Genomic DNA, 144179 nt, shown 5'->3' with positions numbered 1-144179 from the left:
TTGGGTACTCTGTACTGTCAGGCTGTTCTCATGCACAGTTTGTGAATATACCTACAAAAGTAATACACTACAATTTGTGTAACCAATGTAATCATGAGCCAGTAATTTGTGTGCAACTCATATAATTGGGAAAGCTGTGATCACATGAACAATGTGCTGATGGGAGTAAAGACAAAGCCAACATTAAGAATGAAAGTCTGGGGCAGGTTGGGCTGGTGAATGTGTCAAAATACACAGGACGTTCCCCCAGGAGACTAGTGTTCTTAACCATGCGATACCAAGTTAACTTGAATTTTTTTTAAGGCTGGAGATATACTTGGTTTTAACTATGTGTTCGCATACACATGATGGCTGCTTCGTGTCACCTGCATCTGTATGGAGCGTTGGTTGTGGTGTCCTCAGAAATTAACGCAACTTGTCCGTGAGATTTAATACATACCTAAATGGATGGGCCAATGTTGGCGAAACAAGAGAAAGAAACTCACTATTTTCAAGATCTGCTTTAAACATACTATCTATGCCGTGATCCATGCTGATTTCAGAATTAACAGTACCGTAACCTCCTCGAGTGTTACCATTATTACATTATTACATGTGTAATAATAAGTCTATTATTACACATGTAAAGTTCCTTTACATAGATTAAAAGTTTAAAAGCATTAAATGTAACAAACGAGTGCTTTTACACTCCTATGGGAGAAGAACACAGAGGGTTGATGATGGAGCTGAAGTCAGGTTTTTATTGTGAGAGCTGCTTCATTCAGGTCATTGTTTACTTACTGGCACCTTAACTGTGGCGATATGCTGTTCAATGTTCAGCCAATATGACCCAAAATGATTACTTTAAATCCGGGTTACGGGTCGGGCTGCGGGTCGTGTTTCAACGTGTCGGACCGGGTTGCGGTACTAATTGGCCTGATGCGTGGGTTTGCAGTTCGGGTGCGGGTTTGTACGTCCCCGGGTCGGGTCAGGGCGGATCTTGAAAACTGGACCCATGCAGGACTCTGCCCTAGATTATGTTCACCGAGTTTAATGCAGATCGGTCAAATTTCCTAGGAAGAGATCGATTTTAAGTGTTTTTCAAAAAAATTCAAGATGGTGGAAAATCTATATAACCGGAAGTTATGGGTTCTTGAGGCAAATTTGTTCCTCATGAGGAGAGGCATCTCTGTGCAAAGTTTCATGTCTCTACGGCATACGGGGCATGAGGTAAGCCCATTCAAAGTTTGCAATTTCAATCGGTTGCTATAGCGCCCCCCTTTGGCCAATTGATATAATATTGCTTTATTTGCATCCTCCCATGACCCTCTACCACTGTGCCAAATTTCACATAACCAAGTCAGTGAGGAGAAAAACGTGGAACAAACACACACACACGCCCACAGTTTTCGTCATTATATAGTAAGATTTACACGATTATGATAACATTACCAAAAACTAAATTTGGAGCATTGATAAAAATAGATGTTATGGCAGGGCTCTCGTATTGAATTGCATTAGATTGTACAGGTGTACCTAATGAAGTGTATATACTGTACACATTAAAAAAAATACAGATATTTGCTAAACTGCAGGTGTAAGGTGGACAAATCATTTCACATCATTTCTTTGCTGCTGAAATGCATTTTCTCAGTTTGGGTAACCTGTGGTATTTGAAACCTGTAGTATTTTTCCCAAATCTGTGTCCTCCATCATTCCCGAGTGATCAAGATAATAGGAAATTGTGTTTATCAAGTCCGGTATACCATGTTATTATCCCATTAGACTCTGCTGAGCATTATTTACTTCCTCTTTCTGTTTCATGGCTCAAAAGGGTAATAATCCCGCAGAAAAACAAAAGGTCAAACCCAGTAAACAGGCATGTCATGCAAAATTGTTCTGTTCCAGACATAAAGAAAAACACATTATTTGACGACTGCAACTAAAGCGCCCAGCCTGCAGATCATCTCACAACAGAGAGAAGATGGCTGTGTACAAATTGCCCTGACATTGAAACCCGGTGTCTCCTAGAGAGGTCAACAAAACAAATTTCAAAGTAGCTCACTGAGAGAGTCTTTGCTATTTGAGTTCAATCAACTGTTTATGAACCAGCACTTCAAAGGTCTTAGTGACACTGCAGGATCAGATGCTTGTGACAAGTTTTTTATGAATATCAGTTGTTTTTTTTAACTTAAAATAAAGAAACCCCATACCCCTCTCAACAACCAGAGATGTGTTGCTGCATCGCAGTGTGAATAGGATGGTGTCTGTAGCCTGCAGTTGTGGTGATGGTGGGGGTAGAGGGGGAGGAGAATGAGGGTGGGGTGGTTGGAATCAGTGACATTCTTCAAGGCCAGTGTAAGATTAAAGACCGGGGCTGTCGTGCCTCTGATCATATATTCACAAAAGATACCCTGTGAAGAACACATCTTTAAAGAGAGGCTGGCTGAAAATAAGACCACTACTTGTGAATATTTGTGGCAGCCCATTATACATATCATATAAATGGTCTATTACTGAGTAAGGAGATTACACCCCAGAGAGTTTTTTTTAGTTACCCTTCTCATTTTCTGTTTGCCCTCTTTTTTTGGCACAATCCTGTGAGCAGCTGCCTCCAGTGGCACGAGTTTGTCCTCTGTGATGTTTTATGTGTGGAAACGTCATGGATCCTAGGGTTGGATTTAGCCAGGAGAGCTCCTTTTTTTTTTTTTTTTTTTTTTTTTGATCATACAGAATCAGTCCAACATTATAGCATTGTGGCATTGAAGTCAAAGAGCAATGATAAAAAAAGGGAAAAAATACAGCCTTGGGCATAATGTGCAACCAGGAGCATTTATGCAGAAATGAAAAATGTCAATACTGCTTCCTTCCATAATATTGCCTATTTCACTGGCACATAACACTGGCCTGTGACTCATGAACATAAATTCAGCGCACACAGTACAGTAAACCGAATAATGATTAATATAACTTTCATCTTGGGTTTGCTTCACTTGGTGTGGCCTTGGGTCCTTTAATAGTCATGGCACAGTGGAAAAATGTAATAGGTTGCTATTCTGCATGTCCTTCAAATAAAATGTTTCCATAATGGATTCTCATTGGTGTGTGTGTGCATATATATATATATATATATATATATATATATATATATATATATATATATATATATATATATATATATATATATATATATATATGTATATATATACACACATATATACACACATATATATATATATATATATATATATAGTTTTGCCCTTTTTGTATCTTGACAGAGTGCTAGATCACGGGTTTACGACACCTGGGAAGAGACAGAAAATGGCTAAGCTGCTGAGAAGTATTAATATAATAATCAAGTGTTTCAGGTTTCTTTTAATTCAATTGTCCCTCTTAACATTTCCCGACTATGTCAATCAATGTGCCTGCCTTGTCTTTAAAGCAACAGAGGAGTTATCCATTCCGGCACCATTAAAACATCAATGTCTCATTTCTGCTAAATGGCAGAGGAAAGATAATTGGCATGTGTGCATGCATATTAATTAACTGATAATGAGACGATAAGCCCCCCTCTCTATCTGCAGATGTGGAACCACTAATCAATTGGCAGTGAAATGGGGTAAAAATGTGCTTCTTTTATCCCACTACTGAAATTAAAAACCTATTTAGTACCACGTTTTCCAACAAAGTGCTTTTCATTTATCTTCTCCAGCACATTATTCAATCACACTTTCCATTTGTATAATGGTAATATTTTCATGTAATTTCCCACTGCCTCTGAGATGGGTATTTTTGATATGGCTTTGTGAAATGGCTATTCCATTCCAGCTCCATTCACTAGCTGGTAATAAACTTACAACCTATATTTCAGATTAAATGTCTTCAGCAAATGGAGCCAGCCTCAGATGTCTCACAGTAATGTGGAAAGATCACTTCTGCTCCCTGGTGGTGGCAGAGAGAACTACGTCAGTGTTTGTCTGTGCCCCCTGGTGGCGAAAACTGGAAAGTGCTTGAACATTTTTGTAACCCAACTCTTGGCAGCATTTCATTATTTTCTGTATAAAACACTCACTGTCTCTGACTCTGATATGCAGAGCATTCTATCTAGTTCGAGAGCTGCAAGGTATCCACAGCTGAAACATAAGCTGACTATCTTAAAGGGTTGCTGCTTTAGCCTGCAGCAGAATTGGAAGCATTTGAAAGAGTGTGTTGTAACTATCAGCCCTGACCAGAGGTGTGTAAGCGCTTCAGAGGAGAAGGAGAGGAGAATGAACATATAAGGGCTGTGAAAACAAACAAAGGCGATGCAAAGTATGCCGCAGGGGCCTGTACAAAGATCTAAATGAAGGCTAGAAAAGAATATAAAGGCAACACAGGTACACAACACAATATGTGAATCAGTGTATTTATCACAAAATAGTTTCTGGAATATGAACATAAGAGCTAGATTTCTTCCGGAGTGTGTGTATTCATGTGTGCATGTGTGTATGTGGCTGGCCCAGATGACACAGAGGTTGATGGACAGTAGTGCTGCGTCTCCTCCTCCCGCTGACAGGCCCTCCTTCACCCAGGACAGGCCAATCTGTACACACAGTGACACAGACACACAGAGCCCATCTCAGTCACCACACAGCCCATTTGTCATGTCAAATAGTCTCACAGAGACATGGCGGTCAAGTTATAGAGGTGATTGTATCAAAGTGACCCCAATGCGATGGTCATAAATTGCTTGCTTTATGGTGACGTACTATAATCCTTGGTCCATTGATGGAATTGAAAACAATGAAAGGTCATAGTCACCTGATAAGTAAAATGTGAAAACATTTTTCATGAAGCTTATTAATAATATAGAAAAACACAGCTTTCAGGTAATCATATTTCTTACCTTGAGAGGAGTTAAGGATGAGGTGTAGATATGGCACTCAGCTGGAACTCTCCGTTTTTTCAACCCCGTCTTTCTCCGTTGTTCCATTGGTTTCCTCTGTAGACGCCTCCTTGGTGGAAGTGGCTGTCTTCGGCCTCTCCTCTGGCTTCTCAGAAGGGTCCACCACCGTGGTGCCCCGGCTTGTGTTGCAACCCATAATTTGACGAAATCTAGGAGTTTACAGTGCCCTGTTGAGCTGATGGGAGTCCAGAGGTGTGTAGAGTGTAAAAACACTAGTCGTAACCTTAAGACCTATTTAAGTGTTGTGGGCTCAGGTGCCTTTGTTCTCTATGGCAACCTCGAGACTTCCTGTCGGGTTTGGGCACCTGACTGTGTGTTGGTTTTATTTTACGAGCCTTTGTCTGCCGGCTGCACTGCCTCTTTGTAATTACCTCCTAAGCAACATTGGTTGAGAATTAACTCAGTAGCATGCCAAAACATGGTTACTGATAAACACAGAAAGGGATTGTGTGTCAATCACAGGGCAGCCATGGTTACCAACAATGGATGTGCTGGGAGTTTCTGCTCACATTCAGTCAGAGGAATTTATGAATTTTATTATCACCAGTCAGCTAATGTTGGAGCACATCCTTAATTACTGGTCTACAGGGTCTGAGGAAACAAAAACTGTAGGTCAGTAGTTTGGTAGATACACAGCTCTGTTTGACAGTGGAGGTGAAGACAGAGAAATGAAAACCAGTGATGTTTATTAAAATATTACAGCAGTGAGTCCCTTTGCTGTTTGGTCATTAGGTAATGCTTCTGTGCTAGGCAGAAACAGATTTCATGGTTGCTTCTCATTAGCTTTATAAAAAGGGATAAAGAGCAGAGTGTAAACCAGTATATACAATTTAATGTGGACATTCAACCGAATCCAAACAGTCTCTGCTGGTAATATCTGTAAAAAATCTTGTTTAAGAATAAAGAGAATGATTTAATGAATAGGAATGTTGTAAAGAGACACAAGATACACTGTCAGTAAATTTACGTTTATTGTGAAATGTGTCTTTGTTTAATACCAGGGCTTGACGCAAACTTTTTTCCCAAGGAGCATATGTGCTCCTAAGTTGAAAAAGTAAGGAGCGCACAAAGAACTTTAGGGGCACAATGTAAATTGATCAAATAATGTGTTTTCCGTAATAAACGTGATGCAAGTAGACATTTACAAGCAAAATTATTTAATGAATTTGTATACAAAATGTGCAGAAAGGTAAAATCATTAAGTTTTGAAAAAGTATTTCAATTTAATTTTGTCTTTAATGTTATTATCTTATATATATTATCTTTGCAATATGATTATCTTATATAATGTTATTACTATCCTAAAACATTCTCCAGGTCCTCTGAAACTCTGCAGGATTATTTCCACCCTGCCCAGCAGCGGTACCGTGGCGACAGTCCCTAACTGCGGGGAGAACGGAACAGGCCTCCCCGGAGGTCCGCCGCTTTTCCCGGTCCGTCTCCTCCACACTTTGACTTATTTCCACGCTGCCGACAGTGGGACTTAACGGCTATGGCAAGCCGTTTTAACATTTAATCACTAAGTCCGACTATCCGGAATTACCATTATAGATATCTATAACGTCATTTTGACTAGTAGTAATGTCATTGTCACTAGTATGAATTTTAATTTAAGATATCTGTAACGTCATTCTGACTAGTCAAAACTGAATTACAGATATCTGTAACGTCATTTTGACTAGTCAAAACTGAATTACAGATATCTATGACGTCGTTCTGACTAGTCAAAACTGAATTACAGATATCTATGACGTCATTCTGACTAGTCAAAACTACAGTTACAGATATCTGTAATTCAGTTTTGACTAGTAAGATTCAAACTATTTTTGCCATTCATGTGTATGGGGTTTGTCATTATAGATATCTACAATTACATTATGACTATCTATAATTCCAGTTTGAGATATCTACAACGTCATTTTGACTAGTCATAATTCAGTTGTAAATATCTACAACGTCATTTTGACTAGTCATAATTCAGTTGTAGATATCTACAACGTCATTTTGACTAGTCATAATTCGAATTCAAGATATCTACAACGTCATTCTGACTATCTGAAACTCAATCCAAGATATCTAGAAAGGACCATGTAGATATCTTCAGTTGATGATAAAGATATCTTGAACTTGAATTATGACTAGTCAAAATTAAATTGCAGATATCTCAAACTGGAATTACAGATATCTACAATTCAGTTGTAGATATCCGCAATAAGAACTGCAGATATCCGCGACTACATTGGAGATATCTATAATGACAAACCCCATACACATGAATGGCAAAAATAGTTTGAATCTTACTAGTCAAAAGTGAATTACAGATATCAGTAATTAGAGTTTTGACTAGGTAAAATCTAATTACAGATATCTTGAATAAGAGTTTTGACTAGGCAAAATTATGTTGCAGATATCAGTAATGAATATCCAGTCTAGCGATTAAATGTTAAAACGGCTTGCCATATAACGGCCGGGCTCCACCAGCTGCAAACGTAAGCGTCACGTCAGTATAGCGTCGCGGTGTATTCACTGGGGCTCCACTGACTGCATACGGAAGCGACACGTAGAGAAGCCAGCGGGGTTGTTTACCGCCGAGCCGAGAGGCTGCATGTAGGCTGCATGAAATGTTAAAGCATTTTCCACCTAAGTTATTACATATATTTGAGTTATCTACAAGTTTACTGTACTGTTTGTCATCTACTCGCTTTCAAATGTCCGCCACGGACATTTACACATCGACGTGCCCGGTGGAGCCTGGCCGTTATATTCATTGTGCCGACAGTGGCTTGGAAAACCGCCCATAACGCCAGGGCCTGCCCTGCCTGCGAAGCGCAGCGCATTGAAATTCTCCAGCGAGCCAGAGCACTTCCGTTCACATCAGACACGCATTTCTCCACGCTGGTCAACAAGCGGTTCTGCTCCCAGCTGTTGTCTCCGTCACATTTGGGGCTGTTTTTCCATCATGGGTAACTACCCAGCTTGACACATTCGCTCGCGGCTCGTGCAGAAAATAGACCAGACGCCGAAATGATCGCTGCAGGGCCGGCGGCGGAGCGGTGTGGATGACACAATCGGTTAACATGGGCGCCAAAAGGAAACTGGCTTCACTTCTCGGTGCTTCGAGGCTATTTATGGCGCTTCCGCAGGCAGTGTGGCTCTTAACCGTGTCACACGGGGTAGAGGGAAGGCGGCTGGAGTTCCTCCAACATTTGCGGTTAGATTATCATATTTTTTTATTGACAAAAATATAGGCTGCTTCGGCTGATTTTTTTTATGCGCACAGCATGTGCCCCTAAATATTCTTTACAGTTCGCACACACCTATTTTTAGTCGCAAATGCGAGTGAAACGCTCATACTGTCGAGCCCTGAATACTGTTAAGAAAAAACTGTAGTTAATGGTGACACTTGGAAGAATACATGGGCAATGTTTTGATTTAACAGCATCTTTTAACAACATTTTCAACCACTCACTGTAGTGTGGAAAAAACAAAATAATAAAAGATATCACGTCAATATCCATGTTTGTTTTGTGTCACCCTGTGGATGTTTGCTCATGGAATGAGCAGAGTGTGCCCAAGGCTTCAACGTTCGTTGTCACAAACTGGTAGGGCTGCTTGATTATGGAAAAAATCATAATCACGATTATTTTGGTCAAAATTGAAATCACGATTATGCAAACAATTATGCAGCGCACGTGATGACTTATTTACACGACGGCATGTCATTTCAGTCTCCACATGGTTGCGTGTTTACAGTTCTCCTCTGCTCTCTGTATCGCGCACTGCGGAGTTCGGCCCTGATGTGCGCACGCACGCACACACACACACACACACACACACACACACTCTGTGGCTTGCAGAGGAAGCAGTAACAGTAGGCAGGCCAGAGCAGTTTGAATAGGGCGCCCTGAAAGAATTTGCCAATTGGTTGCATAGAAAGGAATCATGTGATCTATCAGCTGACTCCCTTCCATCAATCAGCTGCTTCATCAGTTGATCGGGCTGTTTGAGATCAGCTGATGTAACTGGGATGTGAGCTGAGCTTGACATAGTGTCCTGCCTGAACTAACGCTATGCTCAATTTAAAACAACCAGAATTGATTAAAGTACGTTTAGGGGTGTCACACAGACTAAACTAAGTTTGTCTTTTAAAAATTTGAATGTATATTTAAGAAAATATCATTACAGGATAAAAACAGATTAAAAATGCTTTAAAATGGCTTGCACTGATCAAGTAGTATCATCCCTCACCTAATCAGAATTTAGCCAAATAAAATCAGGTACTCATTACGGCCATGTGCGTACACTTCTTCCCCATAAGTGCTGTTAGAGGCAGCCAAGTTTGTCCCACAATTTTAAGGAATGTCAACTGAGCACTTTCCAGCCATGCCCTACTTCAGATTCGTACATCATGCACCTCCACCCGGGAGCTGGGCGACGCGACTACAATCTTTTACCATTGGCTACTGAGCTGAGGGTTAGGTGTCTTATTCAAGGACAGTAAGTGTCAGAGATAGTACAGAGCAAAAGAGCAAAGAGGCATAATTTTAGCTGAGACAGGATACAATACTTAGAGCTGTCAAAGAATTTAGCCCAAAGGAATTCTTAACAGATACCTGTAAGGGAAGACAAAGCTGCTCTGTGCTTCTCCTCTAACACCTGACATTGTTATTACAGCCTCAGAAACATACGACCTGCTACTCTCCACTCTACTATAGGTTAGGCCTTATAACTGGAGATGGTTGGTCCTGGTCCCGACTTCTCACACGATCATTTATCACATCCCCTAATCGCCTCTGCAAGGCTGACTGACCATCCGAACGAAGCCTCCTTGCTGGAGGACCATCTTCGTCTTCCTCCCCTTCTCCCCGCTCTTCCTCGTCTCTATCCAGTGGTAGCTTATAGCTGTTGGACAGCAGCTGTCTGCGAGGAGACACTTTCCGCTGTCGTGGATATGGAGACAAGGGAGGAGTGTCTCCCTACAAAAGAGTGACACAGCATGTGTTATAAAACCCCATATTAAGAGATGTCGTGTTACAGTATCTGATACAGTATATTACAACATTTTACATATCCATTAATATTCTTTTGGATTTTTTTTTACCTTCTTCTTGTTCAGTTTGTCAAAATTCAGACAAAGATTTAAAATGGTACACTTACTCCAAACTGCAGGGCAAAGTGCTGCATTTTTGTCTCGTAGACCTTGATGTAAAAGTCAAAAAAATCGCCTCTCTCCTCCTGACGAGGTCCTGGATAATGTGTTGATGGTGTATTGGGGGTCAGGATACTGATGCTGTGGTCTCCATTATCTGTAATCAACAGTATAATAAATTAAAAGGAAAAATCAGGCCAAGATATTTTCTGACAGGATGCTGGTGATGCTCTCATGTTTGTGAATCCAGCTGGAAGTGTATTGCATGTAATGAATGTTTGTTGTTGCAATGACCGATACAACTTGTTAGCCCAAATGAAACCCTTCCTATGAGTAAAAGTGAAAGTATGTTATCTATTATTAAAAAAGGGGAAAGGAAAGATGCATTAGCAATAATTGGTCAGGAGCTTCCATCACCATCCTGCAAATACCCCAGGGCAGAGAGTGCAGAGCAAACCTATATCAAACACACTAACTTATATTACACCCATTCTTGAGGACTGGGACAAATTATGTCCTACCAAAAAGTTTAAAAAATACTTAAAATTAGAACTTATCAACACACTAATTCCATTTCTGGGGTGAACCATTATTTTGAAAGGATTTGCATAAATGAAATAAATATGATTTATAAAATGTTTTGATCTGCTTTCTTTTCTTATTTTATCCTCTAAATTTGCCCTGACCCAGAAAAAACTCAGGCAGCCAAAACACCTTTGTCCCAGAAAAGAACTTAACAACTTCACTTAATATGTAAAGAGCGTTCAAAATCTAAAACTAACAGTATGCACTGATAACCTCGGTGTAAAAATGTACTGCTATAATTGTCTGTTTTAAAATATATTTTTTGTGAAAATGTTGGCCCTTGAAAGATATGTCCCCGATTTTTGTCAACTCCATCAGATTCCTACAAAAACATAATTTAATCAGGCACAAAATTAGTTTACTATATCCCAAGGATTCCCGGGATAAACGTAGGACACTTAGCTGCTGTGGCATTTTGTGGCGCATGTAGCAATATAGTCTACCAATGTGATGGCTAAAGCCAGCTAGACAACAAGGTCATGCACGTGAGTTCATAAAGGGTAAATATCTCCTAATGGAGTAGTGCACCATCTGCTGGTATTCCACAAAAATCAGTGTCTAGGTAAAATGGAGCTTGGTCAGGAATGCCCTGGGCACCGTTTCCCAGTTTTGATGTACCTTAGTCCTCTACGAAGGTCTCTAAGATATACCTTAGCTAAGGAACTTCTTTTCCTACGAGTACCGAAAACGGTCCTTTAGCAGGTGCTCATAAGGAGAGCTGCTAAGGTACATTATTAGTTGGAGCTATCCTTCACTACGGTGCTTTAAGTGTATTAATCAATGCTGCACGCATCGATTGATCTCAAATAAACTTGCACCAATTAATCAGCAGTGCTCAGAATTGGGCCGATGGGATATGCTGGTGCTACAGGTGCCTATTGTGTGACAGCATCAGATTTGCAGTCTGTACATTGACAGAACTGATGTTGGAAAACTATGTAAGACACAAACTGCCATTGAACTGCAATGATGGAAAAAGAGAGCCAAACACGTATGCTGTTACAAATGTCTCACTAACAAATGCATTATCGGTGAGCAGCAGTCTCCTTGTTTATAACGGGATGCGCATGTAGGTCATGTTTTAATGTGATATGCTTCAGGCGTATTAGGACAGGGATTGTTGCTGAAATGGTGCCAAAACGCTTGTCTGGACAGAAATTTAGTTTGAAAGCGCTGCTTTTAAAAATACCCGTGTATGTGTGGACTAGGCTTCAAATAGATGAGCAGATGTTCTGTAAAAGGCATAGCCTAATTTATGATATAATATTTGATGGAGGTAAAATTATTATGGCAATACTTTTTATGTTACGTCATTTATTTACCTTTATATGAGATTAGACTTGCACCGATTATAATTTTTTGGGCCGATCCTGATTTCCGATTTTCAGAGTGTTTGGACGGCCGATTCTGATTTTGCCACTTTACAGCACACAAGATAATGCAAATTTGATACTACCAGCTTTTCAATAATCATCTCAAACAAACAAACAAAAACAGTGACATGTTTCTTAACCTGTTAAGAAACATTTTCCTTTTTGCTCAAATATAATTTCAGGTACAGTATTAAAATAAATAAGTAGAAAAAGGCATACATAAATAAAAACATAGATAAATAAAATAATAATTCTTGGTGTATAGCATTTGTGGGTAATTTCTTGAATAGATAAAATTCACACAGGTGTTCAGTATGTGCCTGCCAGTAAGCACGTGGACATGCGGATCTTCAACACGCGGACACTCGTCAGTTTCAAGCGGCACAGTGCAGCAGTGAGAGCTCCGCAGTTAAGTTTAACTTGGACAATTAACATCTTTCTCCCGCTCTCTTTTGATGTGTGTGTGTGAATGATTAAGGTGAGAAGCCGCCCATGTTTCACTTACAGTAGAGTGAGTTTAATTTGTTTAGCATGTCAACTTTGTGTACTTTTCAGTTTGTCTTTGTTTGTTGTCATTGAAAATTAAAGTATCCTCTCCAACCTGATTCTCTGGCAGAGAAGAATTGGCAAATTTTTCATGGGCGCAACCCACATACTCAGCTCTGCTGCTTATCCCACAAAAGCATGTTCCTTACAAATGTGGCACCATTTAAAAGGGGAATAAACAGGCTTTCCAGTGTTATAAGATTTATTGCCAAGAAGCATTGTTACGACAAAAAAGTTATCTACCACACACAAATTTCCTTACTTTTTGTGCTCTGTGATCTCTGAACTTCCCCAGAAGGTGCAGAAAGGGCAGAATCTGTTGGAAGGGCACAGGTAGAGCGGCCTATTATTGAATTACAAACCAACTCTGTTAATTTAAAAGAAATTTTTTTTAGAAAACAAAATGCATACACCTCATGAAGCACTGCTGCCTGGGGCTACAAACACTTGGCCCATTCATCTTTGCTTCAGTTTCTGTGATTCAACCTTGTTCAAATGAGTTTCTTGTAGCATTGTAACATCTCATGCCAGACTTTAAATCAGAAATGATTTTGTCCTGCTTTACTTTGACACCCCATTCACATTCCATGAGCTCAATTTAACAATATTAGATCTCATTTAAATACAGAATTTATATTTTAGGCCAATAGTTTGTATATTATTTTCTATAGATGCTAAGCATGCTCTGCACCTCGAGAGGAAAGGGAAAAAGAAAAGGAAAATACACCAGAAAAACACAAAACTTGCAAAACACATATTGTCAGAATACTCAGCAGTAACAAAGAATAAGAGAAGGGGAACACATGCCTCCTCTTAACGTGACCTGACTGTGACAGGGTTAGGGCACTTAAAGAATAGACAATAAACGGTCATTGAGTCAGTTAGCCTTAGAAGCACATCTTTAAAACTCAACATGCTGTATCAGTTTTTAAGATTGATGGAGCGCAATAGTGCAGTAACAAGAAAACAGCAACTGTGACATCAGATGCAAGATTCTCTCTTTTACAGTTCTTACTAAATGGTTTCTTACTGTTTTTTCCAGTGAGAGGATTTTCTGCATCTCCTCCTGAAATCAGCACGTCTTTGCAGACCTGAGAACAGAAAATGTCTGTGTTCATTACTGTTGAACTAATATAGCTACACAACCTTCACATCTTGTATTTGAATATTTTCTTTAGCAAGTTTGTTTGCTGAGATCTAAAGGGACTTGAGCTTTAGTCTGTTCCTGTATTTAGTTCATTCTGAGTTCATCCAGTTGCTAAGAGAAGGCAGGGCTAATCTAAAAGAAAAAAACTTACACTTTTGCTGGCAAGTGGCTGAGACTTGTAGCAATTCATTATGCGTTTGGAGAGTGTATCCAGTGTGCTTATCTGTAAAAGCAATACCATGAATAAATAAATAAATAAAATAAATAAATAATAAATAAATAAACTGATTATGTACTTTGAGCAAGTGCTGTTACCGGACATGCCAAAAATGCAGGTGACATTAACTGCATCAGTACAACACACCACAATATTCTGGCAAATTCAAAGTGTAAAATAGTAAACAAGTATAACTTTGAAAAAGTTGTTCAGTTCTTTTTACCACCTCTTCCCTACACACATATACCAGCATGTTTATTAAATCAACAAATCACCATAAAAGGTGTTGAGATTCAAAAGCCCACCTTAGTTGTATGGAAAATGGCACATATGAGCAGTTGATCCAGGTGACGATCTACCATGAGCTCAGTGCAGTGGACCAGAGAGTACTCAAAACAGGTCCAGATCTTCAGACGCAGCTCATCACAATAAACCAGCGTTGAACACAGATCCTTCAGACGCTTTCCCATCAACTTGTAGATCTGAACCAAAAACAAGACAAGAGCACATAAAACACATTGTGCCCCATTGAAACCATCTATAGTGCACGGTCTTAAGTGCATGGTGCAGGTCCATTTAGTACTTGTCCAACCCGACTTTTGATGGTTAAACGACACATAATGTGCAAAATAAGGCACAAGGGGCAAGGGTTATTTATGGTCCCTAAGTTGATCATAGGTGTGTTTTGGGCATGTTACACCCGCAAACGTAATAACAGCCCACAAACGTAATAAACCACAAACGTAATACAAATCTGCAGCTTTGAATGTAATAATCCCGCAAATGTTATAAATTTCCCACAAACGTAATAGCAGCTGCCTACTACAAACGTAACAGACAATTTTCCGCAAATGTAATAACTATTACATTTGCAGGAAATTATTACATATGTGGGAAGGTGAAAATCTAAACTGTAATAACTTCCCACAAATGTAATATGAGACTGAATAATGATCTTTGTGGTTGTTGTTATTTGTTTGTTTGCTTATATACCTGCCAATAGTGATGCGTGTGTTGACAAGCAACCTGCAGGTCGGGTGGGGCGGGTCAGAAAGTGACAGAGCAGCGTTCTGAGTAAGTTAGAAATGACTTACAGAAACACACACATATATACACACACACACACACACACACACACACACACACACTGGTCATTCCTTGTCAGTTCACAGAATTACTCTGTGGCAGGAAATATGTCGTTTAATTGGATTTATTTTATTTTCTTCTGCCTCTTGTTAATACGGATTTCTCTGCAGCATCTGGCCTACAGTACCTGTTCAGCACCTCGGACAGTGGCGCTGTGGGATGGGTTGGCTCTCATAGGGGGTCAGGTGCAGGTTGTAAGTTTTTAAAAACCATGGTTTACAATAACTTGATCCTCCTCCACTCAAAAATGTTTTCTTCTTGTTCCTACAAATGAATGTTTGAGCCTCACTGTGCAAAATGATATATGTGGAGAATTTGACACTCGAAGGCTGTTTTCACATTTATCTGCTGAAAATGCTCATATGATTTTAAGGGCTAGGGCTACAAACCTATGTTGGTGGCTTATGTAGCCTATGTTTGTACAATTTAATTAAAATATGTCTGCATATCAAAAGCCAAAAACTTGAATATGTAGGAACAAGAAGAAAACACATTTTTTGAGTGGAGGAGGATTAAGTTATTGTAAACCATGGTTTTTAAAAACTTACAACCTGCACCTGACCCCCTATGAGAGCCAACCCATCCCGCAGCGCCACTGTCCGAGGTGCTGAACAGGTACTGTAGGCCAGATGCTGCAGAGAAATCCGTATTAACAAGAGGCAGAAGAAAATAAAATAAATCCAATTAAACGACGTATTTCCTGCCACAGAGTAATTCTGTGAACTGACAAGGAATGACCAGTGTGTGTGTGTGTGTGTGTGTGTGTGTGTGTGTGTGTGCGTGTGTATGTGTGTGTTTCTGTAAGTTATTTCTAACTTACTCAGAACGCTGCTCTGTCACTTTCTGACCCGCCCCACCCGACCTGCGGGTTGCTTGTCAACACACGCATCACTATTGGCAGGTGTATAAGCAAACAAACAACAACAACCACAAAGATCATTATTCAGTCTCATATTACATTTGTGGGAAGTTATTACAGTTTAGATTTTCACCTTCCCACATATGTAATAGGGATGTAACGATTACCGATATTACGGTAAATTTTTACACGGTAAGAATGACCGTTTATGTTTAAATTAATTGCATTATCGCGGTGGATTATCAGGATATGTAATAACAGCCTCATTCAAGTCTCGCAATGCAGGCGCTGCGTAAATGCGTAGCATGTGTAAACACAAAGAATGAAAACATGGCGGAAGGTGGTGACAGCGGCACTCAGGACATTTTCCCCCCCAACTAAACCCACAAAGTCTGAGGTCTGGGCGTACTTTGGGTTTCTGAAGAATGCCGAGGGACAGCTGGTGGAGGACAACTATCCTGTGTGCAGAACATGCAGAAAGAAAGTTGCTGCGAAGGGTAGCAACACTACAAATCTGCTGGCTCATCTCCGTGACCATCATCCACAGCCGTCGTCGTCGTCGTCGTCGTCGTCCTCTGCTTATCCGGGTCCGGGTCGCGGGGGCAGCAGCCTCAGCAAAGAAGCCCAGACAGTCCTCTCCCCTGCCACTTCTGTCAGCTCTTCCGCGGGAACCCCGAGGCGTTCCCAGGCCAGCCGGGTGATGTAGTCCCTCCAGCGTGTTCTGGGCGGCCCTGAGGTCTCCTCCCGGTTGGACATGCCCGAAACACCTCCCAAGGGAGGCGTCCGGAAGGCATCCTTACCAGATGCCCGAACCACCTCAACTGGCTCCTCTCGATGTGGAGGAGCAGCGGCTCTACTCCGAGTCCCTCCTGGATGTCTGAGCTCCTCACCCTATCCGTAAGGCTGAGCCCAGCCACCCTGCGGAGGAAACTCATTTCGGCCGCTTGTACTCGCGATCTCATTCTTTCGGTCACTACCCAGAGCTCGTGACCATAGGTGAGGGTTGGAACGTAGATTGACCGGTAAATTGAGAGCTTCGCTTTCTGGCTAAGTTCCCTCTTCACCACAACGGACCGGTTAAGCGCCTGCATCACTGCTGACGCCGCCCCAATCCGCCTGTCAATCTCCCGCTCCATCCTACCCTCACTCGTGAACAAGTGGGCAATCCACCCTTTTCCGGCTGAGGACCATGGCCTCAGACTTGGAGGTGCTGATTCTCATCCCAGCCGCTTCACACTCGGCTGCGAACCGCCCCAGCGAGAGCTGGAGGTCACTGTTCGATGGAGCTAGGAGGACCACGTCATCCGCAAAAAGCAGGGACGAGATCCTCCCGTCACCGAACCTGACACCCTCCACCACTTGGCTGCGCCTAGAAATTCTGTCCATAAAAGTTATGAACAGAACCGGTGACAAAGCGCAGCCCTGGCGGAGTCCAACCCTCACCGGGAACAGGTCCGACTTACTGCCAGCCACGCGAACCAGACTGATGCTCCTTCGGTACAGGGACTGGATGGCCCTTAGCAAGGGGCCACCAACCCCATACTCCCGGAGCACCCCCCACAGGATGCCCCTGGGGACACGGTCGTAAGCCTTCTCCAAATCCACAAAACACATGTGGACTGGTTGGGCAAACTCCTATGCCCCCTCCAGCACCCTGGCGAGGGTAAAGAGCTGGTCCACGGTTCCACGTCCGGGACGAAAACCACATTGCTCCTCCTCAATCTGAGGTTCAACTATCGTCCGGACCCTCTTCTCCAGCACCCTGGAGTAGACCTTACCGGGTAGGCTGAGGAGTGTGATCCCCCTGTAGTTGGAACACACCCTCTGGTCCCCTTTCTTGAAAATGGGGACCACCACCCCGGTCTGCCACTCCAGAGGCACTGCCCCCGATGTCCACGCAATGTTGCAGAGGCGTGTCAGCCAGGACAGCCCTACAACATCCAGAGCCTTGAGATATCCAGGACGAATCTCATCCACCCCCGGGGCTCCGCCGCCTCGGAGTTGTTTCACTACCTCAGCAACTTCTGCCCCAGAAATTGGACGACCCGCCCCCGAGACCCCCGTCTCTGCTTCCTCACTGGAATACGTGTTGGTGGGATTGAGAAGCTCCTCAAAGTATTCCTTCCACCGCCCGACAATGTCCCCAGTTGACGTCAGCAGCTCCCCTCCCCCACTGTAAACAGTGTGAGCAAGTTGCCGCCTTCCCCCCCTGAGGCGCCGGACGGTTTGCCAGAACCTCTTTGGAGCCGATCGATAATCTTCCTCCATGGCCTCACCGAACTCCTCCCATGCCCGAGTTTTTGCCTCACCGACTGCCGCCGCTGTGCTCCACTTGGCCCACCGGTACCCGTCAGCTGCTTCCGGAGACCCACAGACCAACCATGCCCTGTAGGCCTCCTTCTTCAGCCTGACGGCTCCCCTCACCTCTGGTGTCCACCAGCGGGTTCGGGGATTACCGCCACGACTGGCCCCAGCGGCCTTGCGGCCACAGCTCGCAACTGCTGCCTCGACAATGGCAGAGTGGAACAAGGCCCATTCGGACTCAATGTCCCCCTCTGCCCTCGGGACGCGGGCAGAGGGGGACGAAGTTCTCCCGGAGGTGGGAGTTGAAGATCATCTGGACAGGTTCTTCCGCCAGGCGTTCCCAGCAGACCCTCACTGTTCGTTTGGGCCTGCCAGGTCTGCGCGGCGTCTTCCCCCACCATCTGATCCAACTCACCACCAGGTGGTGATCAGTTGACAGCTCTGCTCCTCTCTTCACCTGAGTGTCCAGAACATATGGCCGCAGGTCAAATGATACGACTACAAAGTCGATCATTGACCTGCGACCTAGGCTGTCCTGGTGCCACGTGCACCGATGGACATCCTTATATTTGAACATGGTGTTAGTTATGGCCAAACTGCGACCCGCACAGAAGTCCAATAACTGAGCACCACTCGGGTTCAGATCGGGCAGGCCGTTCCTCCCAATCACGCCCTTCCAGGTCTCGCTGTCATTGCCCACGTGAGCGTTGAAGTCCCCCAGCAGAACAATGGAGTCCCCGGTCGGGGCACTGTCCAGCACCCGTCCCAGGGACTCCAAAAAGGGTGGGTACTCTGAACTGTTGTTCGGTGCATAAGCACAGACAACAGTCAGGACCCGTTCCCCGACCCGAAGGCGCAGGGAAGCAACCCTTTTGTCTACCGGGGTAAACCCCAACGTACAGGCAGAGAGTCTGGGGGCTATCAGAAAGCCCACCCCGGCCCTCCGCCTCTCACCCGGAGCAACTCCAGCGAAGGAGAGAGTCCAACCCCTCTCAAGGACTAGGGTTCCAGAGCCGGAACTATGTGTCGAGGTGAGGCCGACTATATCTAGCTGGTAGTGCTCAACCTCTTCCACAAGCTCCGGCTCCTTCCCTGCCAGAGAGGTGACATTCCATGTCCCAAGAGCCAACTTCCGTAGCCGAGGATCGGACTGCCAAGGCCCCCGCCTTGGTCTGCTGCCCAATTCACAATGCACCATTCCCTTCTGGATCCCTCTGCAGATGGTAGGCCTGCAGGGGGACAAGCCCATGTAGCTGGTTCGGGCTGGGCCCGGCCGGACCCCATGGGCGAAGGCCCGACCACCAGGCGCTCGCCCACGGGCCCCAACCCCAGGCCTGGCTCCAGGGTGGGGCCCCGGTAACCCTCCGGGCCGGGTACAATCCAATCTGCCATGGGAAACCCTACCAGGGGCAAAATGCCCCCGACAGCATAGCTCCCAGGGTCATTAGGGCACTCAAACTCCTCCACCACCATAAGGTGACGGTTCTCGGAAGAGATCATCATCCACAGCTTTACAGCCAATGCGAGTTATGCCATGCAAACGTCAGTTATTGTGTGAGGGACTTCGGTTTTACTGAGATCGTCATAATGTATAACTCTCAACGTATATGGGACATTTGAGCTGTATCTGTCCTCCTAAACGGTGACTAGGTTTTCCATTTTCGTTTAGGAGCTAATACTAGCTGAATAGCTAATAGCCGTATTAGCAGCTATGTCGCTAAGTGTTTCAAAACGAAACGGAGCTGAAAACACTGAGCAGAGCCGACAGAATATAAACGTAACGTAACGCTAATTGAGATCAACTATGATTGAATCACTGTGATTATGGTTATTGTATGGCGAGCTAGAATCGATACAGACGGCCAGTTATGCTTTCTTGACATAAGCTCAAGGAAACAACATAAAACGCTGCCGTGTTAACCTTTGACCGAGAGCATGCACTCCTTTTCTCATACAGGTAATCCTCTGACTCACATGCACACTTCTAATGTGTGAATTATTCTGTGTAATAATGACCATTGCCCTTAGGGTTTTTTTGGTTTCTCCTGCACATTTGTGATATCTATTCCATATATTGTATGTTTTTTGTTCTACTCTTGTATTGTTTTGTTTTATATATATTTTTTCTCTCGTGCTAATAAATAAATAATTAATATATAAATTGTTCACATATTTTGCTGACTGTTAAAATGCACCAGACAAATAAGCTTTGCTCCTGTAATGTGTTTACATATTTTGTTAATTTAAAATAGTTTTTTCTGTTGCTGTGCCAATCCCTTGCCCCTTTAATGTGAAAGTTTCATTTTAATATAAGATTTTGGCTGTTAACATTTTGGTATGATAAGGAAGTTACGAGATTTAGTGAAGTTATTTCAACGTATCTATTTTTTGGACATTTTACAGCACTTAAAAAAATCTCAATATTGTCATTTACCGTGATAATTTGGTCACTATAATCAAGATATCAAATTTTCCATATCGTTACAACCCTAATATGTAATAATTTCCTGCAAATGTAATAGTTTATATATGTATGGAAGATAATAAAGGTAAAGATTGGCCATTTGATCTTGGACATGGGCTACACAGAGGACAAAATATTTCATGGTCTGTCACCAGCTTGTGTCATTTAATAATTGTCTTTAATGTAAAAATATCAAACACAGAGATTAGCTGGCTTTTTTTCTATTGAAAAAAAGTTAAATAGCTGACAACTGTTGTTTGGAGCCACAGAGTAGAAAATCATTTTACAATCAAAGTACAACAAAACATATTGTAGATTAACTTACCTTGACAGCAAAAAAATGGAGGGAGTTGCTTCTCCGAGATCTGTTTACAGCTGATGGGGAACGCTGTTGTTCAGTGCTGGTAGATGGTTTAGCACCCAAACTGAAATCCACTGGCATTATTCATATTAAGAATACTGTTGTCAGTTTGCAATTGAGCATTGTTTTAAATTGAGGAATGTCTTAAAATGTATTATATACAATAAAATTAAATGCAATAGAATTACAGTAATGTATTCAAAAAGGAGTTTTAATACAGTGCATGTATACCTGGTTGGTTTCTGTCAGGTTGAAAGACTGTTTGCTTTGGATCTTCAAGCTCTGTAGGAGGTATCGCCTGTTTATGACATAAAGCCCTTGTTAAAGCGAGAGTTACATGTAACTACGGTTCTATGAATCCTGGATGACCGCCAGAGGCGGTGCGTAAGCACTGAATGTCTTCGTCTCGTGCATGTGCAGGTCGAGTAGCTATACCAAAAAGTCACCTGTGACCCCCTGATGACCCCGGACAGGCTATATCTTTCAGTGTCGTCAGAAGATCTGTTTCTGCAAAATCCTCTTGCGAGGCAACGAGGATTCCGAGTGACTGAACGCTGTGGCGGTCATCCAGGATTCATAGAACTATAGTTGCATATGTTCTATTTCATCCTTCCTGACTGCCAGAGGCGGTGCATAAGCACTAGATGACACACAAAAAGCTGGTTTGACTGGCGTATACTCGCGGTACCATCCACGTATGCTCTCAGAGTCTGCACAGGGCATAACTGTCCCGACTTGTTGTCCTCCTCCCCCTCTGGCAGGTCAAACTGTGCCAGCTGGATAGGCCGATTGAGGTGTGAGCTCGACAAAACCTTAGGCAGGTACGCAGTATTTGGCCATAAGGTGACCCCTGAGCCATCCGAGTTCCATCTCAGACATGAATTACTGACTGATAAGGCATGAAGCTCCTCTACACGCTTTGCTGAAGTGATGGTGAGGAGGAGGGCAGTCTTTGCCAACAACCATCTCAGTTCTAGTCAATAGGTCGTCATTATTAACAAAGGTAGCTTGCCTCTGTAAACTATTAAACAAAACAGGTATACACCTCGCAGCTCCGACTGACAGCGTGTGGTCACAAGGCTACTGGCGACAAGCTGCTAACACACTAGCTTCGGCTACAGTGGGCTATAGTATGTAAAGGACAATTAGCTTGAGCCGATACTACGACCGTGGCGTGGTATACCTGCGACAGCGAAAAAAGAAAAAGGAACAGATCCTCTGACGACACCGGAACAAATAGCCTGTCTGGGGTCATCAGGGGGTCACAGGTGATTTTTATTGGCATAGTTACTCGACCTGTGCATGCTCAAGACGAAGACACTCAGTGCTTATGCACCGCCTCTGGTGGTCAGGAAGGATGAAATAGAACCTTGTAGGTGTGAAAAAACACTGCAGTACTTCTGATGTTTTGATAAAGGTCCATCATTTGATTAGTAGAAAGAAACATTTTAATCATATTTCTGATTTAACCTTACATTAGAACTTGTCACTGGTATCAACTTGAAGAACCTCGTGTTTAAATCTTAGATAACTGCTAGTGCCAGGTAAAATGTTTTTGTGTTACTGCCAACCTGTTGGCAGGTGGGCAGATGGCCCTCATTGGCTCTGATGTCCTCCCACAGTGGTGAGTGGCTGGTCCAGGCCAAGCTCTCCAGAATTTTTTCTTCTACTTGGGCGAGGTGTCTAAAAACAGGACGAGACAGATCCCCTTCGGCCCGCAACACCAGCTCAATCACCTGTCACCACAGGAGAAAAAAAAGAGGGATGGAGGTATCCTCAAATTTAAAGGGTGGCACGGATGTTGCATTGGTTCAAATTTTAGACCAGATGGGAAACTATCTGGAAATAATACGGTGAGCAACTGCCACTCTCCTCACCCTCAGGAAGTTTCCAGCTGTGGTCCAACAAAAGTGTAACAAACACTAAATTGACATCTCTATTGGCAAATAGAAGAGGCAACTAGAACCATGACTGAATTTTCAGAAATCCTTCCAGTGCATGTGCAACGTTATCTTATGTCATTGACAATTAATATTATTATTATTATTATTATTGTTATTGCAATATAGCAAGCTTGGAAACACACCTTCAGAAAGTGGTATGGTGCCAGTTTTAAGATCTGAAGGAGCAGAGGGAAGTCACACGGTAGACGGTTTGTGGATATGGTAATCTCCAGACAACAGGCCACCAGACAGGACTGGAAAAGCCCATTCCCCAAGATGCCCTGTGACAAAAACATGCACAAGCACAAGTGATTTACTTTAAAAGAAATATGTGAAAAAAATAAGGATATGTTTAATTTTAAGTGGCTCAAGGGCATAAACATAGAGTCTAACATATTCTGTATCACTCAGTCAGTTTTTATACAGTGCCCCTCGAGTGTGCAAAGGTGTTTGTCAGACACCAGTTCCACTTGTAGCCTCAGGGGGGCGGTGCACTCACTGAAATGTCACTGATGCCTTTCCTTTCCCTCTCTTGAATGGCCAGGGTTTCCAAGAACCTGTAGTACAATTCCTGGGCATTACAGCAGCACTTTTTTGCCAGTTCTGTGAATAATATCACAAGGAGTATATGTGACAAGTATCAACAACAACAGCCAGCTCTCTAATCATGTAGGGATTTAAAATACTGTAGGCGAGCAGACAGTGGTTCCCTGCTGTGCTCAAACAGACACTGTTGTTTCTCATAGAACCAGTAAATATAAAACATGTGGTCTGCTTTGTCTTCCAATGGGCACTATTGCCTCTGCTGATTATAAAATTCTAGGACATAAATCAACTAGTAATACTGTGAAGGCCACAGATATGTCCTCCAGAAATACTGAACATAGGGTAACAGTGTTTCTTTAAATCTGAATGAAACTACTATCACTGTCACATCCGTCATCTCATTAAATAGGTTAGTATACCATTGGTGTTCTCATTTCCTGCATTGTCCCTGTGGTGTTGCAGAAATGTGTCCAGCATACGTCTCAGTCTTGTTTTAATCTCCTCAGTTGGATCTCTGGAGCAGGCCCTGTACCAGAAGAATCATGGTGGTTAGTATGGAAGCAGAGTGGTTGAATGACCAGGAGATTTGCATTGGCAAACAATTGAAAAGTAAATAAAAGTCCACACAAGGTTTCTAAAAGGTCACACTTCAATTGTAGAAGTATTTAAAGAGTATACAGACATTTTCTGAACTAAATAGTGTTTACACATGGTGAAACATTCTCAATGCCTCAGTGCAAACCTGTGGGCTCTCTACCAATATACCACATGTTAAACATACTAAGTAGTGTTTGTTATATTTAGGGTAAGTGTCAAAACCTACCATTCATGTAAGAGAGTGTGGAGTGATACTGGAGTAATACTACAGAGACAATGTTTTTGCGGTGACACTGAATTATTTAAGTCTGCCTGTGACACTGAATTATTTAAGGTCTCTTGTGGTTTTGTAACTATCTGTTATATTGTTTACTTTGTTAAACTACTTGCTGTATACTAACATAGCTTACATAACACTGTTATTCTGACAAACAAAACTGACCAGTTTATGAGCAGGCTAATACCGTGAGACTGTAGTGCTAACCTTAACATAGCCACCAGGTGTTCACTGGGGCCAAATCCTGGTGGCTCGGTTGCCATGGTGACCTCTATACAGGATGAAAGTCAGAGCAGGAATGTGTACCTGAAAAAAGATTTTTTACAATTTTTTAAAAAAAAAAATAGTAAAAAGTCGTATTTCCATGTTTGTCTGTTTTTTTTGGGGGGTTTCTTTCCGGAAAGCTGGAAAATCTGCCAGCCCATTTAAATCTCTCTAATTTATATATCTAGTTTGTGTAGCAATTGCCATAGTAGATTTGATAGTTAATAATTAAGTAATACCAAAATATATAACTATAATTCATAACTCAAAAGCAGCACCTTTCAAGACAGAGGTTGATAGCCAGTTAGCCGAATTACTTAATCTAGTCTCATAAACTGAAGGCTGCTACAGAGTTCTTTTCCTGGTGTTCAGTGACATGATATTTCTACAGACACAACACTTTGCTTTAAATACTGAAATCAAGAGAGTAGACAATATATTTAGGCACCTCGGCTGAAAGCAGAGGTGCCTAAATATATTGTTTCTGGTACGTTTAATATTATTATTCTTTCTCCCGCCGTCTGCGAAAACCCAAATTTGACCCCCTAAACATGCTCAAAAACTCACCAAAATTGACATGCATGTCAGGATTGGCGAAAAATTTGATAAAATGAAAAAAATTACCCCAAAAGTGCCAAAATGGGCTCTCTAGCGCCACATAGACACACTAAAATGGCCACTGTAGAAAGATCAAACCAAAACTGGCTTGTTCATCTCATCGAGACCTACGAATCACACGCTGACACCCCTCACATAAGTGCAACAGGAAGTGAAAGTAACATGAGCAAATGTGGAGAAATTGTCAGCTGTGAGCTAGAGTGGAGAGGGGTCTAAAATCGTCTACAACTTTTGTCTTTAACTGTCTATGTGAGCTCGAGGCTGAAACGGCATGAGGCCAAGGTCCCGTCCAACGCTGCTTGCAGCTTTAATTATGTATGTTATCTCTTAATCAGTCAAGAAACATGTTTTATGATTTCTACAACTGCATGTTTAAAGGTCCAGTGTTTAGGGGTATTTATTTAATGGTATGTAGCGGTGAGGATTACAACCAGCTGAAACTGGTTAAAACTCCTTCAGTGTTCACTGTTCAGGAGGTTTTTAGCAGGAGACGAATTATTTGCAGAGGTCTCTTCCTCACTTAGACAAATGAACAAGGTGATTTAAACCAGTAAAAACACTGAATAAAGCAGTTTCACCTTACAGATCAGTGTTTCTCCTACCCTGCCCAGCCCCTACAAATGTGTGCTCAATTATTGACCCTTTTAACTTTATGTGCGCTCACATTATTTGAGATCCAGATGTTCAGGGGTTTTTTAACAGTGAGCTGAATTATCTCCTCCTCTCCAACACAAATGGACCCAGTGATTTAAACCATTAAAAACCAAAACCAAATGCAGGTTAGCATAATATCAAACTGGTTTGAACTCGTACTTCTCACTTGATTTATTACCTCAGATCCACCCTCTCGTCCAAATCCCTTCTGGCTCTAAAAAAGATGTCGAATGCCGAATTGCCAGGCTCAAGGCTTCATAATGGTAGTCCACAAACCAGTTGGTGACATTACGGCAGCTACGTCCACTTGTTTTACAGTCTTTGGTTATAATTGGTTACACGCAAAAGTGGATGATGACAGAGTTACATTTTGCTTTTCAACTTTTCATGTAAGATGAAGTTTGGACTTCATCTTACAAAGGAAACTAAAGTCATAAACAGGTTCAAAGTCACTTACCAGAGTTGTTTTGGATTTGAAAGCCAGATTAAAGGGCTTCTAAGAATTCCCCTGTACGTCTCTTATGCCTGGTTGGTAGCAGCAGACGAATCCTGCAGCATGGCGTTAGCCTGCTGCTCAGCAAACAGGAAGTTCAGATCATAGGCCTCTCTTAGACAAGCCCCTTATCACATGAGTGTTGTTGCTATGAACAGTTGTAGTAGGGACCTATAAACTGAGTACCACCAATAGGAGGACAGAGGGCTTCAAAAAGGAGGGAAAACCTGTTAACCCTTTGCTGTAACAAAAATGTTCAGCAGTGTAACTCTTTATGCACTGATGCCTGGCTAAAACACTATTTTTAAGCATGTGGTGTTGGTTAAGAGAATTTGGAAAAATATTTGATGGAACTTCTTTCAACAACAGTATATCATTAATTATAAAACCTACCAATATAATAGAAGGTTAGTAACATTGACCAATTAGTTTTTTCTAGATACATTTAAGATTTAGTGGATCACCAACATTTATACATAAGGTTTTCAAGAACTTTTAACAGTTCTTTTGTACTAAATGCTGCATTATAATCATTGAGAGAACTCTGTCTACCCTTTTCCTTGCCCCCATGATTCCTTGCATGAATTATTGGCACGACTTCTGGTGCTGAACTGGAAGCAGCATTTTCCAGTGGTAACAGTTAACTAATGGTACGCTATTCCTCTTTTGTACAGCAATTGGGAAATACAATATGGATCACACCGCCTTCAGACGGGATGATGTCATCATGCCTGTGCTATCTCTGACAGCCATCTCAAAGCATTGGATGTTTTCCTTTCAAACAAAGTATGTTAACGATAAGCTTGCCTTGCGACGTTAACATGTTAAGTTTATTGCAGCCTGAGCTAGTTTACTGTAAACATCTAGTCCTTCTAAAGAATAATTTACTTTATAGCTCCATGTCAAATAAATAAGTGATGTTTCCAAGCTACAAAATGCCGAGTTTAGAGGCACAACTTAGTTATATCTATAATAATTAATATAATATATAATTCTGATGTAATACATCTCAGCTGTCAAAACTCTTTTGGTTTTATTATTTCCAAGCATGCGAAAATGTAGTGTATGCGTTAGAATAGGGTGTATACTAAATACGGGATAAAGCAGGTCCTGTACTGATTCATAAAGGGACGCTGCATTTCATTTTCATACAGGATTATCAGCTATTAACATCATAAAGTATACAGGTGGTAACCCATTCGTCTGTGAAGGTAAGCAATGAAAACTGCATCATTGATTACAGGAACAATCTATTTTTTTTCTGGGTCCATGTTCAACACAGTTTTGTTTGTTGAAGCTAAATTTAGTTTAATCTGATTATTAGTAATTTTACAGAGTACACAGCGCAAAAGGTGCCAGAGCTCTGCAAGGACATTTTAGAAAATGCTAATTTGACATAAGTTAAATATCTGTCCAAAAAAGGCAAAGCAGTATTTCCTTAAAGGGCCAGTGTGTAAAATGGGTTGAAAACAGTGACATCAGTGGTCAAATTCTAGATTGCAGGGCTCACTAGCTCACCCCTCCTGTCGGGTAAATGACGGTGGCCTCGTAGGGACAAAAAGCCTTGCGCGCGAGTTTTTCAGGAGTAGGTCTATTTAGCGACGAGGTGAGAAGGTTTATTTAGAAATCTAAGCCATGTTACGATATTGTAATGAATCCCTCACGAGCAGGAGACCAGAGGAGCGTTCGGGAAAAAGGCCAGTTTATTTGAGCACTCCAGAAACTCCGGTAACACTCCAGGGGGTAAAAGACTCCGTCCCAAACTCTGACTCTTCTAGCGTAACAGACACACTTCATAACTTTACACAGATACTCGTTTACCATACCGAGTGGGGACCCCCCTCCCCTCTCTGCTCAATCTCCAGCCCACACACTGACTGACAGCATAGCCGGTAAACAGAGCTCAGCTGTTTATTTAGCCTTGCGATATCTCCGGACTATAGTAGCTGCAATGGACAACTTTGAACGCGATTTTGAAGAGTTTCTTGTAGCGGAAACAGACCCAGAGCCATACCTGTTTGAGCCGGAGCACACAGATGAGGAACTCCATATGTTTGATGCTGAGCGGGTGAGAAGAGAGGCTGAATGCACAGAATGGGATTTGGTGCTACTACTACCATCACTGGGGAGATATATCATCAGGAGGAAAAGCGCCGCAGAGAGTGCATCACAAGGAGTGAGGTTGCGTCTTCTTTTACTCGCAGATGACGGTTCGGGTTCATTCTCTCCTGTTGCGTGGCAAGTGTGGTCCATTTGCAAACTTTATAACTAAAAAAAACTTTTCACTACTCTCTATCGACGAACTACTAACACTCTCTGCTGTTTCCTCGTCCTTCTTTCCTTCCACTGTCTTCGTTGGTTCATTTATACACGCGAAATGCGTTCTCTGGCTGGCTGGATTGTCCGCTCGGTCTGCCATACATACATGGCGGCGCAAGATGGCGACCTCTCTAAAGCAAGGCCCTTGCTATATATATATATATATATATATATATATATATATATATATATATATATAAATAAAAGTATAATTATAAGGCTACAAAAACCAAACGAATTTTATTTTATAGCGATTATACACTTGTATAAACATATTAATGGGTAGAATATTCAGATTCAGATTCAGATTGACAATAAACCATGCCAAATATTACACACTGGCCCTTTAAGCAAAGGCAAATTACTTTCGAAAAGGGCCACAGATGGCAGTTAGCCACCGAGATTAGCCACTGGAACGCACCGTTCATAGTCAAAGCTACGAACTACCTACTGCTACTTCTGCTGTCTCACTGGAAGTTGCACCTATAATCATTTCTACAGTAGCTGCCTTAGGAAGAACCACTGTTTTCTGATTTGTAACTCTTGCATTTCGATTAAGAAAACACCATTTTAGCTTTGGAAACTACGTTAGGGTTCAGTAACCTGAGTTTTATGCCCAGAAAAGGTTTTAACCAAGCTTACAAGAAAATGCTTTTCGGTGACTTCTTTCACTGGCCTGAACACTGCCACTAAACCTGCTCTAGAGTGAGTGCCAGTGTGACAAACAAATTTGGGCAGAACAATGATAAAAAGACACATTTAATGACATCTACCATAAAGTTCCTGACGCTGATGATTTTTTGAATAAGGCCTCCAGATAAAGCAACAGGCGAAGGCACACTTAACAGAGAAGAATATATTTAATAGAAATAATTAAACCTCAGTTCCTCCATAGAACTTAATAGAAAGTAATTTGGAAAATTACAAATGACTTTTCAGAGTATGGTCCTGCACTTCATTAAGAAGTATTTTAACTACACTACACAGCTTGCAAATATTACAACTGCTCACTGAAAAAAAGAAACTGGTCACAGTGACATGATATTATCAGGCTTGAAATCAAAACACAAAACCAATGAGGCCAATTTTTGTCATCTCAGTGATTACATACATATTGATGGACTCGAGGCTCATCCTACTCTCCAGTGTGCTATGTGTGAGCTCAGTCCTGCATGTTCTTTAATGAAGCAATAGGAGAAGATATTTGATCTCAGTTAATGTAGTTTATTAAGCAGTAAAGGAATAAAATTACAGAGCTCTGGGTCTCAACTTCACGTCCCTGACGAACAACAAAGGTGTGTCAGTTCACGAAGTCTGACCTCCTGTCCTTCCCCTGACCCAGTATATTTGAGCGTAACATAGTGTCATTGTGCACGCGAGGCATTGTCCTCTTCTCATTGGCAGTTCCACTTCCTCCTTCACCACACCACGCCCCTGCCTCGTGTTAATCTGACTCCTTCCCGCTGGCAGTGGGGGCGTGGTTCCTGTTTTGAAAGACAAGAGAACAACACAACTCCCTACACGTGCTGTACCTTACTATCTGTTCATCACTTTCTATTCTTTTTACCATATATGAAACTAATTATCTAAGCATTGCGGTATGTGCTCCTCAGACTTCATGTCTCTTCCTCTCCTGTACTTCTTCACTTCTGCAAAGCAAACACATTCAGATCAGCTGAAATCATCTCAGTATTCTCATTGTTCACACATCTAAAACTTATATAGTGAAACACAACTTATAGTAAAACACATAACATCATTCTATTCCCAACAGTCCCCCTTTTGGCCTCATAGGACTGAGGCCACTTTTTTTTTTAGTCCCAATGTATCCAGGTCCCCCTTTTTAGGTCTTGTGATTACTGCACTTTTTGTTTCTTTTGAAACAAAAATTTATAACTCCCCCTTTTGGTCTCATACACATGAGACCACTCACACCTTGTCTTCTCCTGAGTCTGAGTCCGAATCTGAATCAGTAGGCGGCCCTCCTAACAGGGTGGCCATCTCCATTTGAGTCATCTGATATGGTGGGGGCTGTGGATATTTTCTCTCCACAGCCGACACTATGATTCTTTCACAGAGGGACCGGATACATGGGATACAACAACAACCACATAATGCTAACACCGCGAGCATTCCCACCAGAGACAAGAATACCGATACCACTAAATCTTTCCACTTACCGAACCACTTCTCGAAGATACCACCCAGGGTTTATCAATACCTGAGTGTTCATGCATTTCCTCAGAGAGCGTGCGCAGCCCTTCTAGCGCCTTAGTTACTGACCCGTCTGGAACTGTGTTATTTGGGGTGAAAGTGCAGCAGAGGCCCTGGAACATAGAGCAGACACCCCCTTTCTCCGCCAAAAGCATGTCTAATGCAATTCGATTCTGTACTGTCATCAGGGAGGTGGCTGCCAGTTGTTCAGAGAGTCCCCCGACTGCGTCCCTAGTGCTGTTGGCCAGTCTAAGAACATTGTAATGAACACAAGTCAAACTGGAACCCTGTACTTTGCCCCATGATGTATGTCAATTCTACTCCACCATACTTAGCTATGCAGGAGTCTGACGTTCCACTCCCTGGTGCGTTTCTCCTGGTTCGGTTTCGTGGTTGTTCTACGGCTTGGTCTCTGAGGGAAGACTCATAATACAACAGAGGTAAAACAATAACACAGGTTAACACAACAACTCCCAACACACACCACTTATGGCGGCGTGGTTCTAATCCCAACAATTTCATTTCTTTATTTTGTATTGCAAAAAGGTAAATACAAATGTGTAAAATATAAGAGTAAATATGGAGTGTAAATGTGCTGCAAGCGAGTCTTTCTTGTATCCTGGCTTTATATTACTCAAATGTACTCTGGGCAAAGTGTTGCTTCAGAGGAGCTTCAAACCTTCACATTGATCACAGGATATCTCTTCCGCACTTATACTAAGCTAAATGAATAAATGTCTGTGTGAGTAAGCTGTGTTTTTTTTTTTTTTTAATCTTTAGTGTCTCTTATGTCCTCCAGTGTTCGGGCAGGTGTCTCTGCTACTGCACACTGACTCCAGTGATACCATGTGTCACCTTTTCCCTGGAGTTTGACGGCGTGGGACGTCCGTTCCACGACTTTGTAGGGACCAGTCCACCTTGGCTCTGACCACTTTCGCTTGATCACCTTGAGCAGGACCCACTCTGATGTTGGGGGGTCTTTCCCTTCTGCTCCCTCCCAAGCTGTAGTCACCTGTTTGGAGAAAGCTGACACCAATGCTGTTAGTTGGTCATAATACGGTTTGTATTGCATAGGGCTTCTATTTCTTCTGTAGTTTGGATCCCAGCTCCCGGTCCCAGGAACTGGTGTCCTGTTTTTTTAGTTCATATGGCATGAACCCTGTCAATGAGTTCACTGAGCTCCTGATTGACAATAGAGCTAGGGGTAGAGCATCTACCCAGCTCATTTTAGTCTGAGCACAGATTTTGCCTATTTTTCCCTTAATAGACTGGTTCATCCTTTCCACCTTGCCCTGTGACTGAGGATGATAGACTGTGCCAAATGTGTGTTTTAGCCCCAATGCCTTCTCTACCTGCTGTAGGTCTTTGTTTTTGAAGTGAGTCCCGTTATCAGATCTGATTCGTTTGGGGAACCCGTGCCTGGGGATATATTGATTTATCAGAAATTTGATTACTGTCTTTGCATCCTCTGATTTGGCAGGTATGGCTTCTGGCCAGCCGGTACCAGAAGGTACCTGTGTCCTCCCACTCTTTCTATCATATCGGTGTAGTCAATAATGACCTCCTGACCTGGGAGTTTAGGGAGAGGAAATTTCACTTGGTGTGGTTTCAGTGTGGGTCTGACATTATATTCTGTACATATTTTACATTCTCTGATGTGATTCTCAATCATGGCTGGCAGAAAAGGGTGCCACCAATGAGTGAGACCTTGCACCATTTGCATATTTCCACAATGAGTCACCCATGAGCCTCCTGGAGGACTGATCTCATCAGCTCTGGGGGTAACACTGGTCATCCGTCCGGAGACCTCCACACACCCTCTGTTCTCACTGCTCCTCTCTCTTTCCAGACTGTAAGCTCCTGTGGAGAAGCTTTCTGCTGCTCTGCTATTAACATATTTACATCACATGGTGGCAGGAGATCATGTACTGTTTTCTCTGTTTGTAGCATGATATACTGTTGACTATATCCTGCCTTTCTCTTGGCTGCCATGTCTGCAGCCTCATTTCCCCTAGCGATAGCTGTCCCTGCTTTATCATGGCCCTTACACTTAATGACTGCTACCTGTGCTGGCTTCATCACTGCCTCCTGTAGCCTCTTCATATCTTTTTCGTGTTTAATGGGGGTTTTTGCTGCTGTTAAAAAAACAGATCTGATCCACTGTGTCATTTCCACATGGATTGCTCTTACAACATATGCAGAGTCTGTGTAGATGTTCACTCTCTTCCCTTCTGACCATTCTAGAGCTGCAATCATTGCCTGGAGCTCAGCCAACTGCGAGGACGCTTTCCCTGTCACCCTTTCCATGAGGACTTCCTCAAACCCTGTTTCTGTCTGTCTCACCACTGCATATGCTGCTTTCAGTCCCTCAGTTGGATGCCTGAAACAGCATCCGTCTGTGAACAGTGTTGCCTCTGCGTTAGTCAGGGGCTTCGCCTGCAAATCTTCTCTCACCCTGGTGTCTTTTTGCACCTTTTCCTCACATCTGTGTGGCTCGCCCTCTCCCATGTTACCTGCCATGTTTACACCTTCATGTGTGAATGTTATGTGTGATGCATTTAAGATCTTTTCCATCCTCGTCTGTCTGAGTGATGTCATGGTAAATGCCACTGAATTTACATATGCCACTATGCTGTGCATTGTTAGTACAGTCAGTGCGTGTCCCATCACTATGTGTGCTATTTTCTGCAAAATTTTTGCCACTCCTGCTGCATGTCGTGTGCACGGTGGGTGTGTGTAACATGCGTTCTGCGTCTGGATGGTCAGTCTTTTCCCTACCATGAAACCTCTCTATCTGTCGGTGTTCCAGGACCGCCTTGTCTGTAGCTCCCTGCCTGATGAGATATGCTTTCTCAGAGGGTGAGAAATCCACCTGAGGAATTTGGGTGCGGATCCAATCAGTGAGTTGCATTAACCTCTTACACATAGGGCCCAAGTCTTTGGCCTGATGTTTTGCATGGATTGCCAGAGATATGTGAGGGGAGGCTTCTTCCTCCCCTTCATACCACTGTTGCTGTTCTGAAGCGAGGTCAACAGCTGCAGCCACTCCCTCATTACCCACCAGTATACAGGACGACTGTATATCCCACCAGTTACCTTCAATTTCATTATAAAATGCCTGCTGATACATCTCATCCCCTTTTCTATCATAATAGAGTGTTACATGGAAGGGATCAGGAGGAGGGGTGTAGGGATTTAATGACTGAACCCAAGGGGACCATGACTGATAGAGAGCGCAAATCCCAGGAGTTGCTGTGGTGTTTGGCTCGAAGAGGCCCCAGTAGATCTCTGCCCACTGTCCTTCAGCTGTGGGGGATGTGTCTGCAGATAACAACATTTGTGAAGATGAATGTATAGTTGATAATGAGCAGTTCACAGTGTACCCGTTTGGGAATGTCACTGTCAGTCCGTCGGGGCTGCACAGGATGGAGGCTCCACACTTTAATGACACATCTCTGCCCAAAAGGTTAACAGGACATGCCATTGAGGAAACAAATGTGTGTGGAAATGTCTGATCTGCTTGGAGTATGGTAGTGGTGAGTGGTTTTGTGAGTGGCAGATTTTCTGATTGACCCGAGAACCCAGTTAATTCAACCGCTGATGATGACATGTGAGTAGCAGACACAGGGAGGTTTAATGTGGAATACCGTGCCCCTGTGTCTAGCATGAAAGGCAGTTCTTGATTCAGTACTTTCAGTCGCAGGTAGGGGTCTGCCAGCCCCTCCCGCGTAGGGGTTCTTGGGCCCCGTCAATATCCTTGGGAATCTTCCCAGGTCATCAGGTGATATTGACCCTGTGGAGCGACAGTGGCATTGGGTGCTTGATACACATAATCTTGATAACCTCCCCTGTGCGGTCCCTGATAGCCGCCCCTGGGGGGTCTGTTTCCGCCACCCCTGGGAGGTCTGAGCTGCCTGCCTCGCATCCGGTGCATCCTGTCCTCCAACCACTCGGGGTCAGCATTACATGAGCAGGTCTGGTGTGGACAGCGTTCCTGCCAATGCGACGGGTCTCCACAATGGAAGCACCCCCCATCGCCCTGACCCCCTCTTGGGCCGCCACGATTTCCACCCCTGCCTCTGAATCTTCCTGTACCACCTCGGGAGCCGCTCCAATGGGGAGGGCGAGGGTCTACCCACTCAGGGGTTGGAAAAAGATCTGGGGTAACTGTGGGTGATGGCTGAGGCTGCTGAGCCATTTGATTGGTTGATTTTTTGTCTTTTTTCACATTGTTCGTTTTACGACGTGCATCCTCCAATTGAAGTTTGAGCAGCTGAACCTGTGCTGAGTCTGTGTTTTCCTTCTCTTCCGCCTGCTTAGCCCTGTGTTTTTTCATGTGGTGTGTGAGGTGTTTCTCCCACTGTTCAGTGGAACAGCCAGGAAGGTCAGGGTTGTTCTCTAATGATTCTTTTACCTTTGTGGGCAGTCCCTCTAACACGGCCTTTCTGAACAGGGTGGTTTGTAGGTCACAAGACCCTGGGTGTACTCCAGCCACATCTACCCATGTGTTCTTACATCTGCTAAGGAATGTTGCGGCGTTTTCGTCAGGTTCGATGTGAAACGTGAGCGTGTGCATGGCGCCAGACGGAATGGGAAACTGTTGTCGCATGGCCCGACCGATAGCAGTGGCATGGTGGGCGAATGGCTCTTTATCTGTTAAGTTAACTGTTTTTGCCAACGTCTCAAGTGCAGTTAAATCCCAGCTGGAGAGCTGTTGTCCCAATAGCGCTCTCCAGTTCCCTAATGCTAATTTGTGACCCATGGTTTGTTTACAGAAATGCTCCATCCAGGGGCCTCCTCCCTCTAAGGGCGGGGGCATCTTATCCAGGATGCAGTGCATATCCGTAAAGGAGAAGGGTTGGTATACCTCTCCTCCTCCTGGGGTCTTTTCCAGGAGTGGCATGGCGAATGTTTTTGGCTTGTTCTTATTTTGGCGGAGATTATAAGGAGAACGTGGACGACCTGAACGTGAGCTTGCAGCACTGTGTGGCATTTTGATTGACTTCATTATTCCTGTTAGTCTTACAGCCCTCGTATCATAGTCGCCCTCAGAGTCTGACCCTGACCATCCTTGACTTTCCTCATCCTCCATCTCCTCTATCTCAGAACACTCCTCTGGTTCTTCTATCCTTTCCTCATTTCTCCTTTCTCTGTTGCTTCTATCTGACCTCTCTCTTTGTGCCCTCAACTGAAACACTTCCTCTGCTAGTGGCCTCGGCTCCTCCTCCATTGCTTCCACTTTAGGGGTGCTGGAGGAAAGAGGGCTCTGTTTCATGCTTCTCTTGCTGTCTCTGCTCTCTATGCTGCGCACATCATCCCGCATGTCCCTACTCCTGTCTACGGATCTCAGAGTCTCCTGATGCACATTCTGCACACCCACCACAATACTCATCACGTCCTGTCTCAGTGCCTCCACCTGTACTATTCCCTGTCTTATTTCCTTCATCACTTCCTCTTTGGCCCTCACATACTCTTCTTCCCCTATCACATCTGTATTAAGCACACCGTCTTTAATCATCAACATTGGCATTTGCATATTCTTCCCTGAATATGGTGGGGGAATTGGAGCTGTGGGTGTTTGGGGTAGCTCAGGATACAACCTATTAGAAGTGGGCTCTGGTGGGGGTGAGGCTGGATCTGGTGCAGGAGCAGACAGAGGTTGCTTATCTTTGTTTTGTTTTTTGTGACTTTTGTCTGTGTTTTTCCAATAGGCCATGGCTGTAACTGCCATCTGATGGAGCAGAGCTTGTTTGCGCTCCTTCATTTCTTTCTGATTTTTCCATTTTCTCTTTATAAATTTAGGTTCATTCTCCTTTTTAGCGTGTTCTTCCAAATCATTTCGTGCTTTTACTTCTGCAGCCTGCAATTTCTTTGTGACGTTTCCCACCTCATCATCCCCAGGCAACTCACCTTGTGCCTGTAATGCCTTCCACAACTCATCAAACTCCCTACCAACTTCCTGTCTCCGCTTATCCTCTACTCCTGACAACAGTTGTTTTCTGATTTCCCTAAACTGAGTTTTTACCAGCATGGGAGGGCAGCCTCCCTGCTCGTGACAGTCCCTGTCGAATTCGCCGATCATCACGTTTCTCTGTCCCTCTTCTGCTCTGACTTGTTTCTACCAGTAAGGTACTGCTGCACACAATAAAAAAAAAAAACAAAAAAACAAAACTGTACACAATGCTTTGTGCCACATGACCGCTCTACAATGCAGTCCACGCGGGCTTATTATTCAAAAAAGAAAACTGTACACAATGCTTTGTGCCACGTGACCGCTCTACAACGCAGTCCACGCAGGCTTATTATTCCCCTTCTATCGCTGTGATTTCGCTGCTTAAGTTCCACCAGTTGCAGGCCGACACACCCAAGCTTCTACACCGCTCTCCTAGGAGGGTGCGGGATGCCTATGGCTCGGCGACAATTGGCTTCTATCTTAAGGCAAAATTACACAACTTCCTCTTTTTCTTCCCCACAGAACACGACCACCGCTCAGGCACTGAGAGAGCAGGAATTTGAGTCACCTCTAATAGACTCTACACAACTCTCTCGTCCCGTAAAATAGCTGGTTGTCGGTAAGCCACCCACACAACACTTTTCCCTTATTTAAAATACTGTTTTATTTACACTCCCAATATCAGGGTGGTTCTGCAGACCATTGAATAGATGTCTCAACATGAGCAATAGTATTCAGTGTTAGGGATCACATGGAAAACGCTCCCCTGCCCGCAGAACTCTGTAACCTCTTTTTTGTGTTGTAACAATCTACACAAAGGTCTTTCAACCTCAGACAACCCGTGTCTTCAGACTATATTCTCAGCTGTCCAAGGAGCAACCTTATGGGTCCCCACCTTATCCACCTCCACACTCGTCTTTTTCTTTTTTAGAGATTAGATGGAAAACCTAGTCTCAGGGCTTTTCACCCGACTATGTTTCGTATTTAGGAGTCAAATTTATGATTTACTCCAGGGCCTTACACCCGACTATGTTTCATGTTTAGGAGTCAAATTTATGATTTGCTCCAGGTCCTTGCACCCTGTCCTGTCGAGGTGCTGACTATGTTTCGTATTTAGGAGTCAAATTTATGATTTGCTCCAGGGCCTTTCACCCTCTGCCCCGGGGCATTTCACTTTTGTGTTTTGTTTTAATTTTATTCCTTTACATTTTAGACTAGGAGACTTTAGTACAATGACAACACAAGTTTTAGTGTTTCCAATTGCAGAACTTCGATAAAACAGGCGTCTGCTTACCTTCTTTTTAGGCCGCGGCAAGTGTTGTCACGATACTGCTGTCCTCCGCTGTTAAATGTCTTTTGTCCCGTCACTTCTCCGGCTTCATCACGTCGGGGTCACCAACTGATGGACTCGAGGCTCATCCTACTCTCCAGTGTGCTACGTGTGAGCTCAGTCCTGCATGTTCTTTAATGAAGCAATAGGAGAAGATATTTGGTCTCAGTTAATGTAGTTTATTAAGCAGTAAAGGAATAAAATTACAGAGCTCTGGGTCTCAACTTCTTGTCCCTGACGAACAACAAAGGTGTGTCAGTTCACGAAGTCTGACCTCCTGTCCTTCCCCTGACCCAGTATATTTGAGCATAACAGAGTGTCATTGTGCACGCGAGGCATTGTCCTCTTCTCATTGGCAGTTCCACTTCCTCCATCACCACACCACGCCCCTGCCTCGTGTTAATCTGACTCCTTCCCGCTGGCAGTGGGGGCGTGGTTCCTGTTTTGAAAGACAAGAGAACAACACAACTCCCTACACGTGCTGTACCTTACTATCTGTTCATCACTTTCTATTCTTTTTACCATATATGAAACTAATTATCTAAGCATTGCGGTATGTGCTCCTCAGACTTCATGTCTCTTCCTCTCCTGTACTTCTCCACTTGTGCAAAGCAAACACATTCAGATCAGTTGAAATCATCTCAGTATTCTCATTGTTCACACATCTAAAACTTATATAGTGAAACACAACTTATAGTAAAACACATAAAATCATTCTATTCCCAACAATATGAAAATAGAAAGAAAACCTTGCAGTACAGCAGTAATGTGTTTTGTCATTCCTTTTGCATATTAGTCATTGGTTACTTGTGTTTAATGCTGAGTCAACTTTTGAAAGTTTTTTTTTAATAGTGTCAGTATGCTATCACATTGTTACAAAAATGTGCTGATTTCTTTTCAGTCTGTTGGCAATGTAAGTACATTTATATCTTAATAAGTAAAGAATTAATAAAAGCCCTACATGTGTTTTGGGAGGAGCTGTCTGCCCAATGTAGGTTTATTATTAAATGTAATGTGATTACTTCTCTGGGTTACACAAGGGGTGGAATTAGGCATCTTAACAACATTTATTTGGCAGGAAACCCAAAATATATTCTATGACAGTCAGTGTACCACAGGGTATACCTATCAAGTACATTTACATATGGAAGCAGCACACACATATCAGCGGCGATCATGAGGTGAGTTTGAAGTCCGTATCGTCCCATCATTAAGCTCCATTTTTGAAGCAAATACTGCTCTTTATGTTATTGGCCCTTGTTGAATAAGCAGTCTGAAGTAAAATAGTTTCTGCACACGTTTTGAGTTTTCCAGTTGTTGTGGGGACATTTCCACTAAAAAATGAAGTGAATCTTCTGGATCTTCATTTCCTGGGATGGTGGGAGTAGATGGAGGCTTTTGTGTTGGTTCTTGCAGCCAGCATAAGAGAAATAGGCGTGCTTTGCTCGTACCTTCCACGTCTTGTGTTACTGGAGCTGGCGTCAGCAAGGACACTCGTGGTTACTGAATGTAACTTAAGTTCTATGAGTACGTAGCCTTCTACCTGCGTGTTATCAAAGCCACAGTACGGCACATTTTCAATATGATTAAATATTTATCACGGTAATGACAGTATTGCAAAATCCATGTCTTGGCAAAATGTGACACCGGTGACTGTTACAAAACTGGTATACCTCCCACCCCTAAGGAAACCCTTCTCTGTGTGGCAACATAAAGAAGCAAGCAGCAATGGCTGGGTGTTTGCATAAGGGCACTACGAGTTTAAGGAAAGCAGAGGTGCAGATATACAAAATGAGAGTGGCAAATGAGTTCATTACTCAGACATAGACAAATCCTGTACTGTTAATAATCAGGGTTTTCCCTGCCATTATACAGCTTGGGCGCACTGCCTAAATATTTTTATGTCATGTTTAAGCCTTATGAGCATAAAACAAGCTGTGCAGAGCATCTGGACGAGTTGACACACAGTATGGGCGATGCAGAAGAACTACAGTAGTCGATGCAAAAAACTTCAATGGCCCTATCTGAGCAAGTCTTTGGTTTGTCTGTTCTGGAATACTGTAGAAACAACATGGCGGACTCCATGGAAAAGACCCCCTTAGTAGGTAGATAGAACAGCTTATTTTAAGTCAACGAAACACAATTCTTATTTTCAGGTGATTATACACCTAAGAAAACACACTTATTATATTATATTCCATTCCTGCCAATATATTCTTATATACAAATCCCTAAATGGGCAAGAAACGTGCTATATTGCTAACTTCCTTGTTAACTATTTGGCTTCAAAAACACTGCAATCATCTGCTGCTGGTTTATTGGAGGTTCCCAGCAACAGCTAAAAGAAAATTGGGGATCTAACCTTTATGCACTGCACCCCAAAGCTGTGGAACACACTGCCTATAGACATCAGGAAAGCCAGCTCACTAAATATTTTAAACAAAAGCTAACAACATTTTTCTTCAATTAAGCATTTATGACTTTCCTGATACAGGCCTGGAAGGCTTTGTTTTTACACTTTACACTTCAAACTGCTGCAGTTCTTTTGAAATTTTTGTATTGTACTTTATGATTTATAAATTAGCTGATATTGAGCTGTAATGCTTTCTGTGTACTCTATTTTCATATTTGTTTTTTCTTTATAATTGTATTTAAGTGTCAGTTCATAATGCATTGCCTTGTTGGCCTGTTTTATTCTCTCTATTTTCAAATGAAGCACGTAGTGCATGTAATTCCCTTTTGCACTTTGTGCTGCATGTATAAAAGGTGCTATATAAATTAAATTTATTACTATTATTATAACTATTTTCCCCTTTATCATACACACTAGACCTTGAACTTCATGAGCCGGCTTTTTCTTGTAATTTCTTTACCTTCTCTCTTCATCCATGTGCCAGTAGCTCCGCCAAAAATTGAAAGTTAAAACTTAAGTTCCAGCTGGCATCGATTCTTTTTGCTACTTTCAAATGGTTGTATTTGAAAGATGATCTTTCCCTTCTTGGTAATGTGTGATAAGTAACCCTTCACTGAAAACACATTGATCACATCCTTATTTTATGTTTGATAAAAATTTATATTTGAAAATAAATCGTTTGCTTTGAGTGAAGTGCTTGAGAACAAAAAAAAAGTACTTAAAAAAGTACTTAAAAGTCCTTAAATTTCATTTTATAATGTCTGTTGTAACTAGATTTGGAAAAGTATAATATAAGGATGTTTATTACTATATTGTTATTTCTTTCAACATAATTGTATTATGATTCATTTATTTCACTTCCATTTTCAGAGTTAACTTTTTTCATATATGTGAGCTTATTGTCAATGGTTCAAAATCATATAAAAATGTGACACCAAAGTCCTAAAAACCCGGGAAAAACCCTGGTAATAATGTGATGTAAAAACTTTTTTGGTTAGTTTTTAAAACCTGTCTGTATACCTCAAGTACCATTGAATATAGTTTGATGCTGCTGTAACTTCTGCACTTCAAATTTATTTCTACTTTTTTTTTTTTAACCATAATTTTATCTCAGACAGGAGACAAGACTTTGAGCTGACAAAGAATTTGGCCCAAAGTTTTTCTTAACAATAAAAGGATGGAAAAGGAGGAAAACGCTGCTCTGTGCTTTATCTCCAACACCTGACATTGTTGCAGCCTCTGAAACAGGAGCAAAGTGAGACGTCATGCTCCTCTCTGCTTTAGTGCAGGTTAGGCCTTATGACTGGAGATGGTTGGTCCTGGTCCTGGTCCCTTCTTGTCACGCGATCATTGACTACATTCCTGAGTCGTCTCTGCCAGGCAGACTGACCATCCAAACGAATCCTCCTCGCTGGAGGACCATTATCCTCTTCCTCCCCGTCTCCCTGCTCATCCTCTTCTCTGTCCAATGGTACTACATAGTGTCGCCTGTTGGGTGACCTCCCAGTCCTGATCATGTTATTGATCTCACGCAGACGCTGTAGTAATAGGAGGGATATTTTTAGCAATATTTAACTGTCAGTCATTCAGTCATGATGAAATCAGTAATTTAGCTCTGGTCAAAGTGCACAGAATGAAGATGTATATCTAATATCTTCAGTCCACACTGTGCACAAATTAAAATATGATTTTAAGACAACAATTTGATCACTAAAAAGGTTTCCAACATTAAGTCCACAGACCTCTGGGGGGCTTGTGTTGAAGTAGTAGCAGAGTCCAGTAGTAGGGGGGGAAGTGGTTTCTGTATTGTACGGTGAAATGAAGATGGGGTGGCTGCTGGACAGCCGCCGTCTGCGAGGAGACACTTTGTACTGTCGGGGGTATGGAGACAAAGGAGGGGTGTCTCTCTACACAAGAGGGACACAGCATGTATTAGAAGATCCCATCTTAAAGGTGCAGTGATACAGACGCTGACATTATGACAGTTTATCAAAATTCAGGGATTTAATATGGTTCACTTACCACAGAGGTTGGAGCAAACTGCTTAGCAAAGTGCTGCATCTTTGTCGTGTAGATCTGGTTGTAAAACAGAATAAGATTGCCCCTCTCCTCCTGAGAAGGTTCCGGGTAATGTGTTGATGGTGTGTTGGGAGTCAGGATATTGATGCTGTGGTCTCCATTATCTGGAATCAACAGTGTAATAAATGTTAGCTTATCACTGTTTCATTAAAACAAGTTGGATAACCTTTATTGTCTCCAAGGCTTCAACTAAAATGCTACATACAGCTGCAATCAACTTAATATAATGTGTACCTACAAGACAAAGACACAATGATAAATTACAAACAACAAAAACAGAAAAGATATATAAAATGTTGCTCATGCCTTGTTAGATAAGAGATATAAATGCATAGGCATCACAAAACTGAGGAAAGAACTCAGAGCCATAAAACTTTACAGTACAATGTCTCATATTATATTACTGATATAATGCAGGTTCCAAAATTTACACCCTCAAAGTGCGAATTCAGGAAGATTTGAAGTTTGGCAAGTAAATGTCTGAGTAACAAAATAATGTCACAAAAGCCCATGCTGAGTCTTTGTTGTGTTTTGGTGTCACTTATGGGTACGCTGCTTCCCTGCTGTCACTGTTGGAGTTTGACCCACCCACACACACTACAGGTGCATTTTTATGTATGTCTAAATGGTGCTGCAAAACTGACTGTCTCAAGAGCTCCTAGTTTTGTGGCACTTTTTACTCTCTGAGACATCAGCTACTCTGCTCAACTATCACTTGCCTTCTGTCTGCTGCTAGCTCCCATTAGGCTAATGTGTAGTTGAGAGTTATGAGTTGTGCCTATACTTATGAAAATATAAATATTAATAACACAGAGGCAACATAGACTGAACCAAGACAGCAAACTCGTAATGGAGGTCGGGACTTAATAAAAAGATAGCGACCAGGTGTCAGACTATAAGCAGCAGGCATCCAAGAAGAAGCTATGAAAAATGCTGACACAACACTGGCAAAAAATATATAAAGCAGGCTGAAGCTCCAAGCAGACATTAAAGGTCCAATGTGTAGGATTTAGAGGAATACAGAGTGCTAAATGTTAAATTTGTGATGTCATTTTTACCGGTTTTGATCACCTTGTCTGTCCGTTTTAGAAAGAAAGAGACCTCTGTGGAAAAGTTGTCTCGCAGTAAAAACCTCCCCAATGTTGGGATCTTAAGAGAAAACAGTGAAGCGCACATTAACAGGTGCTAGGCTAATGCCAAACAGCCTCAGAGAAACACTGATTTGTAACGTGAAACTGCTTTGTTGCTGTTGTCTTAATCACTTGGTCCGTTTGTTTTGGAGAGGAAGAAACTTCAATGGATAATTCGATTCTCAGTGAAAACCTCCTGTACAATGAACACTAAAGGAATCCTGACCGAGCGAAGTTTCAGCTGGTTGCAATCTACAACTTCACTGCTATAAACCACTGACTCCCCTTAAATCTTACACACTGAACCTTTCCAGCTTGCGTCAAAACGAGATTCAATCTGGGGTTGGCTTTTACTTTCACCTTCACCGTTGAGCGTGTTTACGAACAGTACCTGACAATTCCTGTTTAAAGCAGCTGTGCGGAACTTTTCGTTTTCGTTGATTATAGCGCCCCTTTGGTCGAAGCGGTATGACATCTACAGCATGCATGCATTTGTTTTGGAGAGCGAGAGGATTGACTAACGTCAGGTCAGTCCAAGTAATTAGTGGAAACAACAAAATTACTCAGTAAATTCTCCTGTCGTGTTTCTGTTCTGATCTAATCTGTTGTTGTATTTTGAACGACTAAGGCTACCGTAGTAGTGTGAGCCTCAAGTTATTCTGGGTAATGTAGTAACCGTTGTTGTGCTACTGGAAACAATGAGAAGCAGCCGTGTACGTTCGGTGTAAGGAGAAATAAACAGTTAACAAGTCATCTGCTGAGTCCGCATTATTATGTGAAAAGAATACTCCGACGATTTGGGAGTTATGCCCTTTCTCTATCATTTTCATATTGAGACAACATGATGGATATCTTTTTTGTGTCTGTATGTCCAGTGGCTGGGTCTCAGTGGTTAGCATGGCGCTTATAGGGGGTCAGTACATCTTGCGCGGAGGGATACACTGGTGAGCAACAGCTGCAGCTGGCTCTGGGACAGGTATGCTAGGTCACTCGGTAAAAGCAAACAAAGAGACGACACGGATGATATTACTCACCCGACTGAAAACTGTCCATCAGCTCCTGCAGGCCTGGGCGTTTTTTCCAGTTCATCTTAGGAATCATGAAAAAAAAGTTTCAATTGCGCCAGGATTAGTGATTGCTGCAAAGTTTTCACTCCTTGTGATGCACTCTCTGTGGCGCTTTTCCTCCTGATGATATATCTCCCCAACGATGGTAGCACCAAATCCCATTCTGTGCAGCAAAATGGGAGCGGAGGATTCAGCCTCTCTTCTCGCCCGCTCAGCATCCAACACATGGAGTTCCTCATCTGTGTACTCCGGCTCAAACAGGTACGGCTCTGGGTCTGTGTCCGCTACAAGAAACTCTTCAAAATTGCGTTCAAAGTCGTCCATCGCAGCTACTACAATCCGGAGATATCGCTAGGCTAAATAAACAGCTGAGTTTTGTATACAAGCTACGTCTGTGCCTGCTCACCGGTGTATCCCTCCGCGGATCACAGCGCAGGACGTACTGACCCCCTATAAGCGCCATGCTAACCGCTGAGACCCAGCCACTGGACGTACAGACACAAAAAAGATATCGATCATGTTGTCGCAATATGAAAATGATAGAGAAAGGGCATAACTCCCAAATCGTTGGAGTATTCTTTTATGTGAAGATACACAGTGAAGACATAACATAATCCTAACACAGCAAAGCTGTTACCTGCAGCCTTCGCTTGCAAAGCTAACGCTACATTAGGTCAGTCAAAGTAATTAGTGGAAACTAGGCTGACCAAACGTCCTGTTTTGCCTGGACATGTCCACTTTTCACGTCCCGTACGGGGCGTCCAGGGGATTTTTATAAACTGATGAAAATGTCCGGTTTTCCGTGTGTTTGTGTGTGTGTGTGTGTGTGTGTTAGAGTGCGGCACGGGCCGCATATTTCTGTCCAAACCTGAACTGAGCCCGACATTATTTAATGACCAAAGCACTGAGTTTGTGTCACATAGTTGTTATTGTTACAGGCTATTTAACAGGCCGGGCGTGCTCAGCGGAGAGTGAGACCTCTGTGTTTGAGACGGGAGCGGGCGGCGGGAGCAGGAGGCGGGAGCGGGCGGCAGGAGGTCCGACGCTTCCAGCGAGAGAAGAGGGAGAAATAAAACAAAATAAGATAAAACAGGAAAAACTTGTCTCCCTCTTTTATTTTATTTTCAGCGTTTAATCAAGGCGGAGGCGGGTGGCTGGAGGTCCAAGACTTCCAGCGAGGAGAGAGGTAGAAACAAATAGCCAATGTGTGTCTGTGTGTGTTATGTTCAGGTGTTGTCACGTAAATAACAGAGCCCAAGCAATAAACAGGACAGACATAGGATTTTATTTATTTTTACACTACATTTTCACTGAAAGCTGACCGAATCCAACCCGAGCCCGAGTACAATTTATAGCTACATTTTTAACCAAACCCGGCCCGACCCGTCAGGTACCATCAGGCTCGGATCGCCACACTCTAGTGTTATGTGTCCCCTATTGGGGCCTATCTGAATTTCTGTCTTTGAGAGATATTATTTTGTAATATAACTGAATTTTCTATCCATACATATAAATTTTAAATAAATCAAAATGATAAGGCATCTTTGAGTAAACTGCGAGTATCATTTAAGTAGGCTATGTCGTGGTCGGCCGAGTGTCCTCTTTTTTGGAAATCAAAATATGGTCACCCTAGTGGAAACATGCTAACATGCTAACGTTACACACAAATTAGTAGTAAAGTAAGACCTGTTCATAAATGTTCTGGTGTAGCTCTGAATTTCTTATAAACTGAGGACAACTGCCTGCTGTATATTTGTGTTCATGGTCACAGTTAGGGATGCACCGAAATGAAAATTTGTGGCCGAAGCAGAAGCCGAATATTATTAAACGCTTGGCCGAATACCGAGTACCGAATACCGAATATCGTTGTTTAGTTTTTCATTAGTTTTTGCAGATGAACCCCCTCCAGATTAGTGTTGTCACCAAGTGTGGTACCAAAATTAGGACCCACTGTGCGATACCAATGAAAATACCATGGTTCTGAGTAGTATCACGATACCACAGCGAAAATGAGGCAGATGTGCCTTTTGTCATTTATTAAAAGATAAATCACTTTTCTATAATACATCAATGATATTTCAATGGAATAAATTACTTATTGACTTATTCATACTTCAAAAACAGCATCAATGAGTGATGAACATAGGGGGGATCAAAATAAAATAAAAATCAACCAGCCACCCTCCTCCCCTGACAGTCCCTTCATAAGTGACGAACAGTCCCTAAAGTGCGGTGAGGTTTGTGGGCCGTGAACGGCTCGTTTCTCCTCTGACATATCACGTACGGTCTGTGTTCGGCTGGCTCAGCTGTTCAGATACTTCTGGGCAGTCATGACACCAAGAAGAGGATATTATTGGAGCCAACTTCTCCGTCACCCGGTAAGCCAATGGCCGCCGTAATTGACAGGAATACATTACTGTCTGTGTCTGTGACCTAGTCACAGTCACAGATAATTTTAGATGATGCTCCTTTGTTATCTGCCATGACATCAAAAGTACAACCAAGTCCTCATAGATACATCTCTGGTAAAACTGTTAGGTGTTATGTGTTCAGCAATGCCCGTTGCATACTGCTTACTCGAAGAACACTGTAAACACGGCTCCTTCTTCTTCTGTGGTTTAATCGCTGCGGGCTGCTGCCGGCGAGCAGAATCACTTCCGCCTCAGGTGCCGTATTCTGGTTAGCTGACTTCCGCTGTGTGTCCGACCCGAGCGAGGCTACGCTAAATAGCCATATAGAGAAAGGCTTTTTTGTCGCTGTTGGGTTCAAATAAATATGCGGATCTTCAAGGGGGGGTGATACGAACTAGGGACAGTTTTATTAATGGTAAAAAGTTCCGCACAGCTGCTTTAATATTTGTAAATTAGCTTGTATTACACCACATTGTATCATGATGTCCCATCATAATGTTAATTCTGCATGCAGATGAGTGAGTGAGGTATTTTCTAACTAAAGGGTTCTTACTGTTGTTTCCAGTTCGAGAATTTTCGGTGTCTCTTCCAGAAATCAGCACGCTTTTGCAGACCTAAGAACAGAAGATGTCTGTGTTCATAACTAATGAACTATTATAGCTATACCACACACTCAAATACACTCTCAATTTGATGACATAGTGTTAATACTCAGTAACATCTTAAGTCATACATCTTATATTTCAATTATCCAATTTTTTAAGCCAATCCACTTCCTCAGATGGCGGTAACAGTGACTTCAGGTTTATGTATCAACTCCACTGTTTTCTTTATGGGTCAAAGGGAACATACAGGAATAATCTTAAAAAAACAACATACACTTTTGTTGGACAGCGGCTGAGACTTGTAGCACTTCATTATGCGTTTGAAGGGTATCTCCACCTTGGTAATCTGTAAAAGCAATGCCATAAATTAGCAACTGATTATGTATTTTGTACAAGTGCTGTTACCGTACATGCCGAAATTTACATGAAGTAAAACTATTGCCTAAAAAAATTCAAATACAGGTAACATTAATTACATTACTGACCTGATGCATAAAACTTGGTTTAGATTCAAGACTAAAACGGTTTGTGTACACAAGGGCAAAATGTGCATCTGCATTCTTTTTGTCAGATTTATAAACCTTTTTTTTTTTTTTTTTTTTTTTAATAAATCTTGATAATTGTGCCACTGAGCGCATGTGTGCCAGTCTCATTTCTACACCCACATTTAACCAGTAACAGACGTAGAAACGCCCTGTTTGCATATCGATAGTTGTGCCTCTCCACCATTCACTAGACCTGTCAATGAGAAATACAGACTGTGACACATGGATGAGGTTGTCCAGTGGTGCCAGAGCAGTTGTCATTATACACGACTGTTGTGAGCATCTGTACCAATTATTCAGCAAATTTCTGCAAACCATCATTGCGGTTGAATATTAGTCATTATGATTGTTACACATCAGAATAATGATCAATGAATCAGCACTCATGATTAAACTGACTTTACAAAGTGCTTTACAGAGTAACATTAAATGATCATTAACCGTGTGTACGCCTGGTATGAAGAATGTGTGAGATGCGCACATTCTCACCGCACATTGGGCCTTATTCATTAAAATGTGCACAAAACTGTTCTTACTAAAATGACGGGCTGATTTGATTCTTACCACTGAATGTACATTTGTAAATCAGAATCAGGCATGTGCCCACTGTTGCATTCATCACACTGCCACGCCCTTATTTCTCTATACAAGGAAATCAGTTTGCCCAGAGTAGAGGCTGACATTTTTTCGGGAGTCCCACGGGTCACGTGATTCCCGTGGGATTCACATGGGATGGGAATCAGTTTCACTATTCTTCACGTGATTGGGACGGAATGGGAAAAAAAGTCAATGGGAGCGGGCGGGACTGGGAATCATAATTAGGCCTGTCACGATATGCGATAAGTCGGTTAATTGCATGGTAAATTAAAAGCGATTAATTGCCATATTAATGCGTGTTTGTTTTCCTTGTCTCTCTCCACCAAAGAGACTGGACGACAAGAGCGTTCACTTCCGTGCATTGTCTGGCAGCCAGGTGAGTTGGTTCATTAGCGTAATGAACAGAGGGAAAGCTCTTGTCATCGAGTGTCTTTGTCTCTGTGGGGGAGGCGGGGCTATGGGCTACACACACACAGTGCGATCTTCGTGAGGGGGAGACGAGGCGGAGAAGAAAACAGAGAGTTGAGCGTAAGAGAAAGACATGGAACTTGTTCCTAAACCAAATGCCACTGCCCGTGTGGGAGTGATTTGGATTTAAACCAAATGACAGAGGGCAGCCCAGTAATTTGGACGAGCCGGTGTGCCGGGTTTGTTCCAAAACCATCTCAACAAAAAGAGCGAATACAACCAACTTAACTGCACACCTGCTACAACAGTAACATGCTGCTCTAACACTGATGCTTCAGTATTAATAATCTAATGATGCCATATATAATATCAGTCAGAGGAACCAAACACTACTTCTACTGCAATACTTTAACTACATTTTTCTCTCTCAGAACTGGTTCTTATGTGTGATCCATGTACTATTTTTTTTTTTTTTACTGTAACTGAAACACAACACGGGAGCTGGATGGGACGGGAGTCATTCTTGTGGGATTGGGACAGGAGGGATTATTTTTGTAGGAGTGGGATGGGACGGGACTGAAAATCCACTCCCGTGTCACCCTCTAGCCCAGAGGTGTATCATGGGGAAAGTGGTGAACGTGTTTCTAGGCCCTGACACACCAGTGTCGGATAGTTAGTGAGCGCCTGTGAATGTAACTGCTGTCAGAAACGGCTGATAAGCCATATGTCACTCTCCTCAAACATGTTCAAACATGTTTGTCTCTGATGTGCTCTCTCCTGAAGGCAGCAAGGTTAGATGTGCTATCTTAACACCGGGTAGATCAGAATCACTTACATATCCTGATGACAACAACAACCCTTAAAATAATATCATGGCACTAGAAATTGGTGGGAGTAGCAATCATCAGCCGACAGACAGATTTAATAGCAACAATTGAATCCAAAACTGCTACAAGTCAGTACAGACACTCTCATGTACTCCCATCTAAGCTATGACTGAGACCCTCAGTTTTTATATTGTAACATTTTAATCAGGATGATAATTGATGAGGATGAAATAAGTGCATGCTTTAGTAAATTACTAAATGAATGGTCTTAAATATTGTTGTCTATGAAAGCCATTATGCCTTTGTGCCCGCTATAGCTGTAGCCAGAGGCATTATGTTTCAGGTTGTCAATCCGTGCGTTTGTCAGCCCCAGATGCCTTGAGGGAATTCCTTCAAATTTGGCACAAACGTCCATTTGAACTGAAGAATCAGTGATTGGAATTTGGTAGTTGAAGGTCAAAGGTCAAGCTGACCTTACAAAACATGTTATTGACCTTAACTCAAGAATTCTTACCCTTAACATGACAAAACTTTACACACATGTCTAATAGGATATAATGATGAAGTCACGACATTTTATATCCAAAAAGTCAAAAGTCACCTTCACTGTGAAACCATAATGTTCTGCATAAAACACTTTTCTGGTCATTATTCAACATCATATCTGAGGAACAGAAGGGAGACATTTGGTCAGATACTGAATTGGTGACACTAATCTTGAGTGCCCACCTTGAAACTGTGCTGATTGTATAGATCCTCTATTCTGCCGGAGTGAAGATGTGTGTGAAGCATCCATGCTTTCACAGACATGGATGTTAACTGAGAGAAACTTGGTGTGTGGAGGCATATAACCGTGGGGCTATAATTCTTGTGTAATGAGTGCAGTTTTAATATGCTATGCATTTAGTTAAAATGTGTGTGTTTACATTTTCTAAGACAGCCGGTCTTCATCATTTGTGCCTACGCATGGTCTGAGGCAGTTCAAAATGTATTCCCTTAGTATAAAAAAATTCAGGTGAGAAAGTATTGAGGAACCCTGGATTTCTTCTAAAACATTCGTACGCACAGTTTAAGCACATATTTGTATGTAGGCGCTGTTTTTGAATGAGGCCAATTGTTCATTTATAAATCCCAGTTTATGTGTGGGAAAAGGCGTACACATGTTTTTTGTGTGTACACAGTTTATGCACCTGGTCAATGTTACATAAGGTAGCCTTTCAGTAATGGCTTTTTGAGGCTTCTGGCCTCACACATGGCTTTAGGGTTAGGGTTATATCATTCCCTGTTGGTTTGGCATGCTCTTGACAGTGCTTCAGTGGATAGTGTGGATGTAATAGGATGAAAGAGTAAAAACCATGTGGACTACTCCACAAACATTCCTGCATATACACCAGCATGTCTACCAAATCAGCATATGACTATAAAAGGTGCCAAGACTACTGTCAGCCCACCTTAGCTATGATGTAGATGGCACACATGAGCAGTTGGTCCAGGTGACGGTCTACCATGAGGTTGGTGCAGTGGACCAGAGAGTACTCAAAGCAGGTCCAGATTTTCAGACGCAGCTCATCTGAAATATCCAGTGTGGAACTCAGCTCCCTCAGACGCTTCCCCATCAAACTGTAGACCTGAGCCAGAGAGCAAACACGACCACACGTAACGTATCATCTCCAAATATTCCAAACAACAATTCCTGAGAAATAGTTCTTATAAATGTAGTATAGAGAGAAAACAGTTATCTATAGTTGGCCATTTGTCAGCTGGACATGAGCTGAACACCACAAAATGCTGTCACTAACTCGTGCTTCGTTTTAATCATCTTTAATATAAAAATATCAACTCAAAGATTAGCTGACTTTTCTCTCTTGATAGAGGAGTGGTTGTGGTTGTGGCTTGTGGTTGCGGTTGTAACTGTGGCCCCACATAACAGTTATCATCACACTCTAGGAGAATGCTATGGTGTGCTAGATTAACTGACCTGGCGAGCGAACACATGGAGGGAGTTGCTTCTCTGAGGCCTGTTTACAGCTGATGGGGAACGCTGCTGGTCAGTGCTGGTAGACGGTTCAGCTCCAAAACTGAGATTCACTGACAAAAACAGTGGGTGCATAATAAGAGTACTGCAGTCAGTGTACAACTAAGGAGTGTATCACATGTATTAAATGCAATAGAATTACAATAATGTGAACAAAAGAAGAGCTTTAATACACTGCATTGTACCTCCTGGCTGATTGCTCTCAGGTTGAGAGTCTGCTCTCTTTGGATCTTCGAGCTGTGTAGGAAGCATCACCTGCATATGACATAAAGCCCTTGTTAAAGCATGTACTGCGTGTGCGAAGAAACACTGTCCTTCTGATACTTACATACAGGTCCATTATTACATCTCTAATTTACTTCAACTCAGAACCTTGTCACTGGCATCACCTTGGAAGAGCTTTGAATATTAAATCTTAGGTAACTCCTGGTGCCAGGTAAAGTGTTTTTGTGTGTTACTGCCAACCTGTTGGCAGGCAGACAGATGGCCCTCATTGGCTCTGATGTCCTCCCACAGCGGTGAGTCGCTGGTCCAGGCCAAGCTCTCCAGAATTTTCTCTTCCACTTGGGCGAGGTGTCTGAAAACATGATGAGGCAGGCCCGCTTCAGCCCGCAACACCGGCTCAATCACCTGTCACACCACAGGGGACAAATGGAGGATGGAGGTATCCTCAAAGTTAGAGGTAGTTGGGGACCAGATGGGAAACTATCTGAGGAAAAAAGTCTCTCCAAATCTCTCCACCCCCCTTTAGAAACTTCTGGTTCCTGTAAGTCATGAATGTAACCATATTTTCTGCTGTGGAGCTTTCCCCATGAAGTATTCTAACAAGTGTATGTGTTAAAGTAACACACACTGAATTCACATCTATATTGGCAAATGCAAACCATGACAAATATTTGCAAACGTTTGTCTATGCGCACTCTCCTGTATCATGGACATTTATTAAATTACATGCATTTTTCTTTGAATGTCGATAAATGTGCACACAACAGACAGTTACACACTTACTGTAAGCATACGCTATACATCAAACTAAGAAGCTTGGAAACACACCTTCAGAAAGTGGTATGGTGCCAATTTTAAGATCTGAAGGAGCAGAGGAAAGTCACATGGTAGACGGTTTGAGGATATGGTAATCTCCAGACAACAGGCCACCAGACAGGACTGGAAAAGCTCATTCCCCAAGATGCCCTGCGACAAAAACATGCACAAGCACAAGTGATTTACTTTAAGCACAGTTTATTGCAATGCGGATGTGACGTTGAGGGTTTTCAGGTGCCAAAGTAAAAACTTATGAATGTGTAAAATAGTTATTGATATTTAGGCCTATTAAAAAGTTATTTGAATTGTGTGGGCCAGAAATAATTTTCAACCACATCATGATATGGATATTATTTATAAACATTTCTGTTATTAAACACATGTAGCCTGATATAAGACTATACATGGGATTTCTATCTTATTATCTGCAGGGACAGATGAGTAGGCACTATTCATAAACTTGTATGAAATATATATGAATATGACAGCAGCAATAGTTGAACATTTCCACAGCAACGAGTAAAACGCGAGGACTGTCTGTTAGCCGCCTGGAGTCTCTGCCCCTGCAAACTTTACGTGATGACAGTAAATATGTCACACTCCGTACAACTGAAGTCTGCGAGGGCTCAGTCTGCAGGTCCAGATGGCGGACATTTGGATTCAGCCTATAACATATTCAGTATCACTCAGTGAGTTTTCATGCAGTGCTCCTCCTGTTTGCCACCACAGTTCCATTTGTGGCCTCAGGGGGGTGGTACACTCACCGAGATGTCACTGATGCCCTTCCTGTCCCTCTCTTGACTGGCAATGTTCTCCAGGATCCTGTAATACCAGATCCCAGCTTGATAGCAGCACTTCACTGCCAGTTCTGTGAACGATATCACACGGATTATGACATGTGACATGTATCAACAGCAAGAGCTTTATTCCAGAAGCTAATACCTGTCATTAAAAAACAGCTAGCTCTCTGATCATGTAGGGATTTAAAATACTGTAGGCGAGCAGACAGTGGTTCCCTGCTGTGCTCAAACAGACACTGTTGTTTCTGGAAAACAGTGAATATTAAACATGTGGTCTGCTTTGTCTCTGACTGGGCGCCGTGTGTTGCCATTGCCAATCATAAAATTCTGGGCTATAAACCAACCAGCACATTGTGAAGGCCATAATCATCTCTCCTCCAGAAATACTGAACATAGGGTAACAGTGTTTCTTTAAATCTGAATGAAACTACTATCACTGTCACATCCGTCATCTCATTAAATAGGTTAGTATACCATTGGTGTTCTCATTTCCTGCATTGTCCCTGTGGTGTTGCAGAAATGTGTCCAGCATACATCTCAGTCTTGTTTTAATCTCCTCAGTTGGATCTCTGGAGCAGGCCCTGTACCAGAAGAATCATGGTGGTTAGTATGGAAGCAGAGTGGTTGAATGACCGGGAGATATGAAACAACTGAAAAGTAAATAAAAGCCCTCACTGCAATTGTTGAAGAATTTAAATAGACATTTCCTGAAGTAAACAATGTTTACACATGGTGAAACAGTCTCAGTGCCTAAGTGCAAACCTGTGGGCTGTCTACCAGTATACCACATGTTAAACACAGTAAGCAGCCCCTGTTATATTTATGGTAGGTGTCAGATCTAACATGCACGTAGGAGATACGGGTCTACACAGGCACTGATGAATTATTAACGTCGTAGATCTGAGATTCCACACAGACAAAATGAGCAGTGTATGAGTAACACACTGAGACTGTAGAGCTAACCTGAACATAGCCATCAGGCCTTCACTGGGGCCAATCCTTGGCCATCTCTGGTTAGCCTGAGGCCCGGTTGCCATGGTGACCTGCACACTCACACAGGAGAATCAGAGCAGGAATGGGCACCTAAACAAGGGAAAGAACGTTAGAAAGACTGGGAGACAATTAGGGCTCATGACACACTGCAGTACAGTACAGTACAGTACAGTACAGTACAGTCAGTCAGCCACAGAATAAATATGACTTTTAAAAGTGGCAGAATATGTCATTTACATAGTTTGCTTTTTTCACTCTTTCTGTGTATGGTATGTTTACATCAGTCCAATGCTACTTTTGTAACATGCCAGACGTAATGACAACACTGTGTCTTGCACAAAAACCACAGACTATAGAAAAACCACAGAATGTAGCAAAACGGCTAGCTTGGCTATTTTCAAAACTAAAAAGATCTTCTTACATCACCTCTAAATCTCACTTATATATTTCATTTGAACTCAAACACAAATATACAAAACCATGTAGTGGATGATACATCTTGTAACTAAGTCACTGACCCAGTCAATACAATGGTTATCACCCATTCTGAAGAATTGGGACAAACCGTGTCCTACGAAAAAAATAGAATAGGAAGAACTTTATCCACAAAAGAAAATTCAGCTGTCCAGCAGCTCATAAAAGACAAAAAACAACTGCACAGCATCAACACAGTGGTATTAAAACAGACATCAAATAAAATAAGTTAAGAATAAGTGCATAAATAGAAATTAAATTAAAATAAAATTGGCCATTTCACAGTCCAGTCCAGTTGTGGCTAACGTGATGTGTGTGTGTGTGTGTGTGTGTGTGTGTGTGTGTGTGTGTGTGTGTGTCTGGATTCAGTTGTTAGACAGAAAACAAAACAAAAAAAATAATACTAATAATAAAAAACACCCTTAAAATTATAACTTAACATGCTAATCCAATTTTTTGAGTGAAGCATTTTTTAAAAAGATTTATATGTACTGTATGTATGAAATAAATATGACATATGTAATATTCTTCTTCTAGACTTGCCCTGTGCCAGAAAACATCCTTCTCCCAGAAATTAATTCACAATTTCAAACAATTAAAAATTTCAATTATATTTTTTGTGAAAATGCCGGCCCTTTAAAGATGTGCCCCACATATTTGTCAACTCCATCATATTCCTACAAACACATTATTTATCAGGCACAAAAGGGGTCAGCTATATCCTAATGACTCCTGTCTCACTTCCTGGTTTTCAAAAAGGCGGAAATGCTGCTCAAGTACGAGTGAGCTTTCCATTTTTACATAAATTCATTAAATAATATGGCTATCAGGTGTCTCTCAACTATCACAGCTCAACTCTGCGGCCCTTCTAAAACAAAACTGAACAGGATTTATGGTTTGAAAATGTGCATTTTGATTTGCATTAAGGCAACTTTGCAAACTAAAATGGCTACTCAGTACGACTACTGTGATGTTAATAAATATATACATTTTTGTCAAATCTGTCAGCGCTTATCTGACACCCATGCTGACGTGGGTGACACACCTCAGTTCTCTTTAGGTATTGAATAAACCATATATGTTTTCATATTTTTGTGTTGCAATATTAAATTTCAATATATTGTCTCATCCCTAGTTGTAATTGACACCGTCTGGTGAATTCTCTATTTTCTATGTAAATGTTAATTTTTGTAAAAATCTAAAAAAAAAAATCAAAAACAGAAGATTCGTGTTTGAAACAGTTTCTGTGCTTCCAGATTTATTTTTCTTATATTTGTGTAATATTTTGTATTTTATATGACGTCAACTCCGTCATAGAGAAGTCACCTCCATCACTTTTTTTCTGTTATATTCATTAATGTTCACAATGATTTATAAAATGAGTTTATATCAATCGAAAGTTTCTGTGGTACACCTAATGTATGTTCTTTGTGTTATAAGTGAGGTATGTTTTTTTTTTTTTTTATCACAAAGTTGTGAGTGGACAGGGTTATAATGTTTGTTTTTCTTAAATTAAAAAGACATAACACTTTTTTTAATTATACAGATAAATAGATAAATAATAATAATAATAATAATAATAATAATAATAATAATAATAATAAATAATAATAATCTCATATTTAATGTAACAAAAATTATTAAACATTTCCATCATGTTTTATAATATGATTCTACGACTTGTGTGTGCCTACAAGGGTTAATAGCCAATACATTCTTTTAAAATATATTTTACTGGCATAATTGAAGAGCAAAAATTAACCCCCCAAAATTAAGGTTTTGTCCCAGTTGTCAAGAATGATTGTTATAGCATTAAACTCACTGAAAACAGCGTGTGGTTAAATTAATGTGTATGAATATTATGTAGTAAATTTAAGAGGTGCTGGTAAGTGGATTGTTGAGGTTTGAACTTAGGTCAGAGCTAGGCTGGCTGTTTCTTCCAGCTGGCAATGATGATGATTCACGTGTGTAATTGTACATGTCAGATGGGAAACCTTCCCAAACATGGACTGCTGCTCCACCTGGCAGCAACACTGATGTACAGTGGACACGTTTATTATTTAGTAGGTTAGAGAATAGTTCCTGTTGGCTGATGTGTTGAGTCTGTGACAAGAGGAATACTTCAGATGCCAGAGAAGACTCATGTCTGTAAGAGGGCTCGGCAAACAAGATCATTTTAGGCTTCACAGACTGTTGTGTTCTGTGTCAGCGTCCATTAAAGGAGCTTTTGTTCCACGCTGTTTAATGTGAAAAATGATCACAGGTGATCTGAGGCCATGTGTCATCTCCAACACCAGCATTTAACTTGTTACTGGGAATTTTTGCATTGTTGTAGACCTTGTGGTACTCTTACTTTGAATGCTCCTTCCTCCACTGGTACCGGCCCGTCTTCTACCTCGGCCATTTGAGTTTATCTGCGTGTGTGTTTGTTCCCTCCTCTGTCCCGACTGAATGGAGACTCTGTTTCTCTAATCATTCCCACATGTGCTGTTTATCATTCAGGGTTACTGTCCTCACTGAGTCAGGCAGACCTCAGAGTGCAGTGTCTGCAGACGACATGTGGTGATACATGTATGTGTGTGTGCGTGTGCATGTGTGCGTGTGTGTGTGAAAGAGAGAGATACAGAGAAAAAAACACAAGCGAAAAGGCTGTTAGGAAGCAGGGAGAGGTTGTAGGATACTGAACTGTGATTTTGTTTGGTCATCTGTGTGGTCTTGTAAGTCTTCACAGGCTGGGTAGTGTGTGTGCAGGTCACCAAACATGACCATAATGACCGTACTAAACTATTTTTACTAAACGTCCTTTATATTTCCTCTTCACGGAGCCACCTTGAGCCCAAAAAATGTATTTTGTCTCTTCAGGAGAATCTTTCAGTAAACACAGTCAGTCTAGCTGTCTGTTGTAAGGTTTACTCCCACACAGGCTGGTATTCTAAATGACAACACACTTTGAAAATTACCCTTTCTGTCCAAGGAGAAGTAGCTTTACTGCTAATAGCTTTTATTAGTAACCAGCTTTGTTTCAGTCAAACAGTTTCTCCCTCTGATGACGCACATTGTTACGTTCAAAACTCTCAGAAGCACAAATTCAGGGACTGATATCTGACCGCGATCTTCCTTTTAATCCTCAAGCATGACAGTTGTTCACTTTTGCTTCATTCATTTCCCTTGACACTTCTCCCTGATAAGGTCCCTTTTATCTAGTGATGATCTAAATGAATTTGCTAATGGCATTAACCCTTTAAGTGTTGGGGTCAGGGTTAGAAATTTTAAGATTAAGATGTTGACATCAAAGAGCTTCTCATGTGCCAGAGTGAGGCCTAAGATCCACCAGTGGCCTTATTTGGTGTATAAATGCCTAGTTTATTGACAATTTGATGAGGTTGAGATGAAATATATTTATTTCTATGGTACTGGTAGAAGTACTTGGCAGGACTGTGTATATAGCTGTAGATGAAAATCTTGTTGATTGACTAAAGAACTAAAGAGTTAAGTAAGAATAAAAGACGAAGGACGAGAGAAATCGCTGTATTCCTATATGTCTGTGTGTGTGTGTGTGTGTGTGTGTGTGTGTGTGTGTGTGTGTGTGCGCTAAGAGTGTGAGAGTGTAAACTAAGACACAACAATAATAATAAATATAAGGCACAAAGAGAAGAAACACTGGCACAGGGTGTCTGCAGATATAACCAAGTTAAATTTAAGACCTTTTTTTTTTACACCACCTTATATGAAATTTAAGACCAAACCTGCAATGGCAATACAAATTATATACTACTATATTGTTAGCCTCATAGCATAATTGCCCGAGTCATATTTTAAGGTTTTCAGAAAAGACAAAAAAAACCCCACATTTTTCAGCAAACACGTAAGAACTTGTGTCACACATGTAAGTACTCCTTCCGAGTGAACACACTGATGTCAGTCTGTCCAGTGACTGTAAAGAGTCATTGGGTCTGTCAGGCTGGAGAAATCTTTGCAGTAATGTGACTGAAAATATTTAAGAACCATCAAATCTGAATTTAAGACAGGCCTTATATTAAGAAAGCTTAATTTAAGACATGTTAAGACCTTTTAAGGACCTGTAGACACCCTGTGGCAGTTATTTTAAAATAAATAAATAAAAAAACTTTGTCACCATGGCATCACATATTTCCTACTGATTCATCTAAAGTCAAACAGCTGCTGCGGGGAACAGAGACCTTACAGACTCTTTCCTCTGAGTGAGCTTTAATGACATCACACAACTGCAGCTAAGCTAAGTAAAAGACACAACATATACTTAAATCAGGAGAGCAGACAGTATGTTTTTATATCATGCTATCTCTTTATCAGTCAAACAACATGTCTGAATTGTTTCCACAGCAGCAGGGTTATGACCAGGCATATCTCTGTAGCATGACAACACCCACAACTACACACACAGCTACACACACACCTACTCATGCATATGAATCACAGCCTGGATCTGAGCTGTCATTACCTGATTAAAAGTGTCCTGATTTGTCCTGAGATCTTTGTTCATCTTACTTTGACAACAGATTGGTTGCCGTTACAATGCCACTGCTATGAGCCCCAGCAAAAAAAGAAAAAGCAAGTCAGCAGTGCATGCCTGCCGAACAGTCATAAACTGGACTGAAATAAAATAAAAAATGTCTTAAGTTAAGTTTTTACCTCGCCCAAACTATTGTTGTCATGCTCCATTATCTTCCTCATTCTGCCTTTAATGTAATATGTAAAATATCTTCATGCATTTTATGGAAAGAAACAGCGTTCTATGTGTCATACTTTGACACTACATGCTTAGATGGTCTTTTGTTTTTTCTGAAGTCAATTTACACTCTGAGAAATGTATAATCTGCTGCCAATTTCTGTGGGTTACACCCATTTCCCGTTTCCTCCAGCCTGGTCTTCACTGACAGAAGTTACATCAAAAAAATGGCCTTACTTTCACTTTCATACACGTGTTTTAACATTTAAATGTCACTGTAGTTAACTGAATGACTGTCCTGTGTGATAATCAATAAAACTTTATTGACAGTGCACACAGGCCTGGCTGCAACAGAGCCATTTACAAAGGTCAGTGATTAACTGTGTAAGGTCAGACTGTGCTGCAGCATTCACTAACTCATGCAGGAGAAGATGATGACAGGGTTACAGTTTGGTTTTCAGACTTTTCATGCAACATGTCAGTCAGGTCATCCAAGTGCAACTTTTGACTTACACACAAGATAACAGTCACAAAGAGGGTCAAAGTCACTTACCAGAATTGGGAACGTTTAGTGAGCCAGATTTGGGCTCCTCTGGTCTAAGGATCCCCCTGCACGTCCCTCATGTCCGGCTGGTAGCAGAGGAGTGGAGCAGCATGGTGTCAACCTGCTGCTCTGCACACTGAGGAAGTTCACATCATTGGCCTCTCTCAGACAAGCCCCAACTTGTCACTTGAGTCTTGTTGCTATGAGAGGCAATGAACAGTTGCAGAAGTAACCTACACAGGCCACTGGGCGCCACCAAGAGGAGGAGGGGAGGACTTACAGTAGAGAGGAAAACCTGTTAACCCTTTGCTGTACATTTTAAGCAGTGTAACTGTTGATACACAGATGTCTGGCCAGTACACTGTTTCTAAGCTTGTGGTGTAGGTGAAGATAATTTGGGAAAAGTTTATTATGAATTTTAAAACCAGTAAGTGTCATGTGAAGAAGAGGATTGCACATCAAGGTTCATAACATCAACCAATTATATAATTTTACATACATTTAAGATTTAAAGGATTACCATAATTTGAACATAGTTCTAAAAATCTTTATTCAATACTTATGTACTTAATCCTGCATTACATTAAGCTATAAATTAGCACTTAAAGAATCCTATAGTACTTTTTTTTTTCTTTTTTTTTTTTTTAACTTTATTTACTTGTACTCTAAATATTTTTTACTTTAAATGACCCCAATGTGCCAACATGATATTCATTCATTCTTTTATTCATTTTCCGTAACCTTTTATCCTGTTGGGGGTCGTGGGGGAGTATAAAAATTAAAATTTAAAAAATAAATTAAGTACAGAGCTGGTGGGGATTCCAATAAAAAATATGCCTCCATAAAGTCATAAATTTATGAGATACAAACTTGGTTATTTTCTGAGATTTAAGTGGTAAATTTGCAAGAAAAAACCCCAACACAAATCTATGATAAAAAAAAAACCTTAAATATTCTCTGAAATTATAAAATGTGAAGGAAAAAAAAATGAAATTCTCTGAGATTTAATTCACAAGAAAAAAATATTTGGAAAAAAACAAACAAGAAACACATATCTAACCCTAAACATGACAATGGGCCTTTGCTAGATTGACAGTAAATAGTATTACTAGATAAAAATGGCTAACTGACACAGATTTACATATATTAGTACATGGTTAAATAAACATATGGTATTTTAATGTATTTATTGTACATTTTCTTGTTAATTTATGATTGTAATCTCCGAAATTTTGAGATTTTATTTTGAAGTCACCTCTCTTCCCCCTGCTTCTTTTGGTTTTCCTCTTAATGTTACAACTCGAAAATTGATCCTAAGGATATTACTGCTATGTTAGTAACCACTGTTTTCTGATTTGTAACTCTAGCACTCTGATTAAATAAAAGGAACCATTTCAACTTAAAGTAGAGGGGAAAATGCCACGTTAGGCTTCAGCTACCTCAATTAAAGCAAGTACAGTTTATTTCCTGTCACTGGAGCGTGCCTAGAAAAGCTTTCATCCAAGTTCACAAGGAAATACTTTTCCATGCCTTCTCCCACTGGCCTGAACACTGCCACTCACTGTGGACAGCAGACTCAGTGCCAGTGTGGAAAACAAATTGGAGCAGAACAGTGTACACACATGAGGAGGACAAGAACCATAAAGTTCCTGACACTGATGACAAAGCAACAGGCAAAGGCACACTTAATTGATAGTCAGAAGAATATGTTTAATAAAAATAATTAAACCTCAATTTCCTCTATAGAACTTCATAGAAAGTAATCCAATAAATTACAAATGACTTTTAAGACGCGTTGTCCTGCACTACATAAAGAATTATTTTGACTACACAGACCACAACTTGCAAATATTACAACTGTCCAATGAAAAAAAAAAAAAAAAAGACAAAAACTGACCAAGGTGACATTTAGGATATTATCAAGCTTAAAATCAAAATACAAAACCAATGATGCTAGTTTTGTCATCTCAGTGATTACATGTATGAAAACGGAAAGAAAACCTCGCTGTACAGCAGTAGTGTGTTTTGTCATTCCTCTTGCATATTGGTCATTGTTTACTTGTGTATAACGCAGATTCAACACTGCCTCGCTCGCACTAGCAGTGCGTTGGGAGTCCTTGCACAGTACAACCTTAAAAAAAATAGTAGAAGACAAGCAAAATGAAAGCAAAAAGTCCAATCATATGTCTACCTTTTTTTCCCCCATGTGTGTCCTAAAGAGGCTCAACACAGTCATCAATGCATCAAGCCATCGCTGTGGGGCAACACAAAGTAGCAAAAGTCGTTGGATCGATCACCTACAGCAGAAGTAGCGATGGCTGGGTGTTTGCATAAGGGCACTACGAGTTTAAAGAGAGCAGAGGTGCAGATATACAAAATGACAGTGGCATGTTTAAGTTCATTGCTCAGACATAGAAAAATACTGTACTGTTAGTAGTAATATTAAAAAAAAGAAAAAGCGATTGCATTGCAAGCAAAACCCATGACGAGGTCTATATATAACAGGCATACAAGGAAATCACTTTAAAGCAACATTAGAAATCAATACGTGTCTTCAGTCTTTGTGTTCAGACCACGCGGCTGCTCATGGTTTCACCCACAGAACAATGCTACAGCAATACTTAAGAACTAAACAGACTGAGTTCATCCAGTGGGGCTCTGTTGTAAGCCAGTCCAAAACAAAAGCCTCACCTCAGAAATCATTTAGAAACATATATCTAACAGTCCACTGTGTAACAGCAGTCCTAGAGCCAGCACTGTTGTGCCAGAGAGAAATTACAAAAAGGTACTTCGGCTTGAGTGAACTCCAGTGTTTACGTGTATCCTGGTTAAAGCTGGACGTGAACATGTGCAGGGACGACGGACAGAAACACACAAGCATGGACACTGAGCACAAATCTGGGGGCGGTTAGTTTGTCAGACAGGAGTTGAATAAGAGCGTGAGGTACAGGATAAGGGCACTTCTACATCTAGCCGAAGCTCCATTCATCAGCGGAACGGAGTCGAGACGAAGTGAAATACGCACAACCGAGCTGCAGACTCCCAGAAACACAAGCTGCTATCATTTAGCCCTTCCTGACGCTAACCCGCCTGGCACTGTGTAAAGTTTAATACTCAAAGACGGTGACAGAACTACAATCTTAGCGAGGATCTGAACTATTTTGTGCTTCGTGCTTTTGTGTGTGTTGTGTAAGACTTTGGTAGACAGGTGGTCATGCAACACAGAATCCAAAAGGACTGTCATTTCCTCCAAATTTCTAACGAGATGTGTCTGAAGGTCAAAAACACTTGTAATAGTAGTTCTCTACTGGTCATAGCTTTGCAAGGCCCGCTCCATAATACACAACATTCAGACTGGAAAGTTCTGGAGGCAGGAGATACCAGGTGAGAGGAGTCGAACCAAAGAAAACACCACAGTGGAAGCTCTCAGTAAAAAAAAAAAAAAAAGAAATAAAAAAAGAACAAGAAATGGCCTCTGACACACACACACACACACACACACACACACATATTCCTGCAGAGACAAGGACATTATGTACATGGACAGCAAGAAAACACACCCATGCACATGTACATCTGCACAGTGAAGCCAATCCATCTAGCACAGTTGAGGTAAGATGCAGTCAAATATGCCGGGGTTGTAATAATAATAATCCTGAATTATTCTTCTACACAGAGACCAGAAACTAAGCCAGGACCTCACAGGGTCAAAGGGCAGTTTTTGGCACACAGTAAAAGGTTGGTTTCCATCCCCCGCAGCTGGAGGAGTTTATTAGACTGTGACACTGGAGTCAGAATCAACAGATGTGCAAGTGAACATGTATGCCTACTGTGAGTAGCTAAAGTGCGCCTTGGACATGTTGTGACATGTTTTGTAAGGTGATGGTGAAAATAAGGACTTTCTAAAATTAGATATTGATGTTAAAAAAAAAGAAAGAAATCACAGCAGATTTAATCATGATTTGTTTTGAGGAATTTGTGTTTGATTGATTGAGAAAAATAAAAAAACTATTCCACAGATTTCCCCCAGAGTGAGGCGATATTAAAGAGGGAGTTTCAGGTAATTCGGTTTCCAAAGAAGGATGTGAACTAAAGCAGAGATGAATTCAACGTGATGTGAGGGTCAGTGTCGGGTAAGTGAGGCTGCGTGAGTTGTGCACTGGGGTGGAACATGGCAGACAGAGAATCTACAGCTTCAGTGACATTCATTAGCTGCCCAAGTTATTGCTGACATATCCAACGTATGATCTGCAAAGCATAAGTGTCAACAAACCTGTAAAAGTACCGACTATTTACAAGAGAAACCAAAGTGTTTGTCAAGTGTCGTTCCCCCGACCCCCAAACAATCAAAATATATTAATAGTACAGCTCAGTGAGCATGTTGATGTAGTTTCACTTTTTTTAATAAAATTAAATCCTGACATACTTACAATAATGCCGTTTTTTTGTTTCAATTGTACATAATTGTGGTACAAGTTCACAGAGTTCAGAAATCTACTAAAGTCTGACATGCAAAATGTCTCAAAACAAGACTGTACCTTGTGAACAAACACTGAAATTTTATTTCAGTTTCTTTTAAGTCAGTTTTTCCTGTTTTTTTTTTTATTTTTTTTTTTAAGGTTTTTGTCTTTATTACACAACATTTTAGTTAGTTCATGTATTTACATGTAAAGAAATCGCAACATAAGTGCTGGAAAATCCATATATATGTGAATATATGTTTACATTTCTAGGCGATACATAAATAAATTTATAATTATATATTCATAGCATCAGTCCTAATCACTGGAGTCTGAATCGTCTGATGAGGAAGAGCTCCCAGACTCTGATGAAGACGACTCAGCTTTCCCCGAACCTTCAGGACCACTGTTCTCCTTTTGTTCTGCTGAGTCCTCCTCCTCTTCTTCTTCTTCTTCTTCCTCTTCTTCGTCTTCTAATGCCTCGTCATCCTCCTCTCCGTCCCGCTCTGCTGCTAGCTGCTCTGTCTCCTGTGGTGATGACTGGGAGACTGCAGGCGGAGGAGGACGAGCAGGAGGAAGGGTGGGGTCACTGTTTGAGCTCTGCGGCTGTGTGGCAGACACAGGAAGGTTAAGGCCTGGAGTGAGAAGCATCCCTGGGTAAAGCATACTGGAGAGTAACAAGGGGTTAAGAGACAGTGGGTGACTGGAGGCTGCAGAGGCAGCTGAAGCACTTTGTGGGGCGGTGACGGAGGAAGTGGAGCTGGAAGTGGAGGAAGGAGTCGTGTTCGAGCCCTCTGTCCTTTCTCCTTTGGTGTCTGAGGTGTGAGAGGGGGCTTTAGAGGCAGACGGCTCTCCTGTCACAACGCTGGAGGTTCCCTTTGTCTTCTCCTCAGAGACTCCTGTGCCCTCCTGAGCGGGCTTTCCAATCAAACCGCTCATGCCAAGCAGGTTTGGCAATCCAGCCATACCAGACAGCATCATGGGAAACATGGCAGCGAGGTTACTTGCGGCCAGGTTGCTAGCATCAGACGGCAGCCCCATCAGGCCCGCAGTGAGCTGCAGGGACTGTAAGCTCTGGAGGTTCTGCTGGAAGGCCTGCAGGCTGGTCAGGTCCATTCCAGAGAGGAGGCCGTTAGCCAGCAGGGGGTTCAGACCCAGGGCGGAGGCTGCTGGGTTGGGTGCTGCTGCCGCTGCCGCCGCCGCCGCCGCCGCTGCCTTAGCCAGAGGGTTCTTGGGTCGACGTCCACGCCGGCTCACCTCCTCAGGAACGATGGGTCCAGTCAGGATCCTGTCAAACATGCTCTCTGGGAGGTAACCCTGGAGACAACGTGGTAGATATACGCAGGGTTAGCAGATGATGATCTATATCACAGAACATAGTAACAGTGGGGTAGACACACAAATTAGGTACACCTCCCTTAACAGGTTATGACCTTCATGAAAGGATTTATTGATGTGCAATTATATTAGACTGCATCTGTTTTGGCCAGGTGGCCTAGCAAACAGATGACCGAGTGTTTATTGACACCGTTCTTGATGTGTTGATGTGACACAGTAGTTTTCGTCTGATGAATGTGTTACTTGGTGACTCACCGACTGTTTGACAACATCAGCCCATTCAGGTGGGACTCCGTACTCTGGGTTCTCCTGAAGGAATCTGCACAGATCCTTTAGAGGAGGAGCAAAGGCTCCACCAACCTGCGGGAAAGATTACAGGCAACATGAAGCAACGTGCACAACAGGCAGGATACGTGATCTATATTTAGAAAATATCCAGTCATCTCAGGTACGCAAACGGCACTGTGGCAATGTTACTGCAAATAATTCTAACATTACTCCCTTTAAACCATTGCTTAAAAAGGTATGAGTAGTTCTATCAGATTGTCATTACAGTAAGAAAGAAGCTACAGTCCAGTTATCGGCCAATAGTGTCATAATCTGTGGGGATGATTATGAGTTGTTTTTTTTTTTAAGCCGTTTTGTTTCCACAAACCCACGTACTATACCACACACAACCACACCTTGCGAGCATTTCTCCTGTTGATGATCTGGACCCTCTCCTCTCCGGTCAGGCTGTTCACATCAATCTTGTTTGGGTTCCTGCAGCGGTGCCTCTTCTGCTTGGGCCGACCATCCTGGAAGTGGAACTGCATTTGCATCTTATTTACCCCCTGTACGTGGAGAGGAAAAACAGTCATGCTGACAGAAAATGTCTAACTGTGGTGACTTTTCTGCACAAGTTAGCAAAAAGTTTACTAGGTTTTGCATCGATTGCATCATCAAATTTGGGTGGGTTATGCTACAGTTGTGAACTGATAATGGTGATTTATATTTATCACAATCAGGTTTTTGGTCAGGTTTTCTCTAACATCTCAGAACATTGTGTGTTATAAAAATAAAAAAAAAAACGTACAGGGATAAAAGCTCCTGTGTCTGCCACAAAGCCAGGGTGCTCTAACAGCCACTGCTCTAGATCTTTCCTCCTGGGAGCGTCGTCCCCAGCAAGCCGGGTGCCATCTTTGAGGTTGATAACAGGGACCCTGCTGTCAGTGTCTGCAGGGGCCTGACTGGAGCTCTGGCTGTAGCCTGGCACTGCGGCCGCAGCCACGCCCGCAGCCACGCCCACCTGGCCAATACCGCCCCACCCTGGAGGCACCTGGAGATACAGGAGCATGTTTGACATTTACATTACAGTTTCTCATATACGAGATAGATAGAAAGATAGAAAGATAACTGCTTACCTGATCAGGAACAGCAGGGACTCTACTCCTATTCATGAAGAGCAGGTCCATCCCCTCCACATTCTTCCTCCTTCCTCTTCGCCTCTTAACCACCGGCTGGCCATCTAGTACTCCGTTCAGCCTCATCTGACCAGTAACACCTGGAGGCCCTGCAGAAGAGGCAGCCTGTTAGCTGTGAACTACTGTGAACTACATTTAATGTGAAAGGATGAAGCTCTTTTTTCTTGGCACATTCACTTTCAGACTCAAATGAGCTCTTTAGACTTTTACCTCTAGTTACTGTAGTTGGTAACATGTTCAAGTGATGTATTTCAGACTGAACACACATTTTTTGTTCTGCAAAGAGCTGTGTAAACAGAGCAAGGGTGCTTCAGAAGATGGCGAAGTATCTACGCAGTCTTCTCAGAACTATTTTGCTGCCATCTAGTGGTGGTAAAGGAGAACAGGATGGCCTGTCTAATCACAGCAAGGGCTGTATTCACAAAAGGATTGCTCGGCTGTTGCAGCCACTAAACTTGTGCAAATAGGACAAAAAGAAACCATGTAATTCTCAGTGCAACCTGTAAAGTTTAAATGCACCCCTAACTGCACTGCAAAAGAAATAGCATCTCAGTGCTCCTGTGCTCTTTGTGCATATTAAAATGAGGTAATATGCTTCTATTTGGTGCAAAATTGCCCCCTTTCTATGCAAATAAGCCTCATTGCAAAAGCAGTTAAATTCACAAACATCAGCTCTATTAGCCACATGCTGCTACAGTGGAATTATTAGTGTCTTCAGAGAGCTGGTGGTAACTGAAGTGCAAATCATGCCATCTCCTTCTACAGTCTGAGGGTGTATCTTGAAAAAACAGACAACACCAACAGACTGGGATATAAAATCCCAAATACAGTTTCTCTCCTCCAGGTTTAAATTCTTTGCCTGAAGTTTGGAGGAATGCCTCTGCACCTCGTCTGTCAAGACCTGTAGCTTATGATCTGAACATGTCAGCTCTCTTTGTCTCTCTGCCATAGTTCTGACCCCTTGCAATGAGATGCAAAAAGGGCAAGTTGGACCTAGCTGCCAAACTTCATGAGCGTGTTTGTGCTGTCCTGTCATTAGTGCAGTATCTTTTGTGAATCAGACCGTGAGCAAAGCAGATAGTGGCTGCAAATGATGCACAATTCATGGTGCTCTCAGCGGCCACAATCCATTCTTTGTGAGTCTGCCTGTCTGTATGCACGTCTTTCAGTATCTGCTGTATTTTAAATGAACACACCGGTCTGGAAGCTGCACTGAGGCTTGGTGATGTCGGCCAGGCCTGTGTCCGAGGCGCTCTGCAGCTCATGAAGCCGAGCCAGGTACTGCTGCTGGGCCTGTGGGCCCTCCTCCGACTCCAGGGGCCTCTTCAGAGGTAGACCTTGTTTCTGGAAGGTCAGCTTCAGACCTCCCTCCTGCTGTCCACACACAGACAAAAAAAAGGTGTTGGATATGTCTTGGAAGATTCATAGCCACAGAGAAAACACACACAGCTACAAACAAGGAGAAACTGAAGCTTCTTTTTTCTTCTCAGGCTGTTTTAGGAACTTTCTCTGCCTATCCGGTGATTTTTTTTTAGGGATCATACAGGAACTTAGTCTTGCTTATTGTCTTATCTCTAATGCTATATCCTGGTAGCTATGTTAAATTTCAATTTATGTAATAAATTATCATCTCATGAGAATTTCTTACAATAAAAGCAAATATTTTCAGGTATTCTGTTGTTAGTAATATTGGGGCAAATTGACACACAGGGTAGCAGCTAGTAGGGCAGTGGGTAAAGTCTATTCATAGTTTGGACTGTATTGGGAAGCCATGCCAAAGAGATAGCTGCTGTCAGCACATAAAGGCCTCATAGGCAACAAGCAGCAGGTGTCTGAGAGTCTGTGATGGTAAAAACTATACAATTTGGGAACAGATCCTTATCAACAAGCAACACAAAAGCAAGGAATAAATGGAAGCAAGTCAGAGGCCTGCCAAGTTAATAGCCACGTTGCCTAGAAGCATATTAGAGAACACCCACAGCCAAGGTCTCCATTTCAATCAGATTAGAAGCAAGACCCCTTCAGTCTAGAGAGGCTTCAAACTGAACCTTATTATATTCTCATGACTGAGTGATTTGTGCTCATGTAATCACAGCCTCAGAGCCCAATTCAAATTGAGTGTGTGGGAAAAGAGAGGAAGGCTGCTATTAAATTAATCTCTCCTCCTGCCAGGCAGTCAAAACCACTAATCATACCCAAAGGAAAGAAGGAAGAAAACCAGAGAAACATGCTGAACGCGGCAGCTAGCACCGGTCATGGCAGCGGAAGTGGTAGAGTCCTACGATTAGGGCGAAGCGGAGGGAGGAGGGGAGTAAAGGAGAAATCAACATACATCGTTGAGTTTTACTGAGAACTCCTTGTTTTCTGCAACATGCTTGGTCACCTTTGACCCCTGTGGTGAGGCAGAGGGGTCCTCGCACAGGCTGTTGGCGTTGTCCAGCAGCTTGGTGGTGTAGAAGGAGGCCACTGCGCCTCCGGGTTCGTAGACCCGACGTGTTCCTGGCCACTTGCCCTTTAGCACTGCCTGGCAGATGCTGTCCAGGCGGTTGATGATCACACGATCCTAAATAAACAGCAGCACAGACGATCAGCACATTCAGACTCTTGTATCAATTTCATTCCCCTATCCCAACAACTATGTTTCAAGTTTTTATATTGATTTGTTTTTTGGACTTCCATCATTTAAACCAATCATCAGAGACACATACTGATGACATAAATTATTAAATATTCCCCGTCTAGCTGAATACTTTGGTTGCAGTTTCAGTGACTTGGTTTCACACATATGCGGTAGTTCACCTTTGGCCAGTAGGATGCAGCGAGCATGTACCCTCCTCCTTGGAAAGGATGCGAGGAGCTGTTGGTGATGCCGTTCTCCGCCGTGTGGGTGTCTTGTGTTTCATCCTGTGTAGTGCTCAGAGACGCCACACTGTCCTCATCAAAGCCCTTTACACTTGTTGCTGCAGCCACTGAGACAGTCATAGAACACAGATGTTAGGAACACACATAAGCTGTATTTAATTTACACAATCTAGCTGGTTAGTATTTAAGTGAAATATGTCTTTGCTCTGAAATAATATGAAATAATACAGTTTTTGTCACCTACGCAGAGTTCAGGTACTCACCCTTCTTCTTCCCTTCCTCTCCCTCACTTTCACTGTCATCAGAAGAAGATGAGGAGGAGGACGATGATGATGAAGAGCCAGAGGAGCAAGATGATGAAGAAGAGGAGGAGCTGGACCCAGAATGTGACGAGGAAGAGGATGATGATGATGAGGAAGAAGAGGAGCGCGATGAAGAGCTTGAGGAGGAGCCATCTGAGTCGGAGTCTGAGCCGCGCCTCGTCTCCCTGCGGCTCCTCTTGCTGGCCTTCTTCGGTTTCCTCTCAGTAGAGTTGGGTGTGAGGGGTTTGGTTCGTGCTGCCACCATCTGCCTCTCATTATCCCTCGTCTCAGACACTGGCTTCTCCTCCAGACCTGTGGGAGTAGCTGGTGCTCGGGGAGGGCTCCAACTCTCCCCCTGCTTCTCCTGGCCCTCCTCTCCTCCTGAGGCTGGTTCCACTTTGGGTACAACCCCACCAGGCTCTGCTTCTCTCTGGGCAGTTGGAGGCAGCGGAGAGCCTGTCAGCAGTGAGCTGGTGGCCTGGCACTGAGAGTGTAGAAGCGGGGTGGATGTGCGTGATTGCTGCTGTGCAGTTTTTGTTTGGCTGTAGTTGCGTTGGGCAGCCATGAAGCTGAGCTCAGGGTCTCTCAGAATGTGGTAATCAGTGCGGCTGACGCCGTGCTTGGCAGCTCCAATTAGCAGGTCACGGTCATGAGTACCAGCCTCCCACCAGACAGGCAAGTCAGAGCTCATCTGGCACAGTGGCAGGCGCTCGTAGAGTAACTGATGGCGAAGGACTTGTTCCCTCACCTGGCGAAGCAATTCCACTCTGTACAGTGTACGAGATGCGCGCTCCTCTGTGATGGGCTGGATGTTCAGAGACGGGTCCACTGCAGAGTCTGGAACAAAGACGGAGAGGCAGGTGTGAGGGAGAGTGCGTGAGAGGAAATAAAGGCTGCTCTACAGGTACAACCCAAAAGACCTGTTTGTGCCTGGAGTTTAAACATCACACTGTTTGTCTTTCCACAAATGATTAACCTTATCAGCCCCTCTACCTCAGTACTGCTGAGCCAGCTTGTTTATTAAGGTGCTACCGACCTCCCTCTCCAGAATAAAACCATTTACAGCCAGGAATGAGTGCAGCACATATTACAGTAACCTGAGACAATGTTGCTGATATCATCTCCAGAAAAGTGTATTTGTCACATCAGGGCATGGTACATTAAAGTATAAATACATGATATATGCTAATAGAGAATTTTTTTACAGACACCAGCTACTGCTGGGCAGATACATGACACAATATCCTGACTTATACGGCATTCAAAATATTTAATTCATTTGTTACTTAAAAAAAAGACTTCAAATTAACTGGGAAGCATAAATTCTTGTTTTGATTATAGTGTATAAATAATATCTGACAGTTTGTGTGTGTGTGTGTGTGTGTGTGTGTGTGTGTGTGTACACATGTGGGAATAAGCCAAGTAGACTTCTGACCTCCCTCTTTGGGTGGCAGACGGCACACCCTCCGGCACATGGCAGTAAAAGCACACAGGTATTTCTGCAGGCTCTCGTCAGTCTTCTTGTGCAGCCGAGCCATGGCCCTGAACTTGGTCCAGTCGAACCGGCCCAGGTTTGGGTCGAAGACAACACCGAAAGTGGAGACCACGCGGTAGAAGTCAGCCTCTTCTCGCCTGGTCCATCTGAGAAAAGTGAAAAAGGTTCCCTGTCATAAAACTTTTCATACACAATAATCTTTCTTGCAGTTATATATTCCTTCTCACTGATTAAACCCTCCAAGATGCATTGTCCTCTGTGTTCTGACCTTTGTTGCCGTTCAATCTTTGCAGCCATCTTGGGGTTGAGGGTGTCGTTCAGTGTGGGGGGCAGCGGACAGAGTGGAGCAGACAGTATCATGGTCGACGGGGACTGAGTCTGAGTCTGGTGGATCTGGAGGATCTGCCGGCTCTTGGTGTAGCGTTGAGAGGCTGTGATCAGTCGCCTCAGCCTGGCTGTCAGCACCGAGGGTGAGGGCCAGTAAGAAGTTTCACTTGTCGCTGGAACTGCATCTGGATCAGAGTAATAAACAATACAAAGAACATTCAAATTCCAGAAATCTGAGTGCTATTTCTGAGTGCTATCTTTTATTTTTCTTTGTAGGAAGCGTGATGTGCTCGTGTCATTTTCATCTTAACTTCTAATTATATAACTTTTCCAGATTGCTCCTGCCTGTGGGAAGCCTGTATTTATAATAATCTTCATAATGATAATCCACTGTGGATTACAAGCATCTAATACTCACCTCCGGCGTTGTCAGTGACAACCAAGTCTCCAGGAGAGGAGGCGTCATCCTGCATGAGAAGACAGTGCGTGTTTATGTCAAGACAAAACCACTACTTCTCAAACCAGGAATATAAAGTTACCAGACTGTGATGGACTTCATAATAAGTAACAAATGAGCATGTTTCCTCAACCACTTAAATTATTATGCGTTATCAGAGGACCAACATGTCCCTTGGGTTCACGTGGCCTTACCTCCATATCGTCCTTCAGCAGGGCTGGAGCAGGCTTGTACTCTGGGTCATCCACATCCCTACACACACACACACACACACACACACACACACACACACACACACACATACACACACACAAAGTTTGTGTCATTTCTGCAGTTGACAACCAAGCTGACACAGTTTGTTTTTTTGTTTTTTTTAAATATCTAAACCCAAGCCCAGCACATTAAAACAAAGACCATATAACATTTGTACTGACCCATCCATGAAATCGTTGCCTCTCTGTTCAGCAGCGATGGCCTTCTCATCTGGTCGTCCCACACGCTCTAGGAAGCACAGGGTTGGGTCTGCACGAAGAGTGTTGTACTTCTCATAACCTGGGGGTGCACAGGAGGATAAGCAAACACCAACGTTAGCCGAGGAGAATGCATGGAAACTCTCAGATAGGGACACAAGCTGGATGACTTCCCACAATCAGCTGGTATCAGTGGAAAACACACAGATACTAAAAATAGTAAAGCCTAAAATAATGTTTTACTTTTTAAAACTTTAACAAAACAGGTGCTGACTTTCCCCCTTCTGTAGGTTGACCACAGAGGCTTTGAGAGCAGAGACTAGTTGAGTTTAATTTCAACTGTAGCGCATGTTTCTCATTTAGATTACCCTGTTAAATAAAACACAGTGAAAGATGAGGTTTCTTACCATGCTTAAAGACACCCAGCAGCAGACACTTGTCTGAGATGGCATCCCACCACAAGGCTGGCAGCTCCGAATGGTCAGGGTCTGGCACCCAGATCTTTATCTCACTAAAGAGATGGAAGAGGAGGAGGTTTTAGATGGATGTTATGTGGAGGAACCTTTATTGATTGGACTCATTTACTAACTTTTTTAATCTTCTCCTATTTGTTATATTAACATGCAAACACTTCAAACTGTTCTGGATGCCTAAAACATGAAGGGCTTTCATTGTGACACAAAAAAATTAGAACTGTGAAACAATAAAAGCCTCCTTTAACTTTCTTTGGTGATTTCCTTGTTACTAGTAGGTTTTATTAACCATTTTCAACAGTGCTGTATAATAGAGAACAGAAAAAAACTCTACATCTTTCACCACCAGGTGGAGCTCTACAACCTTCTTATTCATTTGGTTGAACAGTAGTTTCTTCCTTCAACAGGTTGATACCACATGCTGGTGGCCATACTGGCCACTCAAGGAGAAAAATCTACAAAGACGCTATTTCACCTTGATTTGGAAACTCTGTCTGGGTGTACAACGTTGTGTTGAAGCTGTGACATCTATCTAATCTCTCTGTGTATATCATGAATCCAGCTATTCTATTATCTGAGCAGATCATGAATTTTACAACCACTCTCAGCAGAATGTTGGTTACCTACCGAATTATAATTTTAAAATAAAATGATTGTGTTTCAAGAGTCTAAAGCAATCAAAGTTGTAAAAAAAAAAAAAACAAGCTAGGCAGGAAGTGTATGTAAAGTAAAGTAATGTGTGCTCACCTTGAGTCTGCGCCGTCTAGCACCCTCTGGGCCTGGGATCCTATCACCTCTTGTTTCAGGTAGTAGAGCATTCTGACCCTGAGCAGCACCCTGCACAGAGAAAACCCAGTGGTCACAACAAAGCCCCGACCACGCACAAACGCTGAGCGAGCAGAACCGATGCTCACACGCACGCAGCAAACCGGTGAACACAATGCAAATCAGTGAAATGTGTGACAATTCAGCTGTAATCCTAAAATGTAGTCCTCTTCCTGTTGTTTCACATAAAGAGCATACACTTGAATGAATTTATGTTTAATACGTACCCCAGTATTTGATTTTGAGTCTATGTGTGTATACAGCTAGAAATCATTAGCTCCACAGGCCTTCCACAGGGGAGATATACACACTGATCAATTAATGTGGGAAATTATAGTTTCACTGAAGTCGACATGATTGTACAGACCGCACAAGGAGTCAGGGGCAGCTCCACAGCTGAGCTCTGAGGACTGAATGAACAGACAACAGTCTCTCTCCAGTCATCATGTGGTCGTGCTCTGGCAGTAGATGAAGGCTGGGAAGTCGAGGCTGACAAGGTAGCGAGAGGCTGACTCACAGGGGAGACATTAGCTCTGTGATGCATGATCACACATCGCAGCCAGCAGGCTTTGAGCGAAGACACAGTGAAGTGGTGGGAACTGTGGTGTGCTGGTGTGCCAGGCTGGAACGTCTGGCATGCCTTGAGATTTTGCTTAATGTCGAAAAAGCGTTCTGTGTAATCATTTTGTCTCAACACAAAATGATTTCCATGTACTGCTTGCTGTTGGGAAAAAAATGCAGCACGGAGGTTTCAAGGATTTCTGGCATGAGAGCAAAATTCTCTGTGGGGTATTGCTATTACTGTGGAGTTATTAGCTGTCCTACAATTACTCTTTACAGAATGGTTACATCTCAGAGGATACAGTATTCTCCAATGACATTACCAAATGAGCAGGGAAATTTAGGAAACATCCAAATGACACATCCGTCTTTTGTGAATGGAGGCCCTAAAACACCCCTAATAAAACACAACTTATTCAAACCAAATTAGATATGAAAAACTGTTAATTAACCAAGCACCTGTAACTTTTCAAATCATTCTCATGTCTCAATGTCTAGCACCTGTTGCCAGACTACTGATGTAGCAGTATTATAGATAATAAGAAAAAAATCTCTCTAGTTAAACTGTCACACTGTCTACTTCTTTGTATTTGCTGCCACTTTTTAAACAACTATCACATCATGTAAGCCTGTGGCCTCCTCTCCTGCCAAGGCCTCTTCACACTGCTGCTCTTCTTTCAAGAGCACTGAAAGAGTTGTGGACTTCCACTCTGAAATATAGCATGCCAGGCATTCCATCTTTTTTCTCCAGACTGTAATTCAGCAAAATATTGTTATAAATGAGCCTCAAATCCTTCCCTGATTCACTGACAGGACAAAAAAAAAAACTGCAGAGCCCCCAGGTCTGCCTGTCTGTCGGAGTGATGGATGTCTGTGGTGACCAGTCTGGACTTGTAGCTCTGCTAAATCAAAGTCCTGAACTTCCTCCCTTTTTCTCCACCACCCTCCATCCTCCTGTGTGACTGGAACCGCCCAGGAGCAGCTGCTGCTTCCTCTGCCTGTCAGCACAGCCCTTCATCATTTTCCTCTCAAGCCTTTGTTAGTCAGTGTGTGCGTGCATGTGTGCGTGCATGTGTGTGTGCATGTGTGAGTGTAATGTGATTCTCTCAGAGAGGCTGCAGAGGATCTCAGCACAGTCTTTCAGAAGCAAATAAGCCAAGTATGCATGACATGAAAAGAATCCCTTGTGGTCTGTTCACAGAAAACAATCCATCATAAAACCTGCGTAACAGGGAGACTCTGAGTCACACGTGTAATTCTGATTCAAAACACACACACACACACACACACCATGAGAGTTGTGTGTCTTCTCAAAACTTAGTGTAAAAAGTGCACGCAAAGTGCTTGAGGAACAGGAAATTCACACAACATGATGATGTCAAGAGTTTGGAAAACAGTCAGAATCATCTCCCGCTACTTCTTATAGTTTTCTGTGTAGGAGTCCTACATTTACGGTCCTGTTAAGAAAGCCAGTGAACCCCCTCCCACCCCCACCAGTCACATTCCAGGTCCTCGGAGTGAAAAAGCAGAAGTCAGCAAACCCTGCTGACTGTGTGTCCCCGTTTGCCTGGCCTGTCACATATCAGACAATCCCTGGATTCAGCACAACTGGACCGGGAAACAATGGAGAACTTTCTATGGAAGCTGCAGCTCTCTGCGTCCAAAGCCCTACAGACACAAGCCCCCTTTTTAAAAAGAGAGCAGGCATCTATTTGGCTTTATATCTCAGCGGACCATGTTTTGATAGCAGCCATCTTTTTCCCCGTCTGTAAATAAGAGAGATCTATGACGGCCATTAGCTGGGCTGAAGTCTCATTAAGAATCATATCAGTCAGCTGGTCTAGATGTGATGCACGTCCTTTAATGAATCAGTCGACTGTCAGCTCCAATAGATGTTTTAGTGCCTCCTAATTACTGTGGCTTGGAGGTGCCACAGTTAAAATTTGAACCACGTGCAAATTGTATTTTCAAACACTTAGGCTTCATTCTATTAAAAATAAAGTGATACAATCTGTCTAGAAGAGAATAATGACCACCTGCCAGTAGCTGTAATAGCATAAAGGTTTAAACACAGACACAAGAACACGCACATGCTCAACCAGCGAGACAAAACCAACTAACCTTGGACGATTAGTCACCATGTTCACTATAAGCAAGTTAAATGCGTGAATATATAAGATATTACAACTATCTCTTTAATCTAAGACACTATTTCAGACAGTCAAGAGTATCTGTCTTTTGTACCGTGGGTACTACTGCATACTTATACACAGATGGTTCTCCTATACTGTTGGTGCTGTCAGAATACATCTCATTTAGTGTCTTGCAGTGTCCGTTAATTTTTAAGTGGAATAAGGAAACACCTACTTGTTGCAGTGGTGTTTGAGGTGTTTCTTGTAGCCGTCGTCCTGAAGCATGTGCTCTGGGTTGTGTTTCCTGAGCCACTCAGCTTTGTGGATGTCAAAAGAGCTCGACTGGGTCTTCATCTTCTTACCCTTCCTGCCCCGAGGGACCGGAGCAGACAAACCTAAAAGGTACAAAAGGAGGTCAAGAGTCATAGACCGTATAAGATCATGGACGTAGCCACCATAACATCATCCATTGGTTTGTGGATTCCTGCTTTGAAGCCTTAAGTCTGGTATTTTAAGCTTTCCCCACCTTGAATTTTTAGAGCAAAGAGTGATCATATCTGGACAAGAGCGCGGAGCTGTGAATGAGCGAGGGGTGGATCTCACTGCGAGCCTGAGAACACTATCCACAGTGACCATAAATTTAAGCTTTAGAAAAATGTAATGGGTGAGTTACAGAACAATTTACCCCCCATACAGTAAATTAGCTATAAAAAGAAAAAACAAGTTGTTTGTACCAGGCTGTTAACATGTTTGTTTCTGCAGGTCTGTGAGGACTGACTGGCTTCTGGAACCAGCCTCAAGTGGCTGTTCAAGGAACTGCAGTTTTCAGCATTCCCATCATTGGCTTAATTTTTCAGCCCCAGAGGTTGCCCAATGGTTGACAGTCACTGGTGCAGTATAGGAATCTAAGTAGTTTCCTAAATCCCGCCTTTTCTGACCTCTCACTACCTGCTGTGATAAGGCCAGTTAAATGTAGGCTGTAAGTTCTGAGACTCACCCAGGTGATTCTGCAGCTCCTTGGTGCGTCCATCCTCAGTGGGGGCAATCAGGTCCCACATGAAGCTTTTGATCTTGTCATCTCCACGGTAATGGACCAGACAGTAAGCCAACAGGGCCCTGCAGATGGACTCCACATCCCTCTCCGTCAGTTGCTTCTTAAAACGCCCATGATTGAGAATATCCTTCCAACGACCCCACCTGGACAGCAAAAGGGAAAAGCCAGACATAAAAAAAGTGGGTTCAGATTAAAAGTATCACTTGTCAAGCTACTTAAAAGACACTTTAATTTTCAATCTCAACGTTTATGTACGGCTTAATTATACAGTGATGACATCCTTGTGCATTTGTATGTAACTGGCACTAGATACAAACAGCAAGTAATAATGGGACTAAACAAAAGATGTATGTTTCCTGTATCCTATTACACGTTTTCAGTTAGTTAGTTTCACTTTCTATAGACAAGATCAACACAGTTGCTATGGCTTAATGGATAAACTATTTTAATCATCTTACCCATAAACAAGCAGATTCTTCTCTACTCTGAAGCACTCTGTGCGTCCATAGCTGTTGAGGCGGTCGTGGTTTCGCCTGAGCTTAGGTTTGGTGTCGTCACTGTCGCTGTTGCCCTCCGAAAGCTCTGCCAACTCATCCTTGGTGGCACTGAATGGCCTCGTCTGCTTTCTGACACGAGGAGTGTCGATCACCAAGCTGTTCTGTAGCGAGGGAATGTAGGAACAAAATTTCAGTAAAGGGTTTTCCAGGTCTTGGTGAGAAAGGTGCTCAGTATGTTCTGTGTACTGTATTATTTGTGGTGAAGTACATACTCTGCCGTTGACCATCTCCATATCAATGTCAGCCTTTTTGGCCCATTTGTCCCAGAAGTTGGGGTCATCCAGAGAGATGTCTGTGCGGTTTCCGGACGCCACAAAACTGGCCTGAAAGCAGACGTGTGAATCATATTAAAGCATAATCATATGTGCCATCACCTGCATGATGTATCATGAGCTGCTCCTTGTTGAAACTCAAAAACAGCCAGTGACCTGTAAAATGTTCAATGTACACTGGATCTAACCATCTCTAATTACATGGGGAGGAATGGGTAAGAACAGTTGATAACATTTAATTTACATCACCTGTGTTGGAGCAGTTGTACTTATCTACTTTATTCACCTTAGCAAAAGTGGAGCCTCGTCCCTCAGACTCAATGGTGATGGTCTTTGTCCTGCGCTGGAGGATCTGATCGATGTCCTCCTCACAGAATTTGGCCCCTTCGTCCTCCTCATCCATGATGGCCCCGTACGCACCACGTCGCAGCAGATCCTCAATCTCCTTCTTTGACAGCTGCTGCACTGCCTGATGGGTAAGGAGGAGGATATAGACATTTAGAGTCAAACTACTGTAGATACAACACATACAGATAAATGAACAAGGCAAAACAGAATATTAAATGGACCTGAGCTGCAAAATGGAGCACAATACTGCATAATGCACGGCACAAAAACCTGCATAACTTGTAACGACAGACAGTCAAACACACGCATGTTGGATTATTGAAATCATACCATCAGCAGCTCTGTATCTAACCCCAGCAGATGTTTATAATGCAAATATGTTCAGTCTGACCAGATGTGGAGACCTGCTAATAGCTCAACCACCTCATACTCCTGATAATTCTCAGAGGACACCAACTGCAGCAAAACATCCACCTACACACTTCACACACTGTTGACACCCTCCCTCACAACAAGATTAGACTCTAATAGGATCGGTTACACTTCAAGTGGAAATTTCAAGAGTGAGCTCCAAGTTTTAGGGTTTGTGAACAGTTCTCTTTCTTTGCTTGGCATCTTGTTGTCTGCCATCTGTTCCTCTGATGTCATTCAGGACTGATATCACAAACTGTTGACTTTTATTATTGTTGGAGAGACAAGTGGAAGAAATCTTCGGTATTTTATTTTTATAACTTATCTCATTCTCACACGATGACAACAGGAACGTCTCAGTTAGAGTGTGTAAGAAATGTGTCTGTAATTGTTATGACTGTTTGTATGACTTTACTTAAACTGGAGTAAAGTTCCAAATTTGACTTAAGCTTTTCAGATCCATCTGTATTTTAAGACTTTAGTTATTTACTGTGCTAAACTGAGAAGCTGGAGAGTAAACAGATAAAGAAAAAAAAAGAGAATAAAAGGTACATTAAGAGAAACATGGTGAATAAAAAAGGATGAAAAGTTTTGTCTGAATAAAAACTGTGTAAACCCTGCTCTGTGATTAGCACAGTGCGACACCAGGCTATTTCCATTTCCTGCTCATTTGTGTATTAATGTGATGATGAGATAGCTGAACTGAAAAATGAAATGTCCAGCCAAGGTCAACTTGTGAAATGGATGGTATTCATCACAGGCACTGTCTGAAAACAAACACCTCCCTTTGGAAATTAACTCAAAATAATTTACATGACTCAACGATTTAATTCCCCATGTCTATATCGGTCCGTTTGGACAATTCTCAAACTCACCCCTCCCCCGGCGCCTCCTCCCAGGCTGTTATCTCGGCCACTCATGCTCTGCAACACTGCTTTGTCCAGGCCCAGCTTGAGGCTGGCGCGATCAAACATTTCTCGCTCGTACGAGTTCCTGGTGATCAGACGGTACACCTTCACTGCCTTGTTCTGACCGATCCGATGGCAGCGAGCCTGCGCCTGTGAAGGGCGGGGAAAAACAATGAGTAAACTGCACTAAACGTACAAATAGGAGCATTTGTGTTAATATCTTCAGTCTGACCCAAATGTCACCTGATCTGAAATAATGGCAAATTTTTGAGTGAAATTCGAACATCCCCCTGATTGGACACAGTGTAAAGCACTTTTCTTGGTGATGCGTCTTGTTGGCAGGTGTTTATGAGCAGATGTCAGACAAGAGATAACTACCAGAGTGCCAAAATTCTCTCATGCCTGAATACTAACGGTACAAATCTACGGCAGTGAGCTGCCTCTACTGCTAAGCGAGTCTGTGTCGTACCTGCAGGTCATTCTGCGGGTTCCAGTCTGAGTCAAAGATGATGCAGGTGTCTGCTGCTGTGAGGTTGATTCCCAGGCCGCCAGCTCTTGTGCACAGAAGAAAAACAAAGCGCTCCGACTCAGGCTTACTGAAACGGTCGATAGCTGCCTGCCGCAGGTTCCCCCGAACACGTCCATCAATTCGCTCATACAAGTACCTGCAACACAAGAAATGACTCATTATTCTGTGAAATATTTATCTTGAGCTTCAGGTCAAAATTGATTTAAACATTAAACATTTTGATCATGTTTGTATTTTCTTACAGAGTTTGATTTTGTAAATTAAGCTTTTAATAACACATTTTAACATGTTATAACTCAGCTATCTGCCGACTGTACGGTACGGGTCTTTAACTTTACCCCCAAACCTTACTTTTATTTTCCTTCCCTTCTACACCTGGGAAACTGTATGCTGCATAGATAGATAAAACGGTTTCTACAAGCAGTGGTTATGCTCTTTCATCCTTGTGTCCATTCTCATCCCCTCCCACACTCCGACCCCGTGCCCTCCCCTGGGAAATCCACTTCCAGTCAGGAGAAGCCTCACAGAAACTCTTGCTTGTCTAATGCAGTGGAGCCCTGAGGGGTTCTATAACCTTCTGCTGAACCCTGTCTGAGGTCTTTGCTGTGCAGCACCTCACATGTTTACAATAGTTTAGGGTTTGCTCCAGCGACTGGTGGGAAGCCAGACGAAAGACAGACAGACACAGAGAGAGAGAGAGAGAGAGAGAGAGAGAGAGAGAGAGAGAGAGAGAGAGAGAGAGAGAGAGAGAAGAAACATGAGAGCAACGAAAGGATGTAGGGAGACAAAGCCCCCCCCCCAAAAAAAAAAAGTCATGGAAATGAGACAGAAAGGACTGAGGAGTGAGAGCTGGGAGATGTTAGAATAAAATTAAAGACAAAGATGAGAACCAGAAACCTCTTACTGCTAATTATCAGATTCCTAAATGCCATTAAACTCTGACCCTTATGGGTGGATGTAAACCTTTCCCCATGATTGACTCGCCAAATGTTCCTCACCACTCACTCCATTTCAGCCTTTTATGGGACTTTTGGGCATTACCTAAGACACTGCTGACACAGGCAGAACCAGACACACACACACACACACACACACACACACACACACACACACACACACACACACACACACACACACACACACACACAGGGAAGCAAGGTGAGAGCTCTTTGATTCTAAAAGTAATGTTACACTGGGCAGGGCTTAGGTTGTGTATAGAAGCTTTATGTCATCTTTATCAGCTGCTCCTGGGCTCTGCAGGTGGGGAAGCAACGGCTTGCTTTTTTCATTCACTCTAATTACAGGCCTACAAATCATACAGTTTGCACAGACACTGGAAAAAAAGATTATCTCAAATTTAATGCCTAAAATCCTGTGACTTATTTTTTGGAGACTGAGATGGCTGTATTAATTACCCTTAGTGGAACTGAGATGTTGTAGACTTAGAAAGATTAAAACAGCACGTTTATCATCTGTAAAAAGATTTAACCAGATTTTTTTTTTTTTTTAATTTTGGCAAAACTGTTATTTTGTGAGATCTGTTTGACCAGTGGTAGTGAAAGAAGAGACGGAAAGAAACTACTCCTTACAGTGTTGCTACAGAACAGTTCTCCCAACACTCCAAAGACATACAGGTTACGTGAACTGGACAATTTAACACTCACACCTATTAGTGATCTGTATCTGCTTGTATGTTGTATGTGTGTACGCTGCATGTTATGATATGTTTCAGTCCCCTTTGGCCCTGAACAGGAAAACTGGATGCACAAAATGTATGGATGGGTGGATGTATGTGTTGTTTGGACTCATTTGATGTGATGAAATATCAGGCTCCATCACTAATGCTGCTGCTGCTGCTGCCAAGTACCCCCACTGCCAATTGGCTGTCATGGACTGCATGCTAAAACACACCGCTATAGACATACTGTCCCTCACCACTTCCAGCCATAGGAGTCAGATCATCCTTTGCAACATGTGTAACAGCTACTGAGTGTTCCCAGTAAATCCTGCCTGTCACGTGCACAAGGTTTGGTGCTTCCTATGAATCATAAAGGATCTAATGAAGCCAGAGGATAAGAGTGACTTAACATTTTTGAGCAGCAGCACTAAGTTAACATGAAATGTTTTATAAGGACAAGAAAAAAAATCTTATGCACAAGTGAATTTTCTTTTCGGCATGGACTATGACAGAAGAGATTAAGTGAACAGTGTAACTAAACACTTTCCAATTCAACATTCAAATGTTTTCCCAGAACTAAATTCATTACTGCATCTAATTTGTGTGATGTGTCAAATTATATATGCTGATGCTGAATGACTGAATAACTTGTTGTAGCTGTTTTTTGTATGCAATGCATGACGTGTTAAAGAGATCACTTTTTCACATTTCTGTAGGAACCCTTACATCTGAGCTATAAATAGTAAATCCTCAATTATCTGTCACCACTACCTTCTCTGAATGAGGTAGTCTTCCAAGATGTCCAGGCAGCGCACCATCTGAGAGAAGATGAGCACCTTGTGCCCTCCGGCCTTCATCTTGGGCAACAGTTTGTCAATGAGGACCAGCTTCCCGGCAGACTGCACCATAGCCTGCAGGTGAAAGTCGATGGCAGTGGGGCTATACACCTCCCTGAAGTCCTCTAGGATCTTCTCTTCTGCCCCTGACATAGCAAAGACATGTATGCATTAGCAACAATGTATCTTTCATGCTTCTCATATTATTTTCTACATCTTAATGTCCACTCATGAAGATCAGGGCTTCACTCCTTTTGTTGATGGAGCAGGTGTGTAAAAACAACTTAAAAATCACTCATTTAATGCATGCTTTTCCTGTCTCTGAATGTCAACAATTAGGATGCCTGTGTAACATGTAGTGTGTATATTATAATTTCAGGAGTATATACTAAAGAATGGACTCAAGATTTGCATCAGTGTCACTGTGGTTTAATTAAAGAGGTAACAAAACACTTGCAGTGCATATGCAGTATCTACTAAATCTCTTAAGATCTCCATGGCTGACTTAGACAGCCAACACAACTATAAATTTCAACTTCCTTTATCTATATTAACCTATATTTAAAAAGGTACCATCCTACCTTTGATGAGGTAGGGGTGGTTGCAGCACTTTCTCAGCTCCATCATGGTGTTGACCAGGTTGGGCATATTAGCCTGGCCAGCTCCTTTAGCCAGGAAAGAGAAGTTCTTCTCCAAGATGGCGCGGTAGTATTTCTTTTGAATGTTGGTGAGCTCGACCTCGATGATGGTTTCCTCTTTAGGAGCCAACTTCTTCTCCACATCCTCCTTCAACCGCCGCAGCATCATTGGCTTCAGGATGCCCTGTAGCTTCTGTACCTGTAGGCCGACAGATTAAAACAGAGTTACACATCACATGTCACATGTAACTGCTTTGGGATATTGTATACTACTATCCACAGGTATGGGGTTATACAGGCTGCAATTATCTTCAAAATATAATTGTAATGTCTCAGACAAAACCTTTCAGTTTCCTATCCAGTTTACATATTGGCATTTTTCACTTCATGCAGAAAAGTGCATTTCATGTCTGTAATGGATGCAGATGCAAAGAACCATTAAAGGAGCACATCTAACATTATGCAAATGACGACTGCCCTAACGTTGGCTAATGCCAAGAATAAAACCTTAACAGCAGTTGCCTGCTTATTACTTCCATTTACAGCCAACTTAGATGAGACACAATTTGCTTACACACATAATCTGCCCTCCATCAAAGTAGGAGTCACCAAACCCATCTACACTATTTGGTATCAAGATTTTATAACATCAGATTTTTATATATTATTGATATCTGTCTGTAGAGGTATTGTGTAGCATGTAATTATTATATGTAATAATTATTTTATATAGATATGTTAAATTTTAAAATCAGTTTTTTTTTCTTCATTTGATGCAAAACCACATTTTCTAAATCATGTGTTTGTACAGTACAGCATCACAACTTACTACTAGGTCCCAGAGAGTGGGCCAGCTTACCTCAACCAGTGTCCTTTTTTATTACACACACAGACCCTCGTCTAACATCAGTTATGTTATGCGTTGAAAAAGCACCTCTTAACAGCACCAGCAGCGTCTACTATGAAAAGGATTTCACAGTCCCACTAGCACAAAGAGCTTCTAGATTTAGTACCGCGTGTTGAGTACGAGCTGTTCCAAATATTTTAACTTTCAGTGTGAGTACCACACTTCATGTTTTAATGGTCTTTCCTCGAGCATCTCTTTAGTGGCTCTGCATAAAAATGAAATGCCAAACGGCAATGTGTAGAAGGAGAGGTAAAAAGCCTTTTTCTTGTGAGCAATTGTGTCAATAACACAGTCCGACAACGAGGAGCATAATACTCCATTATCTGTTATCTTTATCCACCATATGTTTTGTGTGTGTGTGAGTGTGTTGTACAAAATGTCACTGTGGCCTAGTTAGAATAAGCCCCACTTCAAGGGTTCCATCTGTAGCAAGAGGATCTTTATACTGTATCTGAGCAACACTGTCTTGTGGAGCTCTAAGAAACAATAACTTGACTCTTCTTTTATTTATTTAAGTCCCCTTTAATAATCCTGAACATTAAGATGACAAAAAAAACGGATGGCACAAGAGGCTCAGGCAACATCTGACTTGATTGTGTGACATGGATTTCTGACCTGTTTTATCAATTCAGATTATTCACAAACGTATTCTCCATGTGACTGCGGGCTCACCTGCTCCTCAGTCTTGAGGTCTCCAAACTCCTGCATAAAGGTGTTTTCTGAGGGGAAGCGTGCCGGCTCCAGGAAGTGGAGCAGGCTGAAGAGCTCCTCCACTGTGTTCTGGAGAGGAGTACCTGTCAGCAGGACCTTGTGCTCCTGGAAGGGAACAAGAGGTACGAGAAGACAATGTTTTAGTATTTATGAGTTGAGCACTACTACATCAAACTGTCCAAAATGACTGCTTTATTAATGATGCTCTCTATCATGTTATTTCATAGCATACCTACATACTTGAATAGCAGTATACTGTTGAGAATGACAAGGACTAGACAATGTTTCGAGCATTGCACTTATGCACACATTTGAAGAGTTTTTTGTTTCTTTATCTCTCTGTAAATTGACAGGAAATATACCAGGTTCATGAGCTTGAAGCCCTCTAGCAGCTTGCAGTTCTTGTTCTTGAGGCGGTGGGCCTCATCGATAATAACACAGCGCCACTCTATGGCATTGAGTTCAGGGCAGCCTCCCAGGATCATCTCAAACGTGGTGATAACGGCCTGGAACCTGTAGGCTCCTCGTATCGCACGGCCCTGAAGACAAAAGGGAGAGATGTAGGATTAACTCTTTGAAATGGGTTTATCAGGCATTTATAAAACAATTATTCACAAATTTAAGAGATAGAATTTGTGTTTCATGCACAAGAAACTACTGTCTGTTTTACAAGTGGAGGTGTGTGAAATACATTTCATTTGTTTCATTGGCCTTCGTAGTTTGATGAATGTGTTTGATGCAGAATGTGTACGCAGGGATATCATTACACTTTTAAAGACCTTTTCAAGATTTTTTAGCCAAATCTGACAGATTTTTGGACAAATTATCTGTTTCTTATTCAAGCGCTGCAGGTAAATATAAAGGAGAGTAGGTTTTTTTTTGCCAACAGCAAGTTTAAAGTAAAAAGATAGTATTCGGTTCAGTGGTAGTTTAAAGATTTGTAACATCAGGAATGTGTATTTTCATGCAGAAGAGTTTGACTCGTTTTGACAAGAAACGTAAAAGATGGGTAAATAAAATTAGATGAAATGTTTGAGGCAATTAAAACCTCACAAATTCAAATTTAAGACTTCTTAATTACTTTGACGACCTAATATTCATAATATTGAATTCGAGACATTTTAAGACTCTTCAAGGACCGCAGACGCTCTGGTACTGTCATTAAAAAAAAAAAAAAGCTGTTTTCTGAGAGAATATAATGTGTGTGTAACTGTTAATTGTTAACATTACAAACCTACTAATTTGCAGCCTTGACAGCAAACACATGGCTCACACGTTATTTTTAGATTTCGCTGGCAATCTAAAAACACACCTCTTGATCGTGAAGCTATCTACATTAAAACCAGGACATTAGTGCACACCTGCCGGTGAGTCTTTATGCTGTTTGTTTATTTGTTTGTTTATCTGTCTGGGGAGGCTTTTCTTCAACCCGCCTCTCCATTTGTATCTATCACCCAGGACAACAGTCCTCGAGGTATACTCAGTTATCCAGTAACCCCCTCCCACAGCCAGCCAGCCAACAGACTGCTGTAAAGGAGCCTCTGATATGCCTGAGCAGCGCTGACAGAGAGATCCCCTGGGGGCCTGCTATGACATCACAGGCTGCCTGGGAGACAGCCTGGTGGCGGCTCCGCTCTGTTCTGCACTTGCTTGCCTTAATTCCTCCTACGGTTCGTCTGAATACTAAGAGCTTCTAACTGCCTGTTGTGACACATCACATGGCCTGCCAACCACAGAAAGCCTCTGCCCAGGGCTCACTAACTACCTAGCAGCCTACTTACTGTTGGGCACGTGCCCTTCTTTGGATCTTGTTATATGCCATGTTGGTACTATGAACCACTTATTCATAAAAATCCTCTCTTACCCAACACCGTAAGAAATCATGGGCTCCAGAAAATTATGTAAAATCTGTGGCACTGTTTAAGAGTACAGATGCTGAACCTTTGTCGAACCTTTTGACATGACTGAATGACAGAATTATCAACGTCACATAAAATACATTTTCCCTTCCCGGAAACATTCCTCTTCCTACAGGTGTTTTCTGCTCAGAGACATTGTGCTAAGTGAGTCTGCCGCATTAGACAGAGTTGCAGTGTATCTAGGCTTTGTGTTACACATGGTAATCACGTTCTGCCTCGCTTTTCAATATCCGACTCCCATTGTTGTATGCGGGCCTCCTGTTTTCAAACATATCATTAGATTACTCACAGGACTTCATGTTGCTGACACAGTGCTGCTGTTCTCTATAGAGCAGCACTGTGATTATTTTAATCGAAGTGAATCAGTGCTTTCCATTCTGAAGGTAAGCACAGGGAAGTCGCTTTCTGCTCGCCAGACTTTAAAGGGGGAAGATTAGGCGTGTCAGGAGGGAGTTAACGGCCTCTCAATCCTCACAATTCCATTTGTGTTGTTAGGTACGTGAGACAAGCTGAATGCCTCGCTGCGTATCCACGACTGATTCTTGACCGGCTCCTAAATGCTGGGTTCACACTGCACGCAGGAGCGCTGCCAAGTGCGCAGATTTTCCGTGGAGCGCTGCCCGCTTGCTCTCTGCGCTCATATTAAGCGATTAGGCGGATCACAGTGGACGTGCTGGGGCGCCGAGTGCCCTGGCCTGCTCGCAATCTGCAGTGATAGTTTCAGTGTCTGGTCTATTTTTCCCGTGAGCGAAACTAGCAAGAAAACACACTGAAAATGTGTTGTTTTTTTTTTTTAACGATATAAAGTGTGTATCAAATATAATATAAATGATCTGACCATGATAAATGATAGAATATACATCCCATGCTTACACACACACACACACACACACACACACACACACAATCACACACACACACACACACACAGCCAACTCACACAATCACACACACACACAGCCAACTCACACAATCACACACGCACACGATCAGACAGAGGCAGAGCTCTACATGTGATTTTAACAGAGCAGAGAGCAGAATCGCTTGCTGGCCGGCGCAGTGAAATGCGCTTCTGGTGTGAATGACAATTTACAAATCAGGGCGCTTCCACATCCAGTGTGAACCTGGCGTAAGACTTTTCTCAGGCTAAAATAACAAGTGTGGTGACAAAACACACAGACGACAGGAGGAAGGAAAGCAGTGTTCTTCCTTAAAACATACAACAGCAATAGCTGTACTGCTAACAACTGCATCTGTAAACATGAAATCAATATCAAGTATAAAATCAAGCTGCATCTAACAAGACATTATTAATGCATTATGAAGAGTGCACTCTCTAGGGGGCACTAGCAGGGTTTTAGGCTTCAATCTTGGGACTCTTAAATCTTTGTGCACTTACTTGATACTAATATATTAAGCTCTTAATGGTGAAGACAGTATGGTAGAAGGTCACATGCTACAGAGAGGCATGTGTCTGAAGCCTCAAAATTAAACCTTGCAAATAAAAAAGATTTTTATTGCTGTTTAACTTTTTTCCCTAAGAGAGGAACATACTGAGGTTGGTATGTAATGTACTATATGTGCTGCACTACCCCTGTGTAATATGTTGACAGTCTTGTGCTGATTTTGTTGTGGGACTACAATGTTTGTATTTATGCTGCCAACTCATTTTATTTGATCTTTTTTTCTATCTTTTATTTATGCTTATGTAATAAGAGTATTTGTGCTCAGTGAACCAACACCCCGCTCAAAAAAAAGGGCTGTAAAAATAAAAAGGCAAAAAGGTCTCTGGTCCTTTACCTGCGTGTCCCTGAAATACATCTCATACTGTTGGAGCATCTGCCTGCTGACCATGCTTCCATGGTAGACGATGACGTTGAGGTGGGTCCAAGTACGGAACTCGCGCTCCCAGTTGGCGATGGTGGAGAGCGGAGCGATGATGAGGAATGGCCCTTTAATGCCCACACGGTGGATCTCCTCTAGGAATGTGATGGACTGGATGGTCTTTCCCAGGCCCATCTCGTCTGCCAGGATGCAGTTTCGTCTGACAGGTGGAGATAACAAGGGTTAGGAGAGGAAAAAGTGGAGACGTAATTGGGGTAGAGTAAGAACAGCAGAGGAAAGTGAATGTGTAGTGTAGTGAAAGGTGATGAACTATTTACAAATCAATGACAACTGTGTGGAAAAAAGTGTAACTATGACATGCTGTGTCTCCATACCACCAGGAGAAAGTGTGTGTGTGTGTGTATTCACTGTGAGCATTTTGGTTTCATGTAACTCTTGTACTGATTCAGAGCAAACAAGAGAAATGTATTATGGGACAAAAAAGTTGTTTAAAGAAATACAACAAGAGGAAAGGAAGAAAAATGAAAAAGTCCCATGATACTAAAAGAATAAACAGCAAACAATGGAGGAGAAAACGACATCATCAGCAGTAATAACAGAGCAAAGAGATGAGATACAACATAATGGCAAATGCAACTGCCTCTGCTGCGTGGTGTACTCCAGCAAACCATTTATTCAGCTGTCCAGTGGGTGGGGGTATTATGTCTTGATGCTAATTGCAACGTGCAGATATTCCCACTGGCCTCTTAAGCAGCTCTCTACTTTTGATGAATCTCTCTGCGTAGGCATACACAAACTCCTGCATGCTCACACATAAAGCCAATTCCCAGGGTTAATGCAAGCACACTGACACTTTGTGCTCCAGATGTACTGTGCGCCGCTTCTTTTGTGATCGTGGGCGCAGAAAAGCAATTGTTGTTGCAGCAGTGTGCACCTTGACAGGAAATTTGACTCTCCTCGCAGGCCCAACCAAATCATGTGAATACAGCCAAATCACAGCGTGGTCCACACACACACACAGACACACACCAGGAAAAGTGATTCATTATTCATTATCTGCGGCTCCAACGCACCCAGAGGAATCCTCTTGAAATACATGATGCCTATGTAAAATCTCTGAATCAATAAATATACTGTAGTACTCTATCGGCATGGGATTACTGGAGGTTTACAGTATGTTAAGAGATGCCATTTTGCTTGAGGTGTGAGATATATGCTAAATCTACTATCTGTCTTTCCATTTGAGAAGTGCACTGAAGCTACTGAACCTATGCAAAGTGGCAGCATGTCCCTGTGCCAGGGCATTTGCTTGAAAGGCATAACAATCTACGACATTCTCATTACAATGTTACCTCCATTATTTGCCCTCATTTTATTATACTGCTGTATCACATTGATTCTAGCTGTACTTTTGATTACACCTGGATATAAATTTATTATATAGCTTCAATAAAAGTTCAGTCTTGTTATGTTAAATCACGAAGGGTAACAGTTATAGACTAACAAATGATACCCTATAGGGGGCGGGGGTTCAGTTTGTACAGGCTGTGGGTGTGTGCACGTACACATATACACTATTTAAAACTGACCTGTTGTACCAGTTGAAGAGGAGCCAGTTGACCCCCTCTAGCTGGTAGTCCCTGAGGCTGTTACCATTCCTGTATTCCCTCGACTGCTCCTTCTTCTTCCACAGATTGGCCGGGGGCCGCTCCTAAGTGACAAATTTTATATGGAGTGTTAAAACGAGTGTTTCGAAATGAACTCTGTCTTTACATTTCATACACGATGATGGCAATAATAAAAGAGACTATTTTAGGAAAAGTGAAGAAAGCCAGTGAGTGCTGATGTTTTTTAAGACAAGGCAAGTAGGGAAATACAGGAAACGGTGGCGTGATGGTGTTTGCATTCTCACTATTCATCTCAAACTTGAGCCACCCTGCTCATACTGCAGGTGCACGGCTGCAAGCATTAAATGCATTTATATCAATGCTCCACATTTAAAACAACAGGTTTGCAGAGTGTGAACCTTCCCGTTGGACGGGAAGGTGACTGTGGCAAGAGGAGAAACAATCTCAGTGGGTGTGATTATCCTGGGCAATACAAAAAACATGATGAATCTGCGTGTTGTACAGTTATAATATACTATACATACAACCATGTTTTTTGCTCCATGTAGCAGAAGCTATAGGTAGCAGTTGAAAACATGATCTTCTTTCAGCCCTTTGTTTTTTTTCTTCCTCTTCAAGTTTTATCTCTAATCTTACCGAGGAAATATCTCGTGATGAAAACAAAGTCATGTTTTTACTTTTACAGCAGACACATCATTCAGTGCTCTTGAAGTGAGTGGCAGCAGGTGTTTCTGAGTCTCCTCAGTTTGTTCCCTCTTCAGTGTGGTCTTTTGGCTAATGATGCCTATTAATTTCACCATGTAGTATGTTGGGTGGTGGTTGGTGCAGTGTAAACACATTTTCAAAGATTCCACTACAACAAATCATTATAAGAAAAGAAGCATTTTTCCTTCGCAAGGAACTCCCTTATTAGCACTTTCAAATGCCAGCAACAGAATAAAACAAACACAGTGCATATACATTATGAAGGCAAAAGAGGAAAATGCAACAAAGTGATAAGTGAGGAACGTCGTCGGGCATGGCTTACCGCTCTGCGCGAGTCTGGCTTCACTGCCTGCAGCTGCTCAAACTCTTCAATCTTGCTCTGATCTACGTCGTCCTTTAGCTCCCAGGTGCTGTCCTCGTAAGGCAAAGAGCACCACTTCACCAGGTAATACACCACCTCCTGCACCAGGCAGAGGAGAATTAGCGCTGCAAAAGACTCGAGCGAGGCCAAGCTCTGCTTTTATAATATTAACAAAGGCTGCGAGGAAGCCCGTCAGCATGGCCTTGGGCCCTTCTGAGATACAAAGACATCACTAGAGTGGAGAATATACTGAAAGGAGCAAGAACCACAAAAATACTGAAAAGGAGCAAACGCATGTTCAGGCACGTCGACACAAATAAATAAGCTACTGGCGGATATGATTAACAAATGAAAGAGAATTCACTTTACCTCTCCTGTGTCTTTGTCCTCACAATACGACACCTCCAGCACTCTGTCTACCTCTACATAGTCGGGGTTAAAGGGCTCCTCTTCCATCTGAGAGCGGCAGAAAGAAAGACATGAGGGAAAGAAAAGGAGAGAATAAGCCTGAATGCCCACTCACCATCTGGAATCTGAGACAAGTATCACTACTGTATCGACAGAGCGAGTAAAGAGATTCTAATTTATGCACACAGATGTGCCTGCCCACACGGACCAAACACAAAAAGTAAATTAAACATCCCCACACACAGCATTCATATGCATGTACGCTAACCAAAACGCACATGTCCTAAGAGACACCACGTTGTGAAAACACACACCTGCTCATAACAAATGCCCAAATATGGAGTGTGCACATAAAGACAATATGCTGCAGACAAAAACACAGCCACACAGCCTTACATCTGCAAAGAAGAGTGCCCTCTGTGCTTGTTTCATCTTGAAACGTTTGATCTTCTGCTGAATCCTCTTGTCCTTCTCCAGCTGCTGCTCTGTGGCCCACTCACAGTGTAGGTAGGAGCTGACACACAAACACAGACACACACACACACACACACACATTCGGACTGAGGTGAGAAACCCTGAAAAACACCTTCTAACAGCATCTGGGGCGACCGCTGAGGCCAGCAGGTGTGATCACAGAGTGCAGATTTGGTCACAGACATGACGTTCAGAAAGTCGCTGATCTCCTCTGTCATATTTGGTTTCATCAAATTTCTAATGTGACGTCAATTTTTCAATACTTTTCATCATTAGGCTGAAAACATAATGAATGCAATCTGGGTGAAGATTATCCGTCATGTGCAAAGAAATTATTTCTCTGGGAGGCTGTGGTAGTAAACCTATGGTTCACTAGGATTTTTAATATGCCGAGTTCAGAGAAGAGAAATTTAATCACTCTTTGGAAAATTTACATGGCAATACTGAAAGCTGTCCCAAGCATGCCTGAGATGCTTGTGTAATCACACAGCTCTAATTTAGCATCCTTTCACTTACTTAAACTGGGATGATTACAGGCATAATACACACAAATAATCACAAAATATAAACTGAATGACTGAATGAATACACTTACTAGTTTTTGTATTTTACAAAGAACTCCTCCCCTTCGACCACCACTCCTGGAGAGACCTGAAGAGATATTTAAAATGACATAATATGTAATTACACACGTTTAAGATGTTGATAACAGATAAATATCAAGTGAAACAATGTTGTGCTGACAACATTATTTGTGGTGATTAATAATTCAGATCTCAATATCCAGCAAAATGATTGCAATAGCAACTTCCAACCTAATTGTGTGGTAATTTATCTGTTACAATCACTTGAAAGCAGGAAAAGAAAATACAGTAAATCACTACCTCCTTCTTGACCATACGAGAAGACATGATTTTGTCAACAACAGCAGCATCCTCTTCACTGGGATTCTCCTGCAAATGCAGTGGACACGATACATTTAATATCAAGTGTTGCTGTATAGTCTCCCACAGCAGGAATTTGCATAAGCCTCAGGACACTTCCTAATACAAAAACCACACACCACAGTGTGTAATAATACAAAATGGAAATAAAAGCTGCACACACTGCATGCAACTGAGCTCTTCCTGAGGTTTCTCCTCTTCTTTTTGTCTGTTTCTTGCTCATCTGAAAAGAGGACCCATGTTTAGAGACCGTCATATGTTAAAGCCCTGGGGCATATTTGTGACTTTGTTTCACATGTCTATAACTGACTGAAGGAGAAAGAGTTTACCACTCTAGTACTGCCTCCACCTGTTCAGAGCAACTGGAAAAAGTGTGCCTGATTTAGACCACGGAAACCAGGGTGGAACTTTTGGGCAATATATTTGTGGGAAAACGGTTTCTGAGCAGAGCTGTCGTCACAATAATCCCATCCTAATTTCTCTGCCGTTGCATCTAAATTATTAAAAATAGGCTCTGAATATGTATCTGTCCTGTTTGTACAGGCATACTGCAGGGGTCCTGGTTTGTACATCACAATGTCTCGGTGAAGAGAACAGGCTGTGCTGCACTTCACCGTGCGTGCCGTACTGTTGTTCTTCTACAAAATGTGCTTTTGTTTTGCAGTATATAAATAAGTTCTTTCCAAAAATATTCTTCTGTATCATTTCCACAGAAAAAAAACAATCATTTGCATGCATTCTTGTTTGTAATCCAACAAACACTTAAAATAACTAAGATTCATGAGCAATGAAAATCACTTTACTCTACTGTGCGCTCTGCTGCGATATTTTTCATGTCCTCTAAAAAATGAATGAATTTAAACTCTATTTTTTCGCTACTAGCAAGTTATAGGCAGAAGTACTTACTACAAAGAGCTGAACAGCGGGCTGCTTGGATGCTGCAGTGTTGGTTTTCTTGGCTTTGACAATAACCTTGACCTCATCATCCGACAACCTGGCCTCCAGCTCCTCAGCGTATTTCTTTCTCTTCACCTGGCGATTAGATCGCCTCTTCTGGAAAAGAAAGACGAGGTGAAAGTAGAACGATATCCAACTGCTCTGGATGCCTTCATACATCAATTTTACCACTGAAAAACCAAAACTAGTTTATTCTCCAGTGTGCTTGTTAACTAGCACCATCTTACTGTGCATCAGAAAAAGCATCAATGTCACAATTTAATGCATGTGAATCACTGACGTTACCAGAGTTATACTGACTGTACCTCAAATTGATTTATCACTGATTAATTATCAAGGCTCAATCACACCAACCTATATTGAAAAGGGTAATAATATGGGTTATCCATCTGCCAAAATGTCATGAAAAACATAACCCATAAATGACCTTGTGAAATTTCAACAAACCAAGGAAGAAATTCAGAAAAAATATTATGACTTAAAGTCAGAAACCCCCACACAAAACAAGAGTGCTCCAAAATTCAGCTCTTTCTATTCCTTCCTGTCAAGCCTTTATAATTATCATATGCGTGGGCTGCTGTATCCTGCATCAATACACGAGCCCCTCCTAATGATAATATGTAGTTAATTAGGAATAAATGCCACTGAGCCAAAGTTAATTAGGTGTGGAGTATAATATCCCCGTGGAGATATACCCTCACATCCCCAAAGCCAAGCTGACCAGAAGCTGGAAAGTCAAACCTGCCACATGCCACCACAATGGGGCTGAACCCCTGGGGTGGCCATGCTTCTTTTCTAGCTGTCAGCCATGCTACTTTGACTCCTTCCACAGGATCATCCTAAATGAGTCATCAACAGACTGTTTTAATTAAGGCCAGGGGCGCCATTTAACGAGCGTAATTATATCAAAGGCAATAGTCCGGATAGGAGGCAAAAAGGAGAGAAAGGGAGAGGGGTGGTGGGGCGAAGGAGGAGACAAAGTCACTTGTCATCCTCACTCATTCAGACATGCCACTCTTAACATAGCAGATATCTGTCATGACTTAGCAGTGAGCAAAGCAGCACAGGACTGTGCTAGAACAAAAGATAAGTGTCACCTGCTTCAATTGTCATCGTTAATCAGATCACACAGAAAACAGCCAGTGTACATCTTAGAGAATTTCATTAGGGAGTACTGGATACCCTCCCCCTGGTATTTTTTTTTTAATAATCTCAACCTCAGGTGAGCAATCACTAATTTTCCACAGCAGTACCTTCTCTTAAGTGGAAAATAAGATCACCACTCTGGATTTGAAATAGAAAGTATGTGATAATTTAATTTAGCTAAGTGTTACGTTATCAAACAAACAAAATATCCCTGGAGGATTTCAACATCACTGGTTGTTTGCGGCGACATTTCCCTTCAGATGAATAGCTGTTAAATTTAGGTGTGTGCATGCAAACATGAAGGTGCTATTGTTGGTGCTTTGACCTAGATAATGCTGTGTTGATGACGCCTCTGTCATATATCCATTATCACCACAGATAAGGACGTGTACTGGAGATAGCCACCCAGTGCGTGACCCCCACGTGAACCACAGTGTCAATCCTCCCGGGCTCAAATGAAAACTGTGAAGCCTTCCTCCAGGCTCAGCAGCAGTGTCAACAGTCAGACTGAAGACACCACTTCACTCAATACGCTGCATCAGAATCGCAACAGAAGAGAATCCAGATTGTTTTCTTTTAGCAGAGGTGTGACTGTAATGGCATCAACACCTCATCTAAATAAGGTAGGAAGTTAAAAAAACAAAAGAAGGCAAATTCCCACTGAAAACCCAAGTGTTATCTTACAGTTTAGGATTAGTGTTTTAATATGATAAAGTGGGATGAAAATACACTCCGAGTATTCCCAAGCATTACAGCCCCAGTTACAATAATAGTGACTTGTACTGTAGGTTTATATGTCAGTTTGCGAGTGTGTGTATGCGCTGGATCTTACAGAGTCGTCATCTTTAGAACTGTGTCGAGGGGGAGGGTCATCATCCGACTCCTCTGAAGACTCCGGCTTTCGCTTTTTCTTCTTCCCAATCTTGATGACAATTTTCCTGTGAGAGGAAAGAGCACACTGTGAATACATGAGATGAAGGCCAGAGTAACTGCTCTAATTAAGTATCGTAATGTGCACTGCATTGTTGTTAACAGGAGTATTTTGTCCATGCAGTTGATCACCAACTATGAGCTGTTTCTTTAAGGCATTTGTCAACACAGTCTTTGGGCATTTGACTGGTATAAAAATGAATTCTCAAGTATAATCAGAATCAAAGTAAATTCAACCCCAAATGACGTCAGTATTCATATCAGTTCTAAAATAAATCAAACAACAATAAAAATATCTTCAATCCAGTTAACTCAAGCATGTGTTATGAAGGCCTACATAATTCTATTACAGCATGGCATTTACTGTGTCAGTGTCACGGGAGAATTACACTGTTCATTTCTTTCAGCTCATTGTGGCCAGTAAGAACAGGAGGAACTACAGCAGCCAGTAACCTCATTGATGTACATATGGGCATGTGACTATTGCTTTGAGATGGACTTGAAAAATGTGAACCTATCCTTTAAGGAACAAGAGATATGAAAGAGACAACAAATATTTCAAAGGTGAAGTGTATAAGAATTAGGGGGATCTGGTTGCATCTAGTGATGAACTGCAGACTGCAACCAGCTAAACCTTCTCCCACCTAAGATTCCTTCAGTGTTCATTGTTTGGGAGGATTTTATCAGGAGCCGACTTATCTGCAGAGGTCTCTTCCTCTCCAAAACAAACGGACCAGCAGATGTAAACAGCTAGAAACACTGAATAAAGCCATTCCACATTACAAATCAGTGAAACTCTGGTGCTGCTTGTTGCCTGGGGCTTGTTTGCATGCAAAAAAGTGAACGGCCCCTATATGTGGCCATTTTGGTTTGGCCGTTCTGGGCTACCGTAGAAACATGGCAGCTCATTCTAAGGTGAGGAGAACACAACAATTCATTATTTCAGGTCACTATACACTAAATAAAAGATCCATCCTATATTTTATTCCATTTCTGTCAATATGTCCCCCTAAATCCCTCACACTGCTCCTTTAAATGTACTCTTTCAATGCAAATACTACTATTGTATTTCACAGTAAAAAAGAAATGTCAGAATAAACACGTGAAGTTGAGTTTAAGACAGTTATAGGGATACTTCACCCCCAAAATGATCATTTGTTTATCAGTTACTCACCCCCATGTTACCTTCAATTTGTGAAGAAAATTTATACCTCCACGGTCAATGAAGATTTAAAAATCTGAGATCATTTTTGATGAACTGAAATAAATAGGAGCCATGTTTAACAACAGCAAGACTATATCAAAACATCAGTTTGCAAACTCGTACACTATTCGTGCAGTATAATCCAATCTCACCTCACAGCTCATTTATTGGTGAGGAGCTCTGCTGTCACTCGCTCACACCTGTCACCTCCTGCCCAATGAACACGCTGGTAGGCAGGATTTCAATGGAATGTACGAGCAGAGGTTAAATGCACGCACTTGCCCAGGCCGTGCATGACACTTTTTATGCTTACGTCTTAGAAAAAAGTGCATGTGTTTGGAAGTACTGAGCACACAACTGGATAAATGAGACTTGGATTATACTGCACAAATTCTGTGAGAGTTTGTAAATGTATGTTTTGATTCAGTTTTGCTGTTGTTCACGTCTTCCCCATTTACTTCAATTCATCAAGACCTTTTCTAAATTCCTGAATTTTTCACTCACCGTGGAGGCATGTAAGAAATACAATTTTTCACAAATTCTAGGTGACACAGGGAGAGTAATTGAAATACAAATGATAAATCTGGGGGGTTGAGGTGTTCCTTTAACTGCCTTTTAGTGAATGATAATGAACTGCTGGGGTGAGGGACTGTCTCGTGGATTATAAGACAAGGATGAGCCAGTGTCGTCACACAGACATTAAAAAGAGGCTTACACAGAGACCAAGGCAGAAAAATTAACAGCACGTCGTTGATCGTGCAGAGAAAAAAAAGGGTACAACTACACGTGCGTAGCCCCCTGCAGGTTTGCACCAGTGTGCAAGATGGAGTGAAACAGGAGTTCACAGATTAGCATCTGCTGCACTGCAGCACGTAAACAGTAAATGCATTTGCAGCAGTAGCCAATATTCTATGAATCTCTCTCTGTACAGCTGTCAGCACGTTATTTTTGACCCCATCATACATGCAATAACAGATTGGGGACCAGCTGAAGTATGGTGGGAAATGCTTATATATGTGTTAACATGCACACAGTGGGAGCTGCCTCAGTTTATAAAGACAGAATTCAGTGCTTTGCTGAAGCACCCACCTAGTCTGCGGATTCAAACAGACATCATTTGGCAATATTTTTCCCTTTAAGCTACCACTGCTAGTTGTGAGTGTTGAAGTTCTCACCAAGGCTTAATGTACAATTACCAAAACAGACTGGTGGGATGTGATGATATCTGGAGCCCAGATAGCAGCAGATTGCACAATGAATAGACGCATGCTTCCACTTTTCACCAGTGCTTCATCCTCTAACTCTCCTCTCTCTTTCACACACAGTCACATATTATTCCTGTGACCTTTCCCCATATATTTTCTCACCACATATGCACACACTTCCTATCTTGCGCCTCTCCGCATGTACTATCTCTTGGAAGCCACAGGCGCCAAATCTCTGGCTTGGCGTGATGTTAATGGGGGGGAAAAAAATAAAAAATAAACACACTGCTATCATACTGACATACGACAGCATCTTCATTCTCTCACTCTCCCAACACGTTTCCATACACACAACAAACCTGCAAAGCCTTCCCACAAAGACAAACATGCTCTGTGCTCCACACACACAAAATCAAAGGCCTACCCTGACAGACTGCTGCAGGAGCAGGTATGTCTCTAGTGAGAAGGATGTCCCTGTAGGGCTTGTTCACATGAGATTACATTAGAGATTCATAGAGTGTGAACAAAGATTCCTGTGCTTGCCAATATCTTCTCGTTAGCAAACATTCATTCTGTCAGACAGTCAGCTCTTCAGATACCAAGTGGCCCCACTTGACAGGAGGTCAGTCTGTAGAGCAACATGTAGGTCCTATTAGGGACAGCAAGCCAACCTGTTACCTGCTAACACAAGTCAACCATTTTAAAGAAAGACTGCATATTTTTCAAAATGATTCCATGTATAATGCAGGAGCAGCATGTCTAGAAGCCTCCTAATTTTGTTTCTTTAAGTGCTCCTTGTGGTAGCGTTCTGGCTTACTTCCATCATAATCTGACATACGCAGATGTCAACAGATGGTGACAAAGAGACGTCTGACTGAGATGCTCTTTCATTTTCTGTCTCTGTCGTATAAATCACTCTACAGTGTGGAGATGCAGCAAAGTAATAACCACAACACCACAACAAACAACCACTAAACTGTATTTTCTGAAATACAGTACAATGCCGTAAACAAAACAAACAGAGGATTTTTTTTCAGTCCAGCTTTTGTCCAACTTTAAGATCCGTTTACTGCTCAGTTGATTGTAGTGTTGACTGGCTTCCCATTCAGAAATGGAGACTGACAATTTCTTAGTCTTGGTTTAAGTGGTTTAAGTTTCCACATACCCTGACCCTAATCCATGTACTAAATGACATAGGTATATATTGTGGATGTAACAGGGACCCACTGAGAACAGACAGCTGAAAGACCTGTATATTGTTGTTGCTCCTCTACACGCTTCTCTTGTTAAAATACAAAAACAAATACACCGGTTCGTTGAATTCCCTTAAAACTGTTAGACACTTTCAGACACGTTAGGCTTGTCTAACTTACTTGACCAGTTACCACATCTGGTAAACAATGCAGATCCCATCAAAACAAGGCCTTACTAGGAACAAACAGAGCGAGATGATACAGACTAAGCGGTATTTTGTATCAAAGACACTCCAGGACCAACCAATGCTCAAACACACACGTTACATTACATAAATGGGTAAAGTAGAGAACAGCAGATTCTTCCAGCGGCACTGTGCTGATGAGATGTCCCTTCTTTCTAGCGTCCCTGCCCCCTCTGGATGATATTACATTTCACAAATCCTCTTGACAATGACACTTTATGGTTGCCATGCGACATGCCCTTGGAGTGTATTTAGCAATGTGGGCGGCAATGTTCATGGTGACGTCACTTCCTGTGAAAAACAACACCAGCACATGTCCATTGACACTATGAATTGTTGAGAAATGTGCCAAGTCAGAGTGACACCATGAAAAAAAAGGAAAAATAACCAGCTGTGACACCCAGAAGAATTGAAAAAAAATATTACAAAGCAGCTGAATGGGACAAAACACAATGTTCTCCCTCTACCAAATAAAAGCTGGCTGGGATACGGGCCTAGCAGAATACCAGTGTCACATCACCAGGCAGCAGCTCAGCAGCTAACAGCATATAACAGGGCTAAAGCATCTCTCTGATCCCCATATGGGAAAACCTGAACTGTGAAACGAGATACTTGAGGGCTGTGAAATCATCGATTGTGCCAGTGTAGGCAGAGTACATTGATGGTGAGGTGGCTCCTTGGTGCTGCCATATACTGTAATCATGGCATTTACAACAGCAGCATAGCAAAGAGCTTAACACGATGACAAGTATATATTGCACACACACATATACAGAAACACACAAAGCTTAAGCCACATCTTAGCGATGGTTACAGCCTGTTCCATCCTGCTGTGGCTGATATACAGGACCACCCAGGGGTTTATGAACACTAACGCACATACTCCCTTCCACTCGACAGCCTCCCCACAAGCTGAAATATATTAACTCAAATGACAGAAAGGACTTTGACATTAACCTCTTACTGAGAAAAAGAGGTCTGAAAGCAGTCACTTCTACTCTTCAGGGTCACAGTTGAGTCTTCCTGATGTGAAGAACTGACTATAGAGCTCTTGCACAAGGCAGTTTCAATGACATGGAAATTATTATCGGCCAATCTTGAGTTGTAAGAGAAGGATAGCTTAGTGCTGTCTTAGAATTATTTGAAGGTTAGAAGACTAACACCTCAACAAGCTCAGGAAAGGAAATGGAGAAATTGACAAAATAATCACACAGGTTTGCGTCACAATATTTTCTATATTGCAGAAGATTGTTGCCTATATGACAAACTGAAAAATGAAATCAGTGAAGCTTGTGTCTAATTTCCAGAAGTCCATTTCTTACTTGAGAAGTTTACTTGCAGAAATGTGTCTCTCTTATAGTCCTTCCCTCTGCAAGAGTAGTAGTAAACCTGTCCTAAACCATGTAGTTAAGACCGAACTTCTGGTCAACGAAATGAACACATAAAACGTGCCTCTCAAACTGTCTAACTGTAACCGTCAGAGTCAATATAAAAACCATGCTGACGTATTTACAGCATAGCCCCGAGGCTGATGCCGGACTAACTGCAACACGTTCAACGCCTCGAATGTTTTAATATACTTTGACAAAGAAATACACATGTGGAAAGTTTAACGTTACTCAACATTTCACTTCACACAGTACCAAGTGCAATCTGCCCTGCACAAGCTATATTCATCTCGGAGCAGTCTTCTCAAAAGGCTGGATAGTTTATGCAAGCCTGTTTTAAGGCACATTAATGCCAAAGCATTTGGCAGAGAGCTTTGCAACAACTGCCATGTACTTTTTGTTGAATAAAAAGAATACAAAAAGATTACAATTGTAACCATACAAGCATTTTCCTTCAGAGGAAGCAACGCAGAGACAGTGTTAGAATAAAAACATGGCATATGGGTCATTTGGAAACATTTAAAAAGGTATAAAATATAAAGTTAAGTTAGCTGGATTATCATTGCATATTATTTTGATGATCAATCTCTACATCCATCCATGTTAGTCTTTTGTTATAATTACTTTTTTTTCTGACTTAAGGAAGCAATGAAATGATTGCTTTTTCATAATTAAAACAGTAAATGACACAATGAGATTGGAGTGCTGACAGCACTTAGGTATGAGTGGGAAGCTGTGCTTGATTTATTTAATCTTTTTGATACCAGGAATGAAAAGCATTTAATTCTGAAACCCATTTGTATGTTCATTTTATGTTGAATGTTTTCAGTTTATTCCTCAGCAAAATTGTTCAGATGCAGATGCAAATTAATATTTAACTGTATTAATAATATTTTTGATGAAACAGATACCACAATAAATATCATATTTCAGTTCTCACTGCTCCTGGGAAGCCTCTCTCCTCTAATTTCATATCTGCAAACTCTTCTGTACCACCGTGGTTGCCTTTGAATCCACCCACTCCTCCAAGCTCATGTTGACTAATGGAAACCGAGTGTAACAAGTTGACAATTCTGTCTGAGTATCAGGCAACCGCCTTGTTTCATATTCGTAAATTTAGATGCATTACCACCTGGATGGTGCTGGCTGCCCTTAATGTTTGTTACTGATGGAGAGCAAAGTGATTTATTTGCAGCCCCACCAGGATTGAAAGAGGCCATCCTCCAGACATAATCTTGCATCTCTAATTAGACTACAGCTGCCCCTGATCTGACATTACAGAGTGATCCCCGATGATAGGCTACCACTATCTTTTTACTGAGAGTGATAGGCTAGTTGCTGTTGGAGGCTAGCTTGGCTCCCATTCTCCTATTGTGCCAAATAACCTCCATCCCTTGTCCCCCCAGTGTTGTCCTGCCCTACTTGGCATGCCGCCACTGGGAGCGAATGTGTGAGGGTTTGATTTTAATAGAATCGAGATATGATAATGCTTTACAGGCCAAGACTGCAATGTGGTGCTTCAGCATTTCAGAGACCTTCATCGCCTTTAAGTGCGTCTACCTCTGATTATGTGTGACAGAGTATCCTTCGAAACAACAACAAAAAAAAAAATAAGTGTGGCATGTGTGCGTGTCTGTGTCTCATCCTGAGGGGCTTATTGAGACAGTAGTGCTGGTCCTTCTCAGGAAATCCCCCCTTCTTATGAATGGAAGGCTATAATCTCAGTGCCACACTGCACACAACTGGAAACAGTAGTAACAGCACCATCAAGCCCCCTCTCAAAGACAAATACTGTATCAGCACAGTGCACATGGCCACACAGGGGATTTCTGCTTTATTCAGCAAACATTTTAAAAATGGGCAATGCTCACACACTCACGAGAACGTGTACATTTGCATGACTTTCAACTCAAAGACAAGCAACACGGACCCACAAACATGTTTATATCACACACAAGCACACATGTGAGCATGCACACATACGCACCCTGCAAGGGATTAACTAGGGAAACACTCAATTAAAAAAACAGCTTTAGCTCTTCCTTATGAAAAAGTGGGGGGAAAGAGATTAGACGGCTAGCAGGCAAGCCCTGAAATATGAACAGCTATACGCTGCTGCATATACGCTAGACTTAAACCTCCATTTTCTATCATGTAATTGATCTCACGAGCACCATTTTGTTTGATATTTTCCTGCTACCCTGCTCCTTTGTAGTATCAGCATATTTAGAACATGCCTGCTCACAGGAAGCATTGGATGCACGGCTGCGAGCATGCTGAACGAACCAAATTTATATTAGGGGAAAAAAAATGTAAAGGAGGAGGGGGGAGGGAGAAACAAAAAAGGGAATGAGCGGCACAGTGCTTTCATCTGATGATTATATGAGCTTATTTTTCAGCAGGTAGGCTGCCTAGAAAAGCAAATTCCAGCACGCAGAGAGCTGTGATCAGTCAAGCCTGGCCTGCTAAATAACCCTTGCCTCACCCAGGGGTAGATTTTGTTGGTAAATATTTTGATACACAATATGCACCTATAGAGCAAGTTTCAGGCACAACTTAAAGTGCCTTTGTTTCATTTGTTAAAACCTACAATTGACAGCAATGTCTCTACTGAAAACTGATTTCTCCTTGCAGTATATGTGTTAGATTTTGCCATTTAAAACAGGGGTACAGGCCCTGTGGTCACACTCACACATGGCAGAGGTGACATTTCTAATATCACCTTTCTACCAAAGACAGATCTTCAACATGATAAATTTCAGTCTCTCTTTCGATGAAAAGAGGCCATTTAATTTAAAATGGGATAGCCAAATTAGACATGGAAAACAAAACCCTTTTTCCCTGAGATGAAATAGAACAGAGGAACTATTAAAGCAGCTCTTTGTGATATTCAGAGCATATGAGTTGTCTGGACATGGTTCTCAACAAGGAGGTGGCTGTGCCAGGAGCCAGCAGCTAAAGGTGCTAACTCCTTAAACCAGTGGTTCCCAACTGGTGGGTCACAGTCCAAAAGTAGTTTGCGGGTCCATTTTGAATGGAACTGTGTGGACCTTGAACTAATTTGGACCTCGTGGCTGGACCAGTTGGGAACCACTGTCATAAACAGCACTAAATAGCGGCAACAGTGCTGACAGAGCCAACGGTGTAAACCAGGGGGACCCAGAGGGCAGGCACTACACTACTGTGACAACGCTGTTTTGATATAAGGTGTAACCACCGGATAAGCACAATGCAAAGTGGTGGGGAAGAGCTAGACAGTGGGATACACAGCTGTACCAGCTTACAATAACAAACCACAGAGAAACTCAAATACATCACTCAACTGTATCTTTACATAAAATAGTGGTTTGCTGTCACATTAATGCTCTGAATGTCACATACAGGACCTTTAATGCCATTAGTATCACCTGCTCGTTTCCGACTATGTCAAATCAAAATGTCTGACTATGCTAATTATCTTTGTTATGCATAATGGTGTGTGTGTATAAACTAACAGGAGCCACTTTTCAAATAAACACTGCAAATCAGTGAAAGTTGCAGGAGAGACAGCTGCATCATTTTTCAGCAGATGATATTGAATGATTCCCCAGGGTTATTTCCCCTTCCGGCAGCAACGCGCAGACGCTTCCATATTGATATGTTTTGATTTGTGTGAAGGCTTTAGGATCTTACAGTCTATGTTTAAGCTTTGATAAAGGTTCAGCACAGATGAAAGTCAACTTAATGATAAAGAATGTTATCAGCTAAAACTCACATTTAAAGCAGTTTCTACAATTCCACAGTGGCCCACTTTAATGTACCACGTTTAGTAAAGCATCAGTTGGGTTTTCCTCAAACACCCCCAGATCAGGAGCCCTACTTGATATTAAAGCGATTTAATAGCCAAGAAAAAGATCACTGACAAATACACAACATCTTTTCTTGGATATGTGTCATGTTGCTAGTCCACCTGCCACAGCGGCTGGTGCATTCATATTTTAATCAGCTGCTTTCATTTATGTTTCTCATCAGGCGAGACAGATTTTCCATATGATGATATGACCCCTAACTTGCTTGCCAAGCGGCAGGTATAGAGTAAACTAGCAAAGTAATCCAGAAAGGACTTACTAGCAGTTAAATGGAATTGATGATTCTAAGTGGAAACCCAGGCATGGTGGTCTCAAAGAAACAGACCCTTAAGTGCACAAACAATTAGGGTAATAGTCTTATCTCAGGCCCCTTTCCCTGCATAAAGAAGACTCTGATGCAGTGGAAGAGTGAGCATACACTGAACACAGACTACACACACAACCTGAAGCTTCCTGAACACAAGCCTGCACACACCCTCAGCAGAGCAGAGGCTGAAGTAATGACTTTAGCGAAAGGTTAGTACCTCTGCAGCCGAGATAGATTAATATTTTATGGGGAGATCCTGAGTGGTGCATGCATACGATCAGGACTCTCCTTCGGCACGAAGCTCTCTTCGGAGCGTCTTGCCGTTGTGTATGCAGGCTGTCTCCATCACCCTACATTACTAACAGAAACACTATATCCCACTTAGCTGTATAGATACACATCCTGACAACATCTAGGCAGACGAGCAAACACACCAGGTCTCGATGTATTTGGTGTTTCAAGCCGAATGCAGTCAGGTGCAAGCCAACCCCAAATGAGTATGTGCACTGCCAGTAATCCATCACTGACTTTGTCCTCACCCCCAGACGTCAGTACTTAGGTTTTTGATGAGAAGGCCTTGACAGGTGTAGAAAAATGTGGATGTGCAGTCCAAGGTAGAGTTTGAAACATAAAACATGGCAGCACACTCACAGTGCAAAAACACTCAAACCTTTTTGGACATTATGTTTGAAAAACACAATTGTCTTTAGGGCTGCCCTTGAAAGACTCTAATCTCTAAGAGATTCTAATCATTGGTTGGAGGCCCCTCAGTTGACCGAGATTGCTTCAAGTCGAGGTTTGTTGAGGTTCATTTTGGTCCCCAAGTTTTGCTGTGGGATCGCTCTTGACTTTTGCGCTACCCTTTCGTACAGTCAGCTTCCGCTGTCACACTAAACGTCCAACTGAGCCTGTTCAAACTTTAAAATTTTATATGGAAAAAAAACACTGTCCTGTAATCATGTTAACAAATTCTCATGTTCCCTTTTGACCAGAGTGAGCTACTGTTGCTTGTTTCACCTGTTACAACTAAGGCAGTGTTATATTACAGCTTGTTTGTTCTGCTAGGCTAGCAAGCTTCCTCCTGTCTGTCTTGTGTCCACATGCAGTCACCACAAGAGGAACAATGCATGGTGTGCATGTCCCAAAGGCCCAATTTCACCTTCAGGAGTCATCTGCTTTATGCATATACTGTAGTTTTATTTAAACAGAAGCAATACATTTTACTGATGTTATAAATGGTACATCTGCCTACTTTGTTTCATCAAGTTTTTTTATAACTGATAAAAAAGTCAAAGCAACTGTTGAAAAAGAGGGAGTATAATGAGCTCATCTGGGTGTTCAGGCCAATACAGTAGTATTTATGTTTTAGTTCTCATGTTTACATTACAGCGCCGTGAGCATGTGAATGTTCATGCTCTAAGTTCTCATGATTCAAGGCCTAGACCTGCCTCGGTAAAACTGGATTGGCTGGATTTGTTACTGTCCTTTCAGGAACATGATATGAGTAGATTTATTATCTTAATCTTTTTCTTTCTAATAAAAGAGAAATGGCATTCCACTCCTGTAAGTATATTTCCAAAGTCAAAGTTGTGTTGGTTATCAAGGCCTCAAGCTTCATAAACTCCATTACAAATCGTCTGTTTTGCCTTTAATGTGCCGTTTCTAATAAGATAAAAGTAAAAGCTTTACTAGCATTAGGATTTTCCTAGCTATGAATCTTCACACCTCGGATGAAATGTTCACACACTCCCACAAGCCTCTTCTCATATACAGACAGAGTTATACGTTACTGCCACATTTGCAAAAAAGAGGGCCTTGTACATCTGAACTTCTTTTCTCAATTAAAACAAAGGGAGAGGGACACAAAGAAAGTGCTACAACTGTAAATGATTACTGCGGCCACATCTTAAAGGACTGTGAAACGATTCTGCATCACAGATCATGGAACCACTGAAGATTAGGTCACAGCGTCGCAGCTTTCAGATTTCATTAAGCAGGACAAACTACAGGGTCACATTCAGATGTGTCCTGAGTCCTTTTCTCTTTTTGATAGGACAACTGTGCAGAAGGGATGCAACCTTTGTACATGGGGCGCCTGCTCTACCAGGTGAGCTAGTGGGTGCCCATGTTGTCAAATCCTGACTGGTCTGAACGTCAGTTAAGATGATGTAAATGGTGATGGCTGATGGTGATGGTTTTCTGCAGGCTCCTTGCAATCTTGAAATATTACTTGCCATGGCAAAATTGGAGGAGGTAACTGAGCTTTAAAAGCCTTGTAAAGTGGCCTTAACCAATTTTACTACATGCAAGATTCTGAAATTATATTTTTTCAAGGCGTAGTATCAACTGTGAGCATATAAAACATCAACACAGTACAAAGAGCACTGAAAGTACAGCTTAAAAAATGTACTTTGTTACAAGTTCAAATGCATCCCAAAGTTACTGTGCTTGAAAGAGGTTTATAAAACGCAGCACAGTGGCATTAATACCAAACTCTACAGACAGAAAGCATTTGTCTGTGTTGAGAAACTTCACTTGAGTTGGTTTAGAAACTAAACAAATACAGGAACAAAGCTATCAAGAGAGTATAAAAGGTCATGGAATATTTAAAAGTTTCTGTAAGATTGTTAGGTTTCAAAATGGCTGGAATGCATGATGTAATGAATGCTATAAAAAGACTATTGAGACAATATTATGCTCCATAAGCAGACTACGTCGCATGCACCATAATCTCATTGCTTCTCATGCTTTTTTCTGCATGTAGGCCAAGTATGGCTACACTGAATAAAAAGGGGTTACACAGCTCGTTGCCCTGATCGTTATCCGAAACACTTTGAATGACAGACTGCAGACCAATTGTCAGCTGCCCTTCAAGACAAGCAAGTCTTGGATTGCATTTGATTAAATGCTGATGGTTTCATCAGCTGTGTCTCAACGACTACAAGGTGGTTAAGAAGGAAAAAGGATCTGGTTTTGCACTTACCAACCAAGGTAGAGTTTAGTTTCCTGTTCTCTAAAGTGTTCTGTCTCAAACTTAAATCACATGATCAAACTGAGCTCCATTCAATGACTAAAAGTGAGCATGTTCAATGATGCACACCAGATCAACAATACTGTATAAAAAAAAAAATTTTTTTCCTCTGATCTGCAGTGCTATTTATCAAACTAATGATTATGGAGATATCAGCCTTGGAGGTGTCTGCATTCTCTCAAATATAATGGAACTAGATGGCACTCAGCTTGTGGTGCTCAAGGCACCAGAAACTCAACAACAATGTCTCTTTCCAGAAATCATGACCCAGTTACTCAAGATAATCCACAGACCTTTTTGTGAGCTGTCTCATATAGGAACTATTTTCTTTCTACTACACCTGCCAATACTATTACTGCGCAGAGGGAAGTGTGCATCTACTGCTAGTTCACCTTGCAGCACCAAGCTAGCTTACGTTACAGCTCAGCCGTGGAGGACGCCATTAGCTGCACACTTCCGTCTGCGCCGTGATACTGTTTGTTAGTGTAGTTCAGTAGAAAGAAAACAATTCCTATATAAACTGCTCACAGCAAGGTCTGTGGATTATCTTGAATAATTGGGTCATCATTTCTGGAAAGAGACGATGCTGTTGGGTTCTTCAAATGCATTTTTTGGCACTTTGGGCACCACAAGCCGAGTGCCATCTAGTTCCACTATATTTGAGAAAACGCAGACATCTCTATGGCTGATATCTCCAACACTCTGCAACTCACACCACAACATTCTAGTTTGATAAACAGCACTACAGCCACATAGAAAGTGGCCTGAGTTACCGTCAGCATCACCAGGCATGTACATCCAACTAACGCTGGAAAGCCAGTGGGACTGTATCACTATGACTGATTCCTCCATCATCTCACTATGTTCCCAAACATCAGCACTGCCACAACTTTCTCATTATCACACACTCACACACACACCAAGTAAAATCCATTATCTGCAACAGCTTTTCTCCCCACGCCTAGCTCATCTAATTATTAATCAACACAGCTGCCAGCCAGATATTATTGTTGACCATTGTCAGTCACTCTCACGCTAAGTCTAAAAAAAAACACACGCCTTCTCAATCATGGCAGAAACTAATAACACTAGCAGCACACAATCTGACATTACCGAATCTAAACATCCCCCTTTTTTCCTTCAGCTCCCTGCCTCGGCCCTCACATCTGCACCAGCTGATATTTCAATAGCTTGTGTTGGGTGTGGCTTATAGCTACACACTGCTTATAGCAGTTAAACAGGGGGATGGGAGGCGGATCACAGTATCTATACATCAGCACTACTTGCATGATTATACTCGGCAGCACTGTCTCACATGTAAATGCAGCCTTTGTTTGCTCCTCCCATGTCTATGCTGATGACTGAGCCTGGTTTATTGTTATGGCGTGCTGTAAATTCTGTTGAACTTTGAGCTTCCATCTTGGCAACCACAGGCAGAAAATGTACGCTAGTAAAACAATGTACCAGCAAAATCCACCCGTACACAAGCAGGTTACATCAGTAAAACGGGCAGTAACAGTTCAGACAGCAGGTCTAAGTGATCAATCCAAACATAATGAAATGTATGCAGTGTTTAATAAGAGCATCCTCCTAACAATGTTATTTTAACTACCGAGTAATAGAGCTCTCAGCTTAAACACAATAGACTCAACTTGGACTCAAGATAGAACAGAGAACAGTAGGATTCAGATTTGACTTTACAGTGCTATCAATAGATCATGTGGAGAGCGATGACCTTGCCATTCAGCAGCTTGTCAGATATAAATGAACAGCAGCAGATTTGGACTCTTAAGATAAACAAACGTCATACCATCTTACATCTAAAAAAATGTCAACTGCCCTCCCCTTCAAGCTTATACGATCAGGTGTCGTTCTATTTGTTAGTTATCTTCACCTAAATCAGAGCATGTGGGTGCAGTGGTGTTAACATCACACATCTGCATATCTGGTTCTGCCAGTACACTGTAATATTTATCAGGTTAGGCACATTAACTAGAAAACTGAAGAAGTGAAGAGGATATGAGAGAATCATTATGTCCTTACAGAGGGGAAAATCTGCAGTGAAAACACAAAATTTCTTTTCAGTGATGACAAAATACTAGTGAAATTATGTTCATTATTTGATGATGAGAAAATAAATCAACCGCTTTGCTGCATTTCCCCACCATTTGCATTGATATAGATTTATATCAATGTCAAGTGAATACCTGGATTTTGTGTCCATTTGTGTCACTATAATTTTCATACTCTTCAATTTAAAAAAAAAAATGAATAAAAAATATTACCAGTACATTAGCTTGTTCTGAATAATTGTTTATCACAGCTCTATTTCTGGGTCAAATATGCATATATCTCTTTAAGTATGGTAGCACAGTGACAGGGTGTTTACCCACTGCAGTGGCATTTTCACTTGTTCATTTGGGCTCATTAAATGCTGCAGTGTTTATGCTCTGGATTTGTTAAAAGAAATTCAGCATAGCTTTGGGTAGAGTAGGACCTGATCAAAGCTCTACTTACAGGATTATTTTAACAAATGAAGGTGCATTTATCACAGTATTAACGGCTGGGACTACATACCCAATCTTGGCCTTCTGCTTGGGCTTGGAAGAGGGTACAATACAGGCCTTCCTGCAGTCCTTCTCCTTAGGCCGTGCTTTGCCGCTTCCTTTGTGCTCACGCTTACGGTGCTTGTACTGTGAAGAAGAGCTGGGGAAGCTCTCAGGGCTCATGACTCTGGGAATATTCTTCTCCCCACGCTGCCGGGCCTTTGCAATAGCCTCTGATATTATCCTATTGGCCTTCTCCTGCTTGTCCTGTGAGGTTGACTCCATCTGATGATGCGTCCTCCGTGGCGTCCTCTTCTCCGATGGGGAGCTGGATGAGGATGAGGACGATGAGGAAGAGGAGGAGGACGACGAGCTGCTCTTCAATGGGGGACTGAGGACCCGTACCTGGCTACTGGGACCATTAGCGTTCTTTCGAGGCTGAGGAAAGAGGGAGATAAATAAAAGAGTTTTTTAGAATTATGATCTCTTTAAGGCAAACACTGCAGACCTGATGTCATCTATCATAGATGACACAAACACAAACTCATGACGTTGACACCTGACCTTTGAAGCAGAGCAGAGTGACTACAGCTAATGTTGTACAAAGCAGATTCACTAACTAAAAAAGGGCACACAAGACAAAACTATCTGTGTGAACTCATTCTGAAGCAAATTATAGCTTCTGCAGCCAATCAGATGCTACATGCACAGGTACATTATGTTCAACAAACTATTCATTCTGCATGTCTCCATATATACAGGTACCAATTAAGTCAAGTCAAAGCAATTTTATTTATATAGCCCAATATCACAAATCTGACTCAAGGGGCTTTAAGCTCTGTAAGCCATTTTCTAGCCGGATTTGTATATTTCTGTATAAAAAGATTAGCAGAGTGTAAACATGTCTTCATGTTTTGTAACATACAACAAGTAATGATATTAGAATTAACAGCCATATAAAACAAGGTTGTTATTTACGGCTGATATGACCGTATGAGGCCATTATAGAGTCGTACAGCTCAGCTAACAGATGAGTAATACCACCAAACCTTTACAGAAAATGGTGCCAGCACACTGAGATGCCATTTCACTGTACAATGAGCAGAGCGTGAATGTGATAATCAAATATGAAACACAGGCTTAGAGGGAGAAAAAAAAAAAATACTATAAACCACTGCAACCCCTTTATGAAATTACAATATACTGTAACGCTGCGATGTGACTGCACACGTTCACTCATTTAGAAAATAATCTTCTGGAGGTGGTGTGAACCTCTCAGACAGCAGAGATTGTTGCTGTCCCCCATCTCAGGTGCTGGGGGTGGAAGGGGGACCTGTCTAGCTCTACATGATGCGCACTTTAATGCTCAGCCTCCTATTTCTATCAGCACACCTTCAGCATGAGAAAGGCCAGTGCTTCCCCCAAGAATTCTTCCAGATCAGGTGAAGGAGAGTCTGAAACTCTGAAACCATGTGACATGAAAACTCTCCGAGCCTGATACAAATGGAATTCTTTAAGGTGGAGTAAGCCCTTCAAAGGTGGGGTAAACACTGGCTCAATGTAGCAGGTTACAGTGAGCCTTTCAGACATAAATTATCCAGCCTGGCTGATACATGATAATACGTGAATAATAGATGGTGTGACTGCGGTTATGCCTACACAAGCGCCTTGTGGTGGGCCTTGAGCCCAGCGGAGAGGGAACCCATAAATGGATGACCTAATCTAAAAATGTGTTGCGTTTGCCTACATGGCCCAGGCGCGGCCGGTTGCTTTTTTTTTTTTTTTTTTCCACACTGCTAGCTAAATAAAGAGAATTAGCTTGAACCTTGCCAACAAAGTGGGGGGAGGGAGTTGAATAACTAGCGATTCATTTGGAAGGAAGGGGGAAAAACACACACGCACACACACACGTACACACAAGAGCTGCATTATGATTTTCACGTGTGCAACGCTGCTGAGGCTATTAGGAAGAAATTTACTGGATCATGCTGGAATGTTCTCATTCAAGTTAATGGTAAAAAAAAGAGAGGGGGGAGGGGTTGAAAGTAACGCTTAAGAGCGGAAGAACATGAGGGCACATGAAAGAAGCAGCAAAAATATGAAAACAGGCTTCTATCAGAGAGACGGAGAGAGAGAGAGGGAGAGAAAAGATAAAATGCACCAAAACTGGGAGCACTGCAGCTGTGTAATACATCTATAAATAACTGAAATTACAGCCTGCCAGCACTGCAGTGATTTCAATCTCTCTAGCAGCACGTAGTCCCATGAAAACGGTGGGGACCATTACAGCCCATGAAAAGGTAGAGTAAGCTCCATTTGGGCCGGCCAGCTCTCCCTCGCTCTCACCCCCTCATTTCCACATGTAGTGAGCACTCTGGTGACTGACAGGTTCAACTCATGGAGGACACACACACACATACACAAACACACGCACACACACACATCATACACTGTACATAATCTACAGCACAGAGGGCAGCTTGGCGAGAGGGTGGGAAAGAGATGTATGGAATGAACAGCCAGTGGGGGTGGGGAAAGGAAAACACTGTAAATCCAGTGTGCCTTGATAAGGTCTAGCACAGCAAAGCAAATGAGTATGAAGGGGAGGAAAATAAAGCAGCAATGAGTTCAAGATGGCGGCAGTGCAGCATGAGCCAGTAGCAGAGGAGGTTGTTCAGTTCCTGCCGGCCCCTCCTCCTCCCCCTCGTCCCTCCTCCCTCCCAGCTCTCAGAGCAGCTCACTTACCCTTCCTCTTGGCCTCTTCACTGTAGACATGGTGGGTTTTTTTTCTTCCTCTTTCCTCCCCCTCTCCAACCGGCTAACAAAAGCCTTGCCCTTTCGCCGGGTTTTTTTTCTCTCTCCCTCCGTTGCTCGCTCACGCTTTCTCTTACAAACACACTCACTCTTTCCCTTTCAACAGTCGTTTTCTCTCACTCTTCCTTGAGCCGTGTGTCCCCCCCTCCCCTCCCTCTCTCCTCGTTTTGCCTCCCCTCCTCCTCCCCGGTCAGCTCTTCTCCTCAGGCAGTGCGAGAGCGCTGGAGCCGTTCGTCTCCTCCTCCCCCAGCGGGCAGGGCTCAAGAGGAGCGCATGGGAGCTCTCTCTCTCACTCTCCCTCACCCTCGTTTGTCTCTTCACAGGGTGATGAGGGAGCAGCGCTGTGGGCGGTAGAGGAGGTGCGTGGCAGTCCAGGAAGCTCTCATTCTGCTGCTGCGTGCTGCTTCGCTGTCGTCCGGCTTCACCCAAGTCTCCCTCACTCTCTCTGCGTGCGTGTGTGTCAGAGTTGCCTTCCCCTGGCTCCTCTCTCCTCCCCTCTCATTGATTCCTCTTTCCGCCTGCCTTTCGTGTGTGTGCTCTCTGTACCTCTCTGTACCTCTCTGAGCTTTCTCCCTCTTATTTCTCCTTCTTTCTTGCTCTTTCCGCTGTGCTGTTTCCCTTTTTGCGCCTCTCCTCGTGCTCTTCACCAGCCAGGACAAGGTAGGTTACTCCTTTTATTACACACAAAAAGGCTTTTGTGTTAGCTTGCTTGCTTGTTTGGCCGGTTGTTTTTTCCTCCTTTTCCCCCACTTGTCTTTTTCCTCGTTCTCCCTCGCTGCCCTCCCCTCTCCCTGGCTGGGGCGTGTATGGCGAGCTCGAGACTCTGGCAGGCAGAGCGGCGGAAAATGAAAGCACAAAGCAGCAAAATGCATCAGCATGAATATTAGAGATGTCGTTAAAACCCAGACTCGTTTTTCCCTCTCTCTCTCTCTCTCTCGCTCACTCACTCTCTCTCTCTTTGTAAGGAAGTAGGCCAGCAGATGGTGCTAGCAGTTATTACATTAACTTTCACAACTTAACCCCCGAAGTACTGGATTTCGCCCACACCACAGATTGTCAACAACGTAGCTTTTTTTGTCCCCATGTAGGTTACTGCCAATGACATGCTGATTTATTTATGGAACAGCATCATACAGAAAGTCTGCAGCAACAAACACATTAACAAATTCCCAAAGGCTAAAAATATACACAATATCAACAAATGGACACAGTATCAAGCAGATTCTCTGACCATACCAGACACATGCAGCCAGCACTGCACTGAGTCTCCAGTGGTGAGTTCATGCACTTGCGAGGTCAAGGCCTGGTCACCCTGCTATGACTCTCGGAAAAAAAATTCCAACAGGGGAAACTGGGAAGTATCCAAGACATGCGGCTCTTCCTGTGCGCCAGAACAGATCTAGGAGGAGCGAGCCGTTCAGAGGACTCCTGACAGCATGATGCAGGGGCCATGTGCACCGGCTGGCACATGGTATTGGGAATTATGCAGAGACACACGGCTGGCGTGAGGCCAGGTACAGTGCACTGCACTACTGGGTCAGGCCTGAGTTACTGACAGTTACCCCGTCAGCTTTTAAATCTTTATTTACTGTGCAAAATCAGCCAAACAGACTTGTTTCTCAGCCAACACCCTGTTCACTGTTCACGCAGCTGCACACATTGGTATGTGAGCTGCCCAGTGCTATCAGGGCTACCATCCCCATACCTGGGGCAAGACAGGGGTGTGCTTTTGACACCACATCTTTGGAACAGCATATGTCAATACATATTTTCTGACAGGTTTAGACTACTACAGGCTATAAAGGGATTTGTAAATACAACACACACAGTAGGACAACATCTAAGATCTTACACAATACTTGGAAAAGCGCTCATACTGGATTTCCAAGGAACTCTGTGCGTCTGTGACACGAGCCTGACCTCCAGGCACAAACTCAAATGTGACTTTTTAAGGTTTTGGTGCAAGCATGTCCCATAAAAGTTCTTTTGTATTATATTTCATCATGTTGTTCCATTCTGATCCCTCTCAACCCAAAGCAAAGTAACCCACTTGTTGTGAGTATGGTGTGAAATATGTGGGTGAGCATGTGTATGCTCCAACACAATATGGCTTTACATTGCATGTTGAACCTAAATAAAGTTATGCATCTGACCAACTGGAATGGTGTGTGCAGCCTTATTCTAAATGTGTGTGTGAGTCAATGTGTGTGTAAGTAGAGAAGGGGGAGGTTATAAGATCGGTGAGATGACCAGGTAAGACAGCAGCACTATCTCTCTGTGGGTTTTGCAGTTTTACATTTTACAGCTGTGTATCTCTGACAGAGACAGATCTGTCCTTTTACCAGTGTGTGCACCAGCAGCAGCAACAGCAAGCATCAGATCCACCTGCCATGCCAGGCCTTGGAGTTTGGACTTTACAGCAGACAACATGCTTACTGGGAGCTGAGCAACAGGGTCCTCTCCAAGCTAAACAAATCCTCTGTCAGATAATGCCCACCAGGGTACAGCAGTTGGGGCTGAGCTTTAACTATAAACACATCAACGGTGTAATGGGTGTTAAAACTCCTATGAGCATAAATAAACAAAAAAATTTCCTCTACTAAACAGTCACACACTAAATGACAACAAAACTGTGTCCTTAATTTCTGCATCTGCCTTAAGTGTACAGAAATATGCAGCCTCCTGCACTTGCAACAACACAGAACAGCCTCTCCACTGTGAAAGTGGAAAAAGGAGTGATGCTTAAAGGAAAACCAAATAACAACTGCTATCTACAATCCAAATAAATTACAGTAGCTAACAGATTATTTGATAGGTAAAATAGGTAAGAGGTGACAGACACTGAGTCTGAAATACTGCTTATTTAGAAACAGCGAAATTCAGTTACCACATGTGGCTGTTAGTGACAATGAAACATTTTTCCTTCACTGAAAAGATTTGTATGTGTGTCAAAACGAGAGCAAAGAAGGACGGAAAAAAAGAGAATGACAGTCAACAACATACACATGCTTCAACGGTCACATGCCGTGAAGCCACTGCTCCTTGGTCACTAAACAGTTAATATGCAAACAAGCCTGGCAGCTCTGTATGAAGGGGAGTGGCTTCCTTTAAGGCCGGACGAGGGAGGGAAGAGGAAGAGGAGGGGAGGGGAGAAGAGGAAGGGGAGGGGAGTAGCAGAGCTGGTGAAAGGAAATGAGTGCAGAAAAAAAGTGTGTGTATGTGTGCGTAGAGAGACAGACAGACACAGAGACAGAGACACACACAGAGAGAGAGAGAGACAGAGAGAGAGAGAGGGGGTGGCTGCAAAGGCACAGGTGTCTGTCTCTGAACACTCCATTACTTCCTCATCAAAGGGCCTGTATTAGTGCGCCACTGCTCTCATTTCTTGCCTGTACCACCGTGAGAGTCTCCACTAGCTCACCATTAAGGAAATGAGAAGTGAGAGCGAGCAATGCACTGACTGAAAATGACAAGATGGCTAGCACCCACCAGAGTCTACCGCGAGCTGCTCCTCTCACACAGACATGAAATCCATGACCACCTGGAATTTAATGTCACCCAGTGTTAATAGCAATATTATCCATGGTTGCACTGGATGACAAAAAAAAGGCCTTTTGATCTATTTTGCATGTGTACTGCTGTAGACAATTCACGTTTGATCTGGTTATTTACGTTTTTAAACATTGGCAAATAAGGGGTATATAAACACTGCACACATTACATTAATGTAACTGTGTTACATATGTAACACATATATACAGGTGTGACACTGTGCACTGCATACTCCTTTTTACACTTTGTACTGTGAACCTCTGCTCATTCCTTGGATCATTTTGCACATTTCTGCACAACATACCACTTGCAAAAAAAAACTGCACAACTCTTTCATTTTCATTATTGTACATATCTTTATAGTATTTTTTCATATTTTTTAATGGTAATTCTTTTCTATTCTGTATGTTTCTTGATTTTTGCAGTACTTGCTTTATTTTTAATTTCACTTTCTCTTACTACGTTATGCACCAATTCACCAAGTAAAGTCCTTGAACTTTAAAACCTAGCTGGCAATACCGGATTCTGAAACTGAATAACCCTGCTGTAGTCTACTTGAGCAAGACATCAAATCCACACAAAATCAGATACTGTTTCATAGCTGGCCAATTTACAAATTTTACATTTTGAAATTTTACTTTTTCGGTGACAACATTTTAGCTCAAATTCTCCAGCCAGCACTTCTCATTTGTCTGCTTTTATCTGCAAATTGTCAAAACATTAAAAGAAGGCCACTAGACATTATTATTAAACCAATACACCTTTTTCACAGCAGTTTTGACATGTCACAGTAGGTGAAGCAGAGATGTATTCAATAACATTAATGTGAGCCGCATACCACTTAGGGGAGGCCTTGGTATTGCCCATGCTGGCTCATTGGAATAGCTTACTGGGACACTTAATGGAACTGAGCCATGTAATGTTATGAATTTCACCTGTGCTTTTCCTGCTATGACAAGTCAAAATGTCTGCTGTGAAAGATGTCCATGTCTTCAGTTTGCTTGTTTTTTTTTTTCTTTTAAGATTTTTTTTTAGGGCATTTTGCCTTTATTGGACAGGACAGGTAAGCGTGAAGGGGGGAGAGAGAGAGAGAGGGGATGACATGCAGCAAAGGGCCACAGGCTGGATTCGAACCCGGGCCGCAGCGGGAACAGCCTTGTACATGGGGCGCCTGCTCTACCACTAAGCCACTGACGCCCCAGTTTGCTTGTTTTCTTTGATCAGTAGCAAATAATCCTACACATTTTTATTTAAAAATGATTGATTTTCTAATATTTAACTAATCATGTAATCAGCCATCTAAATAAAAACAGCCCTTGCCAACACAATAATGACAGACTACTGGATTCTCATGTTTAAAATCAGTGAATGTCCATGAGACAGCAACCAGTGTTTCCTGCATGTTTAGATCTGTATGCGGTGGACTGACTTCCAACACTTGAGAGTTAGCTACAACACAGTTCAACACTTAAATTAACAGCTGATCAGCAAAGTTATTTTTCTTATGTATAAGGCTGGGCATGAATGCTGTGTTTTGATCAATCATCATGTCAAAAGAATCTAGACTCCTGTAGGTGGAAACACTGAATGCACAGTGTTGGATGTCAAACCAACACAAATCAGTGCCCTCTCTATAACTCCACCACAAAATCACATGGATGACATAAATAAACCTAATGCCTGATAAACAAAGTCTCATCACTTTCACCACCTTGGTTAAACCTTTGCCTTGCTTTTCACACCTCCTTGAAAACGCTCCTCAGTGCTGTTTACTTAGAAAAGGCCTGGTCTTCAATGTTTCTCACAGAAATAAAAACATCACAGATGCCTCTTCTCACCAGATCTCATACTTTGTTAATGATACATAGATGGCACCGTGAAGTCTAGGTGTGAAAAGATTAGGCCCCGCTAATTAGGCCTACAGCTACAGGCCGGTTTGCAGCCACGCTGAACTATGAGGCAGTGGCAGGGTTGATAAATGAAAAGAGACATGATGCACAGCAATGCTTCCTCAACCAATTAAATACAGCACCATGCATTAATGATCCTTTATTCAGGGCCAAGAGTAACAGTAGCTGGGTCGAGCACGGTGCCCTCTAGAGAAGCTGTTCAAAGTCTAACGGAGTATTATTACTACAGTCTGGTTTACTCCACTGTGACCAGACAGCCTTACTGAGCCAGACAGAAGAACTGCACAGGGAGAAACAAGATGGTACAAGCTCACAGTAGAAAAACCTGCACTTCAGTTGCAATGTTAATGTAACAAAATGATTGAATTATACTAACAGCTACTGAAAATCACTTATTCACCTTTATAATCACCTTTCTCTTTTCTATTTCACCTTAAAAACACATCACAGTGTGATACAGACATGGATATTGCTGCATCCTCAAGGTTAACCATGCAATAAGCCCCAAATGTAAAAAGAAGTAGTAAGCAAAGTTCAAGTCTAACAACTGCACTGACCTCCGAAAATACAACGCTGCTAGCAGTGTGTGTGTGCATGAGATATTTATAGTTAACACACATAAAGCTCAAAGGACTATGATCACAAAGACAGACAAACAGAAAACATGTACACATGCAAACACCCTGTTTCCTTCGCTCCTTCCTTTGAAAAACACACTCACTCTCAAACACAGACACACACACACACACACACACACACACACACACACACACACACACACACACACACAATAATCTTTAAACCAAGCTAATTATGTGCAAATACAGCAATTAGTGCACTGGATACAATTAACCAACTGATCCAGCTGTAGCAGGGATGTGTCTCACCACCACCACAGCCCTGCTGCACTCCCAATCAACTCCAATCCAACAGGCTTTAACAAAGACAGGCTTTGCTCGCTATTATGCAGTCAGCTAATTGACTTCCTTATTTAATCAGGTTCAGCACAGACAGCCATTCCTACTCTATTGCTAATAAAAATGATGATGAGCGCAGACGGATCCATATGAAGTGTTACAGGTGCAGCATGTTGTACCGTGCACTCTGGCTGGGACAGAATTGAACACTAGGGGGTGACTGTGAGGAGAGAGGGCAGGAGTGAATAAAGAGAGAGGACGCCTGTCATCACCTTCAGGTAGACAACATATCTGAATCAGTCTGGTGAAAACACCAGCATGTTTTCCTGCATTTGACTGACATCAAAAAAGGCTACAATGGGGATGTCAGAAAATAAGAAACAACCCAAAATACTATGTGACAAGCTGTGATATTAGCATTAATGTTGGCCAATGTTGGTTTAGTTTGGCTCTCTCATGATGCTCATTTTCTCACTAAGCTCTGAACAAAAAAATAAAATCAGCTGTAACTAGGGTTTGAGGGCTGTGCAGAATACAGAGTATAGCCTCAGCCTGGCTCTGTGTCAGTCAGGCCCTATGACTGAGAAGAGCAGGCAGTGATTCTAACTAGGGCATCTGGCCGTCTTGTATCTTTAAGTGTCAGCTCAGAGGGCAGTCGCTCAGCAAGATTTAAGATGATATTTTAAGGGCTAGTGCTGTGTGCACGCACTGGCAAGCATGAGCCAAAGTGAGCAAGAGGCCATCCATCCACACAGGGACACTCTTCACAATTAGTAGCGGACTCCCAAATTTTACACGCCAACAGTGCCATTACGGATCCTTTCCTCTGGAAACATAGGTAACCACTCTTAATGCAGGTCTCTTTTGTGTTTAATTAAAGATGAGCATAAAGTGTTCAGAGGTAGCCAAGGTAGCGGTAAGGAAACCTGTGTCACATATTGTACCATCAGTTCTGCCTTTTCACGTAAACATTTGTTGATTTTCTCACAGAGAGGAGAGCCTCACTGGAATTTCTGCACAGACTGGTCAGAAAAAGTCTTGCCAACACTTAAGGATAGTTCTAGTTTATTAACTTTATTCTGACTTCATTTTCAAAGACAGGCCACAACGCAGGCTGACAGCTGAAGAAACATGAGCTGTCAGCAAACAAACAGGTTGTAAACTATTTAGCCAGATTACTTAAACCACCTAATATGAAGGCAATACCAAAAGTGACAACACCAGTAATGTAATTAAAAAAAAAAACAAAAAACCACACTGTAATTACAAAACACATGGTGTGTCAAAAATGAATCAGGAAATCAGGCCCACAAACTGTGAAAGATGTTTTTTTTTTGTTTGTTTGTTTGTTTTGTAAAGATGCATATTTCCTTGGGGTGTGCCGTACAATCTTGTTCATGGTGATACCGGTATAACCTTTGATCGCATATGAAAAATTCATATTGTGATACTTGCAGTATTTCGATTTGTTGACATACTGACGTCATACTGTTACCCACGGCAACAGCAAGCATGGCTGCCAGCGAAATTATAACCAACTCCACCGTGGTTCCAAAAAGAAGAGCAGCTTCAGTAGTGTGAAATAAACTGTGGTGTCATTAGGCCTGGGCATCCTGAATGTTTTATGAGCCGCCCCGGACTTCTCAGACTCTTTTAGCGACTTATCACAAACCTTTGGTAATGTCAACCTATGTGACGAAAAACGTCATGTGAATGTGCAATAGTGTAGCATAACAGCCTGTCACAGGTTACAGCGTGATGATGCATAAAGGTCCAGGTGGGAAAAAACAAAACTCAATCATTTAGGATTTTGCTACAAGAGAAGGAAATCACCTGTAGATGGATAGATGGATAGACCCCAGGGTACATTTTCTTTATTTGGGAGCTGTTTTAATGTGTAATTTGTGGTAGATTTTATTTTTTTGAACTATTAATATTGTATACAGAATCTGAGTTACTGTTATTGTTTACAAACTAAAGAAATGAGACAAATTTTGTTTAGTTTTTACTGAATATTTGAAGGCAAACTGTTAGGTTGACATGTAAAACTATATCACTTATGTCTATGTTCTTAAATTAATAATATATTTTTTTCACTAATTTGTCACATCAAAAATATTGTTATTGCAAAAATACCCTGAGTTACTGTGATATTATTTTAATGCCTTATTGCCCACCCCTAATGTTTCCCAGTTTTCAGCAATTATCTTGCTGCACACAATGGGTCTCATTCATGAAACGTGAGCAGAAGGAATTTGTGTGTAAACTGTTCGCAGACGGAAATTTACGTGCATGTCCGCATTCATCAATATTTTAGTAGCTCCGATCTTTTCGTAGCTACTAACAAAATCTACTCCTGCTCCTGACCACTCGTAGTGCTTGTGTAAATTTAGTAAAGCACATAAATATTGCTTGTTGTCACTATTGGAAATTACAATTTTAATTCGTATTGCGCTCTGTTATGTACACAATACACAGATGCCTTTGAAACACGTAATCTAAACATGAAAATATTAAAAATATAACACATTTAGTTAAATTAGTTGGCAATTAGCAGGTTTAAGATCCAGATTAGGTTCATGACTGTGAAATGACTGGTTATGTAAATCGACTCAATAGATTACATGTTCTTTCTACATGTTGAACGATGATAATAAAAATATCCATAAGGACAGCCGGATCACAGCCTCTGTGGCCTCGGTGCCTGGGTTCAGCAGGGGCAGCAGGACCAGCATGTGGTGGAGCCACGAAAGGAGCACACGCCTATTTGAGACAACATGTTTGTTTTTTGTTTGTTTGTTTGTTTGTTTTTGTGGCTTTTTGAACATTTGAATGAATAAATCTGATTTGAAAAATGTTTAATTTACTATGTATAAAACAGAGCTTTAGGCTATTAAGATTCAAATAATTTGAAGACGATGCATACAAAACTGCTGTAGGCTATATGTTATCCGTATCATTTGTTAAAATAAATGTTAAATAGCTCTACATCCCGACAGCCATCACTGATTTAGAGTTTATCCATTACGCACAAAACATCTCTGGCTTCCCGTTCCCACTTCATTCAAAACCCCACAAATGAATCTTCTGTTTGTTTGGTGACCGCTGTAGTTTTGTGTGTGCTTAGGTGTTTCTTTGCCTCCAGTTTCATATCAAACCATTTACGCTTCACCTCTGACATGGTTCTTTGTACTACAGAGACAACATTAACAGCATCTGTTACCTCCCTCCAGGCCTTCGCTTTGCCTGTCCCTGTCACACCACTACTAACTGAGGAAAATAAAATGTTTTTTCTTAAGTCCACTTCACCCAAAATTATTTCGATCTCCGCTTCGGAAAAATTCTTTTTTCCTTCTCTCTCTTTCTTTGTTTGCGCCATGACTGACAGGTCGACTGGATGCACCTACACCTCCTTATATGGTGGTCATTGGCTATTCATGGGCGGGGATTTATGCTAATTGCTGATTACCGGGAGCACGCTTTAAAGCGTCACTTTATGATGGATTGGCATTCATGATCATACACGTGTCAAATCTGAGTTTCCCACGGTGTTCCTGAATTCGGAGTAGGTTTTTAGTAGAGTAGGTTTTTATGTGCAAATCTACACACAGATTTACTATCTTTTCATGAATGAGACCCAATCTCATCAAAACAAATAGAAACAATGGCAAAACCTATGGAAATAAGATCCATGTTGTAATAAAGCAGAATAATGCTTTGATCTGGATATGACGTCTCCTCACTCAGAACCAAACAATGACGTACTGAACAGTGTTTGATTGTTCCTTTGAAACAAAACTCTTCTCCCAATAACCACTGACATGGACGTGAAAGCAGCACAGGTGGCCTCCAAACAAGTGACAATTTTGCAGATGCTGTATGATTCATCAACCCCAGAGGAATTAAATGTGTTTTGCATATTGAACAGTTCAAGGTTTTGGTGTACATGACGTGTCAGAAGAAAAATCGTGGCCGATGTTTTTTAAAGCTGTTTTTTTAAATGCAGTTGTTCTGAGTAATGACGTGGTGCTCTCTGAATCAGAGACGGCACAGCAGGTCAGACACCAGGCAGTGAAGTGAAGCTGAACTGTGCAAAACAAGCAAGCCGGATGATGCCATTCATTAATGGGAACATCGGTGCAAACTGAAGAGTGGAGCTGAGAGGAGGTCCCTTAGGATGCGAAAGAGAGAGAGAGCCAGACAGAGACCGAGAGCGAGGGGAGGAAATTGAGGGAGGGATGAGGTGGAGGGGAATTCAGCAAGGGGCTTACTGCCAGACCTTTACAACTCCTTCATTACTGAAGCAGTGCAAAGGGAGAGCAGGGCCAATGCCTGCGCAAAAAGGAACACACACACACACACACAGATGACGACGTACATCTGCACACAAAAAAGACAGAGTGGGTGCAGAGTCGACCTGCAGCCTTCAGGATATGATGAAGTAAGGATTTTTTTTTTTCACTGCTCTGATTTCCACCTCCTGTTCAGTGCAAGGCAGGTGTCTGGGGAGTGAATCTCCACTGGAATGGTGGAGGCCAGGCATACAAGCTTTCTCCCACCAAAAAATGTTGTTACATCTAAATTTTGGAAATTAAGTTTGAAAGGGAGAACCAGGAAATACATCACACAATAATTTTAAAGACATATTTGAACACCATGGAGCAGAGCTGAGATTGTACAGAGCACATGCCCGACAAATAAACGCAAGAATCCACACGGGTGGTATTGTGCAACTCTAAAGCAAAAAATATTGCATTGATAAAACAGAAAAAACATGTATTTATTCTCCATTAACATAGGCAGAACCAGTCATTCTGACTATGAGTTATGAGTCAAACTATTATGAATTACATTATTTGGTGGCCATAAGCGGATATAGACACTGTGGTTGCAGCTGTTGCTGTCAGAAACAGACTGGATTGCTTCAGTATCCTTCAGTTGCTGCATTTCATCCAATTGCAGCTGTCAATATTCATAAGTCAACTCAGCTCTGGGCTATGAGACAGAGCAGACCAAGTGATGATAAAGACATATCTTGATAAAAAATAAAGAAAAGTTCATGCTGTCCATGAAAGCAACTGTGCTTAAAAACATGACTAGAAAAAATAGTTTATGTCTATCACTGAATGGAAGAAGTCCATAAATAAAGAGAGATCAGAGGCTGTTAAACCCCAAATATACACGGCACTGTAGGAACTTTACATAGGATACTTTTCCTTTTAAATTGACCATTCTGTATCATAACATAACTCAGTTAGTCCAGGAAAGTACCGCCCCCACTCATTGCAGGATAAGGAAGAGAGATTTTGTTCTTGAGGAGGGTCAAATTTTCTTTTTATGTAAAATTACAAGAGCCACAGTTTGTGTTGAGCTGTACTTCAGCATGCTTTTCATAACTGCACTTACTCAAAGTACAATAATCATTTTCAGAAGGAAAAAAATGGCTAAAATAAAACCATTTGGTGACATTATAACTACATTGGCTTGTTAATCGCAATGGTCTTTTGTGGTAAGTTTACACACTTTCCCAGTATGACTGCTCCTGACTTTTCTTCAGACCGCACCTGCAATTTTGGAGAAACTATCGTTGAAAAGATTTTATCTCAACAGCTTTAGCTTCAATAAGCCCACATTGAGGCTTTTTGGGGGTGTGCATCTACCCTCTAGACGATCAGCTACAACTCACCACAAAAACAACGCACGTGAAGTTTTTAAAGCCGACCCAGACTTGATTTCAAAGCTGATTTGATTAAAGCCGCTACAAGGAACTTTTAACTGGATATGCAAAAGTCTCTCGTTTCTGCTGATGTCTGTGCGTGACCTAAAACAGCAAATGAGACCATCGGTGTGAAGATAAGCTGTTTCTATATAGTGTATATCCATACCTTTAGGAAACTGTCTCCGGGTCCACCCCAGGTTGCTTCCAGGACGAAACGATTTACGGCACTCAGACAGCACAAGTCATCTTACCTAGCTGCTTACATTTATAGTGACTCTTATAAATAGTCCTATTCCTCCTCCTCGACCAGACGTTGGCGGGGAGTTAAAATAGCGGCAATCATCGGGTAAAACTTCTGTGAAAGCACTGGACTCACCAACAGTCAGCCACGTCTCAGTCACACAGAAAAAATCCAATCCTCGGGAAGTCAGGAAATCCTTCAGGATAAACGTTTTGTTCGCTAGCGATCTAGCATTTACCAGCCCAATCCTGGCAGAGGCCGGTGAGTCCACGGCTTTAGCTGTCCGGGAAGCCACACACAAAGGCCGCAGGCTGTGCAGATTCACCCCGCGCCAACAGGGACGAGGAGAGCAGGGGCCGTGGGGCTGGAACACCTCATCCGGGCCAACGACAGATACCAGCCAGGCGCCAACAGGGTCCAGCGAGTGCCGAGAAATAAAGAGGTGAGGCACCGCTCCATACTCAGTCCAAGAAGCCGTGGAAGTGCTCGCCAAACAGGCTTTCATCCTTACCAGCCGACCGCTGCGTTTACCCCGGCGGCGGTGGCGCTTGCGCTGGAGAGGTGGAGCTGGGGCGCGCCAGATGTGAGCTGGGATCCCCGATAGGAGCGGGGGCAAAGTTTTCCCGTCTTGTTGTTTCATTCATCCCCAAAACATACACATGTGCGAGCCAGGTAAGTGTCTTTACGACAATACGCGCTAGAGCTCATGGGAAATGTAGGCTTCATTCCGGCAAAACACTACCGCTTTTGTCCACAGGGTCGCCAAAATCAACTCAAAATTAAAGTTCCTTGTAGGGGCTTTAAATTATTTTGTAATTTCCATGAAAAAGATGTAATATTTTCAGTTGTACATTAAAGTACAATTTTCACTGCCAGTAACAAATTTTTACTCACATTTAATTTTCATTTATTTACTTATAGACACTAAACAGAGATAATATTCTCAAAAGTATGCCTCCCACAATAACAGCACTCAATAAGAAGTGACACACCATACACTTTGTGGAAAATTTGGTTTGGATCTGTTTTTGTGCTGTAGTTTGTTTAAACTCACATTTAAAATCGGATAAAAACATTAAAAAGTCGACTTTCAATTTGGAAAACTAACATGAGTATTTCATCTCTGAGGACACTACCTTAAATAGCTACATACAATTGTTATTACAAACAATCATCCAAATCTTTGAGTTTAATGAATTACTAAAGTGAAGGTACTTTGACCTACAGGCATACTTACATGATAAAAAGCTGCACCAAGGTTGAAGGGACTACACTGATTTTGGTTACTGGTGGCGTGTAGCATAACTAATCAAAGGCACAGCAGACAAGACTAATTTTCTCCACTAAGCCAAGGAAACCTACACATTAACAGGTATATCAAGTCATATAAAGAGTCTTTTTCTGTGGCCTTTTAAATGAATTCAGTGCTGGAAAATAATTTAAATATTTTTATTTATTGAGGGTATTAATCTTATTTATGCAGAAATCATGAGAGAGGCCAAGGGGGGAAGGAGCGAGGGACAGTTTAATGGCATTATATACATCATGTATATGAAACATCTATGTTGTCACTGCATTGTTTTAAGCCCATCTGTCATCTACATCCAGGGGCTGTCTCAATGTCAAGAAGAACAGTGATGCGCTATGATCGACCTCACACACAATCTAGCGAACAAATTCTCACCTGACACAATCAGCACCACTGTACTGCTCCTGTGCTACTGCGGTCTTTTCATTCAACTTACAGACTGATTTAGCGTAGCATGTGCAAAATATATACCGATGTCGCACTGTAGACGAACTACCAGACAGATTAAACAGAAGCAGCAGCAGAGTATCAGAGTCGAAGCAGAGTAGCAGCTCTCATGTTCTCCACACAGCGTGAGAAGAGAGATGCAAACTGGTATGGTATGTGTTATGTAACGCAACTTGATCCTTTATCGATATAAACAGTATTATCTAAATCCATATCTTGCTTGAAAATTAACCGATATACCATACATGGTGTTTACATTGCCCAGCCTTATCTACAACTAATATTATGTTTTTGTCTTTGTTTCCTTTACTGACCTTTTTGTGAGCCTGTACGATGGTACTGTCAACTACCCAGTGAGTGATGACAGATAATGACATACCAGTTCCAACAGTGAACTTTCTTCTTCTAAAGCAGAGAGTGAATTGAGTCCTGTCAACAGAAATGGAGTGTTGTAAAATACAAGCCTAACGCTCAATAAACAAAGACTAGACTTGCAACACAGGCGTCCATGGCAACTAGCAAATGACTTCCTACTGACACAAACCTGTTTGCTGAACTCACAAATCAGTAACCAGCGAGCCAACTGCTGTCTCCGTGGACAATGTGACCGACATTAAGTTGTGTCAAAGTCAAACTGTGGCAAGGAAAACCATGTATCAAGTGGAACAGTAGGACAAACTCACTGTAGCCACTCTAACTTTACTCAAGCTTGCTTTATTCAAGCTTCACTTGATACAAAGATTTTTTTTTTTCCTGAGATTTCCTCAGACAATCCCTCCCGCCTACCACAAGAAGACAACCACTGTGTCAGCTGTAAACACAAGGGCAGTGGGGTCATTACTCCTTCATGCCTTTTCTGATTTCCTCTACTGCACACTACACTGAGGCTAATTTTCTTTACAAAGGGATTTTTATGCCGTCTCCCTCAAGAGAGTCTTTTTATACCCAGAGACACTGTGGTAGTCTAACCACCCAGGTTTCCCTTCTCCGCTAGTCAAAGGTTAACACGAGTTCAAGGAGGCTGCCTCACGTCACAACCAGAAAGCCTTGCATTCCAGTCACATGCACACGCACGCACGCACGCACACACGCACGCACGCACGCACGCACGCACGCACGCACGCACACACGCACAGCCCTCCACATTTTGACCAGTGAGCAAACACTAACCCACCCATCACCCCAGGAAAATATTCAAAGCCATTTAATCCTGGGAGAAAGAGGCAAGCGAGAGAAGGAAGGACAGGACAGCAGAATAAAAGAGCGTACTTTAAATTCAAACCTACTGACAGTTGGGGCTGGCAGCGTTCCGACATGCTCCTGACACACTCAATCCAAGTACAACTCCCGCCTCCCTCTCCTCTCCCAGCTCCTCCTCCATTGAGCCCTCCCCTTCCGCCCACAGCAAAGACCGCCTGACTTCCTGTTTACCTCTGACCCTTAGTTATCCCCCGCCCCCACCCTCAGCTGGCAGGCCTCCAAACAGACAGGCTGATGAGGCCGGATACAAACAGTCAGAACACTTGACATAGCGAGCGAGCCAGAGGGTCAGGGAGGGAGGGAATGAGCAAGAGAGAGAGAGAGACAGAGAGAGAGGGTGGGTTGTGTATGGATGTTGGGGGAGGTGATCAGGGAAAGTGTGTGAATGAAACAGCCTATTACCATGTGGCTGAAGAAGCAGCGGGTTTCCCAGGGGTGTGTGCCTGTGTATATGTGTGTGCAAAATGTGCGCGTGTGCTGCATGTGGGTGGTGGTGTTAGGGCTGGGGTGATGCATGGTGTCAAGTTTCAGGGCTGATTATGGCATTGCCTGCCCAGTCTGGTCAGCTGGTTGGCGCTGAGTTATATAAACCTCAGAGAGATCAGGAAGCTGGCATATCACACGTAAATGTGCCAACTCTACTTGCAAGTGCACACAGATATCCTAAGTTGCTTACTTGCGATACAGCTCTGAGGCCAAGGCAGGGTAGAGAGGGGTGGGCAGCGATACCCAGTCAGATAATAAATCTAAACCAGCATTGCAGGCAGGCAGGCAGGCAGGGAGGAGGCACATGCTCAGTGTCACTGCCGGGGGCCGTCAGTGGCTACAGCAGCACAGGCCATCAGTAACCATCCATCTCCACTTCCATCACCGTTTCTTTTTTATGCAGCAAGGGAGCCATTTGCACCTCTATACTTAAAGCCTCTGGTCTAATAGCAAGGCAAACTGCACAGCCAATCATTAAGAATACATGTGTCATGACAAGAGAAGAGGGGTACAAATTAACCAGAACAGATTAAAATGCAGCGAGGCTGATATCACATCAAATCACATAGGAAACACGTGGCAATACAAGAAAAAGTGAGGCTTTACGGCAAGACAGACAAACTGACAACTGTTCATTTTTCCAGGTCTGCTCTCTGTGTTATATGTATTTATTTATTTGCATCATTAAAATCACCAATACACTTAAAATATACCAAACTTATTTGTTAAAAACATGCTTAAGAGGTCGTAAAGAAATTTAACCCTTGACCTCAGCATATAAAAAAGATTTTAGAGTAACCAATTTATTGCAGTTCACTTAAACATTGTCTGATTTCTTGTGCTAACTTGATTTCTCCCAGTGACCTGGTTTCTTGTGTGCACAAGAACCGTAGTGGCCTGGGCGAGTTTAAACTGAAACTATGGCTCCTCAAATACCAAGAGGCAAGAATGCAACCAGAGTGGCTGACATCCTCTTTCAGTTTGAGTACGTCAAGAAGGGCGTTTTAAATGTGTTGGTGCTGTCCCAACAAATCTTCAAAACCAGTTTCCTTTTTGCCTTTGGGGCTATGTCTAATCTGAACCCATAAATAGCTCTATCAAATCTACATTACGACACCGATTGTGAACAAGAATACAGAATAAGGAGGGCACAAATCACCCATTGGATATTAACCACAACAGACAATAATGATGCTCTCCAATAATTTACTATTTTCAATTATTACTACCACTGCTACTACCTCTACTACTACTACTGCTACTACTACGACTATGTGCTGTGCAACTTCTGTCGGTGTATTGCGAATGGTATGGGAGGGTGATGAAAAAAAACCTTTGAAATATGTAATACTGTAGTATGATATATTAAATAAGGAAGTCCAATTGTGGAAAAAAAACTGTACACACAAAACAACCTGTGGCTTTTTAAGAAAAAGTAGAAAAAAATGGTGGGGGACACTACTTTGCACAGAAGTCAAGACAGAAAACTACAAAATTTTACAATTTGATGTAATGTACTATTTTACATTTCCAACACAGTTTAGCATGGGGGATAATCTGACTGAGCACATACCTGTTCTCAATTCACAGCTCAATTCCCTGGTTGTATTTGCTGCCAATTAGGGTGGCTATGTTTGCTCTGCTGAGCAATCCCAGTTTACCATGTTGCCCTGCTGCTTTCATGTTTGGTAATCCTCTCAGGAAGACACTTGAGATCCTGATGGTGTGTTCTTGACCACATATCATCCCCTCCAAATTACACACACACACAGGCAAAAATAACAAGCTAACAGTAAGCCATTTTTTCCAGGTTAAATCTGAAATTATTTTTACCTGTGGTTTAGTTTATAACAATGTCTCATGGCTTGTAGGCACAAAGTGTTTAATCTCGATTTTTTTTTTAAAGGCAGTTTTAAATTTGTGCTGTAGAAGTGAATCCACGTCAATCATGACCACAGTTACTTTCTTTTAAAATAAATAGTACCTTCTGCCAACTAGGAACCAATGATAACAACAGTTCTTGGCAAACAGAAAGTCAAACTGCTGTGGCAACAGGCAATCAGCCCCAAATGGCATCAAATTTGTGCCTTTTGGGCATACATACTGTTGTTTTCCTACACTGCATGGGAACACAGTGAGTGTGGGGCAATCTCTACATAATGGCCTCTTGAGCCAAGAACATTTAAAACAACATTTCAAAACTGTATTATCCCACCAGTGAGCAACAGCAGCAATCAATAATTTTTAATGCCATCCATTAATCCAAAACTATATTAATTTCTAAATAATCACCACTAAAACCGCACTTTCTGTTGTCAGCAGGTAGAGCTTTGTCTCACTTGTTCCAAATGACCCATTGCCTCTAAAAATGACCACACAGAAAAAAACTGATTTCTCACTAAACCATATTTAAGTAACTCACTGATTAACTCTCCAGTGACCAGACAAATTAAGATACTTGATCACTTAATGTGACTGCTACACAAAGCAGTCCCACACCGATTTTCAACATTGCCCACAATGTCTTTTTCAACCATAGACTGTATAGACTTACTGCCCCACTTTACACACGTGAAGCTAAAATATCCCAGAATACAGCCGCTGCCATCTTGCTCTGGTGACGTCATTCGCAGCAAGAGTGTGTGCAGTAGCGAACTCCACAGTATCAAGTTTTCCGCCCATACACCCGTCCAACCAATCTCGAGCAGCATCGCTGAATGCAAGCCTAAGAATTGGCTCACACAATTGTCAATCATGATGTAAAAATTCCCCTTTCATAGCATTTAATAACCAATTAATTAATTAATTAATTAATTAATTAATTATCAGACACACAAACACTTGAACATGCAGCAGCGTGATGAAACTACCTTAAATGACAGAAACCATCTTTGGGAAAAATCTATGTGTGAGTTTTTAGTTTGGCCCATGTCCCATCTACTAACATGGAGAGGACAAGCTTTATGACCTATACTGCAGCCAGCCACCAGCTTTAGGGGAGCTGTCCTGTCGTCCATCTTTAAATACAGTCTATGATTTCAACCTACACATATTACAAATCACAACGTTTTTACTTTAAAAAGGGATACGTCCCCCATTCATATTTTAATTACGCACCCCAAGTTGCATTAAATTTGTAGTGAAAATGTTTTTTTCTCCCATGCCTCTGTTGAAAGAAGAATCCAAAACTGAAATAATTATTGACAAATTGATGCCATTGGGGTCCCTGTTGAAAACAGCAATTAAATCACAACAGACAGCCCTTTCTGACAGACAACAGTTTGCCTTCTTTGGATTCTTTTTCCGCCAGAGGCATGAGAGAAAAAAAGCTTTTCTCCCAAATTCAGTGTCACACGGGGTGAGTAATTGACTTACAAATGGTCATTTGGAGGTAGTGAAGTATTCCTTTAGCATGCACAGAGATAACACAGACATCAGTCTTGAGTTCCTGACTAAACACAGCATAAAGACTAATCGCTGACTCACATGGGTCCACATAAGCATTACAAACTGGAATCCAGCTCGTAAGTGTCTCACTAGAATGCCTGAACTGCCACCTCAGAGAAAACCCCTTGCAGTCCATAAATGTTGCTGAAATGACTCATGGGACAAGCTAGCGTTCTACACACAGCTGATCCATTACAACAGGGCCTAAGACTTTATTTTTACTCAATTCAACCTTTGATTTCACAACCTGGGAAAACCGTTCAATCTCAAACCCCAGATGCTCATCACAGCTGCAGCTGACCACTACAACCATTGGAAATCCTAATTAGCCACATTCACTACGGGGGAGTGAAGAGTGGGCAGCTAGCCCCTGATGCCTTGCCTGTTCAGCAAACACACTATCAGCAGGCTCTTCACACATCAGTGCACATGAATAGCACGGTCAGCCTGTAAGCATCACCACAGGGCTGGATGTTGACACAGACAGGGAGAGGCTCGTTGGTATGGCTGTGGTTCATGGCCCCATTTCAGTCAAGGACCTTTGCAGATGGGCAAACGGTCTGCCTAACCAGAGCTCCTACACACAGGACACAGGTTTTGTTGTCACCTGCTGGCTGTTGGGGGATAGTCGAGGCAGTACTCGACACACAGGTTGTGTTTTGGCTCATGGGCATAGGTTTGGTTTCAGGTGGGGGCTGGGGGGGAGGGGGGGGGGGGGGGCTAATGGTCTGCTGCCAGTAAGAGGACAGTGTTCAGAGAGATTTAAATGAGTCACTCAAACTTTACTGTAAAATGGTAATCATTCTTGTGTTTACTACACCAGGGTAAATGCAGAAAAGGTGGGGTTGGAAAGATAATACCAAACAACACTGCTGTGTTGTCAGTGGAAATGAGAAAGATTCAGATTTGACAGCAGTGGGCCATGGAAAACAAGAGTGCTCTTATAAAAAAAAAAAATGTGTGAATTTTTCACGTGTATGTTTCTAGTTGGAGATAATCTGTTTCTGCTGCACATAACAAAATCTGTGGAGTCACTGGTACATGTGTTGTTTTAAATTTGCTGAATTCCCACATAAATATGATCAAATAGGAGTATGTGGGTGCTGGAAATCATTTCTTCCTCGTAAGTGTGTGCAAACCATGAGGAAATGTCTGTTGCTTTTGCTGCTGGCCATGTGTCACTTGTGGGCCAGGAGGCTGTGTGGATGCTGCTAAGTTACTAGCCAACTGAGGTCCAGGAACCGCCTGAAGCCTGTTACAGCCAGCTAATGCATTCTCCCAACCTCCCCCTCTGCTTCTTTTCTCCCTCTCATGCTCTTCCTCTGTCTCTTTCCATTCCTTTCTTTCCTAAGCTCCTCTTCTTTTTTCCATGAGCTACTGCTTTCTCCATCTCCCAAACCCCATCCCCCTCCCTCAAGTGCTAACCACTCTCCTCCACCACGCTCTTTTCTTCCCGCTTGCACTCACATGTGCACATGCACACACACAGACAGACACACAGAAACTGTGGCAGCTACCACAACAGTGTGCAACCTCCCCCACACTCCAGCAAGGCAGTGTGCAAGTGCCTCTGGCTTGCCCTGACCCACATCTTGATATAGCCCTAAGTATGCTTACAGCTAAGTCCTGAAGACACTCCTGCCACTCTTAGCCTAATCAGGCCTGACCTGCTGTCGGCGCACTGGGCAGATAGACAGGCCAGGCTGGACAGACCATTATCATTTTCAGAAGGCTTTCAGATGGCCCTAGGTACAGCCTCTCCACCTTCCCCCTCTCCACCACTGATTGCAGGTTTCCTACCAGAACACGCACATGTTCTATCTGGGATAGTTAAACATTAAATGAGGGGCTAGATTCTGGGCTATGCCGCAGTGGGAAGAATACATAAATTCTCTTAATATTAGCACGGAAATGTTCTCCATTAATAAAGCAGACACATGTGCAAATATAACATCTAATTAATTTCCACTGATCAACCGTCATCCTCCTCCAATTCCCCATATTAATCTAAACTTTGAAGAAATTGGGGTAAAGAACAGAGTGCATAGGGTGTGCAGATATAAATTAGACTAGGACAAAAAGAATACATTCAGAGGGTTGCCCTGCTACAGTAAAGCTAATATATAGTGTCATGTTAATTTTTTAAGAACAAAAACATTGACACTAATAATTAAGTTTGTAATACTGCATTACCTTTTCCTCCTTGCATTCAACAGGTGGTGGTTTCTTGTGCTCATGTCCCCTTTCATGGCTGGAATCGACCCAAGAACAGTTGGATTCATCCTGCTGGCTCAGAGCAGCCTCCAGCTGTGGCAGTAGGTCAGGCAGGAGGTCAGGAGACTCCAGGCCCCCCAAGTCTTCCTCCTGAGCATCTGATGGCAGGAGACTGTCTCCCAATTCTTGATATCCATTAGTGTTGATGGCCCCGCAGCTCTGAGGCTGCTCAGAGGGCAGCTGGCTAGCTATGCTAGGGTAGCAGTTCATAGACTCACCAAACATCTCAGATGACTTGCAGTTTGCCTGTGTTTCCCCAGAGCAATGTAAGGCCCGGAAAGGGCATTCCTCTGCCTGGCTAACCGGGGTCCTCATAACAGCTGTGGTTGCAAACTGACACACTGTCCCCGAGAGCTCAGGCACTGTAGAAGTGAGGGGTTCAGTGCTGGTGGTGGGCATAGACACTGAGGCTGTGGACAAAGACTGCTGACTGAGACTGGGCATTTCTGGCTCTCCAGGGTAGGAAGGGTATTGAGCAGGTTGGTAAGCAGTGGCAGAACTGGCTGAGCATGTGGGCAGAGAGTGAACCATAGATGACGAATGCATGGGGAAGGGCAGGTTAGAATCTTCCGATCCTGATCCAGAGAAGGCTTGACCTCCCCTGGCCAGCTGGTAGCTACCCTGCTGCTGCTGCTGTGGTTGCAAGCAAGTCCCACTCAGAGAAGCATTTTGACCATCCAAATAAGACTTACTTGGCATAGCCCTTGAATGGAACCTTGGTCCTCCAACAGTAAGTTGGTGCTGAACCTGCTGCTGAGTATGATGACCTTGCTGTTGGCTCCGAGATTGACCTCCCTGGTGGAAGGAGAAATTATGATGCTGCTGTTGCTGCAGGGACATAGTCTGTGTGTTAATTTGTTGGTGCTGGCGTTGGTTTAACAGCTGTTGCTGATGACTTTGCTGTTGTTGCAGCTGCTGCCGCATTCTGTGGTGCTGCTGCTCTTGTTGTTGATGACACGGGCGGTGTTGTTGCTGCTGTGTTTGTTGTTGTCTGACATGAAGTTGCTGGTTGTGCAGTTGCTGCTGCTGATGACAAAGCTGTTGTGGTTGTTGAGATAAAGGGTGGTACACATTCCCATTCCGATCCTGGTTGCCCCACATTGGACTGCCACTGTTACAGAACAGCCCATTGGACTGAGGTACTTGGGTCATGGCAGCATTATGGTACTGGCCATGCTGGTCTGCAATCACGCCTCCACCTCCACCACCTGTGCCCCCAGGTCCAGAAAATGCATGCACCATAGGACTCTGTGCTTTGATGCCAATGTAGTGACCCATCTGCTGACTATAAGCAGGCATGGCTTGTTGGGTAGTAACTGGTGGCATCATGTCTTGGTGCTTCCCTTGGTCTAGAGACTCCACTTGGAGGGGCTCGAAGTCGGCACTGAGGTTTAGCTCATCCACAAGTGATGGTGCCGAGGGGAAGCCATCCTCGTCCAGCCCTTCCAAACCTCCAACAAAGAGGTTAGGGTCATTAAAGAAGTCCATGGCAGAGCCCGGAGGGGAACTGGAACCTTTGGAACTCCACTGGATCCAATCTGGTCCCAATGAGCCTCACTGTGAGCTACAACATGTCCATTATATTGTGTCCCTTTCCAAAAACAGAGGAGAAAAAAAATACAGTACAACATTAATATGAGAAGATGGAAACTGTGCAATCTCACTATGAAATTTATGGTCTACGTGTAGATCTGATTACAGTTTGCAAACAGCCTATAAGATACTCATTAATATAATCCAGCAGTCACCACACCACCCACAAATGAATCATTTTCCAGCAGAGATGACGTGGAAACTTCTCAAGTATTTTTTTCCCCGTAATATTTATTGTCCAATTCATCATCAGTGATACATGTTTGTAGGCTACTACAATTGCATGAATGCCCTTCCAGTGTCAAAAAAAAAAAAAAAAAAAAGCAGGTAATGTCTAGGTCAGAAGGGTCGGGGGAAAATTTGGTACCGTTAATTACCCATCAGCAGTGCCTTTCATGTGTGCAGCAAAGCAGCTGGTGCAAACCAACCGCCAGCCACCAGCAGGTGCCTCTTCCTGTACCCCCTCCCCTTTCACACACACACACACACACAAAACGCACTTCAACCCTCCACCCCCACAGCCAATGAAGCGGCCTGCCCTGCCGCTGCAGAATGTGTGGGAGGTGCAGACAGCTGATAGAATTTCAACAGCTAGGGCCAGAGGCAGATGAGGTTCTTTGAGCGTGTGTGTGTGTGTGTGTGTGTCTGTGTGTCTGTGTGTGTCTGTGTGTATCTCTTCTGCAACCGCAGACCAGCGGAAGATGACAGAAGCTAACCCAGGTCAGTCATTATATGCTGACTTGCTATGCACACAGGCAGGCACACAGGAGCATGAACAAACGCAGCTATCTATCCAGTATTTTAGTATAACTTGTAGTAGTGTTAACACGATACTGGAATTTCTCACTGTGATACTGTACCTTGAAAAATATCATTAATTTAATATTTTTCAATACCATTTTTTGATACCATGGGGAAAATTGACATTTTGGGCATATCATTTTATTTTTTTAATAAAAGATAAATTTAAAAAGGCTTTTAACATGATGACGACTTTTCTTGATTAGCAGCAGACAACTGCTGAGTTACTATAGTAAATACTCATTAAGAGAAAGCGAGAAAGTGCGGCTTGTACTGGTATATCGCTACTACGGAAAATGAGTGCTGAAACGGTTTCCGATATTCAGTCTCGGAATGTACTGATAAATCGATATTTGACAACACTAACTTGTAGAGATACTTCTAGTTTCACCAACTACCATATTTCAACTGACAGTCGAGCTGAAAAGTGGCATAGCAAAGTAGTATTTTCTGTAATTGTTGTCTTAAATATGCTGGGTGTTGGTCAGTTTCTGTGTCCATAACTATGGCAGCCTAAACCGTATCATGTGTGATACGTAAAACATGGGCCAAACAAATTATTTTTAAAATTACTTACTGTGAAGGCAAGCGATGAGTACATAAATAACACTGTAATGGTGGACATAGTGTCCATCTGCTGTGGCAAATACATAGGTGGCTAACTTCCTTAAATCCTATTACACATCCCAAGGACACAGACAACATTAGTTTGTGCAGTCTGCCAGTGAATCTAAAAACGCAATTTTTGTCAGGATTTTCATAATTGAGAAACATTATTAATATGCCTGAGGTTTTATATTAAAATGTGATTTGAATTGCCAACCTTTCAACATTTAGGCTATGTTGTTAAAGGGGGGTTTTGGCTAAGTGTGTGAAAGTGTGTGGAAGGAGGGTGGGCATGACTGCGAGAAGAAACCGAAGTATCTTGGGTAGGCCCAGGGAGAACATTGAAACCGCATACAGAAAAGCCCCAGCCAACCAGCAGGTCAGAACCCTGAAACCCTGCTAACCACCGCATCATGGTGTTCTCACTCCTGTTCTGTGGCTGACTTGCAGCTTGTGAGTGTGTGTTTTTTTAAACAGTGCATGATTTTAAGTCTCACAATATTTTGACACAGATCATAATTTGTGACACCTGTGGTTCCTCAGTTGTCATATCACTTATCTAATATGACAAGGAGCACAAAGCCTACGTTTTATCCACTGACTGAGCTGTTACAAGGATCTTGTAAGTATATTCTCTTTATTTTACACAAATCATACGGTTCTTTTTAGTGTTGTACAGGCAGGTCATTAAACCAGAATAGGTTCTATCTTGTTTGTCAGAAATTTTGTTTAAGACCGATGACAGGCTATAGAATGCTGCTGGATAAATCCGAGTGCTGTGCTTCACACTTCATTCACACCTGATGTTATTAGTTTATTTAATTTGCATCACTGAGTTTTTTTGTTTCTAGCCAGCAATTCAGAGTGTGGTAGAATAATTCAAATGACTAAAAACATAATGCCTAAACCAGTTAAACCATAAACTGAACAAACATAGGTAGGAAAATGATCCAACAACATCACTGCCTCCAGTTCCCTCAATGGCTCACTGTCATGCTATCACGCACATACCTACATACTATATCACCCTCCCCACCAACCACCATCAACAGGTCCTAAAAACAATCTGTTCACACAGGCATGAAGTTGTCCGTGTCAATTTCGGTTGTGCCTCCAACTTCTGGTAAAACCTGATTATGAGTTTTATCCTGGTTATGTTCATATTTGGGATATAGTGTTTACATGAGCACAGAGAAATCTGGTTATTCATTCCACATATACATTACAGTTTCTTTCAAAGTACACCAGCTAGCATATTAATGTTTCTCATAAACAGAATATGGTGTTTACATGCTCATAAACATAAACGGGATACTCCAAAAACCTGATCATAAACAAGTTATTCAAGTCCATGTACAAACAGTCTGAGAGGAGAGATGATATTGAAGAAATGACAAAGGAAAATGTACACAGTTGCCACATCTCAGCAGTATAAATAAACATTTAATGATTCTTTTCTATGTGCTTGGGTTTCTGATAATAATAATTCTCATTTAAGATGTGCATTAATCATTTAGATGATAGTACTGATTTTGTGGCCATCACAAGACAATGTATGAAGTATACTTGTGTCATCATTTAATAAACATACAATGAGTTTAATTTTCATGGCATAGTTTTTGTTGTTGGTTTTTTTTGGCATTTGAAATGATTCCCAACCCAGATATTCTCTTTATGGTGACAATCAAAGTAAGTCTGAGACGAAGCCAAACCCGAGTTGAAAGCTGAGGCGCAGCAGTCCATCCAAGCTGGATTTACAACAGTCAACTGGAGGTAAAGCTAAACAGTATGTGCCATATGAAAACTGAACTGTTATGGGTTTAAAGAAATAATATCATCTTCCCCATGTGCCATGACTCAATGTAGCATATCCCTGAGTCTGCTAGCCAGGCCTCTGCTAACCTTTTACGCTCCAAGCCTGGCCCTGAGACACAGACCAGTCCGCTCAGCCTTCCAGCTGTTTCCTTTATCATCATGACGTTGTGAGCACCATTGAGGCACGTGCAGCTCAGGCCTAATATCAACAATAAGTGCGTACAAAGCTGTCCTGAGGTCGCCATTAAAGCCTGGAACTACAAATGGCCACTTCTGCGCACTTCAGTCAAACAACATAAAACCAACAAGTTGTAGCTAAAGCAATATCGAAATTGCGGCAACATTAGCGAGGACTGAAGTTAGCCATTTTGGGAACAAAGTGCCATTGTGTGCTGTAACTAAAGGCTCATTTAATTTAGTATCACGCTCAAGACTCTTTAAATGTTGTACCTGGCACTATGGTGACATTAGGCCTACCATTTAACACACGACAGCACGTTCGTCGCGTTGTAAAGGTTTGAATATGTTTAATAAGGAGTGTCGTCTTCATTAAGGAGACACCGGGCTCACCTCTGAAGTCTCAGCATCCTCTTCATCTTCAGCCCAGCAATGGCTTCAGCTCCTGAGTGCGGTGTTTGGTAAGCCAGCGAGGCGGCAATGTGTTGCGCTACTTTACGCACAACTGTCCGCCAAGTTGCAGCGATATGAACGCACGCGGGACATTTGATTTGAGATGTTAATTGGTAGCCGGCTGGCCGCGGGCTGCTGAGTTGGTCGCACGTGCTCCTCGCCACAGCTCCACTTTGGAAACCACAGGATTCAAAAGGTGTCGTGACGCTTCCACACTGAGCGAGAGGAGGAGGGGGAGGAGGCCGGAGACACGGAGAGGTCGACAGTGATGGTGTCCATGATAATACAAGTACTTCGTTATCCTCGCCCGACTTTCGTCTTCATTTACGGTGAAACTGCGGACGAACCGGCGCTGCTGACATACACAGGTCCACATATGAGTGCGGTGCTAACTGGCTGAGCCCGGCTGGTCGCTGTCAGTTCAGGACCACCGTGACCAAGAACCACTGATGACTACTTTGGAAGCCACGCACATTTCCATTTCACCCAACCGGCAAACTGTGAGAAAGTCCGACGACATTTGCGTTTTTCTATAGAAACTTACGCAAAAACTAGCGCAGACAAGTTTGGCAAGTGTGTTATTTGTACCGGGAAGATCCACACTCAGCAAGGCGGTGTGTCATAAGACAGCTGAGGCGAGCCTCCCTGACTGACTGTCAGCAATTTGACAGCTCCCTGCCTGAATGAAACACAAACCCTCGAGTTCGAAACACTCCTCACACAAACCACACGAAGAAATATAATTTCTTACCAGAAGCGAACCTCAAAGTGCAACTCCAGACGTGAAGGTTGAGAGATCGGTGAAGTTGTGACTGTGTTGTTAGTTGTACTCCTGCTGGCGACAGCGGCTCTACCGCTGCTGCTGACGTGACTGTGATAACACCGCATTTGCATATTAGTGACCTCCTCTCTGATTGGCCCGCGGACAATTTGCCACAATTTCACCTTTCTTTGTGAAATTAAAATCGCCCCCCACAGTGGGTGTGCTTTGAATCGGTGGCGCACCCAGCCAGCCCCTGAGAGCGGCTGATTAAATCGTGGTTCATGTGTAAAGTCCTTATGTTGACAGAGTGCATAAGATGGCCGCGTACACGCCAGAG

General features: G+C 42.4%; 3 protein-coding genes across 13 annotated transcripts; all 3 read right to left on the bottom strand.

Moving 5' to 3' along the window:
* Window positions 1-5596: 5596 nt before the first annotated feature.
* Window positions 5597-26605, bottom strand: LOC117252439 (retinoblastoma-like protein 2). 4 transcript variants are annotated; one of them, XM_033619331.2, is made up of 14 exons: window positions 26432-26605; window positions 24646-24744; window positions 23984-24090; window positions 23518-23621; window positions 23162-23299; window positions 22647-22811; window positions 21307-21373; window positions 21040-21149; window positions 14247-14423; window positions 13876-13947; window positions 13608-13668; window positions 12840-12920; window positions 10082-10230; window positions 5597-9900 (listed from the first exon to the last, which is right to left on the bottom strand). In XM_033619331.2, exons 2-14 carry the CDS (start codon window positions 24699-24701, stop codon window positions 9634-9636), a joined length of 1554 nt encoding a protein of 517 aa, XP_033475222.2. In that variant the 5' UTR covers window positions 24702-24744; window positions 26432-26605; the 3' UTR covers window positions 5597-9633. The 4 variants fall into 4 exon arrangements, with proteins under 4 accessions (XP_033475222.2, XP_078017485.1, XP_078017493.1 ...); XM_078161359.1 differs by lacking the exon at window positions 24646-24744; XM_078161367.1 differs by lacking the exons at window positions 23518-23621; window positions 24646-24744.
* Window positions 26606-41281: 14676 nt separating this feature from the next.
* On the bottom strand, window positions 41282-61169 carry LOC117251192 (retinoblastoma-like protein 2). Of its 3 annotated transcripts, none has more exons than XM_078161355.1 (15): window positions 60970-61169; window positions 55205-55284; window positions 54716-54822; window positions 54206-54309; window positions 53454-53591; window positions 52866-53030; window positions 52586-52655; window positions 52344-52453; window positions 51817-51993; window positions 48263-48334; window positions 47937-47997; window positions 43847-43924; window positions 42719-42879; window positions 42439-42603; window positions 41282-42234 (listed from the first exon to the last, which is right to left on the bottom strand). In XM_078161355.1, exons 2-15 carry the CDS (start codon window positions 55276-55278, stop codon window positions 41977-41979), a joined length of 1740 nt encoding a protein of 579 aa, XP_078017481.1. In that variant the 5' UTR covers window positions 55279-55284; window positions 60970-61169; the 3' UTR covers window positions 41282-41976. The 3 variants fall into 3 exon arrangements, with proteins under 3 accessions (XP_078017481.1, XP_078017480.1, XP_033473135.2); XM_078161354.1 differs by having other exon boundaries at window positions 55205-55324; window positions 60970-61168; XM_033617244.2 differs by lacking the exon at window positions 43847-43924 and having other exon boundaries at window positions 55205-55324; window positions 60970-61166.
* Window positions 61170-65344: 4175 nt separating this feature from the next.
* chd9 (chromodomain helicase DNA binding protein 9) lies at window positions 65345-143938 on the bottom strand. Of its 6 annotated transcripts, none has more exons than XM_033625688.2 (39): window positions 143831-143938; window positions 137554-139225; window positions 113290-113696; window positions 98194-98299; window positions 96165-96311; window positions 95199-95267; window positions 94910-94965; window positions 94237-94354; window positions 93802-93888; window positions 93394-93531; window positions 92328-92449; window positions 90694-90937; window positions 87337-87513; window positions 86936-87079; window positions 85300-85555; window positions 84654-84864; window positions 82145-82340; window positions 81643-81825; window positions 80295-80477; window positions 79949-80059; window positions 79638-79837; window positions 79123-79322; window positions 78361-78520; window positions 75355-75444; window positions 74542-74645; window positions 74099-74216; window positions 73859-73916; window positions 73626-73674; window positions 73149-73392; window positions 72821-73026; window positions 71347-72222; window positions 71021-71190; window positions 70554-70784; window positions 69418-69595; window positions 68162-68310; window positions 67834-68076; window positions 67442-67591; window positions 67014-67118; window positions 65345-66737 (listed from the first exon to the last, which is right to left on the bottom strand). In XM_033625688.2, exons 2-39 carry the CDS (start codon window positions 139120-139122, stop codon window positions 65739-65741), a joined length of 9054 nt encoding a protein of 3017 aa, XP_033481579.2. In that variant the 5' UTR covers window positions 139123-139225; window positions 143831-143938; the 3' UTR covers window positions 65345-65738. The 6 variants fall into 6 exon arrangements, with proteins under 6 accessions (XP_033481579.2, XP_033481603.2, XP_033481610.2 ...); XM_033625712.2 differs by having other exon boundaries at window positions 69418-69592; XM_033625719.2 differs by having other exon boundaries at window positions 70605-70784.
* Window positions 143939-144179: the final 241 nt, after the last annotated feature.

Source organism: Epinephelus lanceolatus, chromosome 2 (assembly GCF_041903045.1).
Source record: "Epinephelus lanceolatus isolate andai-2023 chromosome 2, ASM4190304v1, whole genome shotgun sequence".
Taxonomy (NCBI): domain Eukaryota; kingdom Metazoa; phylum Chordata; class Actinopteri; order Perciformes; family Serranidae; genus Epinephelus; species Epinephelus lanceolatus.
This window is presented reverse-complemented; position numbering and strand designations above follow the sequence as displayed.

Excerpts from the sequence above, each read along its gene's own strand:
- LOC117252439 (XM_033619331.2), bottom strand. The coding sequence starts at position 24,701 with ATGGCAACCGAGCCACCAGGATTTGGCCCCAGTGAACACCTGGTGGCT. Across the intron at positions 23,300-23,517 it reads AAGGCATCAGTGACATTTCA|GGCATCTTGGGGAATGGGCT; the intron begins GTGAGTGCACCG and ends TTTTTGTCACAG. Across the intron at positions 14,424-21,039 it reads TCCATTTTTTTGCTGTCAAG|ATCTACAAGTTGATGGGAAA; the intron begins GTAAGTTAATCT and ends TTTTTGGTTCAG.
- chd9 (XM_033625688.2), bottom strand. The coding sequence starts at position 139,122 with ATGGACTTCTTTAATGACCCTAACCTCTTTGTTGGAGGTTTGGAAGGG. Across the intron at positions 96,312-98,193 it reads GTTCTAAAGATGACGACTCT|AAGAGGCGATCTAATCGCCA; the intron begins GTAAGATCCAGC and ends TTTCTTTTCCAG. Across the intron at positions 73,393-73,625 it reads TGTCACTGACAACGCCGGAG|ATGCAGTTCCAGCGACAAGT; the intron begins GTGAGTATTAGA and ends ACTCTGATCCAG.
- LOC117251192 (XM_078161355.1), bottom strand. The coding sequence starts at position 55,278 with ATGGCAACCGGGCCTCAGGCTAACCAGAGATGGCCAAGGATTGGCCCC. Across the intron at positions 52,656-52,865 it reads ATCTGTCTGCCTGCCAACAG|GTGATGCTTCCTACACAGCT; the intron begins GTTGGCAGTAAC and ends TGTCATATGCAG. Across the intron at positions 48,335-51,816 it reads CCATCTACATCATAGCTAAG|ATTACCAAGGTGGAGATACC; the intron begins GTGGGCTGACAG and ends TTGCTTTTACAG.